Below are 144,179 nucleotides of genomic sequence, written 5' to 3' on the forward strand. Positions count from 1 at the left end.
GCTTTTATATTGTCTTTGGAACCAATTGTGTGTATTTTACCTATTTGGAATTATTTGGTTTCTTGAAACAAAACTCAACAAATCAATGATATAAAACTATATGCGATGCGACTTTGTATAAACTCTTTTCAAACAAATATTTTGGAAAATAGGCCTTGTTATACAATCATGGGCATTCACTAATAGTTACATCACTTCTTCGTTAATTATTTTTTTTTCTTTTCTCAGTTTTTTGGCTGTAATTTGTGAATATAAAAAAAAATTAGATTACTTTCTTTCAACTGTCCAGTCCACGATACCAAAAAGTTCTACTCCCTCTGTTCCAAAATACATTAAATTTTAGGATTATGGATAACTATTAAGAAATTGGTTTTTTATTTTTAAAATATTATTATAATATAAATTAAAAATTATTCAATCAATCACAAAACATACTACTAAATATCATTGGTTACATATTTTTTATCATCGCCTCTTTCTCTCTCTTCTTAAAGAGAGAAAAATCTCTCTGCACCTCTTACCCATCAAAAATCATTCAGAGGGGGAGAGATTAAGAGGCTTTTTGTTTGTAATATATTCGATCTTAGATCGATCTTCTTATTCCGGTTAGCGGATTTCTCTTCCCTAGGAGATTTTGGAGTGTTTCAATCTCAATTTCAAAGTGAATCTTAATGTTTAATCTTTCTTTGATTTGGGGTTGATTAATAATCTATCTATCTATTTTCACCTTTTCCTCTGGTTCTTAGTTTTTAAATCCCGTTTGATAATGAGAAAGGATTGTTTTTTCTCTGGTTATTCTTGGGGTCGGAATTTGAAAAGAATCAATCTCTGTCTTTTGATAAAATTGGTCGGTTGGCCTTTGGACAGAGTATCTAATCAGATCTGGTCCTCGAGTTATTTGATTTAGCTAGGGAACTTTGGAGGACTCAGTAGAGTTGAAGCTTTTCATATAGGAAAGTGTTTCAACGAAGTCTCTTTCCAGAACTGTTCCCAGAAGCTTATCACTATTTTACACATCTGGAGAAAAACATGAAATTTCTTATTATCTACGGTTATTGGAAGGGGAAGGTTATACAAGTGGAAAGCCGGTGAATCATTGCCATGTCTTGGAGATTTGTTCTCTGCTTCTAGTCGGAGAAGAAGAGCAGTGCAATTTTCTGGCAACCCCCAAAAGGTGGCTCTTCTCAACTGAACGTTAGTGTGACACGTGGAAAGGCATGCATAGTCAAAATCAGGATACGTGTATCAATCTTTATCTGAATGTTGTTGGGTTTGGGTGGGCCTCTTGTAATTGGGTTGTTTATAAAATTCCACTAGTATTTTCGTTTGGGCTTATGACCCAAAAGCTTTAATGAAAAGCAGTTGACAAAAAAAAATATTATTGGTTACACAGTTTTTGATAAAATTAAAAGGTACATTGATATATAAAAAATCATCTATTTTGAAACATCAAAAACTCTTTAAAATATCATCTAAGAAATGGAGGGAGTATATATTTTTTAATCAGTGACAATTATACAGGAAACTTTTCCATAAAACATTGGCATAAGTAGGATAAGAATAATATAAACTAGATTAGAGTAAACTTTTTTTTAACTATGATGTATTTAAAATATTATAAACAACATTAATTTTGTTATCGATAATTTTTTTACATTTGACTAAAGATGGATATTCGGGTATCATTTGTTTTGGTTTGGTTCAGTTCGGATCTTTACGGATTCGGTTTGGTCTGGTTCGGATCTTTGCATGTTTAGTTTTGAATTTTTAAAAAAACTAAAAGTTCGTATAAAATTTTTAATTTCTCAATTTATAAAAATAAAAATAATATATAACATATAAATTTAAATAATATATGCGAAAATACTTAAAATTAACATAAAATTGGTTTAGCCTAAATATTTGGATAGAAAATCAATAGATAATTTAAATATTTCAGTATTTGAGTATCGTTTAGCTATTTTGAACATGTACTTTATTTGTATATATTACCAGGTATTTTGAACAACTTAAAAATATCTTATATATTTTGTATATTCTTTTAGATATTAAATTTAAAAATAATTAATATATTTAAGTATATAAATCTGGTTTGAATACACTTGGACACCTGAATATTTCGGTTCAGATCAGATTCGGTTCCGGTTCTCTAAATACCAAAATTTAGGATACATTCTGGGAAAATAAAACTTCCATCGAAGAGAAGCAAATGAAAGGCTTTCATAAAAATTCTCGTAGAATCGAGAATAAAATTTTCATTCTGTACATGCGAGATCATGAATTAGTAACTGCATCCAATCTCTAAAAAAAACCAATTTTTGGAATGGAATATTTACGGAATCCCCATGAATAGGCTAAAACCTTATTCCATGGTATTTACATGAGATTGCTCTTTCTTATTCTTAAGCAAGTCCCCGAGAGGGCTTAGTTGATCCATGATTTATGTTTCGTCTTTTCTTTCCTTTTCGTTTTTTTAGCAGGATATTTGTTAGTTTTTGATTGTCCATCTTTTTGATATAATATTAATATATATATAAGGCATCCTCCGGATAATTCAAATCTAAGCAGGTGGCTCACTTTTTCTAAGTAATGGGGAAAAGGACCGAAACATGCCACTGAAAGACTCTACTGAGACAAAGATGGGCTGTCAAGAACGTAGAGGAGGTAGGATGGTCAGTTGGTCAGATCTAGTATGGATCGTACATGGACGGTAGTTGGAGTCGGCGAGCGTTTGTTTTGGGTACAAAATGTCACGGGTTCAAATCCTGTCATCCCTACCTATTACTGCTCTTCTGAGCAGTAACGAGGAATCTATTTTAGATCTATCTTTTTTAATAAAATTGGACATACATATAATTCTGAAATTTATGATATACTATGATATAGTATATACGTACAAAATACAAAATCGATTCGGGTTAAAGAATGTCCTCTTTCTAGCCTTTTCGTTTTTTTTAGAAAAAACAAGAAAAGCGCTCTTAGTTCAGTTCGGTAGAACGTGGGTCTCCAAAACCCAATGTCGTAGGTTCAAATCCTACAGAGCGTGATGTCACTCTTGTTTATTAGATTGTGTCAAAATTCCACTGTTCGCAAAATAATTGAGCAGCAATCTGAATTAGACCTCCCGCATATGAAAGCAAGAAGGAGGTCAGTCAAAAAAAAAGAGATGTTAATTAATCAAAAGTCCAACTGATACCCGTTCGGATATCTAACCAATTTTGGTTAAAGTTTAGTACTATTTTTTCAGATAGGATTTGTTTCAGTTTTTTGAATTCAGATTTTGTCCAACTCTATATTTTTAATCATAACAAAAATTTAAACGAAAGTGATGATGATTCATATTTATTTTGGGTATGCAATAGTTGAATTGAGTATGTAGTGTCTTTTAAACGTATACCAATTTTTAGTCTGATTAGAACACATATGAACCTCCCATGATCTCCAAAGTTTCTGCAACATAAGAGTTTGTAGATATCTTGAAAGTGATCTGAAGCTTTCTTATTTGTTCCGGAACTCCAGTTTGGCCATAATATTTTCCGGTTTGACTTAGCCCAGATTTGAGCTGCTTCTTCTAATACTTGCGTAGGAAGCAAGGCTCACCACAACAAAGTCATTACTCCAATGACAGAGACTTCAGTTTCTATGGCTTCCCTTATTAGACACATAGTTGTCTCACATCGGTAGTTGGAAGGGATCCTTAGTAATATATAAGATAGATGAGCCTCTCCACTAATCACCAATTGGTTTTAAGTGTGAAGCCCATGTATCTTAACATGGTATCAGAGCCCGATCCATGCAGCCAACTGATCCACATCGATCTGGCCCAAAGTTGGCCCATCGATCTTTGCCCGAACATTCCGAGATTGACGCTCAAAGAGCCATCATCTCGAAGGGCGTATTAGACACATAGTTGTCTCACATTGGTAGTTGGAAGGGATCCTTAGTAATATATAAGATAGATGAGCCTCTCCACTAATCACCAATTGGTTTTAAGTGTGAAGCCCATGTATCTTAACATCCCTGACATGTTCTGTATTAAGTGAATCTCCATATAATGATCTCCCACACTCATATCTGATCGGGATCCTTCTCTCGAAAGTCCATCTCAAAATGTGTACTTTTTCTTCTTCTCCACCTTTGTTTCCTTTTTGTCTTTTCTCCGAAATATTTCCGTCTTCACACGTTGAGTGATTTCTCTTTTTTTTCTCATTTCTCACTCTAGACTCAGCTCTACCTCCATTTTCACACGTCGTTTTTCATTTCTTTTCTTTTCTTTTTTCTTCTTTGGTTATATAACTTCACACATCGAATGACGTCCCGATAATTGTTTAGATTTTTAAGGAATGTAACGTTAGAAAACCTTGGTTGTTACGTCGAAGTTGCTTTGATCGTTTCTTAAAACGCATGTCTTTATAATAGAATTCGAAAGTTACAGCCATGGTCATCGCTACATGAAATTCAAGTTGCTTCTCGTTGACAATTATATTGAAGGTGAAGCTGATAACTCGCAACAGACTATCCGAGTTGTATTTTCTACTCGAAAGTGATCGAGAAAGAAAGAAGCTCAAGTTTGGTTCGAAACAGATTATTCTGGTGATATTCTTGATGGTTCGAAACAGGAAGAATGAAGCTCGAGTAAAAAATGATGTCCCGGAAATTATTTAGATTTTTAAGGAAAGTAACGTTTGCACTAAATACATAAATTTGTGATAAACATTTTCTACGTGACACGTAAGAGATTTTTTAAATAAAATCACGTTAGATATTGTCAATTCACCATTAACAGAACTCTTAAAAATACTTTTCTTTTAATATATAGGAGATGTATTTACTTTGGGCGTTCCTTTTTTTTTAGGATTAGATATAGCAGCATATTAGATGTGATCTTTCGTTTTGTTTTCAGACAATCTGTCAGATAGCAATCAAACAAGCTGAATTGTGTAGAAATCTGAAAATAACACCGTGTTGTTTGTCTTTAATACTAGTACAAAATATACTCTATTTATAGCCTTTTGCTGTATAATTTCTTGGGACCCTCAACGCATAATTGCAAATTTTAGTACTCCTATCTTCTAGACGTCTCGATAAGTGTCAGAATTTTCTTTTTGGTAATCAATTGCCAGATTTTTGTGTGGAATGCAGTGCAAATATAATTAAGACATAGTGATAAATGATTTACAACAATTTGTCTTAATCAAACTAACTAGCATATCACAAATATTATTATATGCTCATGAACTATTATTCCTGTCTGTGATTTCTGATCATTGAAAGAGCTTTATTGAAGTGAGTTGCTTTTGTTCGGAGATACTCTGTCCATGTGACCGATCGGTATAAAGGCGATTCATCAGGCCTAACCAGTTTTAGTACAGGTGATATCTTGATATCAGACTGTGGACCCCAGAGGAAAGCTACGGATAACCGAGATCTGGTTTGGTTAACCCGAGCACGGTGAATCACACTTTTAAACAAACCGTTGGATAGAATGTGGAAAAGATCACCAACATTTACCACGAGGGAGCCTGGAACCGGTGGCACGGTGACCCAACCAAGATCATCACGAAATACTTGGAGACCGGCGGTATTGTTCTGGTAGAGTATGGTTAAGAGGGTCGAATCGGTATGGGGGGCTAGACCCATAGCCCGGTCGGGTTCAGGACAAACCGGATAGTGGTTTAGCTGGAGGGCGGATTGGGCCCAGTTAAAATCTGAACTGCCCCTGGCCCATTTAATGTCTTCTTCGCTGACGCCAAGTGACTTCAGTGATAGCCACATCAACTTCGATGACAACTTTTGCATTTGTTCCTCGTACTGTTCAACGATGTCGCTGTTAATTAAAAAGAGAACGAATGTTATGCTTCAATTAGTACAGATGTAAAATTTGTACGACCTTTTAAATAAACAAGAAAACAAACAAAAAACAAGTTGTGCTTTTTGTTTTCTACGATACGATTATACCATATATATCTTCAAAACTTAAGGTGGGTCCACTATGCTAAATTTTCATTATGGTGTCTTAACTTTTAGTAACACTAATCTTTCATAACATGGAAAATAATCGGTTGCTTCTGTTTTTCATGTTATTACAAAACCAATGTAAAACTATCGATCATGGGCGTTTTTAGCAGGCGTAAGCATGTCTAAGTAGAGTCGAATATAACTATAACAGACGATATGTACCAGTAGTCAAGGTGAAGTTGGGGCCAAAGTTTACGGAAATCATTGAGAGGGGAACCGGTGATGGTGAAACCTTCGGACCACATTTTCTTATTAAAGAAAGATGAGATACGTGCAACGCCGTAGCCAGAGAAACCTGTCTCTGACCGAGCCGCCTTAAGCTTGCGCTGGACAGGTAGCCTAAAAAGATTACCGGTGAGAAACTCGATGCCTTGGAGAAGTTCCAGAGGCACGCCATGGTTTACGATCTGGAACGCACCCCAAGTTCTACATGCACGGCCGATTTGGTTGGCCGCGTCGGGGTTGTTCAGGTCAATGAGAGGGATGTTTTCACCGGCGGTCGGAGGAGGAGCAACGGTGAAGAGAGGATCGTCTTGGGAGGTCCACGTGTAAGAATCCGGGAGATTACTGAGGGATGTGAAGTCAGGTTGGTGAAAGTGTGGAAGGTGAATGGGATGGCCTCTAAAGACATCTGTTAACATTGTAGGCATCTTGTTCTTGCAAGAAAAAAATTATAGTTTATAACTTATTAGTCTGATAGATGTTTTGTGGTTGAAGGTAATGGAAGAGTTGGAGCGGTTTATTTATAGCTAAGATCGAGAGGAGGCAAAAGCATATGGTAAAGCTCTTGTTTTGGTTCACTCGCATTGTGTTATTCGACTAGTTTATTCGATTAATACAATACCAACAAACCAAACCTCTAGAAAAAATACGGAGGTCCCGCCATTTTCCTTCTTTTGTAAGAAAATTATAGATTATAGGTTATTTGATTTATGCAAGATAAGATAAATTACGAATAATGGGTTGTCAAACTATATATAATCCAAATTGAAGTGGTGGTATTGTGATAGGTATATTCGTTCATATCTTGAAGTTAAACATTTCTAATTTGAAAACGAATCAGAGAAAACGATAAATGTGTAGAGGTTAAACAAAACATGCAAAAGAAAGAATGAGACAACTGTTTTTATCCAAATGTTAAGCAAAAAAAAAAAAAAAAACTGTTTTTATGTCTAATAATTTTTTTTTGTGTGAATTGGTTACACTTTGGTCACGGGAGTAAGTATATCAAACAATTTATTGATTATAGAAGATTAAAAAGTATAATTTTCTTTCAAATCAAATATTAAGTAAGTTATATACACAACTATATTTTTTTTTTGTTTATTGCTTGCGGTTTTGGTCAAAATAGTGATTGAAATGTAATTGTACAACTACAAAGTTGACAAAAAAAGGAATGTAATTGTAAAAAGAGGAGACATAAAAGAGAAGTATTTTTGGCTTAAACAAAAGACGGAACAAAAAATAGAAATGGCCAATGTTGTCCTCTACAAACAATATTTAAGTGCAGAAAATAACAAAATGCGTAGTTTATCTTTCTTTAAATTTTCCATCCAAGAAAAAATTGATATTTTTTTTTGATAAATCCTATCGGCTGATCCGGTCAGTTCGGAGAGAAACATATTTAGTGCTACTGTCTGATCCGAATTTGAAATACCTTCCGATTAATGCCATGTGTTACAATCCACAATCTAAACCACTTGGACCAAAATCAAAACCGGTAAAATAGTTATATTTTAGTTTCCAGAAAAAATCGAATCCAGAACTGATGTGGGTAAACATCAAGCTCAAAAAGATTATCCCTATGTTACCACCACTTGGTTTCGATAGATCTTCTCATTAAGTATACTTTTAGAAATAAATTAGTTGGATATAGAAAATACTTTGAAAGAAAACAAATGAAATCTAAAGTGGTGAGATGTAGATTTAGATTTTAAGAAGCCAAAAGTTGATTAAGTTATGTAAAGATTTCCGGGGTTTCGATTTCCGGTTAAGAGCTGTGGCGGAGATACATGTTTCCTTCTCCTGTCGCATCCTCAAATTCTGTGTTGCCACATGATAGTTTTTTTTTTTTTGCCATCTAAAGTATTGTTATTATTATTAACCAAGAGCACAAGACCCATATCTTACAAACCGAAATCCACTAAACATTATAAACCAGGCCAAAGCCCATCCAAACCCAAGCTAACTGACCTAAAACCAACACGTGTAAACTACGTGTCCAACACAAAGGAGAAGGAGGAAAATGCGTCTTCTCACTTCACGCCGTCACCATGACTCCACCGACCGGAGCATACGCCGTCGACCTTCCTAGCCATCATCACAACACCGGATTACCTGCCGGGAACTAGGGCTGGGCAAAAAATCCGAACCCGAAAAAACCGAACCGAACTCGATCCGAAAAAGTAGCACCGAACCCGAACCGAAATTGATTAAATATCCGAATGGGTTCAAAATTTCGGTATTTAAAGAACCGAAACCGAACCCGATCCGAACCGAAATATTTTGGGTACCCGAATGTATCCGAAATAAATTTATATACTTAAATATATACATTATTTTTATATAATGTATATTAAAAATATTAAAAATATATAAGATACCTTTAAGTTTTCCAAAATACTCGGAAAATATATGCAAATAGTCAAAAGTAAATGTTTAAAATAGCTAAAGTATACTGAAAACACCAAAATAGTTAAATATCTATTGATTCTTTATCCAAATATTCAAAGAAAACCAATTTATATGTTAAATTAAGGTATTTTGACATATATGTTATGAAAATTTATATGTAAGATATTATCTTTCTTATAGATTATGAAAATTTAAAGTATATAATGAATTTTGAAAATTTAAAAATATTTTAAATGGGTTATCCGAACTCGAACCGAACCCGCAAAGATCCGAACCGAACCCGAACCGAAATTTAGAAATATCCGAATGGGGCTAAAATATTTGACTCCGAAAACCCGAAATCCGAATGGACTGAACCGAAACCCGAATGGGTACCCGAACGCCCAGCCCTACCGGGAACAGGTTGGCTCGTCGAGACGCCAACATCACACAAGCTCTTCATCTCCTGTGTTTCGACGATCGGAGAGCATGCCTCGATCTGTTCGAGATCTCGTCCAACGCCATCTGCCACAAACTCAGAAGAAGAAAGCTTCACATCAATCTCCTCACCACACCACGGAGAGAATCAATCGTCCCTCTGACGAGATCTCATCCGCTTTCTCCATGAACCCATCAACAACAACCATCATCGTTAAAGGAAAAAAGACGACTGGTCTGTGGTCGGAAGCTGGCGATGCAAAACTGAAAAAGCTTCTGCCTTCCGGAGTCATTAGCCGGCGATGAAGCGGTTGGAGCAACCTCTTTCTCCCGGAGCCAAAAAGTCGAGCCGATATAGATATAGACATGCACATAAAAGAACAAAAACAAGAGCCGGACCGACGGTGGCTAGACAAGCCAACTCCGTCGGCCGGAGAACCTAAGCTTCGTCGGTTGTCGCTTTCTTTTTAGAGAGATGGGAGAGGTTACCACTAATCTAATTTTTAATAGTCAATTGCCACATGATAGTTTTGTTAATCGCTAAATATTATGGATTGTTAAATATATTTTAGTTGAATAAGTATTGAACCTTCGACTTCACCATATGTTGTCTTTATTCCTTTTTTTTTTCTGAAACTGAAAATAAAATACGAAACCAAAGAATTAAATGAAAAATGGTTATCTTTAATCCTTATCCAAAAGAATCAAATTTAACCAAAATGGTTATCAACATTGTGACAACAAAAATTATATAAAATACTTCTAATATTTATTGGAAAAATCATAATTGTATATATTATAATTATTATAAATATTTAAATTGTTTTCTAGAAAGAACATGATTGTCTTTTTCGTAGAGTCAAATGTCAGTTTGTGAACCAGATTTGCTTACGGCAACACTTGCCTTTTCGCAACCTATTTAAGCTTTTACTGTTTTTGGCTTCTTTCTCAATGAAACTTTTTTTTTGATACTATGTATATAAAGATAGGGAAAATCGCATAAAAAACCTTTAAAATGACAATCACTTATACTTTAAACTATGAAGTTATTTAACTAGCACATTAAACATTCAAATTGGCTTTTGTATCACTAAAAACTTTTAACGTGGTTTATTTGTTCATCAAGCTGAAAATATGACCTGTTGACCAGTTAACATGATAATATATCAGTTTTTTTTGTTTTATTATTAATATTTACTTATATTATAATCATAACTCATTTAAATCATAAATATTTAGTTAGTAAAGCAATTAAAATAAATAAAAATTTGAAAAATCAGAAAATCATTAAAAATCGAAATATTTTCTTTCAAATAAAAATGATTTTATTCTTTTCTAAAAAATAATTTCTTCTCACATTTTTATTTTTTAATGTAAAAAGAGTTCTAAAATTTTCTAAAGAGTTAAGTGAAGGCAAAATTTGATATATGTATTTAAAATTTTATTTGAAATTATTTATTGATTTCAGAAATCTTTATTTAGAAAATATTTTTTAATTTTATAATTAATAAATAAAATTAAATATTTTTAAAATAAAATAAAAATATTTTTAGTAAGACATTAAGTTATTTTTGAAGATCAAACAAAATCTCGAAATTTTCTAAATTTTTCTTTTAAATTGATATGATTGTTTACGGTAAGACTTTTGACAAACTGATAATGAAAATGATGGTTTTACATAAAATATCAAAAATGGGAAGTATAAAATTTTTGTTTGAAGTTATTTATTAATTTAATTAAATGACACTTTTGATATAATTATTTAAAAGCCATTTTTGATATATTTATTTTCAAAATAAAATTTTCTGAAAATTAGAATTAATAAATAATTTCAAAAAATGTTTTTTAAAAAAATATATCGGCTTTCACTTAACTCTTTAGAAAATTTAGAACCTTTTTGAATTTAAAAAATAAAAAATGAAAAGAAATTATTTTTTAGAAAAAATTCGTCTTCATTTTTAAGAAAATATTTCTACCTTTTTGAAAAATTTGATTTTCTGATTTTCTGATTTTTTAAATTTTTTTATTTATTGCTAGTTATTTATACTAACTAGATATATATATATATATATATATATATATATATATATATATATATATGTTTTAGATAGGTTATAATTAAATATAAGTAAATATTAATAAAAATAAAAAAACTGACACGTCACCATTATAAGAGGTGAACAAGTTATTATTTTTGCTTGATGAACAAGCAAGCAAGTTGAAGGTTTTAGTGATACAAAAGCCAATTTGAATGTTTGATATGCTATTTAAATAACTTTAGAGTTTAAAGTGTAAGTGAATGCCACTCTGAAGGTTTCTTGTGCTATTTTCCCTATAAAGATACGGACCATACACATAGGATTCTCTGGAACATATATATATATATATATATATATACATACATTATATAGTGTTGTACAGTATAATAATAAGTAGATTCAGATCCGCGCGCTAGCGCGGATATGAATTTTTGGGTTTTATTTCGTTTTTTTATTAATCCTAAATGATGTATTTAAATATTTGATCGTATTACATTGTTTTCTTGTTATAATTTACTTTTTGTGTTAAACCATGTATTTTATGACGATTTAGATATACATGTTTATAGAAAATATAAGTTTTTAAATTTTTATATATAAGTTTTAAATATAAAAGCAGGATATACAAATCGAGATTGTCTAATTAAAAAATATGCTAGTTCGTAGGAATCAAATCTATTGTCATAATTCGCGATTTTTTTTTTGATATAGTTCTACATTGGATACATCATTGAATATATTTTGTTTTGATTAATATAAAATATTATATTTTGATTGAGTATTTATTGATTTGGTTTATTTAGAAAGGTAAGCTAAATTTTATAGGTGGTTTGAATTTGAATAAATTCACGTATATGTACGTATATCATAACCCAAAATCTATAGGATGATTTAGGAAATCAATAGGTTTAGAAGATTGGTTTGTGTATTTTACAGATAACATTTTTTTAGGTACAATGCAGAGACAACATTCTTTAGGTATCTCTATCGGCAAGTACATCATTGTTCATGACACAGGTCGAGTTAATTCTCTATGTTGGTTTATGGGTTTAGTCTTCTGTGTTACGTGAATTCTTTTTTAAAAATGTTGTTGGAAGTATTATAATAGGGAACAATAACAACATACGCAGTCATATTTGTCGATATGATTGGAGATAGGATTTTAGAGATAAAAATCGTTGTAATTTAGCTCAATTAATTTTAAGAAAACATATTAATAAACTGGAAAAGATAAGCATTAATATATGAAGATTAATGATAATATTTAACTCAATTAATTTTAGGAAAACACATTGAATAAACTGGAAAAAGTATTAATATAAAAGATTAATTAAATTCTCAGTGACATGCTTTGTAAATAACACTAAAAACTAAGGGATATTTTTAAAATGTACTTCTATTTTAATATTAGAGATAATCCCTCTCCAATATTTTTTTTCAACATTTATGTATGGCATGACTTAAAAGACTCATATATAAACCAAGTAGATAATTCGGTGGTAAGAAAAAAAATCTAGACAATGAATAAATACGTTAGTTTGTGTTTGATTTCTATTATGAACTAAGTTACTTTTTCTTTGGCCAGAGAACATGCCAGTCTAATAACATGTGTTACTTGAGTAGTCGAAATTTAAAAAGTATATAATTTTTTTCAAAATATAAATACAAAATTTGGTTTATAATTTTTAATCTTTAGATATACTCTTAAACTTATAGTATATAATTTGAAGAAAACCCTCAAATATATATAGATAAAACTATTAACTTTTAAGACCATTTCGTTTTACTCTTAATTATATATTTAATTTTTTTTTAACATAGTCTTAATAAAATTTGAGAGGCCCTGCCAGACAACATGGACCATATTTTGAGATTCATTTAAAAATGAGGTGTTAGCCTATTTGTCGATATCAGCTAAAAAATATTTAGGTCTCGGCTTGTACATCAACAGTTATACAAAAGTCATTATCAAAATTTTTAATAACCTGCTGATTTTGTGTGAATTTTAAAGCATCATCTAAGGATTAAATAAAACACATGGTGAAAAGTCTTTTCAATGAATAGTTAGCTTGGGTATCTCAAAATGATGATTACTTCGTGCTAAAATATCTCAAATGAGATACTTTAGCATTGGAATTTTTCTTTTGACAACAGCATTGAGATTTTAACATAGGGTTTTCATCATTTTGATGTATTGATAACTAGATATTACTATTACTATTACTTTTATATATTTAGAGCATCCCCAATCATATTCCATAACTTACTTCAAAATAGAATTTTGAATGAAAAATACTCTAATCATAATTCATAATAGAGTAAAGATGGATTTACTCCTCAAATAGAGTAATTTTATTTTTCATTACTCTATTTTTACTCCAAAAATGGAGTAGAATTAGAAAAAAAATCAACTTCATTGAAGAGTTACTTCGTTTTGAAAAAACTAACTGAAATTTTACATTGAAGATATTATAAACCGTACATGTATGAAAAACTTCATGTTATTTTCTCAAAAAAAAAAATCATGCTGAGAACTGCACAATGAAAATGCTCTAGTTAAGAAAATAGTTACAGTTTTTACTTTTTGAATATAATTACTTATGAATCTGACATTAGGGAGGGGGGGGGTCATTAGGAGATGAATTTGTATAAAGTTTGTGAATTTTAAGAGTTTATAGATTTTAAAAATTATGTGGATTGTGAAAATATATATACATTGACTTATAAAATTTGATCATAACTTCTTTATAGATTGGCATAGATTTTCATGAATTTGGGTTACTAAAAGAAATTCAATTGAAGAGTAATAAAGAAACAACTAAAAATTTTGAAATTGAAAACATATTTAAAAGCGAAAAAAGCATTTTCAATATTCAAAACGAATATTTAAAAATAAAAATTGAAAAATTGAACTTTTTAATATTTATAAATATAATTATATATTCAAAAATGTAAAGGTAATATAAAATGTAGTGAATTATAGTTTTAGATTTATAATTTGGATTTACAGTGGAATAAATATTTGGTAAAAATTATCAGATGGATTTTGAAAATCACATGTAAACATGTAATATTTTGAAAGTTAAGTGTTATGAGTAAAAAATAATTGTACCACTGGATTTAGTTAGAATTAGAAAATCAATAATAACAAAACTTTTTAAATAACAAGAGATTTGAATGTATTTTGAAAATTCTTAAACCAATAACAATGGATTCTATTAAGAGTTTTGAAATCCAACGACTAATAACAATGAAATCTCAAAATTTTCAAAGTTTACAAAAATTCATTTACCAATAACCCTCTAAATCAATATTAGGAACCAATGAAATGCGACGAGAGAGAGACTACCCCAGTCAATTCCTTTTTAACTTATTTAAACTTGGTCGTTTCCGTCTTAAATGCATTTGTTTTTTTACTATTCCTTTCCACTGGCATTTTATCAAGGGAGTATAAGAGGGATGGTAGAAGCTCTCTCCTCTCTCTAAAGATTTCTTGAGAGAGAAAGTGAGTTTTCGTGGTGGTCCCTCTGTTTCCTTCCTCCTCCTTCTACCTGAGGCCTTCTGGTGGTGCCTCTGCTTCCGGCGCCGCATCCTTCTCGTGGTGGACGTCCGGCTTAGACTCCGGCGTCGCATCGCTTCGATATGGATGGGCGGTCGGCTTTTGGTTTCTGTGTCATGGTCTCTGAACGGAGACGATCCGGTGGTAATCCGACGATTTGTGTGTTGAATCGGTCGGTGGTTTATGCGGCTTCATTTCAGGGAGAGATATCAAAGGTGGTTACTCTCCGGTGAAAGAAGCAAAGGGGTGGTAGCGGTTGTGGGTGAAGCTTTTTCTCTTTCGATTGGTAGGATTTTAGGGTATGGGATGAGCTCTCGAATAGTCGATCGATGCTCTCTTATGCCCGGAAAAAAGATGAAGCAAGCGTTTGCCTTGACAATGGAGGAATTGGTGGTTTACAGCGATGTTTGCCGGCGGTTTTTCTCCGACGGGTTCATCGGAAAAGTTAGTGGAAGAGCGGCGTGGTCCCCTCGTCTGGCTGAGGGAGTTACACGTGTACTCGTACGTGTCTAACTCCGACGGTGTCGGTCGGTGGTTTGTTTTTCGGGCCCGGGTTTGGTTAATGGGCTTGGATGTATTGGGTTTCGGATGGTTTGTGTTTTTCTGTTGTTGGGCTTTGTTGTAGCTCTTGTAGCCTGTTGGACTTTTGTCCTTTTTGGACTTTGTTTTTAATAAAATCAGATGGAAAAAAAAAAAAAAAAATCAAGGGAGTATATTTGTACTCTTTTTGTTTGTTTGTCTTTTTTGTTTGTTTGTCTTCGTCTATCCTTCTTGCTCTTGCTAAAATGTATTCCAAAATTCCAAAATTCCAAAATCCCAAATATATACAAAATGACACAATAACATTTCGTTGATCCTTCATTTTATTTCACACTAATCCTTAAGATTAGCGGCTTAGCGCAAAATTCAAAAGGGACGAACACAAACGCATTAATGCTGATTATTTTTCCATTGTTTTTAAGTAAATAGGTACTGATGAAATGATTAATTTAAATTTTATTTATTAAATATAAGTATTAGTTTAACATCAGTTTCAGGGTCTCAAGTGAAGTATGTCTATTATATCTATGGATATTCCCTTTAACACTTCTGTCACTTGTATCGTTGTAGTAATTTTTGATTTTCGTTTAGCCGTCGAGTTTATCTCCGGCCTTTCAAATAATAGACATACTTCAAGTGAAGGTACAGGTGTTGTACCTTCTAACCATAAATCAGAGTGGTAAATTATTCTATAAATTAATAACATTATAACTATAACAATTAATTAACTTAGAAGTATTATTTTAAATTGTTATCAAGTTGGTAATCTATCAAATATCATAAACTTAAATATATATGTTTTTTTTTTTTGATCAAACTTAAATATATATGTTATGTGTGCGTATCAATACAAAACTAAAAAAATTCGTAACAATCAGGTATGCGAGTTAACTAAAAACATTGATTGATTTTATCCAGGACAGTGTGGTTGGGTGATTCGAAATAGTAACACATTTCAGGTTTAATATCACATTGTTTCTGGATACATGCATGAATATATATTAATGCTTTTGAATTTATTCTCCCACATTATAGAACTAGACAACGAGATCTTTTGGGAAGGAAACCAAAAAGTAAATACATGCGGGCCAGACTCTAATGCTAAAAATGGACAATATCGTACTAATAAGATAATAGAGAGTTGGACATGGGCTCACACAATTCCAACAATTGGTATCAGAGCGGTTCGACGACGATCTGCTAAAAGACCAAAATACCCGTAGAATAGGAACATGACTTTTCAAGATGGAAGAAGAGGTCTGTGGAAGAATCTAGTCAGAAGATCCGGAGAGTTCCTTTGTGGAAAGGGAGCATCATCAAAGCACCTCAAAGTAACCTTGCGATGAACGGTACAAGATGGATACTGATTCGCTGGAGTAAAAAAGACACAAGGTGTGTGGTCCTTGAATTGAGGGGGAGAATGAGAGATGTCAATCCAAGTCCCACATTGGAGAATTCGACAAAAATGTCTAATATATAAAGAGAAGTCCAACTCTAATAGTACGAGGCCTTTTGGAAAAGAAACCAAAAAGTAAATCTATGCGGGACAACCTCTAAGGCCCAAAATGGACAATATCGTACTAATCAAATAATAGAGAGTTGGACATGGGCTCACACAATTCCAATACTTATTTATATACTCAGAAAATTGTCTATCACTGACTGCATCTCGTCTGTACCCTTCCATAGATTCAAGATACCTAAAAATTAATAAAAAGAGAACATTGATTGATTTTACCAAGGATCTGTGGAACAATCGTAGCACGTCTGACTCCAAATCAGAAGGTTGCATGTTTGATTTGATTAAACCCTAAATCTACAAATGAGAAAGCTATTCCCACTCGTCCACATTCCACAGTCCACTCCTTATTCTACATTGCATCCGGTTTCAAACTCTACAGAAAAAATAGATCCTATAAGTATTCTAAACTTCAAACTCTAGTATATATTTAAAATAACAAATACGTTTAGTCAAAATTGTGAATCTGAAGATATACAAATACTTTTTTTCCAAATAAATTTTTTAATCTGGTTGAATTCAGGGGAGTCATAAGCTTGCAGATGGACTCTTTTTCCAGGTATTCAAATGGGTCCTAAAACATAGATCCATATCCGCGTTAGGTGAACAGAATAATATGACTTAGTTTCGTATACCATGAAGATCGAACCTAAAACGTGTTAGCATCCCAGATCCGCTGCCATTTACTTGAAATACAAATATTGGAAAAGGAATAAGATTATATGTGATACTTATAATCTCTTAGTTTTTGGATGTATACGTCTTTGGCATGGTTGGTAATCACCACGTGTAATAAAATAGCCCTATCTGGACTTATTAGGGCTTTTTGTTTCTTATAACAAAATGTATAAACGCTACCTGGAGAATTGGAATTATGTGTTATACCGATATGACTCGATAGCAGCCAATAAAGTACAATTGCCACCGCAAATGATTTATTTGTTATTTTTTTTTTTTTTAGCCTCTAAGATTTAATTTATTACGGACTGAAAGCCCAACATTAAAAAACAAACAGAAGCCCAAAAAGAGTTAAACTAAAAAAAAATGGGACAAAGCCCACCCGAACCGACATAAAGGCCCATTAAACCCAAGCCCTCTACGCGTCTTCAAAGAACCACGCGTCACAGGTCTACGCTTGGCCACCCACGTATTCCATTAACACCGAAGCAGACGACACGCGTCACCCGTTCACAACGGCGTGACCCACACACCAAGACAAACGCCGGGAAAGACGAAACCCACTGTAGTTTCGCCGGAACATCACCGGAGTCGATAATCACCTCATCCTTTTTCCGCATGGATTCAAGACAGAGGAGAGAATCTTCGAGTCAAACTCAAAATCTCACCCCGAACCACCGGAAAATATAACCGCACCGGAACGAGACCCATCCTCCACACGGTTGTCTTCAACAGCTTCACTTCTCCCGAGAGCTTCCCCGATCTATTCGAGATCTCGATCGAAAAAAAACGAAGCCGACCAACCTGGATCTCAGTGAAATATGCCGCACCCAAAAAGAAAGGGTCGACCACCGAAGCCAGCGGTGCGAGGTTGAACAACCTCCATACCCTGGAGGCAAAAGCCGACGACGTCGAACTGTGTAAGTGTCAACGCCCCAAAGACTTTAATCCTTTAACGCCAATCTCTTACAGCCTCAAAACTATCTCTTACCTCTCAAGAGAGGAAGAGGAATCGAGAGAGAAACCTCTCTCTAGGAGAGGATGAGAGAGATTTTTTTTAGCGCACTCTAAAGTTGAAAATATATTTGTTATGTTATTTTCTTCGTGATAATTAACTATTCTCTTTTGGTTGAAACTGGTGTATCTTAATTGTAAAGGTAGTATACTATTTGGTTTATCTATATCGTTGTATATATCAAATTTTAAGTATATGTATATTTATTGAAGTTCATTAAACCACTTGATGAATCAACCCATGAATCAATACAAGTTGTTTTTTTTTTTTTTTTTGGGCAAACAATACAAGTTGTTTTAGCTTGCTACTCTTGAACGTATGTCGTATATGGTCGATCAGAAAAACGAACGCCTATTCTCTAAAAGATTTAGAACAGAATAAAATATATAGGGATTTTTAGGATTGATGACAACATACTTGTGTCTGTAAACCAATTCTCGAACGTGCTTATTTGGTTTTGTTTTTAGAGATAGATGAAACTGACCCTCTTTCTTAAAGGGTTACGTACGTAAGCACGCGAGTCACTAGACTACACTGAATCTTTAAATGAATATACTTTTTTTTTATATTAGATTACTTGTTTTTTAGTTATAAATGCTTTCGGTTGGTGTCAATCTTCATAGGAAATAAATATCATCAAAAATTAAAATTTTGTTCATAAAACAAAATCACTTTTTCTATTAACCCAATGCATATCGTATCTAATAAAAATCAATGTTTTCCCTGCTTTTTTTAACAAGTAATCTAATAAAATCCAATTATTTTCTTACTAAGTGATTAATCCGTACTCATGCGCAGACATGAATAATTTTTCTAAAAATCAAAATACAATAATTTTAGTTAATATTTTATTAGTTTTGATTATATTTGTTTGTCTATTTTTATGTTATTTAAATTAATATTTTATTTATTTATTCGGTGTTATAACTTTTGTGTAATCTATACTATTATTTGCGAAGTGATTTTTCGCAACAGAGCTCTCACGTTAAAAGTTGGAGTGGTTAATATCGATTGTACCCTTAATGAATAATATATATATATATACATATATATTAGCTAAAAAATAAAAACGAATTTAAAATTAATAATAGTATGAATTATCCAAAATCTTAAAATATAGATTTTAAATAAAAAGATAATTTATATATATATATTTATGTAATCTGAAAAAACTTTTAATAAAAAGTTCAAAATTAAAAAAAGACACATATTAGTCAAGTAAAATTCTTAATTTATATAATCAAAAACAATATTAAGTGAATTTTAAGATTTATTTATTAACAATGAATATAATGAACGAAACATTTTTAAAATTATAATACGTAAGAATTTTCAAATGAAAAAAATTATGATTTATAACTATAATATTTTCATTAGTAATGCATATATTAATAAATAATTATAAAATATTTGTGTTCCCATTGGCGGACGAAATACTTAGAAACCCGTCAGATAGAGTAATTAGGAGCCAACATCAATGGTCTAATCTCATTTATATGTTTGGTTTTATAAAAAGTTAATTTTAGTGACAAAATGCATGTGTATTAATTAACATGAATAGAGATAATATGATCATGTATATAATAGATAGTTATATGTAATATGTACTATAATTAAAAAGTTATTTTAATAATTTTATATTTATGTATTAGATTAGATAATTGAACGTAAATTAATATAATACAACTTTTGGCCAAAAATAAATAAAACAGTTCTAATATATATTATATTGTTATCTGAAAATAATATTTTAATCATAAAAATTAAAAGAAATTAATTTCAATAATAGTCATATATATATATATATATTGTAGTGAGAAACTTAATTATAGATACATATATTGCCAATTTAAAAATTAATAGTATAAACATAATTTATCATGATAGTTATTGAATTAATAATATACGTATCAATAAATATTATAAGATTATTAAGCCCGCTAAGCGGGCCAACCATCTAGTATATTTAACTTGGCCATGATATTTTTTTAAAATTCTAAAATTTCTCATGTACTCAAAATTGAAAATGTGTTTATTATATTCTATTTACCTTTATCAATGTTTTTTTGAACTTCGTAACTAAGTCATTATCTTTAATTGTTAGATTTCTTTTCTTCAATTTTGATTTTTATAGTTGCAGAAGTTGAAAATATAAGTTTTAAAAAATATCTCATCATCAATCAAAGTCATCTCAATAGAAATAATCTGCTTAAATTTTTTTCTAAAACCTCGTGATGTTTATTTTAATCTTGTATATATCCAAAGAAGAACAAAATTTTCTGATAGAAGTTATGGAAGTTGTTTTCTTACAAATTAAAAAAGTATAATGTAAAAAAGAAGAAAATTGCATATAATTGTGCATATATTTTTTTGTAGAAACAAAAAGTTGTATGACTATCAAAAATTTGTAACACATATTTTCCTTTCTTAATATCCTCATTTAAAAAAAAATATAAATACAAAGGTTACAAAATTGGAATTTATATTACAAGAAAATTTGTTTTTATTCACGTGTGTAAAATATATGAAAGTATTGTATTTTAATAAGTAAAATTATTTCCTTTTTATACAAAATTCTTTTTTAAAACAATATGGCTTTAAAAACGAAAATATTTATTAATATTTTATTTTATATGAATTCCAATTTGATAAAAAATTCTTTATAAAAAGAATGTATTAAGAAAAATAAAATATTAATAATTGCGGTTATTATAATAAAATAAATTCATTAAGGTAGTGATAAACCATCATAATATTGTTTTATTAATAAAAACAAAAATAAAAATAAAATAGAAACATGTATAGATATAGACTTTTAAATAAGATAAAAACATAACTCCCTGTTAAAAAAAAGAGAGAGAAAGAAGACAACCTCTCCCATCTCTCTAAAAAGAAAGCGACAACCGACGAAGCTTAGGTTCTCCGGCCGACGGAGTTGGCTTGTCTAGCCACCGTCGGTCCGGCTCTTGTTTTTTTCTTTTATGTGCATGTCTATATCTATATCGGCTCGACTTTTTGGCTCCGGGAGAAAGAGGTTGCTCCAACCGCTTCATCGCCGGCTAATGACTCCGGGAGGCGGAAGCTTTTTCAGTTTTGCATCGCCGGCTTCCGACCACAGACCAGTCGTCTTTGTTCCTTTAAAGATGATGGTTGTTGTTGATGGGCTCATGGAGAAAGCGGATGAGATCTCATCAGAGGACGATTGATTCTCTCCGTGGTGTGGTGAGGAGATTGATGTGAAGCTTTCTTCTTCTGAGTTTGTGGCAGATGGCGTTGGACGAGATCTCGAACAGATCGAGGCATGCTCTCCGATCGTCGAAACACAGGAGATGAAGAACTTGTGTGATGTTGGCGTCTCGACGAGCCAACCTGTTCCCGGCAGGTAATCCGGTGTTGTGATGATGGCTAGGAAGGTCGACGGCGTATGCTCCGGTCGGTGGAGTCATGGTGACGGCGTGAAGTGAGAAGACGCATTTTCCTCCTTCTCTTTTGTGTTGGACACGTAGTTTCCACGTGTTGGTTTTAGGTCAGTTAACTTGGGTTTGGATGGGCTTTGGCCTGGTTTATAATGTTTAGTGGATTTCGGTTTGTAAGATATGGGCTTGTGCTCTTGGTTAATAATAATAATAATACTTAGACGGCAAAAAAAAAAAAAAAAAAAGACTTTTAAATAAGATTATTTTTTGTAACACTTTGGTGTTTATCACTGACCCCGGAGGCAAGTGATTCGGAGAAGAAGAAGAAGAAGAAGAAGAAGAAGAAGAAGAAGAAGAAGAAGAAGAAGAAGAAGAAGAAGAGAGAAGAAGAATGTGGATGTTGTTACTGCATAATGTGGATGTTGTTACTGCATATTGCCGGTGTTTAGAAGAGGAGAGAAGTGTGGCTCGTTAAGAAGAAGAAGAAGAAGAAGAAGAAGAAGAAGAAGAAGAAGAGAAGAAGAAGAAGAAGAAGAAGAAGAAGAAGAAGAAGAAGAAGAAGAAGAATGTGGATGTTGTTACTGCATAATGTGGATGTTGTTACTGCATATTGCCGATGTTTAGAAGAGGAGAGAAGTGTGGCTCGTTGTCAATGATATTCCCATCCGTTATGTGCTGAGAGAACACGCATTGATATCATGCCTAAACTGCCGCAACTATCCTCTCGGATACAAGGATTTTTGGTGATAAGAAGTTTGTGAGGCGTCATTTCAAGAACGGTGAATTAATAAGGTTGGAGGATGTGAAAGCGAAGCTGTTGGCAATGGGAGGCCATAGAGACAGGCTGAAGATGATGGTTCTGTTCTTTTTAGAAATTTTTGTTTGTGCCCAAATGAAAGTCGGTCCTGGAGCCAATGATGTATTGGATTTTTTCCAAAGAGCTATGGATGATCTTGGATACTGCAAGACCTTTCCATGGGAGAGATACTCCTTTGATTATATGGTTAAGGAGATCTCTCACACAATAGATCATTTTGGAGGATTGGTGAAAGAGAAGACGCTATGGCCACTTCCGGGTTTCTGTTTTCCCCTAGAGGTAAGTAATAGAAAATTATCGTATTATCAAAATTTTAGTATTGTTTTTTTACTTTTAAAAAAATGTTGGTTTTGTAGCGTCTTGCTTTCGAGGCAATACCTCAACTGGGATTGAGGTTTACAGAATCTGTTGAAGGAGCTGATCCAGAATGTCCAAGGATGTGCCAGTCAAAGTTCAAAAAACAGAAATGAAAGGGTTTCCTCTTGCAAGTGTTAATCAAGAACTGGATAAGATAAAGGTAAGTGTTGTTGTTACTGCATATTGCCGATGTTTAGAAGAGGAGAGAAGTGTGGCTCGTTGTCAATGATGTTCCCATCCGTTATGGGCTGAGAGAACACGCATTGATATCATGCCTAAACTGCCGCAACTATCCTCTCGGATACAAGGATTTTGGTGATAAGAAGTTTGTGAGGCGTCATTTCAAGAACGGTGAATTAATAAGGTTGGAGGATGTGAAAGCGAAGCTGTTGGCAATGGGAGGCCATAGAGACAGGCTGAAGATGATGGTTCTGTTCTTTTTAGAAAGTGTTGTTTGTGCCCAAATGAAAGTCGGTCCTGGAGCCAATGATGTATTGGATTTTTTCCAAAGAGATATGGATGATCTTGGATACTGCAAGACCTTTCCATGGGAGAGATACTCCTTTGATTATATGGTTAAGGAGATCTCTCACACAATAGATCATTTTGGAGGATTGGTGAAAGAGAAGACGCTATGGCCACTTCCGGGTTTCTGTTTTCCGCTAGAGGTAAGTAATAGAAAATTATCGTATTATCAAAATTTTAGTATTGTTTTTTGACTTTTAAAAAAATGTTGGTTTTGTAGCGTCTTGCTTTCGAGGCAATACCTCAACTGGGATTGAGGTTTACAGAATCTGTTGAAGGAGCTGATCCAGAATGTCCAAGGATGTGCCAGTCAAAGTTCAAAAAACAGAAATGAAAGGATTTCCTCTTGCAAGTGTTAATCAAGAACTGGATAAGATAAAGGTAAGTGTTGTTCTTTCTCCTGCCAAGTTCATTTGTAATCAAGAAATTAAGTAGGTAAAACGTGGGAAAATTTGGTAAAACTATACACAGAAAACATGAGAAAAATAGATAAACTGGGAAAACTATATAAAACTAGGAAATCTAGATAAAACTGAGAAAACTAGAAAAAATTGTTTTTAATTAATCTTTGTTGTCAGCCAAAAGAAATAGACAGCATCCTGCCTACCATGAATGATGAAGAAAAGGCTCTTTTGGCTCATATATGGGAAGAGGATGACGACGAGGATAAGGCTGATATTGCTGTGGACAGCTGCCTTAAGTGTATCAAGGAAGGATATACAGTGTTTTTCGAAGACATGTATGAAGGAGACATTGCAGCTCGAAAAGCAACTGCAGCACATGCAGTCCTTGAAGACTTTGCGCCAGTGAAAGAAGTGGCAGAACAGAAGAAGATGTTGGAGGACTTGGTCAAGAAAGTGGAAACTCTTGGAAATCAGCTGCAGGCCGTGTTGGAGAGACATGACGACCTTGAGGAAAGGTTGGCCACTGTTGAGAACGAGGTATCAAAGAAAAGATCGAAGAAGGGATCAAATAAGGGATCGAAGAAGGGATCGAAGAATGGATCTAAGAAAAACTGAAGTAGTTGGTTTTTATGTCGGATTATGTACTTTAGCTTCCTTTTGATTTTGTTGATGTTAATCGGACCCATTTCATTTCTGGATAATGTATTTTAGGAACCTGAATATTGTTGCTTGCTTGTCAAATTTGAAACCTTAAGTTGTTTATTTAATTTCATATTATATGACTATGATAACAAATGTAGAAAATGGTCAAAGAACTAAAGAGAAACTAAAGAGAGGAAGACTTGAGGTTGTCACCAAAATGAAGAAGATACACAAGTCTTAAGACAAGAAACCACAAAATAGCATAGAAATAGGAACATGTATGAGCTGATCCTTGAGCTCTGAGATCTCTGCAGCCATTTCAGCAACGCGCGTCAGTAAACCCTTGAGATGGAAGGAGAGAATTTGAGAATTTAGGAATTCCGAGAAATTATAGGGAGTTGAGATGTTTGAGTGTGAGAGAGAAATGAGAAATGAAGGAGAGAGAGAGAGAGATGGAAGATAAATCTGTGGTTGAGATGAGAGTAGGAGAAATTTCGATGATTTGAAAAATTTGGTTTAAAAAATTAATTTTTTTAGGCGCCAAACGAAATATTCAGTTCCCTCCCAAAGATTTGTTGTTAGTTATACGTAATATACTAGTGTTACGAACTTTGTTCATAGTTATATTTTTGGTGATTTCTAACATATTTAGTGTTACTAACCCTTTCGATTTTTTTTCCAGTTTTACTTTCGATTTAAGCACCTGGAAATGTTAGCCAGGTTATACTATGTATTAATATTTCGGTTGTAATTAAATTTGAAAATTTCATTTTCTAACACGATCTTCGTTGAGAATGGGAGAATAGAAACTCAAGGTCTGTAATAGATCTATTTCGAATTTTACAAAATTCCTCAAAAAAGTTTTGTAAAACACGTTTGAAAAAAGGGAAATAAGTTAGAGTCGAGGAATCAATTTGTAAAACTATGGTAGACTAGTTTTGATATAAATAACACTTATTGCACTTCAAAACAAAACAAAGTTTTACCAAGAAGATAACCAAGTTACGCAGTTTTACACAGAAAACAAAATAACCCGAGCCATACAACACAAAATAAACATAGCAAATAACAACCAATTGAAACCAAGCAAATAACCAATTTTCAGGCTGTCGCCGCACTGCCATTTCCAAATAACAACCAATTGAAACCATAGTTTTGCCTTAGCCGCCTTTTGTTCTGTGTCCTTTTACGCCGTTCGCCACAAGATGGATGCCTTTTAACTCTTTTCCTTCTCTTCCGCGTGATTCAATCGGGAGGTATGATCTGAAACTCTTTGATATGATCAGGTAAATTCCACGAAGACCTGTCCGACACAACATAAAGTGTCCTTGAATATGCTAATGCCCACATTTCCGCCCAGTAGTATCGGGAGCAGAGCTCATGATATACAATCTGGATATCACGGCGCCTGCCTACGCCACCATCAACATCCTTTGTGTAATATATGTAAGCAGCCAGTCCGTGAAGACAAGGAAACTTCTCATAGTCCCACACCTTACAAGAACATGATTTTGTAACCAAGCTTGCCAAATACATATTTCCATCATTGCTGGTGATCTCGTATTCAAGCTCGTAACTATTAAGCTCCCGTACAGGCAGGGTTCGCGCAACAGCCCATAGATCGTGCAAGTAGTTTTCAACAAGAGGCACCAGTTTGGTTTCGACTGACCCAGAAGCAACATCCTTCCGATGTTGATTAAACCAATCAGAGAATGTCCTGATGATACAATCCAGCATTGGTATTAAGGCACATCTCCATGCCTCTTTAAACACATTGTTCATTGATTTCACACTGTTGCTTGTGTCCAAATTGTACCTGTGACGTGGAACAAAAACTCTAGCCCATTTGCCTTTCTCGATGTGCTCCTCCACATACTCCACATACTGCCAAGCCGAAGGATATCTTCTCTTAAAGACTCGTAAGCAGCGTTGAAGTCAGCCACCATGTAATATCTGCCCAGCTCCATGAATCTATGCCCAACTACATCTCAATTGACGTTGCAAGCATGCCCTTTCATATTTTACTTCAAATGCAATAAACAATGACCATGGTGAGCCTGTGGATACATGTTTCCTATAGCGAAGATCAGGCTTTGATTTCTGTCAGTCATGAAAACCAATTGCGAAGAGTCTTGTATAGCACTTTTTAGGTTCTCGAAAAACCAAGTCCAGCTAGCATGATTCTCTCTGTCTAGCACTGCAAACGCAAGTGGATAATGGTGACGATTAGGATCTTGAGCTTTTGCGAAAACAAGAACACCCCATATCCGTTCTTAAGCCATGTCGCGTCAACGATTATCACTTTCCTCATCACTGCGAACCCTTCAATGCAAGCTCCCAAGGCTATGAAGAGGTACTTGAATTTATCTGCCTCATCCAGTTTCAAACTGTTTTTTTTCCAGGATTCACTTGCTCTACCATGTGCAAATAGCAATGCATCATCTTGTAGATATCTTGTGGACTACCACGTCGTTCACAAACCGCCAGATTCTTCCCGTGCAATGCTGTCGAATACGATATCATGACACCAAGATGGAACTTAACGAGACCCTTAATCACTTTCGGAGTTGGAGTTTCCATGTCTCCTGGATATTGCTCAGTCAAAAATGATGACACTAGTTCTGCAGACCCTCTTCTCTTATCATTGATGTTACTTTGGTTACTTCGTAAGCATGTATGCATCTTCGTGTAGCTTCTAATCGAGAAAATTTCAGTCTCAGCAATTCTTGCAGCTCGTAATCCCTATTTACAGTTAGGCTGCGAACATCTTACCACCAATCGTCTACTATCAGACTTTCTAGTGATTTAATGATAGCATTCAGAAAATGCAGCTCTATCGACCACCTCCTGAATTGCCTTCTTACTTGGAAATTCGTCATGCTTACTCAGACTCAAACCATCACCCCACTCCTCTATATATTTTTTGATTCTATAGTAGGTGGTTGTTCAAAATATTTTTCAGCAGTTGGAACAACTGTATCAGTCTCCGCAGCGGTACCAGTCTTCGCAGCGGTATCAGTCTCCGCACCGGTATCAGTCTCCGCAGCGGTACCAGTCTCCATTCTGGTATCAGTCTCCATTCCGGTATCAGTCTCCATACCAGTATCATTCTCTATACCAGTATCCGTCTCCATACAATCATCTTGTGTTGTAGCATCGTCTTTCTCACCCTCTGTCACCTCGTTATTTCCCTGCTTCTCTTCTACGTACAACGTTATGGCATTAGGTCCTATTTCATCCTCCAATGACCGTAACTCTTCGTAGTTCATATCAAAAGTCTCTACAACCAAAAGACTCCTTCGCTTCTCTTTATCCATGCACGTTAGGTAAATAAAAAGATCCTCATCGTCAATAATATTGGAACGTATCTCATATCCTACCACCATTGGAATGTAGCTTAATTCCAGTTTTTCCTTTGTTTCATCTAACCCAAGCTTCTTATAGATCCTCTCTTTTATCATTGACAAAGTAATTTCCTCCATTGATGAACCCTTCAAATTTATATCGAACATCCGGTCTTTGAACTTAAAATGTACGTTGACGTGATTTCTCATTCTATCCTGCCAAATATATGACAAATTCAACAAACAGACTACAGTTATCTACAGTTCTACAAATTGTTCCGAGTTATTCTAAGTTAAACACAGTACTACCAGTTGTTAATAGTTTTCCAAAGTTATAAACAGTTCTATCAGTTGTCATAGTTATACAATTTTACTTGATTAGCTAACGGGTTCCGTCCGACGAGGAAGATGATCTATGCTTTCCTCTCATATTCCATTGCCAATTCACTACCATTTTGTACCAATTTACTATACTGCTAGACCCAGACACGAAACAACGCACCATTTTGTACCAATTTACTATACTGCTAGACCCAGACACGAAACAACGCCGTTGTGATTACTCCTAAATGAAATCACAATTGTAATTCGATGAAAGCACAAGGCGGAGACGACAACATACCAGATTCGACGGAATGCTAGAAGGGAGTCTGGAAAGGACTCGTCTCTGACAACAGACGACAGAGCTCCACAATCTTTGGGAATACGGGCAGAGGGAAGGAGGAGCTGGAAGAGCTGTGGATCAATGGCGGAAGTTCCCGAGGACGGATCGAGAGAAGAACAGGAAGAACAAACTCCCAACCAATCCAATTAATTTGATTAATTGTCCAATTCATTTGTTTTTTTTTTACAAAACCAGACCGGTTTCGAAGGAATCTGTTGTAAACCTAAACCAAATCTCACCAAACAATTCGGATAGGGGCAGGGAATCCATTGTTCCAATTGGACCACTGTTGCATAATATTCTACTATTTATTGTTATCGTCACTATTCTCTCAATTATTCTACCAATGTTTCACAAAGTGTACAACACTTCACTTTTTCATCCGTTGATAGTGACGATGATAGAAGGCCGCTAACTGTTTGTGTCAGTCCATAATTATGTGTGGATAAATAACATGATACATTGATAAATATTCATATAGAAAGTTTCATTTTATTCTATTGGATATAAGACAATCTACCATGTTTATTGCCAAAACCCGTAGTCTATATAGTTTTGTTTATATTTTTATATTGGTGTTGATAAGAAAAGGTCAAAATGACAGTTTCCAATGTTAGAAGAGATGAGGAAACATGACAAAGACAGATATATATTTGTGTTCCTGACCAAAGTATTTTATTTATTTGTTTGTTTAGTGGGTAAGAATTGTCATACAATTTGAATAACAATAGTAGATGACAAAGAAAGAATTTGAGTGCCTTTGGAAAATGCGTAGGCAAATTTTAACGACATTTAATGATTTTTAATTGTATAATATCTATCTATCTATAAATAATAGCAAAAAACAAATAATTCTTATCAAGCTCTGCCTTCTCTATCTTAGAATAGCTCTGCCTTCTCTCTAAGAGACAACCGCCGTAACTTGTGATCTCCGGCCGGCGGATTTGGCTACCCTAGCCACCGCCGGTCCGGCAAAAGCTCCCCTGTTTTTTTTTCTTTTCTTCTCTTTGTTCGGCTTCCGGCTACACATCGTTTCCTTTGGTGGTGGTCCGGTTTTGTTTTTCCGGGAGTCGATGGGATCTCCATCGTTCGTCGCCGGCTTATTGACTCTGGGGCCGTGCCGTTTCTTCTCGGATGGCGGTCGCCGGCTTTCGTTTCTCCTAGATGGGTTCGAGCTGTGTCAAGGTTTCTTCTTCGCGGTGGTGAGTGGTCGAATTCGGATGAGGTCTCGGTGGGACCGATGGACGCTCCTCTGAAGTTCGGGCCTTAAAGAACGACCCCGGTTCCTATATCTTTAATATTGTTGTTGGAGATGGAATCCGGTGGTCATGGTGTGTATCCCGGTGGATCCGGTGGGTGTGTTCCGTTTCTTACAGCGTCGACTTCTATGGAGAAGGAAGTTCGGGTGACTTGCGATTCCGGTGAGATCTCGGTTTCGATCTCGGCGGCGACCGACAACCCTTTGATGACGAAACCTACTTTGCTGACACGCGTCCCACGTTTGTTGCGTTTCGCACACGTGGTGACTGGTGGAAGTGGGTCGGGTTTGGGTATCATTTTTATTTGGGCTTTCGGTTTAGGTTGTATTTTGTAATCTTTGCTTGGACCGGCTTGGGCCTTTTGTCTGTTTTTGTTTTTTATATATAATAAACTTTAGATGGCAAAAAAAAAATCTATAAATAATAGCAATTCCATTTATGTTCAATTTGTGTTTTTAATCATGTAATTATCGAAAAACAATTAATGACGAAAGGTTGTGTATTTTCAAACATGTAATTATTAAAAATGGTTAAAGAAAAATGTTTAGGTATATTTTCTCATCTTAAAAATATATTTAAAATCTCAATTAATGTAAAGAGTCATGTCTTTCCTTTATATAAGATAATAATCTTTAAATTAGTTGTTAATATATGTTATAAGTGTCTTTATATAACTATGATATCTTTTTGCAATGATGTGTATCTTGAAAAAAAATATTGTACATTCCATTTTTAAAGCCATATTAGTCTATTAAAGCTTTTAATATAGGTTAAAAGTGTTTTTCTCTAGTTAGAGCATCTTAAAAGTGGTGACTATTCATAAATAAGTTCGAATATATTTGAAATCTCAATTAATCTAAAAGTCATGTAAGTTCGAATATATTTGAAATCTATACTATTAAAAGGGAAGCAGTCTTGAAAAGTCGACTTATACAAGTTGTTTTGGATACTTTCATTTAACTAACAATATTTTTGGTCTTACCTAATATTTCTCTAACAAAATATACTACCTTATATTTAGCTGGCATTAGTTTTTATTATTGGACCCATAAAAGAAGATTAATATTTACATGCCTAATTATAAAAGCGATGCTTAACATATTATACGTGCCTATTGACGAACCAATAAGTCTAAAACTTAAAATATTATTAATTGTACAGTAAACAGATTTATAACATAGTATAACGTTCGTGTTGCTACCATATATTTCCCTAATCGTATTGAATTTAAAGATAATTGTTTTTAATATATTTGCATACATGCTCGATTTAAAATTATGTGTGCACAACACACTATAATATATGTTTAATATTACAAATATTTACAAAAATGAAATATAGAAAGAAAATCAATGTAATATAATATTTTTTTTTTGTAATCAAAGAAGAAAACAGATTCATATAGATTCTGTAATCCAAGTAGGTAACTCGGCATCCATGTGAACGACAAAAGACGTTTGCTGTCTCACACCTCGTGCTAGACAATCCGCCTTTGAATTCGCCGTCCTAGGTACATGAATGATTTGTGAATTCTGGAAATTTTCTTGCAAGATCTTGATTTCCTGCAGATATGTTGCAAAAGCTGGCAACTCCTCTGGTTCCGACACCATCTTCACCAATTGAGTACAATCCGTTGCAAACGTCACCTGACACTGTCGTAGATTTCTCATACACTCCAGTGCCCAAATTAGAGCCTCCACCTCTGCATGAAGAGGGGATAAACTAGCTCTTGTATTCCTTGCCCCCATTAGACCCACAAAACCGTCCAGAGTACTATACCATCCTTGTCCCGAGAAATTATCCCCATCTTTCCAGGAAGCATCTGTGAAACACCATCTTCCCGGAATTATTGGTAGTGGCCTTATCTCTGTTTGTACCGGTCCCCTCGTGTTAAGATCTTGAGCCTCATTCCACAACCTTGTTTCCCTCTCAGCGACCGAAAAGGTGAGTTGGGGATCCATATATAGATTACTAAAAGTTTTGGTATTCCTCGCTTTCCAGATATACCATAATATCCATGCAAATTGATGAACCTCCATATAATAGTCCTTTATTCTCCAAATATATGATCCATATTTGTAAATAAAGAGCTCGTAGGAAAAAAAACACTTTGCATTGGGATATTTGATAAAGCCCATACTTGCCTAGCTGGCGGACATTCAAAAAACACATGGTTAATTGATTCTTCCTTATAGCCACATCTATCACAACAAATATCCCCTTTCATTCCTCTTGCTTTTAGATTTTTCTTAACGAACAAACACCCTGATATAATCTGCCACAAGAAATGCTTTAATTTCGGTGGACATTTAACTTTCCAGCAAAATGCTTTCAAAGCATCTATTGTAGGTCCTTAAATGTCTGGGGGTTTCTCTCTATCCGGGTATACCCTTTCAACCTGATATCCTGATTTAACCGAATATTTTCCATTCTTGGTGAAATGCCACCCATCTTGATCATCTCCCAGACATCTTCCTAAAGGGATACTTTCAATGATTTTAGCATCCTGGGGATCCACCAAGTCTCTAATAGCCTGTAAATTCCAAGTTCGTGAGCCCTGATTAATAAGAGCATCCACTGTAAGGTCGGGTAACAAGTTGTGAGAATTTTTGTTTGCTGGTCTCGGGCGAGTGGTTGGGAGCCAGGGGTCATTCCATACAGAAATTGAGGACCCTGTTCCCACCCTTTTAATTAGTCCTTTGCTAACCAGAGATCTAGCAGATGTAATACTCCTCCAACCATATGATGGGGAGTTTGAGCGGATCGGATCCAGAGGTGAAGCATTCCTGAAATACCGTCCTTTAAACACTCGAGAGAACAGAGTGTTGGGCTTTTGTACCATACGCCATAATTGCTTTGCGAGCATAGCTGTGTTAAAATCGGTAAAGTCTTTGAAGCCTAATCCTCCTTCTTCCTTTGGGAGGCAAACTTTATCCCATGACTTCCAATGCAACCCTTTTGTACTACCCCCGGGACTCCACCAAAACTTAGCCACTGCGCTCGTCAATTTCTTCACTGTCGCTTTTGAGAGCCGATAACAGGACATAACATGATTTGGTAAAGCCGTAACCACCGACTTAATCACAACCTCCTTTCCTCCTTTAGTAAAAAACTTAAAAGTCCACCCATTAATTCTAGAGTCAAATCGATCTTGCACAAATCCAAAAACTTGAAATCTTAGATCCCCCTATATTCTCCGGTAAACCCAAATAAGAGCCCATTCCGCCAATATTTTGTATCCCTAATATATCTCTCATTTTTTGTCTTCTGTCTTTTTCAATTTTATGGCCGAATTGAATTGAGGATTTTTGAAAATTTATCAGTTGACCCGAGACTACCTCATATTCCTTCAAGATCCTGAGAATACATTCACACTCTTCCTTTTGTGCCTTACAGAAAAATAAACTATCATCCGCAAAGAGAAGGTGAGATATTGGTGGACATGTTCTAGCCACCTTCAATCCCGTTAATTGTTTACCTCGTTCCGCTTTCCTAATATTAGCTATCAAAGCCTCAGTACATATTTGCATGATCCCAAAGACGGAAAGACCCACAAAGATGACAGAACTAAGACCAATTAGTCTCTGTAATGTAAGGTACAAGATTATTTCGAAGGTTCTATGTGAAAGGTTAAAAATATGTCTTCCAAGACTTATTTCGGAAACTCAATCGGCTTTTGTGCCAGGAAGATTAATCTCGGATAATATTCTTATTGCTCAGGAAATGTTTCATGGTTTACGGACAAATAAATCATGCCAAAATAAGTATATGGCTATTAAAACGGATATGAGCAAAGCGTATGATCGAGTGGAATGAGATTTTATTAAGGCACTACTTCTCAAACTAGGTTTTGATCCACATTGGACGAAACTGATGATGGGATGTATTTCGTCAGTTCAGTATCGGGTCTTATTAAATGGTCAACCGAGGGGGATGATAATCCCACAGCGGGATTAAGGCAAGGGGATCCACTATCCCCATATCTTTTTATTTTATGTAATATTTGTCTATGGCATAAAATTCATGGCCAGGACATTTGATATATATCATTTGTGCATCTCCATCTCAATAGTAAATCGTATAATAATATATTGTTTACTGAAAAAAATAAAAAGATATATAATCTGAATATCAACACTATGATACTTCATATTCATATGATTTTATGATCATTTGTATTTTTCTATAACAAAAAAAGTAAACCAACAAAATTTTCATTGTAATATTTTTAACAGTTTTTAACATTTTGTGAACAAAAAAAGATTTTAACAGTTTTAATAATTTATAGTTGTTTTAAAATTCAAAATATAACATACAAGAAAAGACTATATTTTAATTATATATTTAATGTGATTGTTTAAATTTTTTAACATCACAAATTAAACAAAAAATGGAAAATGCAAAATTATTATCAAATATTTAATATTCAAAATTAATATTCAAAATTATTAATTTTCATATATATATATATATATATATATATATATATATATATATATATATATATATATATATATATATATATATATATGTTACTCATATTAAATAATTCTGTAGCTTCTGTTTAAGAAAAGAACGAAGAATATTTGTTATGCATTATTAATCAATTTGATAATTAATTTTATAAAAAGAATAATATATATTTAGATGTATCAACATATTTTTCTTAGAATTCCGAAAATCATCGTGGTGATGACACGTGACTACATTCAAATGTTGTAATGTTCTTCAATTAATATATAAGGGATAATATTCTAACTTTTGTAAAAATATGAGTACTTTGGGTATCTGATGGGTCTCACGTATGATCCGAACCAGACCCAAAATTTACGGGTCTTAAAATAACCAACAAGTATTTTAGTGGATCCGAACCGAATCTATATTTTTGGTTTCGGTTCGTGTTTTGGATCCAAATAAAATGCACATACCTAAAGATTTACATAAAAGATATACATGCGAAATTTGAAATAAACTAATTTATAATTTACATAATTGTTAAAAATTATATGCTTTAATATTTACAATAATGTACAACAATCAAAAAATACTAATTCATATTAAACTGTTTATAGTTTAAGAAAAACCCGCGCTTTCAAAGCGCGGATGAAAATCTAGTCTCAATTAATCTAAAAGTCATGTGTTTCACTGTGGAAGACAAATTAGTTTTTAAGTTGTTAATATATGTTATAATTAACTTTCTATAATTAGGGTTTTCTTTGTAATGACGTGTCTCTTCAAAACATATTACAAAGATACTATCCATAATATGAAAAGTCATGAATATTCATATATAATTTAAAAAGACTATAAATAATCTATGTCCATAAGTTTTTATTACAAATCTTTCAAAAATTTATAAAAAAATGGTGAAGAAGAAAAGTTGTGTGCATTTAACTGGTTACAAATACTTAATATATTCAAATAAAACGTTGTCGACAAATAATTGTAGTAAGGATCATTCGTTTTTGGCTAACAAAAGAATCGTAAATGAAATAATGTAGTTCAAACAAATGTTAAATTTGTGTCTTTTCATCTGTAAATTGTGTGTTTTTAATCTTAAAATCTGTATTTATTTCTAAAAAGTTATCAAAATATATAAGTATGCATCTTTTCATCTTAAAAATGTGTCTTTTCATTTTTAGTATTTATATTAACTTCTAATTTTTTAAAAAATGTTTAAGAATATGTCTTTTGTTCTAACAATTGAATTTGTTAACAATAAAATGTTAAAATGTATATTTTTATAATGATGTGTTTTTCATCTTAAAATGCAATAGCTTTTAAGCAGTGTTGAATCTTTGTAGAGAATACCTTTCTAAGATAAATCACATGAATTAATATATAATAATAGAAAGTTCTTAATGTAGTCGATATAATTTCTCTATATTCGCTCTTGTTTTTAAGAGAGTTTGAATGATTGAAAATATGTATTTTTATTATAAAATTTTATATTTTTGTAGATGTTTATTTTAGAATGTCTTAGTATGACTCTTTTTATAATAATGTGTCTTTTCATCCATAAAATGAATAGGTTTTTAGAGGTTTTAAATGTCTAAATATATATCTAATTATCCTATAAATTGGATAGGTCTTTAGGAGTTATTTCTTGTCTAATATGTGTATATTCATTATAAAAATTGTTTTGGTATTCAAGCGGTTGGCAAAATGTTTTATGTTTTTATATATGCATAAATCTGACCATCCTACAACGTGTTTTCTTATCCTAAGAATTGCATGTCTAAAATGTGTCTTTTCTTAATAATAATGTATTTTCATCCTAAAAATTGCATGAATTAAAAAGAAGTTGTCAATTAAATATGTGTCTTTTCATCTTAATAATTGTATGGTTAAAAAAATTTTATGCATCAGTTTGTGATATGTGCTATTTATTTAGTGTATCCTATTACGGGTAAACTAGAGAGGATTATATAAACAATTAACTGAATCTTTGTAACCGTTTAAGTGAATCATTGCAAATGTTTGGTGGAACAGTTACAACTTCTCAAATGAAACTTTGCAACTATTGGTGGACGTAATTTTTAAAGCTGAGCCAATGCCATTGTTGGGGATTATAAATCATTGCAACTTTTGGTGTTAACCACCCATTGTAACCCTTAATTATCTATATAAGAAATTGTGGGCATTGAAAAATTACAAAAATCACAAATAGATTATAAAAGGAGGGAAAAGATCATCAAATAAATATGATATGTTTATATGTGTCTTTTCCATTTAAAATATTTTTATTGATATGATTTTGGTTATTTTCTCACTTTTACCTATATTATACATTTTTAAAATATATGGAAACCTTATGTATGTGTTTTTTTCTATTTTTTGAAATTAACTTCATTGAAAAAATAAGATACTTTGAACAAAATTATAAATTATACAAAGTGGCTAATAGTTTTAAATAAAATGAGTTCACGATAATAAGTTAAAACATGCATAAATTTTTAATGTATGTGCCCTTAACATTGGTTATATTCTTTTAGTTGCAGTGTATTTTTCATGTAACGATTAAATAGTTTATGAGTTTTTTTAACTAATATTATCATTTTTTTCTCTATTTAATCAAGTTTTATTTTATTTTACATGCAAGTTGAAGAGATGTTTCCTGTAAGAATACTAAAGATGTTGTAAAAGTGTATCCTTTCAAAAGTTAATATTTTAAGTTTAAATTATATTTCAGATAAAAATTAATAGTTTATATGGGTGTATCTTTTCTTTTTGATTAAATAAAGTGAAATGTGTTTCAGACTCATTGATAAAGATATATTCTAAAAAAATATTAAATAGATTTTCTTATATATACATATTATAATTGAAAGATGATGGAGTTATATTTGAACAATCATAAATTTTTTTCACACCTTTTGGAAACAATACAAATGGAAATTAATATATATATATTATGAAATATTTGATACAAAAAATTGTAAATAAATAACTTAAATACTTAAAACATGCTTGAATATATTTTTAGGACCAAAAATAGGTTGAAATTGTTTTGATACATTGATTCCGATTGGTAATGGTTGTAACTTTAAAAATTTTGGTGTAGAAAACATCTGTAAATTTTTTTGATGTGCTTTTAGATCTTACTGCTGTAAACTTTTATGAAAAGCCCCAAAAATTGTTGTGGATATTTGCCTAATTAAAGCACTTGTGTATCTATAGATTATTGAAAAGCTATGATTTTTAAAAATATTATTAAATCTTAATTGTTGTAAATTTTGTACTATAGAAATAAATAAACTATGGACAGCACTTACATCAACTACTACCACTCACACTCATTTATAAAGTTTTTTATTGCAATATGTGAATATTTATTTTCATTAAATGAGTTCTTGTGTAACATCGCACAGGTTCCTATTACAAATAATGCAAATCCATAATCTAACTCTTAACTGCAAGCTCACCCTATACAAATGAATTGGAAGTTTAGAACATAAGAATTTAAGTTAGGATGACTTCAATCTTTATCAGTATCAAATGTTAATGAGTAATCTAAACTATACCACAATCTCAAACTCAATAATTCGATCAAAATGAATATCACTTGGGATAAAATAGTATATATTTTAGTTTTAGGATTGTTGAGTTTACTAAAAGTGTATATTTTGGATAGAATAATCAACGACTATATGATAAATATCCAGCCACAGAGAAAATATAGAACAGCCTTTTATTGAACTTATTGTCCGTTTAAAAACCAACCAACCAGAAGAAGTCTCCACCAAATATATTAAATGAGACGTCACTTTAGTGATTTCTGGTGACGTGTCGCTTATATGTAAAGTTTCAAGAAATTGTTACAATTTGATTGGTCAAGTGTTTTTAATTTTTATTTATTTAAGTTAGATCTAAAAATTTAAGGTAAATCTAAAATCATTTAACATCATTTGTCATATAATCTAAATAATATTACAAATAAAAATTTATGGCAATTAATTTTCGAAATTATAGAAAGATTAATTATGTTTTATTTATTATTTTTAATATTTATAAACTATAAAATACAATGAACGAATTTTTATATAAGATAATTATAATAGTTTATACTCTACTTGATGAATTGTATTCCAATATAATTATATAATAACTATTTTAAATATTACAAAATCCAAACATGTTTATTAATATTATTTTAAAATTATTTATCGTTTTTTACAGAATAAATTTATCAGAATCCTTCTATATATTAAATAAGAAGTCACTTTAGTGATTCTGGTGACGTGTCGCTCATAGGTGAAGTTTCAAGAAATTATTATAATTTGATTGGTCGAGTGTTTTTAATTTTTATTTATTTAAATTAGATCTAAAAATTTAAGGTAAGTCTAAAATCATTTAACATCGCTTGCCGTATAATCTAAAGAATATTACAAATAACAATTTATGGCAACTGATTCTTGAAATTATAGAAAGATTAATAATGTTTTATTTATTACTTTTAATATTTAAAAACTATAAAATATAATGAATGAATTTTTATATAAGATAATTATAATAGTTTTATACTCTACTTGATGAATTGTATATGAATATAATTATATAATAACTATTTTAAATATTACAAAATCCAAACATGTTTATTAATATTATTTTTAAATTATTTATCGTTTTTACAGAATAAATTTATCAAAATTGTAAAATAATTTATAAAATGTTATAAATTATTTATAAAAATATAAATCCTACTATATATTGATTGCGAAGTCACATAAGTGATTTTTTATTACGTGTCAATCATAAAATGAACTCTTCAAATTGTTATAATCTAATTGGCCGGTGATTTTTAATTTTATTTATTATAATTATATCTAAAAGGAAAGGATAATTCAATTACCACTTTCCAAATAATCTACATAATATTAGAAATAATTATTTTTGGTAACTAATTATTGAGACTATGAAAGAGTAATAATGTGATCAGATTTTTTATAGATTTATAAATTACATAAAATAATAAACAAAAATGTTTATTTGAATTGATATAATAATTTTATATTCGTATACAAAGCCTTATATTTGTATATAAAGTATCATAATAACTATTAATGTCTAATAAATTCCATGCATGCCTGTGCGGACGGATAGAGGCGGATGCTATAAATAATGAGGTAAATTATGTATAAATAAAAACATAAAGTTAAGATATATAATAAAAAATAGGCCAAGCTTGAAGTCACCTTTTGGGATACCAGAAATCTGTTTTGATGTTTAAAAAAAAATTATTTATGTGCATGGCGTAGAAAAACACCTAGCATTATTGTAATCCTCAAAATATTTTTAGGGAACTTCACTTGGAGAATCATCAACTTTTGCAAAAAAAGTTTGTTTGATAGAAACTAATTTTGAAACTATGTGTAAAGTGTGCTTGTCTAATAATCACCAACAGCTGTGCACACTTTGAATAAATCTATGACTATAGTATCACCCTTAGTTATATCGTTTCAAATTTTTTGATGAACTGAAACATGAATTTTTGTCTCCTGGTTGAACATTTAAAAGTTATGAATTAAAAAAGGGAAAATTTTAAATATGAAACAAAATAATAAGTACATTGTCCATATGCCATATATTGAACACAAAATTGTCGACCCTTTACCATAATTTTTTCTGTAATTCTCATTAAACCCCTAATATATACACAATCCTATATTTTATTTAATTTGTTTCATAATTGATTTTTTAAAAAATAAATGAATTAATTAAAAACATATTTTTTCTTTCTGATGAGCAACGGTGCCTTCTTGTCTCTTACAGTATAACTCCCAAGAGCCAACCACAATTTTTATAATGCTTTTTGATTCAATAGCACATTATCGTACTTGGAAAAAAAAAGTATTTAACTCACAGTTTGTTTAAAAAATTAACTACCAATGAGATGAAGGTATATCTAATACTTTTACGTACAGTATCACGTGTCTCTACCTAATATACAAAAAGAAAATAGGGAAAAGTGGAAAACTAACCTCAGTTTAGTAGAGCAATAGAGAAAGGCATCACGACAAGAACAACCGTAGAAATAACGAACGAAAAATGAGAATGGTTGATGAAAGCAATAAATAAATCAAGTAAAGGTCTTACTTGGAAGGTTTCCTTACCGACTCAGAACTCTGGTCTGGGAACCACTTGTCCATATCTGCATGGCTGAACTGCACCTTGTTCCGTGCCTCTTCGAAATCAAACGTCGCCATTGGATGTTTCGAGATCATACATGTTCTTGATCTCATCCCTCAGATTCCTTTCCTCGACGCTTCTATACACATGTTTGTCAGAGCGTCTCCACTGTATCTTTTTTTCCCTCAGAGTCACTGGCCACAGTGCCGGACTGCCGTCCCTAACATTTCAGTGGCTTAAGGCATTTTAGATATATGTGGCCTTGCATTTTAGATATTTAACCAAATATTTTGTTTATAGTGTTTAATTAATTGAATACATTTTTTTTTTGTAACTGATAATTGAATACATTTTTGTAAACAAAAACACTATAAATATTTAAATCATCCCTAAAAAGATGTTGATTCTACTTTTACCCTATTTGATAATGTTATTTTTTGTAAATTTAATAGTTTTGATAAAAGAAAATATTTGGTTTCAAGCTCTAAAAGCATGAGCTAAACAAGATGTTGACCTTTTAAAGTTTATTAATTTTGGTATGATAATATACTACTAGATTTTTTTTTAAATGGTTGTAAATTTTAAAAGTATATATATACAAACGATTTAGTCAAACTAAAAAAAAGAAAAAATGAAATATAAGAGGAGAACAAAAGATATATGGTTGAACAGAGTGAAAAAGATAGAATAAAAAACAATATGGTAAATCAAAACAATTTTTTTTGATAAAATCTCTGTTACCCTCCCAGAAAGAACATTTTTACAACTAAGAAGTCAAGTAACTTGACCTAAATATATATAACATATGTGGCCTCATTTTTTCTGGTTTATTTGGTGGCCTTAAGCTTATGCTTCACCAACATTAAGCAAGGGACGGGCTGACTGGCCACCTGAACCGAATACTATTGTAGAAATAATTCCATTTTTTTTTTGCCAACTGAAATATTATATATTAGGAAAAGCAAAATACAAAGGCCCAAAGAGGTAGCCCAAACGAAAATCCCAAACAGGAAATACAAAACCCACTACCGAAGGCAACAAACTCCAGGCCCAAAAGAAAAAACCGAGACACGAGTTCACCGCTCACCGCATAAGCGCATCCTCCACGTGTTGGAACCGCAGAGCAAAGAGACGCGTGGCAGAACGAGAAGCTTCGTCATCTCGAGGGGTAGAGATCATCGCCGGGACCGTGAACCGGACACTTCGCCGGAAACGCGATTCACCAACTTTTTGCCCACTTGAAAGTCGACGCTGTAAATCCGAAACAGAACCTCCGGAAATTTCCGGGACAAGTCACCACGACCACCGAAGTCCATCCCCAACGACAATATTAGGGATATCGGATTCGGAGTCAAACATCGTCGGCCCGAGCCTAAGCAAGCTTCGATTGAAGAACTCGAAGTCTAAACCTATCCCGGCCGCCACCACCGTGAGGGAACCCCTCTACACACAGTTCGAACACTTTCCCGAGAAGCAGAAGCCGGCGACCACCACCGAAGAAGATTCGGTCCGGTCCCAGAGTCAAACGTCGGCCATCCATCAAAGAGGAGATGCGATGCCGGAGAAGAAAAAACGAACCGCCGAGGAGAAAAACGATATCCACCACTTCCTCCCGCAGCCGAAGAAAAACAAAAGAGAAAGGGACCAAGTGACCCTCTCCCGCCGATAATAACATGCATAACGGAAAAATAAAAGAGAGCCGGACCGACGGTGGCTAAGGGAGCCAACCCGTCGGCCGGAAGCACAAAAAAGCCGGTGGAGATCTAGTGATGGAACAGAACTTTATTCTTTTCTCTCTCTACTCGTTTTTCTCAAGACTTGCACTGTATCGATAGCTACAGAAATAATTCCATTTTGTTAGAACCGATAACAAATTAACAACTGTTAAGATAATTAAAAAAATAATAATTAACATTCACCGTCCTCAAATTGATATGGATTCCTTGGACTTTTGAAGTTTGGTAGAGGAAATATATACTCGTTTCTCTATCCTTCTCCTGCTAATTATGAAAAGAGTGTGAGGACGATCATTGGCATACTCTTGAGTGTTGCAAAGATAATCAGTCTCATGCATGTGCCGTGATATTCGAGTCCCACATCGGAAATATTAAAGGTTAGACATTATATGTATATACTAGGATAAGATCCGCGCTTTGCGCGGGATGAAGTTATTATTTTTATTATGTTTTGGAGAATGAAACAACAGTTCGGTTTCATTTGGATTAGGGGTGTTCAATCTGAATATCGGGTTGGTTTCGGTTGGTTCGATTTTTTTGGTATTTCGGTTAGTAAAATATAACTACTATTCTAAATCCATATTTACTTCGGTTCGATTTGGTTTACATACCGTCGATTTTCAGTTTATTCGGTTTTATACCAAAATATATAATTATTTACGTTGAGATCATATTATATATTATACGAATTTTAGAGTCATGTTGTCAAAAAGTCATTTATTTTAAAAATATGATATATTTAAATAAAAGAATAAAAACAAAAAAAATGCTTATATTATCTAATAAAATAATCAAATCTAGAATTAATATTAAAGCTCTAAATTTTGAAAATAAAAATAAAAAACAAAACATAAGCATGAAATAAAAACTTTTCTATTCTTCCATATTTAGTGTTCATCAAATTAATAGGTCTTCGATCGAACACAACTTTGTTTGTTTAAAGATAAATAAAGTTGTAAAGAATTTCAACTAATTGTTGTCCTTCAAATTTATAATCTTTACTTCAATTTAGTTATTGTTAAAATAAAGCAAAAATATCAAAAAAGAAAGACTAAAAAAATAAGAAGCCTCACTTGCAGTAAATTGTTACTTAACTATAATTCAAGTGATTCAAGTGATTTACAAATTAGAATTATAGTTCAACTCATAAAACAAATAGATATTCATGCGTCATTATAAATATATTCATATTTACATGTTTCAGTTCAATCAGTTATGAATCAAACCATATCCAAATCCTACGGTTTATATAAAAATCGCATTCATTTGGTTACGATGGTATGTACCAAAAAAAACATATTATCTATTTATGTTTGGTTCGGTACTCTATGGTTTTAGCATATTGAACAGCCCTAATTTGGATATTAGTTGGTTTTGGATTGTTTTTTATCATGTCTTATTATCCTATTGTAGAATTAGATTTTAAATTCATATTTTTTGGAATCTTACTGTGAATTTTATATTAAAAATAAAACATAAAATACATAGTTTAAACACATTTATGTAGAGTGTGAAAACATTTATGAAAGTGTGAATCCTCATTCTCAAATCATTGTGAGATTGCCACATGTCCATTATAGTGTGAATACATTTCTTAGAATGTTTTTCCTTTGATATATATATAGAGGATATGTTGGGCTGAACATTTATAATTGTAATTGTGGACCGAAATCTATTTTGAATTTATGATGAGCCTGATCGATTTGGGCTTAAAATTTTTATCACCCTGTTTATATCTATAAAAATTGTAATGTGGTCAATAAGTCACTTTTATTACAAAATATGTTCTACAATTTTTTAGTATTTAACTTTCACATCATTGAGAACCATTTTAATGATTTTAGAACCATCATCTTATTATTTACAAAATTGAATTACTTTGATTTTAGTCTCCCACATAGTTTTGAAAGGTTTCTACTCAACGACTAAAATTGATGCAACCAATTTTGTTGCTTTAAATCGTTAGTGAATATATATATATATATATATATATATATATATATATATATATATATATATTGTATTTAATTTGAATATTTATTATATAAAAAATCATATTAATACAATTTTAAGATTATTTGTATTTTATTATAACAAAACAAATTAAGCTATTGATCACAAAATTTTCCAAGTGAAATCTTCAAATTTCTAATAATTTATAAACATTTTGAAAAATTCAAAATATAACATATAAGAAAAAAATTAAATGTTTTTATTATATAGTTAATGTGATTGTTTAATATCTTTTAATAATATAAAATAATAAAAGAACTAAGATACAAAAAATGTTAGCAAATATTCATTATTCATAATAATTACTTTTCATATATACGTTAATCATATTAGGTAATTTCATAAATTTTATTTAAGGAAAGTGTGAGATTGTTTTTTTTGTACATTATTTATCAATTCGATAGTTAGTTTAATAAAAAGTGTAATATAAGTTAAGATGTACCAACCTACTTTTCTAAGAATAGTATATTTTATATTTTATATAGTTATTTATTAAATGAAACTTCATAATCATACGGTTCTATGATCATTCATATCGTTTTATAACAAAATATTTAAATCACTGATAACAAAATTTTCAATGTGAAAAATTTAATAAGTTTATAATTTATAAATGTTCTTGAAAATTCATTGAAAGTTTTGAAATTAAAATATTGATGTAATCTTATATGGTATATAGTCTAATCAATATATATATATATATATATATATTTGTTTTTATTATTAAATGATACTTTTTACTCATATGGTTTTAAAATCATGTGTATTTTTTTATAATAAAAGTGTTAAACCATTGATCGTTAATTTTTAACATAATAATTTTAATAGTTTTAGTTATTTATTGTCATTTTTTAAAATTCAAAATATAACATATACTAAAAATCTAATTTTTAATTTTGTAGCTAATTCGGTTGTTTAATTTATTTTAATAATATAAAATTAAACAAAAAAGATGGAGAATATATAAATTGTTATAAAATATTTATTATTAAAAACATTAATTATCATATATATATTAGTCAATTTATGGTAATTCATAGATTTTATTTAAAAAAAGAAAAGAAAATAGTAATTATATCTAGCAGAACAATCATAAATGTTTCTGTCATAAATATCATCATATCATATAGTTTAACCAACAAATGTATCTAGCAACATATAAAAATTCAATGTGGACCTACTTATTTTTCAATTGAATGTAATTAACTATCTAATTGAGTGACACCTAAGCATTGGACTCTTTTTAATTATTACAAAATTAAGATTATAATTTTTCAAATGTTTCTTTTTTAATATAGAGGGGATAAGTGATGCGGTAATCTTTCATTGTTAACTTTGTACGTGAATTAGTTCTGTTACCAAGCCCAATAACACATTAACATTGACCTCAAATATCTTCTTTGGCATTTTTCTTACGTAGGTTTAAACCTCCAAATTATGGAAACTTTTTTTAAAAAGGTTCTTAAAAGAGATTATGGCCCCAAAATTTTCAGATTCCACGTCTTTTCCACATCATTCGACATTTCGACCCTTCATCCAACATTGGAAGAATTCAGATTCTTTTTTGATAAGCAAATATATAAAATGCTGCACTCATAAGTGATCTCCTCTATGCTTGTCAACTCATGGAGCAACACTTTTGATCACCGTGGCCGTGGAAAAAGGATAAGCTCGTATGTCGTAAAACTGATAGGTTTTAATTAGCTATATCTAGAACTCTTGTCAACAATGTAAACTCTTTATTATAAATGAGAGAGACAAATACAGTTTTGAGTGTGAACAAAAATAAGCAATCATGGCGAACTAGCTCAGATCATTAGTCTTATGGCGACTTAAAAGTACAGACTCATATCGTCTATAACAAACAACAACAAAGCATAAACTCTCCTCTCACTTGACTCAGCTCATATACCAAACTCACTCATCAGTCTCTCCGAGCTAACTACAAACCCTCTTTCTCAATCAAAGACTCTCTCTTCTTCATTCGAATCACCAACGTTACTCGTCACGTCATCCCCTGTGCTATTTCCTTCCCCTTCCTTTTTGGTAGTAGGTTATCTTATTCCTATCAATACTTCCCCCAACGAAACCAAACTTGTCCTTAAGCTTATAACTCGCAAATTGCTCAATGAATTGGTGATAAGGCATCCAAGAAATTTCAAAGGGCAGGTCTGTCTTTCCAAGAACTAACAAATCCAATCTCCCACTTGGATCATAACGCTTATCAACCACATCAGAAGACACCAAATCCTTTTGATTCAAACCTAAGCACAAGCTAGGCAACTCAAATACTTGTTCCTGGAGTTTTAGTTGTGATACATGGAAGACTCGATGAATCTTCAAATGACTATGCAATAGTAATTTGGAAGCTGCATTTCCAATTCTCTTCACCACCTGGTATGGACCATAGAACTTAGTCGTTAGCTTCTAACAAAACCGTTTTACCAATGATTGTTGACAGTAAGGTCACAGCTTTAAATACACCATATCACCCACCACAAACTGACCATTTTTCTATGCTTATCAGCTTGATCCTTCATAATATGTTGAGCTCTATCAACATCATCTTCAAAGAACTTAACATCTAATCTCTTTCCAATAGCTTTTGCTCCAACTCAAAACTATGTGTAGAACCGGGCTCACACGGCAACAACGAAGGAGGTTTCCAACCATAAACAACTTTGAAAGGTGTTGTCTGCAGAGAACTATGGAATGTAGTGTTATACCAAAGCTCGGACCATACAAGAAATTTCGACCAAGTCCTCGGGTGCTCTGAAGCAAAACACCGTAGATATGTCTCGAGACATCGGTTGAGAATTTCGGATTGACCGTCAGACTGATGATGGAAGGCGGTGCTATCTTCAGCTTCGTATCAGCCAATTAAAAATTTCTATCCAAAAAGCACTTAGGGAGATACGATCTCTGACAGATGTGATGCTTCTTGGACACCCGTGTAATCGTACAATGTCTTTTATAAACGCCTTAGCAACATCCACTGCAGAGAAATGATGATGAAGACCAATGAAATGGGTATATTTACTCAGCTGATCAATAAACACTAAGATAAAATTGACAATGTACGAAGTTGGCAAGCCCTTGATAAAATCCATATTTATATATTCCAAAATCCTCTCTGGAATCGGCAAAGGCAGAGGGAGACCTGCATGAGACTACGTCGAATGTTTTGTGATCAGTTTGACAAATTGCACAGTTAGCTACATAATCTTGCACTTTGTGATAAATTTTTTGCCAATAAAAAGAACGTTGGATCCATTTTGCTATCTTCAAGACACCCGAATGACCCCCAGCTCTACTATCATGACATTTCGAAAGTATGAGTGAGTAAAACGTACGTGGAAGCCATCACCAAATGGTGTTTGGACCAAAGTCTCCCCTCGATCACCTTCATTTTTTCTGACTTCACAGATCCATCCGTAATCTTGTTTATCACGCTGCAAGAAAAATGAGTTTTAATAGCAAACCGGAATAGCGTTTTTTTCGATTATGCTATGATTGAATTATTCTTTACTTTTAGATAGCGTTTGCGGAAATGTAAACACTATATTAAGTTGGTCCAACTTTAATTCTGCAAAACACTTGAATAAAACTAAAGCGGAAAAATAATTGATTTTCCTTCTCGCCCTTGTTTCACTTTCTCTATCATTCCATTTTATTTGTTTCCAAAAATCCTGAACCCTAAACTCTTAAACAAAATTTTAAACACGATTAAACTCTAAATAAAACTTTAAAGTCTAGACTTTTGAGACTCTAGTATTTTAACATCAAATCTTAAATTTAACTTAAAATATTAAAAAATAAAAATAAAATTATTTCTTTTTCAAAAATTAATCTCAAATCTCAATACCTTAAACCTTTAACCCTATACTCAAACCTCTATTCTGAACTCATAACTTTAAAGTTAAACTCTAAATAAAAACTTTTCAAACTTAAATCTAATTCTTAAAATAAATTCAAACTTACTTTCAAACTTTAACTTAATATCCTAAATTAACCACATACCTTAAACTCTAACTAAAAGTATTAAAAACTCTAATATTTTATATCATTAGTTTTATAAATATAATAATGAATAACTTAATTTTATATAAAAATAGACAAAAATATAATTACAATTACTAAATTAAATTTTAAAAAGTCTTTCTTGTATACGTCATTAGTCCGATCCTTTTATATATAGTCAAAATATAGTAAAAAGGATCTACCATTAATGCATTTGAAATCGCGTATACACGTGTCCCTCGGGGATGGATCCATAAGAATTCACCTATCCCAATAACAAAAAACAGATTTGAATGATTCGGAACGCTAGTGGATCGAATGACAAAGACATTGTTGAAAAAAAGATGGCTTTTTAATTGAAAAAACATTTTTGTAAGAATATTAGGCCATTGATCACAAGCCACAAACTTTATAATATTTTAAACTACAACTAGAATTTGAACCCGCACATCCGTGCGGATATTTTTTCTTTTATAAATATAAAACTTTGATATTATATATCATAAACGTTTTATATATATGATTTACATTTTAGTGTTTTATGTTGTGTAATTTTATAATCTTATTGTTTAGATTTCTTATTCGATATTATTAATATATAGTGATCTATTTTATAGATTGTACGTAGTTATTAATTGTTATCGTATACAACAGCTATGTTAGGCTTTGAAAAGTTTAATGCAAATATAAATAAGAAACAATTAAATACAATAAAATGTCGATAGTTTCAAAAAATATAAATGGTGAAAGTTTTATGAATATATAGTAGTTAGGATGAAGCTAATTAATGTTGTTATCCATAAAAATAGGAGTGGAAAATTTGAAATATCTACTATATTAATTTAGGGTCCTAAATTTTATCTACCATTTAGAAGTTGTCATTTAAATTTGGACCTTTTCTAGAATAGTAGGTGTTTGGCTACTTAAATCTGTTTGGTTCCTTGAATATATCAACATGACTAACAACTTAATTTAAACCAACATAAATACACATTATAAATGGTTTAACTAATGGGCTTTGGAAAATTATTAAAATTGTGTTGCTTTGCAAATAAAGGACAATACTATTATGTAAACCAATTTACATTAGCCCTTATAAATATTGGGTTTTAACCAACTAACATTGTATTTGAAACTTAAAAATAAAAGACTAAATAATATATCCACAAACAATATTATTAATAAAAAATACATTATTTTTTGTGGAACTAAAGTTTATTTGATTTTTTCGTTTTATCAGTAACAATTAAAAGCATTGTCTAAATATTTTACCTATAAATTTTGAATCTCACACATATTAACGTTTATATACAGTATAAACTCTTTCAGTTAATACTCTATAAATTAATATACACTAATTTTTTTTTTATAAATATTATAATTTTATAGTCCCAACATTGAATTTTTGGTTCAATATATTATATCGATAATTTAATAACCTTTATAAATTAAAAAAATTTATAGTCTTGGTGTAGTCCCAACATTATTAATTTATAGAGGTTTCACTGTACAAGTTTTAGTGTAAAAAAATGTGTATATTTTATAACCAAAAACAATATTATTCTAAAACTATATATATAAAAAATTATTGTTTTTTATAATTTGTATATTCTAATCTCGGTAACAATTAAAAAGGTTTGTTTAAATAATTTCCGCCCTTGAAAAGGGTGGGTCAGTATCTAGTTGAAAGTAAACAAAAGGGATTTCAAAAAGATCTTATTAATATCTATTTCTAATAAAATATGAATAGGTCCAAAATTTAAGTGACAACATTTATCAGTAGATAAAAATAGGACTTTTTAATAGATTAGATACACTAATATCTTAATAATATTTTAAAATTTAAAATAGAATTATTAAGTATAAATCTTTTCAAAACTTAATTTTCAAACCATATCTATTTCGAAATTTTAACCCTAAACCCTAAACCACATACTTTGACCTATACCCTAAAACATTAAACTTCAAACTTTAAATAAAATTTAATTAATTATATACCATAAATCTAACAACAGATTCTAAAACTCTAATGTTTTTGTTATTTAACAATATAATCTTAAATCTTAAATCTAAATCCTAAACACTATATACCAAACCCTAAACTCACTCAATTATATACCCTAAACTCTAAACTTCATATTTAAACCACACATCCAAAAATCAACATAAAATCTAAGTTTTAAAATTTTAAACTTTATCAAAAATACAGTTTAATATAAAATATAAGTTTAACCATCAAAAATAAATCATTAACCATTGATTGTTTTTAATCTAAGGGCTACAAATCCATCTTGTAGTTATCCTTTAACTTCTTTTTCATTGGTCATATTTTTTAATACAAAGATAACAATTTTTGACCATTGATTATTTTTGATCTAATAGTCTAAAATTATTCAACAACTTATCTCTAAAAAAAAAGTCTAAAATTATTCTTTTATCTCCACTTATCTCTTCTCCTTTACGCCTCCTTCTTCTCTCGTGAGTTCTTCACAGTCTCATATTATCATCTCTCTCACTTTCTGTCCAATGTCACATCTCTCTCACACACACGATTCATCTCACACACACAAGATGCGTTAGATCTGTCTACACTCACCGGTACTCTCTCTCCCTCTCCCTCTCCCTCTCCCTCTCCCTCTCCCTCTCCCTCTCCCTCTCCCTCTCCCTCTTTCTCTCTGTATCGCTCTCTCTTTTTCTGTTGATTCTATTTTTTTGCTTTTGTTAAAGGTGGTCGTGAGCAGAGTCGCTGGAAGTGGGCCCATGACGAATCAGAGACTCCGAGGGTGAGAATCGGAAGAAGAAGACGACGCCGTATAGGTGGTTGAGAACGGTGGCCACACCACTCAATTCTGGTGCGGCTTCTTTTGTTCTCAGGATTCATTCTGGTGGTGAAGGAAGCAGAAGAAGCTTGATACAAGCCAAAAGGTGCCATAGTCGTCGCAAAGGTTCAAGCAAGGAGCAAGTAGGTCTCAAAAGAAAAAGGGGGAGGTTTCAGAATTCCCAAGGAGGTGGTCTCACGTGGTGGTTGAAGGCGGCTGAATTAAACGGAGATAGGTTTTGTTATTAGGTTAAGACGTTAGTTAGTAAACAGGTTTAGGTTTAAGCTTGGTTTTCTCGCTCCTATAATGGTCTTAGTTGCTCTTTGTCCGTTAACGCATGACTGAAGAATGCAATTGATGTCAATCTTGAATCAGTAGAGTTCCCACTCCCACACCAGATGCATCAGATTCCAGAACAATTTTCTTCTCAAAGTTTGGTAAATCCAACACTGGAGCTGATACCATAGCCTGCTTCAACTTTTCAAATGCTAACTAAGTATCACTGGTCCAAACGAATTGATCCAGCTTCAACAAGTTAGTTAAAGGATGAGCCAACACCCCATAATTTCTGATGAAGTGTCTGTAATTACCCATAAGATCCAAAAACGAAGTTGCTTGACTGTATTTGGTGTAGGCCATTGCAACATAGCTTCAGTTTTTGAACTATTTTTTGCTACTCCTCTCTCGGAAATGATATGACCCGGATAATCCACTTGATTCACTCTAAAGTATACAGTATAACCTCTTTAAATTAATACTTGATAAATTAATATACACTAAAAATCTCTATAAATTAATATAATTTTATTCTTTCAAATCAAATTTTTGGTTCAATTAGTATATTGATAAATTAATAATCTTTATAAATTAATCAAAAATTATAATTTTGGTGTAATCCCAACATTATTAATTTATAAAAGTTTCACTGTATTTTTTTTTATTTGCAAACAACTTAAGAGCTCTCAAGACTTACAAGACTAAAAAAATTATTCTACATTTTCTCTCTTTTTTGGGCTCTCAGACGGAAATCTTTTCCGGTAGTTTGGGTTTCCTTTTTTGGTTACTGCCGTTGGGCCTGGTCTCGCTGATTTTTTGGGCTCATTTATTTCTCCCGGTTTTAATTAAGTGCAATTTCCTTTTCAATAACCGAAATCTCTATTTTTTAGAGCGTTAGTGATCTCAGTTTCCTTTCCTAGCTTTGTTAGCTGGGGTTTTGTGGCAACTTTCTTATTCTCTTCCCGCTTTTGTCTCCAAGAAATATGAATTCCCTTAAACAGATCTCTGAATATTGCTCAATCAATGGGATTGCGCAAGGTCTAAACATTGATCTCTTACCGACTCAGCCTCTGTGTTTGCGTCGTCTCCTCCTCTGCGTGGCCTCAACGAGATCACATATGGCTGATAATCTCCATTCAGCTATTCAAGCTATGTCACTGCGTGATGATGATCCCATTGATCTACAAGATGATCAGTGCTTCAACGTCTTCGATGGTAACTCCTTGAGCCTACTAGGAAGGCTCCTTAACCCACCTCGCCAACCTATGTCTGAGATGATCGAAGATATGCCGCGTGTCTGGAGAGTTTATGGCAGAGTTCGTGGTATCGCACTCTCTGCTGAGAAGTTTCAGTTCATATTCCAACGAGAAGAAGATATGATCACAGTACTTAATGATCGCCCATGGTCTTACAAGAACTGGACAATGCTGCTAGATTGTTGGGTTCCTTCCCCTCCAGCCAATTTCCTGGCTTCTGTGGACGTGTGGGTTCGTATCTATCATATCCCAGTGAATCACTACAATACTGATACGATGGACTTTCTCGCCAGCAAAATTGGACATGTGATTGAGATTGCATACGACCCTAAGATGTCTCAAAAGGAAGCCTTCATACGTGCTCACATCAGGCTTGACATTCAAAGACCAGCGCTGCCTTCCAAAGTCTTGAATCTCCCCCGTGGTGGATCAGTTGTTATTGAGTTCGAGTATGAAAAACTGAGGAAGCGTTGCCACCACTGTTATCGGTTAACGCATGAACGGCCAGATTGTCCTTTGCTCCACAACCGTAACAGAAAACAGAGCATCCCTCAAAGCTCTGAGAAATCGCAGTCGTCGTCTGGCGTGAAAGCTCATGCTCCAGGACCCTCGGTCCCTCCTGGTTTCGAACCTCTATTCCCGGAGCTGCCTAGTGAGGAACGGAAAGCTGCATTGTTGTACGTTTCTCATAGTGATGAAACAGAAAGCCTTGCAAGGATTGCTCGTGTGCAGTTGTCGATCGATCAAGGTCCTGATGTGATTCCCCCTAAGATTACTCACGACTTATCTAAAGGAAAGGGTCACGTCTTTACCTTCGAGGAACCCCAGAGGCGTGCTAAAAGACAATCCATAATGACGGAAGCTCCTAGTTCCATTGGAGAGTGTCAGCGTGGTGATCACGGCAAAACAATGAGTTCACCTTCTGAACTAGAAGGCGCCTCCTCTTCATCACTCTTTAGTCCTACGGGTTTTAGTATTGGCACCTCTTTTGAGGCTCAATCTTCCGGGACTAAGAGTGCTGTGAAGAGCAACAGGAAGCGTCCTCAGCGTTGGAAACGTCTAGCAGTCAGAGCTCAGAAAGCTAAAGAGTGTGAGGAAGCTTTAGCAGTGGCTGAGGAAGAAAGGCAAAGCGGTGATATTATCACTAAGAGGAAGGCAGTTTTGAATGTAGGAGAGCATTCGTCTAAATCTCCAAAACCAACCCCATGTTCTGTAGCTTCCGGTTTGAAGCCGCTGCCATCCCAATGAGCGTTTTGAGTTGGAACTGTCAAGGTGCAGGAAGCACTGAGACAGTTCAGAGGTTACGGGAAATTCGCAGAACCTCTTTTCCCGATTTTATTTTTCTGTCGGAGACTAAACAAAAAAACAAGTATATGGGTGACTTACAATGTGAACTAGGTTATGATGGTTTGATCACTGTGGAGCCAATTGGTTTAAGTGGTGGCTTAGCAGTGATGTGGAAGCAGTGTTACAAAGTGGACGTGTTACAACAAGATAAGAGGATCGTGGATCTTCAGGTTACGATGGGTTCTTTGGTTTTCTACTTGACGTGTGTCTATGGTGATCCTGTGAAAGAAAGGAGACAAGCTGTTTGGGAGCGTTTGAGTGATATCGGTATGGCTAGAGATGAGCCATGGATGCTGTGTGGTGACTTTAACGAGTTACTTTGTAATGATGAGAAGGTGGGAGGTTCTGTGTGCAGTGACTCAACTTTCTGGGACTTTAGGAACATGGTTGAGAACTGCAAAATCAGTGATATGAGAAGCTCAGGGAATCCTCTCTCATGGGCTGGCGCTAGAGACAAGGTTTGGGTGCAGTGCAGACTTGATCGTTGCTTTGGTAACGATGAATGGTACCGACTCTTCCCACGATCACATGTTGAATATATGGCTATGTACGGTTCCGATCATCGTCCTCTGATGATTGGTTTTGCGTTAGAAGGAGATGGACAGGGTCGTGGGAGGTTTATATTTGATAAGAGAATGGTTGGAAAGGAAGGTGTGGAAGATGCAGTTAAGAAAGGTTGGTGCAAGGAATTGTCAGGAAGACGAGTTACTATCATGGAGCGCCTTGAAAACTGCAGGAAAGAACTTGCTAAGTGGAAGAAATCATCCTATAGCAATGCGAAGCTTAACATCCAACGCTTGCAAGTGGAGTTAGAGAAGGAGATAAGTAAGTTCAAACCTGATCTCAACTATCTGCGGAAGGTGAAATTGGAGCTTGGGATTGCCTATAAGGAAGAAGAAGTCTTTTGGCGGCAGAAGTGTAGAGAACAATGGCTTAGAGAAGGGGATAGAAACACTTCTTACTTCCATAATTGTGTGAAAGGGAGGAAAGCAAAGAATCGTGTTTTGATGCTAAAAGACGATCATGGCGTTGAACACTATTCTGAAGGGGCCAAAGGACATATAGCTGTGGAGTTCTATCGGGACCTCTTCATGAGTTCGAACCCGCATGATCTGCAGAGTCTTTTCACTGGGTTTGCAGAACGAGTCACTCCAGCCATGAATGAAGCGTTGTGTCAAGATGTAACTGCAGAGGAGATACGTAAAGCTGCCTTTGCTGTGCGTGGAAATAGTGCACCCGGAGAGGACGGTCTGACTGGTACTTTCTATCAAAAATACTGGCATATTGTTGGGCAACAGGTCACTTCAGAGATACTGAGCTTCTTTAGTTCCTCCATTCTTCCTCCCGGCTGGAACCATACCCAACTAAGCCTTCTTCCTAAAGTGCCTTCTCCTAGTTTGATGAGTGATATGAGGCCTATCAGTCTCTGTGCTGTCCAATATAAAATCATTTCTAAGATCCTTTGTGACAGACTGAAAGGCATTCTCCCAGAGATAATATCCGATACGCAAGGAGCATTTGTGCAAGGACGTCTCATCTCTGATAACATAATCATTGCTCACGAGCTTGTCCACGGCCTAAGAACTAACTCACCTGTGGCTAGAGATTATATGGCTGTGAAAACAGACATGTCGAAAGCATACGACAGAGTTGAGTGGTGCTTTGTGGAAGAGCTAATGGAGCGAATGGGGTTTGCGCATACTTGGATTCGATGGATCATGTCCTGTATCTCTACTGTCTCTTATACAGTGTTACTTAATGGCAGATCTCATGGCTTTATAAAACCGGAAAGAGGCATCATGCAAGGTGATCCACTGTCTCCGTTTCTGTTTATTCTTTGTGCCGAGGCCCTGGTAAGCAAGCTGAACAACTCAGAAGAACAGGGGCGTTTGTCTGGTATAGGCTTATCGGCTGACGGTCCTAGAGTTCATCATCTCTTGTTTGCCGATGATAGCCTTCTGATGTGTAAGGCAAATACCGAAGAGAGCACAGAGCTCATGGAATGCTTGAAAGCCTATGGTGAAGCATCTGGTCAAATGATTAATTTTCAATAATCATCCATCATCTTTGGCGCTCAAATTCAGGATTGTGCTAAAGACGATGTATAGAGAACTCTGGGGATCACACGTGAAGGAGGAGAAGGCACTTACCTGGGGCTTCCTGAATGTTTCAAAGGCTCAAAACGTGAACTCCTTAGTTTCATACGCGAGAAGCTTCAGTCTAGACTCCATGGTTGGTTTGCGAAGTCTCTATCACAAGGAGGCAAGGAGATTCTGCTTAAATCAATAGCTATGGCCCTTCCTGTGTATGCAATGTCAATCTTCAAACTTCCCAAAGATGTTTGCGCAAAGATCACAAGCGCAATGTCTGAGTTCTGGTGGGGAGGAGGTAATGGGAAGAGGAAAATCTCATGGGTTGCATGGAAGAAAATGTGCAAGAAGAAGAGGGAAGGGGGTTTAGGTTTTCATGATATAACCAAGTTTAACCAATCACTTCTGGGTAAGCAAGCTTGGAGAATCATGAATAATCCCGACTCGTTGGTTGCAAGGGTTTTAAAGAGTCGATATTATGGAAACTGTGAGTTCTTGGACGGTGGGCTTGGCTCTCGTCCCTCCTATGCTTGGAGAAGCATCCTGCATGGTAGAGACCTCCTGAAACAAGGCCTGGTTCGAGATATCGGCAATGGTGAGAAGTCAAATGTATGGGCTGTGAACTGGATTATTGACCCGATACCAAGGACCCCCAATTACAGACCTGATAGTATTGTTGATCTTACTTTGAAGATTTCGGACCTACTCATTCCTAACTCCTCTGTTTGGGATAGAACTCTAGTCAGCCAGGCTTTCACAGACCATGATGCAGAGATCATATTTAGGCTCAAGCCCTCCATCTCTCGTGAAGATGGGTACAAATGGGGCTTTACTAAAGATGGTTGCTATTCGTCAAGGAGTGGTTACAAGTTCCTTGTATCACTCCCTGAAGAAGATGGTACGGTATCTCCTACTCTCTCTCCGTTGGAGAAAAGTTTGTGGCGTGATCTATGGAAACTCAAGGCTCCTCCAAAAATCAAACATTTCTTGTGGAAAGCCTTAGCCGGAGCTCTGGCGGTAATGGAAAGATTGAGAAGCAGAGGAGTGCAGGTGGAAAATAGATGCAGAACCTGTAATGGAAGTACTGAGACGATTTGCCATTTGCTTTTCACGTGTCCTATGGCTAGAGATATTTGGTCGAGATCAAACATCAAATTGCCAAGTGCTGGTTTCTCTCATCAGTCGGTATTCCTCAATATCTATCACTTACTGTCTCAGACTAAGAAAGAACCGGAGAACAGGAGCTCAGCAGCCTTTCCTTGGATCCTTTGGCACCTCTGGAAAGCTAGAAACGCTCTTCTGTTTGAGAAAACCCAGTTCTCTTCGGTCTCAGTTCTTTCAAAAGCTATGGAGGATGCAAGTTTATGGTTCGAGACTAACCAGCCCGATACTGAGCAACACAGGAGTTCTCGTTTACCTCAGGATAGTAGCGTCAAATGGTTAAGACCACCAGTGGGTTTTGCTAAATGCAATATTGGTACATCCTGGGTTGGTCCCAACTCTAATAGTGGTGCAGCCTGGATATTAAGAGACGACCAAGGGAAACCTATCCTTCATAGCCGAAGAGCCTTTTCCAACTTAAATTCGGAAAGGGAAGCGGAGCTTGTCGGCCTTCACTGGGCAATCTCAGATATGATTGCTATTCGGCGTCAAAAGGTCATTTTCGAGTCTTCAAACGCACTGGCAAGAGAGTCTGTAATGCAACCTGCAGACTATAAGGAGCTACACGGTCTATTGGAAGGTATTAATAGGCAACTGTCTCGATTGCGTGATTGGAGTGTTGATCACGTAAGACTGGAAAGGAACACCATTGCTGATGATCTAGCAAAAAGTGTTACTGCTGATAGGAGGTACCAGTCGTTTATTGCCACAGGAGGTCCATCGTGGTTACAGAGCCGTCTAGCTGATGAAGTTTAAGCTGGAAGAAGGATCTCTCCTTCACTGTACTCGGTCCAACCCTTCCTCCTAATGGTGTCTACTGACACTATTTTTCTTCTCTGTTTTTTATTTTTTCTCTTCTGTTTCATGAGTCGAGACAATGCAATCTTTCCTTTTAGTTGTAAACCTCTCCCCTTTTGGGGTTTTTTTATGAAATAATTCAAACAGCGTTAAAAAAAAAGACTTACAAGACCATCGTAAGTGCTCCAAGTGATCCGATATAATCTTGCTAAATATCAAGATATCATCAAAGAAAACCAAAACAAAACACCTCAGAAATGGTTTAAAATCATATTCATCAGAAACATATTATATCATATTAAACATCAGAAATGGTTTAAATATACATTCCCTTTTTATTATATCATAGTAAAAACAGAATATACATATTAAACTCTAAAGAATACTTGTTGTGCAAGTTTTTTAAACAGAGGGGTATCATTTCTTGATATGGTGATTGTGTAGAAATAGGATAGAAAGTTTGGATGTTGTTTAATTTTCGGAAAAACGAATATTTAGTTTAGATTTTCTGCACTTAATTGTCATTGCGTGGATCTTGGAATCGTTTTTGGAATGGTATTTACTTTTAAAAGGAAAAAAACATAATTAGTTTCGATTTTGTACTCATATAAAATCTAATCTAATCTTTAATAATATTTTTTTAGCACTGAATAATTATGATGTTACAAACTATGAGAAATATAAACGATTTTACAGCCGACAATTCTACATGTCTTATGAAGATTCACGTCTGATTGCATTACCTGAGATACTCTATGGGATCCACGCTAAAATATACTCATTGCGCCATACTGCAGATCTCTTGTAAGTTTTTTCTCCATTAATTCGCATAATTCTGTCTTCTCTGGGAATCAAAACTCGTATCTCCTGGTGTAGAAGCATTAATAAACCTTTAGTCAAACCACTGGACCAACTCTTTATTGCATTTAATAAAACTTATGATCAATGTACTGTAATTGGTTAGCTAATTTATAAAACAAGAGGTCATAGGTTCCATTGTTCAGTTTTTGACAATATAAATAGTGATTGTGAAAGTTGATAAAAAAATTGTGATTGTGAATTGGGCCAAAGGTGTAATAAGCCCAAAAACAATATTCTGCTATTATATGGTGTAACGAACGATAGCTCATGGTATAATAGGGAAATAATGGTGTAGAAAAAATGTAAAACTGATGTGTTTTTGATCAGTGGTATAAGATTGTAATTATTGGAAAAAAAATTAGGGTAATTTTTTATTTGTATCCCTATTTTAATAGATTAGATATGTCACTTTTCAGGGGCGGAGGCATGTTTAAGGGAGGAGTCAGGTAACCCCACTTGATTTTAATTGTTTGTAGTGTTCTGCCCAAATTTACAGCATCGACCAATACAAATTTTAATTGATCCCTATATTTTGTGAAATCCACATTCCCCCCAACTTAAAAAACTACTAGATTTTTGTATATATTTAGACACATTTATCCCGAACTGTGAATCAAATCGTACCAAAATTGAATTAAATTCCATAAATAACCGAGTTGATCAGATATTTTGGAACCGGAAAATTGAAACCGAACTGAGAACCAAATAGATACTTAAAATTCTAAAATATAAGCTATATACTTACAAATATTGATTATATTTAATTTCTAAATAACCAATTATCCTAAAAATATTATCCAAATTACCTGAAAAACTGAATTCTATGATTTTTTAAAATTAAAAATATTATAAATTATCCCGCGTTTTTATTCGAAATACCCGAATTGACCAATATAAACTGAAAAACCCATATTATATAATGTTTTTATCTATAAATCCAAATTATTCGAAAAACCAGAATCACACCGGAACTGAAGTGGATCCAATTTTTTTTTTTGAAATTAGCCGATTTCCAACTTTGCTACTGAACCGAATCAAAAACCAAAATAACCCAACTTAAACCAAACCAAATCAAACCTTCTAAATACATGAATGGTTCCTAAAATTCTAATACCAAAACCTAAAATCCTGAGCCGAAACCGAAAGTTGAGGGTTGATAGTGCAACTACATTTAAATGGTGCAAAGAAGAATTCTATATTTAACAAATTATATAACTCTTTTTAGTGGAGTACATATATGGTTTATAGATGAATTAAGATATAAACATTGCTTTTATATCCTATTTGGACCTACAGTCGAACCGGTAAACCCGCTGTTGTATATAATCGGACATGGCTTATGTTATTCATGTAGCATTGTATTTGAAGTCCTAGCAACTGATACATTTACACAAAGTTTGGATTTAATAAAAACCTATTAACTAAAAATATGATAAAACCCAACATCTACCACTAACTCGTGAACTGACATATCTTGACCCGGAAAAAACCCAAAAAAAAAATAATATTTTATAAAATTTGATTAAGCTTCCCGTATATTTTATAATATTAAATAGAACTGAATGAACTATTTTATTTTTCATATAAAGTAAATGTATTGTATTTATGATAAACATTTTCATTTATAAATTTTCTAATGATCAATACTATTATAATTTTAGTGTCGATAATTAATTTATTTTGTTTAAAAGCATAATGTGTTTAGACATATAAATAAAATAAATTTATGATTATTGGAATGAGCTTTGTTAATGATTTATAGATGCAATGAATTAAATTAATGAATATGTATAGTTTTAAGCCGAAAAATTCTTAGGTTCACCTATCCAATAGTTATTTGCCATGTGTATTTTGTTTTTTAAATAAAAGAAAAAGATAAAAATAAAAAAATATAATTATTTTTAAAATAAATAAAACGAAAATAATAATGAAAAAACAAAAAAAGAATGTCGAAAATGTTTAAAGCTCAAAATATTAAAACATAAAACCTAAACCCTAAATCCAACCCCAAACCCCAAATCCAAACCTAAACCCTAAACCAAAACTTAAACATGAACCCTAAACCCAAATCCTATAACCTAAACCCAAACCCTAAATCCAAATCTTATACTCTAAACCCAAACCTAAACTTTAAATTCAAACCTTATATCTTAAAGAAACAATATCAACATTAACCCAACACTTTATGGTATAAGGTTTGGATTTTTGGATTTTTGGATTTTGGATTTTGGATTTAGGGTTTAAGATTTGGGTTTTGGGTTTATGTTTGGGTTTAGGGTTTAGGTTTGAACTTAGGGTTTAGGGTTTAGAATTTGGGTTTAGATTTAGGGGTTATGATTTAAAACTTTTAGCTTTAAACTTTTTTGACAATTCTTTTTTGTTTTTTTCTATTATTATTTTCGTTTTATTTCTTTATGAATAATTATATATTTGATTTTCATCTTTTTATTTTATTAAAAAAATAAAACATGGAAAATATCTATTGGTTAGGTGAACCTATAGGTTCACCCCAGTGTTTTTAAACCCGGACCGAACCGGCGGTCGGACCGGGTTCAACCGCGAACCGGACACCAAGCCGGGCTGGGTTAATGTCAAAACCCAATCAAAGTTGAACCGGTTAAAAACCCATATTGAACCGTTAAAAACCCAGGAACCAGTGACCCAACGAACCGGTTAAACCATGGTTCGTATAGAAAATAAAATTTTTGTTAATAAAATAATTAGTTTTTTTCAAAATAAAAAATAGGGTTTGTGACAAACTACAACTCAAGGTATTTTTGTCTTTGGCATTTTTTTTTTAAAGTTTGTGACGTTTCACAAGGTATTTTATATTTCTCAAGGTATTGTCTTTCTGGGTGAAATTAATAATTGAAAACTTACGTTTGTATCTTTAATGTTCTCTGCAAAACTTTTGCAGTGTACTAAGCAATGGAAGAGAATGATCAAGAAATTCTACTTCCATCAAATTCAAACATAGAAAATCAACAACCGTCACAATATGTATATAATTTTTTTTTAAAGATGATAAAGATTTATAGTGATAAAAACCTGGAAAATAAACTTTAAATGTTTTTTCTATTGATTTATATTTGAACTATTAGATTGTTTTATTATTTTTATTACATTTCAATTTGCTATTTTCTAAATTTATTTGTTAAGATATGTATATTATATACAAAAATATTATTAAATTCAGTTTAGTACATCAAATCCGATCGAACCCAATCGAACCAGGTCGAACCACATTGACCCGTGACCCAAAATATTTCCGGTTCACTCGCCGGTCCGGTTTTAAAAACACTGGTTCACCCCTAATTTCTCTTTTAAGCCCATCAGCCACACGATAAAAAAAATTCATTAATGAGAATTAAGTTTTCTTTTTAAATTTTGGGTATTTTGGGAAAAATTAAAATTTTAATTAGATGGAAAAAACATAAATCTTGATATTTTAATAGTGTAGATTATTTCGGAAGTAGTTTTTATCCAAGTAATTGTATTAGTATTTGACGACAAAAAAAAGTTGTGTTCATAACACCAAACTTAATGTACATAAAATGAAATAAAATAAACAGATAACGAATATATATTTATCGAAAACATTTAAAATAATTAAAAGTGAGTTGGATTAGTGGTAGTGAATACAACTTTCTTTTATTCGCCAGGGTCAGGGCCGGCCCTTGGCTAAAGCCCATGAAGCAAGTACTTTAGGCGCCACAAGTTATACATATTTTAGGGGCGCCAATTGTAAGAAAAAGTTCTCTTAAGTCTAGTGGTTATAGTCTTCTCCTTCTCCTCCACTTCACAGGATCGAACCCACCCTATCTCATTCTTTTTGTTTTGATAATCATCACATTTCTTCTTTTTCTAAAATAATAACAACTAACAATTAATAGATTCAAAGATACCAAGGATTTTGTTACTTGTTCCAGCAACCCTACTTTCTTTTATTAAGCATTTAGACTGAATAAAACCTAACTATTTTTGGCCATCTTCTCTTTGTTCTAGGTTTATATTTTCCAAAATAGATGCGTGAATGTATTATTAACGTTAATTATTAGTTGCTCGTATTCCACTATTTCATTGTGATTCATCTCATCAGAATAACTACATTTCCCATATACATCTACTTTTTCCTTTTTTTTGTTTTGTAATTTTTAATAATTTTTTTCTTCTAAAAATTTTAAATTCAAAACATTTGAAATTGTTATAGGATTTTAATATTTTATGAACAGAATCTTTTTGTGAAGTTAATATTAGATGGGATTTTATAACATGTTTTGCTTTATCCATAAAATACATATATATTTTTTTTGGATTTGTAGAAAATATTATTAAAAGTAAAAATAGAAATCAACCAAATGGATCCGAAAATAATGATTTGAAAATAATGTTTTGACGTATTTGTATTTTATTTCTTTAAAATAACTTAAATTGTAGTAACATTTGGTACTATTTTAACTATATGTTTGAAATATAGTAAAATTTAGTTATATTTAAGAGCGTCAATTTTTTTATCTGCTTTAAGCGCCTGAAAAGTTCGGACCGGCACTGGCTAGGGTTCGCTACTTGAAAATAGAAATCTTCTATTTTTTACTGTTTTTCATTCACTGAGAGATTATATGTATACTTCTATCTTTTTCGTTTTTCATATAACCCTAATTTACGCCTGTTTTTCCCCTATTGTTGTTGATAATACCTTAATTTTCTTGTAGATTTTGTATGGATTTGACATATTTATCGAGTAAAAATTTGTTTTGGAGCTTTATTATAAAACTGAATAATCTTGAGATTTCAATTTCTCAGCCAAATATGATTCACAGTTTGATTTCAAATGCAAAAGTATTCTGGACGACTTGTAAGTCTTCTGGACGACATGTAAGTGGTCTAGGAAGTCTTCTATTCAGAAAATTTACTTGAAAGTCTTCTGAATCGAAAATATTTAATCTAATTGGATTTTTTTGTCTTCCTATATAAAAAAAATTATACACTCTCTCTCCTCCTCTCAAATGGCTGCAACAAAACTGTAATGTTCATCATTCTAAAACTCTCCAAGCTCTCTCTAATCTTGTTGAACTTATAAACACCAATTTTTATATCAATTTATTGTTTTTGTCTCATGTGTTCCTCACTAATTTATCTTGTTTTTGCAGATTTTTCATCATATGGTTTTCATCTTCCACTCATTTAAAGGTAGATCTATTAATTTTAGATATATATTTTGTGTGTTCTATAAATATATATTTATCTAATATTCCACTCATTTTTTCTGTTTTTAAGTCATTTGAACGTTTTTGGATATGAAAATTTTTCATATCTGGATTTAGATATGCAGGTTTTTCAGATCTGGAAGACTTCTGGGATGACTTACTTGTTAGTCGCTTGAAATATAATGCACTAGACGACTTGGAAGTCGTCTGGACTTCCTGGAAGTCGCCTGACGGAGTCTTCTCCCATGTATCTCCCTTTCATAACGGATCTGAGCATTTTGGTAAGTTATTATTTCTGATTTTTCTTCGTCTGGTAACTTTTTGTTGTATAAAGTTCTTACCTTTTTTTTCCAAACTAAAACTCTCCAGACCCATTCTAATCTCTTAGACTTGAAAACACCAAACTTTATATGAATTTTTCAGTTTTGTCTCATGTTTTTCTCACTAATCTATCTTTTTTTTGCAGGTCTTTTTAATCAGATGGTTCTCATCTTCCACTTGGATATGTAAGTTGTGTGTTCTATAAAAGTATATATATATATATATCTAATCTTCTACTTATTTTATCTGTATAAAGTCATTTGAACGTTTTTGGATGTGCAGGTTTTTCAAAACTGGATATGCAGGTTTTTCAGATCTGTAAAACTTTTGGAACGATTTAAATGTTAGTCGTCTAAAATATAATGCGCTAGACGACTTCTAAAATATAATGCGCTAGTCATTAGCCATTCTTCATTGACAAGAATCCTATCAAGCTTCTTATAAATCAACCCTTCTTCCCTTTTATTGCACCATGTATGCATCGGCCCCTGATATGCCAAGTCAGTCAGCCTACAATGCCTCACAAGTCCGCTTCCATTTTTCGATGTTAGTTGCCGCATCAACTGAAAATTAGCTGACTGTGCTTCATCGGTGGTGCGTATTGTCATCATTAAAAGCTTAATTTTGTGACGCTGCCGCTGAAGATGAAACGAAGAGGGTTAATATCTTCTATCATTTTTATATGAATTAAAAACACCAATATCTTCTATAAATTAACAAGGAAGACACCGCCTTCTATCCAGACCCGACTCTATGCATGTGCTGGGGAGCATTTTCACAGGATCCATTACAATTTTTATTTTTTTCTTAGCCCAGATTAGTGTTCAATATTTTTAAAGTTTTTTTTTGTACGAGGAAATGTTTTTTTAGCTTAGAGTCTATATAATACTTGAGACGGGCCTGCTTCTATCATTTTGGTTGTTACTGTTTTTTTTTTTTTGCTAAAATTGTTACTGTTTTCTTACTTAAGATTAAGTACACAACACCAACTGTTGATGTAAAGATGTCCGCCCTGAAGTAGTCGCTGACGTAGTTGCTGAAGCAGACGTCGTAGTGAGTGGTGAAGACCATGTGGAGTCGAGATGCTGAGCTGGAGTCGTGTGGACTTGAAGAGCAAGGGAGTATCTTGGAGAAAAAGCAAAGAGGAATAAACTTGAGGAGCAAGTTTATGACTTAAAGAAAGAGGAATAAGTGCATTCTAAGAAAAGGAAAGTTGCACTTATTGATATGGAAGATGTCCATATTGTGGTTCCTTGGAGACTAGGGTTTCGGGAACGTGGAGACTAGTATAAGATAGCTATGTGGTCGTCTGTAGAGAGACAGAGACACAGAGGCTGATCTTATAGAGAGAGAGAAGCGCTTGGAAGTGTTCTGGGTCGTGCTGAAGCAGGGGCTGAAGTACTTGACGGTGGAGAGACATAAGCGGGTAGCTTAGGAATTTTTCAGTGGCGTGTGTTAGGGTGTAACACTAGACGTGTAAAGCTGATTAAGCAGAACTTGTAATAGAGTTTACAAGGCGATTTCTAATAAAGCTATGGGTGTGTTCTTGTGTATTTTGTCTCTCTGATTTACCTTCTGTAGTACTATTGTTTGTGTCGTCTTTGCACTTACAAGTGGTATCAGAGCGGGTCACCTAAATTACTGGTGTGATCCTAGAGGTGAAGATGGACACGGTTATTTCTGTGCAGAAGGCAATTGTGTTGAAAGCGGACCAGTATGGTCATTGGAAGGCTCGCATGAAGCAGTTGATTAGAGGAATCAATGAAGATGCGTGGACAGCTGTGGAGACTGGTTGGGAGGATACCACCATAGTCACAGCAGATGGGAAGAAGCCTAAGCCAAAGGAGGATTGGTCAGAGGCAGAACGCACTGCAGCAAAGTTTAATGCAAAGGCGCTTTCGACGATTTTCGGAGCTGTTGAAGTAGAGCAGTTCCAGCTGATTCAGGGGAGTACTTCAGCTAAAGAGGCGTGGGAGATCCTGCTGAATTCGTTTGAAGGAGATGACAGTGTCAAGAGAACACGTCTGGATCATCTTGGGTCGCAGTTTGAGAATCTGAAGTGGTCAGATGCGGATACGGTGGCGAGCTTCAGTGCCAAACTCAGTGCTATGGCGCATGAAGCATGTGTACTTGGAAAGAAGTAAAAAGAGAAGAAGCTGGTGAAGAAGTTGCTACGCTGTCTTCCAGGGAAGTTTGGAGCTCACAAGGCGGTCTTAAATATGACTGCAAACACGGATGAGCTCAAGTTTGACAAGGTAGTGGGTATGCTGAAGTCGGAAGAGATGGAGACAGGCAGTGGCTTGGTGTCTACATCAGGAGGTACGCCAGGGAGTATAGCCCTTGTGGCTAATAAAGAAGTTGATAAACTTCAGAAGATTGATGATGCCGTGGGATGGGTAGTCAGGAACATCAGAGAGTTCATGCGCTGCGTTAGGATGAGGCCTCCGCATGTGAAGCATGGAGGTGGTCAAGGCAATCGCAGAAGGAGAGAAGGTTTCAAGTGCTACGAGTGTAATGGAGTTGGTCATATAAGGGCTAACTGTCCTGTAGCACGACGAAGAGAACTTAAGTGTTCTGAATGCAGAGGTGTTGGACACACACGGCGTGAATGTCCAAACTCAAAGAAGGGAAAAGGAGGTTCATCGTAGTCGTCTGATGAGTCAGAGTCTGAAGAAGATGAAAAGGTGTTGAAGAATATGGTTGCGTTTGGTGCACGCAAGGAGGGATCTGGTGAATCCTCGGCTTCAGATGTTTGTACAGACGGGGATGAGTATCATGTGCTGTATGAAAAGTGGTTGAAGCTCAAGAATGTGTTTCAGAAGTAGAATGAGCTGCTTGAGGAACTTCGTGAGGAACTTGCGACTGTAAAAGAGAAGAATGAGTCTCTGGAGCAGGAGGTTAGCAAGCTTAGGAAAGCTGAAGGTACTAAGGAAGTACAGAAGGGGCTGTCACATTTTGTGCGTGGAAGCACATCAAAAGGTGGAGCCAAAGAGACTTATCAGGAAGTGCGTCGGGACGTACGACAAGGAGTGTGGCAGGAAGTACTACAGCGCAGAGCTGTGGGTAACAAGCCGAAAATGGTACGTCAGTGCAGCAACATGAAGGTCAGACAGGGGGTTCTGAAGCATGGGTGTGCAGCTGGTACGAGGAAGGAAGCTGATCGGTGCATCAGCAACTGTGTCAGGCCTAAGAAGAAGCAACATCGGGTGTGCTGTTGGTTCTGTGGAAAGGTTGGACACAAGAAGGTGGAGTGTTTTGCTCGTGAGAAGAGCAGAAACATGGTCAAGAGGGTGAACAAGGCGTTCACTAAACCCAAGAGGGTTGAAGAGGTATCTGTAGCCAAGAGTGGCTTACTTGATGAGATCAAGAAAGAGACATCAGAAGAGGGATGCAGCTCTGGTAGGAGTGATCTTAAGGAAGATCAAGAAGCATCAAGTCTGGAGCTAGGACACGGAGTTGTCCGTAGCACAAAGGGGAAGGAGATCGAAGTGCGTCAGGAAGTATTGCGAGAGGATCTTCAGGAGGGTGATAGCGAAATCACTCCAAGGCTATAGCAACGAGTGCAGAGGGCACCCCGTGGTTGAGAAGAGGCTCATGGTCAAGGAGACGACACATGAAGGAAGCCTGGTCCTCAACAGAAGTGGGTCGAGAGGTAGCTCGACAAGTGCGTCAGATCGTGATGCAGTAGCAGACAGGTGTGTCTGTAAGGCTTGACATCTAAGCATCTGTTTTAGCTTAGTATGCAATCAAGCAGGGGGAGAATGGTGACGTTCTGGTCCAAGGAGTGCGTATCTCGTGGGGGAGAAAAGCATGGTGTGGTGCACATCTCGTGGGGGAGAAAAGCACAATTGGCGTGGAAGTTTCCAGGTGGGGAACGTGGTTGTTGAACCAGAAGAAGGTTGTGCTTGATCGGCACACAAAGCTAAAAGGGGGAGATTGTTGATGTAAAGATGTCCGCCCTGAAGTAGTCGCTGACGTAGTTGCTGAAGCAGACGTCGTAGTGAGTGGTGAAGACCATGTGGAGTCGAGATGCTGAGCTGGAGTCGTGTGGACTTGAAGAGCAAGGGAGTATCTTGGAGAAAAGGCAAAGAGGAATAAACTTGAGGAGCAAGTTTATGACTTAAAGAAAGAGGAATAAGTGCATTCCAAGAAAGGAAAGTTGCACTTATTGATATGGAAGATGTTCATATTGTGGTTTCTTGGAGACTAGAGTTTCGGGAACGTGGAGACTAGTATAAGATAGCTATGTGGTCGTCTGTAGAGAGACAGAGACACAGAGGCTGATCTTATAGAGAGAGAGAAGCGCTTGGAAGTGTTCTGGGTCGTGCTGAAGCAGGGGCTGAAGTACTTGACGGTGGAGAGACATAAGCGGGTAGCTTAGGAATTGTTCAGTGGCGTGTGTTAGGGTGTAACACTAGACGTGTAAAGCTGATTAAGCAGAACTTGTAATAGGGTTTACAAGGCGATTTCTAATAAAGCTATTGGTGTGTGCTTGTGTATTTTGTCTCTCTGATTTACCTTCTGCAGTACTATTGTTTGTGTCGTTTTTGCACTTACACCAACAACACTTTTTTGATATATCGAGGATGGCCTGCATGAACAAGATCTCTGCAGCATTTTACCATCCACCAATCGCACTGAAGTTTTCTTCTCGTTGGGGCCTTCCACTGCCGTGGAAGTTTATCAAGGGCTCAAGGTAAAATTTTAGAACTAAAGTTTTACTAATATAAATTGTTATACTTTTTGTTTTAAATCTAACTCAAACCAAATGTATATATGACCTATTGATTATAACTTTGTTTTAGTTTTAGAAATGCCTAATTCAGAAAAGAAAACAAAATAAGCAAAAAACTGCTATTAAAATCACTATATTAAACCAAACTTCTGCTAAAATGGAGGCCCCAAAATGTTATCATATTAGTGGGGTCAGTGGCGAAAGCCTTGTTTGCAACATGGTAGTCATGGTTGTGGGCGTTCCCATTTGGACTCTTGTTAATATTTTCCTAATCAAGAGATAACATCAAAAGTGACAAATAAAAAAAAAACATTGAACCAAGAAGTAATTAGTGAATAATGAACTGTGTTAACTGTCAGGGATGCTAACTTGGTTGCTTCACATTAATTAGTGAACGGTGAATAAATGTCACATATGCCACTGTACGTGTAAAGGTGATTAATGTGTCATTATTAAAATCATAACTGTACAAAATAATTAAAAAAAATAGTTTACCCTGAATCGATGTTTAAGTCCGCTAACAAATGATTTAAAACATTAATGTCGTAAAGTTTTTTTATTTTTTTTGCCTTAATTATTTTAATAATATGTTTTCTAGTCTTCTTTTATCGTTTAAACCACACTAAGAGGGAGCGCTCAGCTCCGTCTCGTTCACTAACCAAAGATACTCTCTTTCCCCAAGAGCGGATTTTCACCATCTCGATCTGCCCCGCAAGCTTCGACTCTTCCTTTGAAGAAGCTTCGCAGGTCCATCCTCAAAATCTTTTTAACTTAAATTTTTTTCTTTATATAAAGATTTGAACTTTATGCTCATGCTTGTGCATCCGTCGAGTTTTTGTCTTTTGGGTTTCTTGCAAATTAGAATGTGAAGACAACAACATGAGTTTTAATCATATGGGTTTCTCACGATCTGTTCGTTTTCTCGAGAAAGAAGTCTCCTTTCTTGTGTTTTGTTAGATGATAGTTGTAAAACCGGACCCAACAAAAAAAAGAAACAAGTAGTTAAATTTCACGAATATTTATTTTTCCAGATTTTGGGAGATATTTATTTATATACAGTATTTAGGTATTATCTCAACATTACTGTTTGCATTGTTTGATAAGGAAATCAAATAACTTTTTGATTCTACTAAACCATTGAATCTTACTGGAGTTTGAAGCTTTGTGTTGTTTTCTTTGACTTCAAGTTTCACAGATCAGAGGAAGATGAAGCAGTCCTAATAAGAAGACTCACTCAAGACTTCCAAGGTTGTGTCTTTCTAGTGGGGATCTCAAACAAATGGGGAAGGAAAATGCTGTCTCTCGTCCTTTCACTCGTGCCTTCGCCTCTGCCTTACGTGCTTCTACTACACAGAATCAACAGAGAGTAAACACAAAAAGACCAGCCTCGGAGGATAAGAACATCACTGCGTCACCCAGTAAGAAGAAGAAGAAGAAGCGAGCCGTACTAGGGGATATCTCAAGCATTAGCCTCAATGCATCAGCTAGACTTGAGGTTGTTAAAAGTGCATTTTTGTTAATGTATTTGCATTTCTGAAACATGGGTTTTGTCATTTCAGGGGAAAAACATCAAGCAGGTGCAAGTCAAGAAAGAATCGTCTGTTACCTCAGAAGTCACAGATCTCCAGTCCAGTACCAATGCAAAACCTGCAGGTGTATCAATGACAAACGACACAACTGAGAAGTGGAGTCTCAGATTGCCTCCAAGACCTCTTGAAAGATCAGCTTCTACAGGTGAGATTTTACAAAACACAAATTTTAGCCTTTTAGGTCTATAATGGATTTAATAAACCTCTCTTTTTGTTTTCAGTTGGGAGAAGTGGTGTTATTGGTAGTTCAACTTCACTGGATATCCCAAAAGTAGTAATAAACATTGATTCTGATGAAAAGGATCCTTTACTGTGCTGCCTCTACGCCCCTGAAATCTACTTCAATTTGCGTGTTTCAGAGGTAATTAATTTCCTAAGTCTTAACTTTGAATAAGCCTAAAAAGCATTCAAAGTTTGATGAGTCCTCTGTGTAACTCGTCTCTCCTAGCAGCTTAAACGCAGACTTTATGGAGAGGACACAGAAGGATGTCACTCAGTCCATGCGTGGCATTCTTGTTGACTGGCTTGTGGAGGTTGTTAGTGATTCACTCCTGATGCTAACTTTTTTTACAGCTTCTCACAAAAAAAGTTTCCCATCTCAATCACAGGTCTCTGAGGAGTACACGCTTGTACCTGACACTCTTTACCTTGCAGTCTATCTCATAGACTCCTTTCTCCATGGAAACAACATACAAAGACAGATTCTTCAACTCCTCGGCATCACTTGCATGCTAATTGCCTCGTAGGGTTCCGTTCCCTCTCCAAAATCTCAATCTCGTCTCAGATGCAAACTAATTAAACTTCCTTTTTTAACTTTAACAGGAAGTACGAGGAGATCTGTGCGCCACGCGTTGAAGAGTTCTGCCTCATGACAGATAACACATACACAAGAGATCAGGTCCTGGAGATGGAGAACCAAGTGCTCGCGCATTTCAGGTTCCAAATATATACTCCCACTCCAAAAGCCTTCTTGAGGAGGTTTCTCAGAGCAGCGCAAGCCTCTTCTAACCTGAGCCAACGCCTTGAACTGGAGTTTCTAGCCAGCTACTTGACGGAGCTGACGTTAATAGACTCTCGTTTCTTGAAGTTTCTTCCTTCTGTTATAGCTGCTTCAGCGGTTTTTCTTGCCAAATGGACATTAGACCAATCAAACCATCCATGGGTCTGTAACGTTGCTTCTCTTTCTCTCTCTGTATCCACACACAAATCAAATCTTGGATCTTTTACCTTCTTTTTTGTTTGTTTTTTTTACTTCGTGCAGAATCTAACACTTGAGCACTACACAACGTACAAAGCGTATGATCTGAAAGCATCTGTTTATGCCTTGCAAGATCTGCAGCTTAACACCAAAGGCTGCCCTTTGAGTGCTATACGCATGAAGTATAGGCAAGAGAATGTAACTTTAAACCACATACTAACCCTCCCTTTGGTATCACTCAAAGATTCTGTTTTTTTTTTCCATCCTCATAAGAGTTTTTTGGATTTGCAGTTCAAATCTGTGGCGGTTCTCATATCTCCAAAACTACTTGACACACTATTCTGAAGGAGTAAACCGAACGGTTTAACTCCTAACCGATGAAAAATTGATGGCCCGGTTCGTCTTCATTCATCTGTTGCTCTTTTTGTTCATAAAACAATTCCCACTCATCTAATACCTGATTAGATATCGGCTTAGCTTGGTTTAGTTTGATCTGGTGTTTGGTTTTTTTTTTTTTTTTTTTGCTAAAATGGTGTTTGGTTCTTCCAAACTCGGTTTCATATTATTGGTAATATGAGGTTATTTTAATTGTAACGAGAATATACATTTTCCCCCATTTTTGAGGCAAATTTTGACAGTTTCGGAAGTTATATTATTTTTCGATACAAAGTCCTAAATATTTTCCTCAGCCGTTAGATCAAAAACACAATACTATATAATTAAACATATGTTATATATGTCTGATTCTAAATATAGATATAATTGTGGTTCATCATATTTTGATTGATATTAGAAAAAATCTTCAGGATATTAACTGAAGTTAAAAAAACTTAGCAAATAGTTACCAATAGACCATTTAAAACTGTTTAAAAAAGATATGCTTACATGTTTTTTTTTGGGCAAAGATATGCTAACATGTTTTTTTTTTTTTTTTGATCAAGATATGCTAACATGTTATTTGCATAGAATGATGCTCTAAGCCAATGTTTCAAATTTTCTTTCCTAGTCACTGCTCTGCGCGGAGAACACCCACACGAAGCTATGATAAAAAAAAAACATTTTTCAGTTACTTTATTCGCAGAATTGTAATGTACCAAATAGACCATGCAAATCTCTTCCAAATCCTTCGTAAAATTTTAGTAACGATGTTGCGACTGGCCCCAGTAGTAACACGCAAATCATTCGCAAAAATCTTTTGGATTTACTAAGAGCAACTCCAATGGTATTACCCACCATTGGAGTCCTTAGCCATAAAATATTACTATTTCTTTTTTTCAGAATAGCTAAGGATTCTAGTATAAAATCTATGTTCAATGGTGTTATTAATATAGAGTTCTTAGGAAGTATGAGAGAATCCAGTAGTAGTGCACCTGATAAAATCTCTTTCTGTGGAAAAGGCTTGCACCAAATATGTTCTGGGTGGAATGAAGAAGTCAATCATAAGAAAAAAAGAAGCAAAAAGGCATCAGATAAGATGAAACATAGAAGTTGATTAGTACCTGTAAAGCAGACTTGAGGTCCGTAATGCCTTTGTCTCCCTTGAAAAAAACAAAAGATAATAGGCAATGATGCTCGAAGATGATTTCATTCTTATAGCCAATATAGACAGTCCAATGGATCAAAACTAAACTTGAGACTTACACTGGTTGTGCTCTGGTATGTAATATCAGCATAAGAATGCAACGAAATGCTATTGATCCATACACTGATCTGAAACAAATGAACAAGAACATCAAGATTACGCCAGAAGAGAAGCACAACCACAACAGTGAGACACCAGAAACTTGAAGAAAGAACACTACCTTCAACCCTTGGTAACCATATATCTTCTCATCTCCATCAAAAAAATCATTCAGATCAACAAGAGTAACACATGAAACATCAGGAGAACCAACTTCCTCTTCGCTGGAAACGAGAAATCAACCCACCCCAAAAAGAGAAGTCAAAATAAAATCACAACCACCAAATAAAAAATTTCTTCTGATAGCTATAAATTATCACTGACACAGAGTAATGACATGCAATCAAACATACTCCAAACAAATCATCTCATGGCGTTCTTCTACGAATGAATTACACCAAAAGCCAAATAAAAATTACACAAACGAACTAATTTCACAAAAGAGGGGAATCGTAACCCTAATTTTCGCTGCAATCCAAAATCCAAAATCAAAAGAGGGGAATCGCGAGTGAAATAAAACAAAGAGGAAGGGGAAGAGGAGAAGAAACTTGCTCACCGGCTGGAGAGAATCCGACGCGGCGACGCTTCTAGTCATCTTTCGTCGATTTTTTTTTCCTCTGCCACGTCGCTAAGGATTGAGTCCGTTAAATCCTTATTTAAGGATTTATCCTTAGATTACTTATCTCTAATAATATTATTCTAATCAAATGATCCTAGGTTTTATCGCTAAAGACTTGCGACGTAACTGCGTTGCGGATGCTCTAAGGATTGCGAATTTTCCTCTCAAATTTGGAGGAATTTGCAAAGGAAATTTTTCTTTCTTAATTTCTTCGCAAATATCATTTGTCACAATTTCTCACGGAGAATTTTCCTTCACAAATTACTTTCGCAAATGGACAGTTTTCTTGTAGTGTTTTCTACCCAAATACATAACACTATATTTTTCACTCAATCGTTCTTTAATCACAAGAGAACATACAATCCAAAATTAATACACGCCCGATACTTTTGGTTCATACATGTGCCCGATACTTTCATAATTACAAATACTTTTTTTTGTAACTATAATTACACATACTTGCAGCATATATTAGTTATTTACACACGTACACTATACTTTTGTTATTTAAATACGACCTCAAAGCTAAACTTTTATTTAATCCAAATGTTAACTGAGTTAACAGGAATATTACTCAGATTTTCGATTCATGTAATTGATGTTATGCATTGTACCTCGGTACTTTTGTTTGTTACAGTAAATTACAGAAACCAAACAAATAAAATATTTCAATTTTCTGCAGATATTTCCATATATTTGTATCTAGTTTGTTCTTTTTTGGAATGTGCATATGTATAGTAAATAAGCTAGATTTCCATTTGTGTGTAAGTTAAGTTTACATAAATGTATTTTTTTGGGTTTCCTCGATCATGTATAATTCCTCGACTGACTTGCGCCAACTAAATAACGCAGCAGTGAAATTCTACAAGACTTTGTGATAATGGAGCGTGAAACCCACAGCGATCATGATCATCACATCTGCCACATCATCGACATTCACAACGATGACGATTTCTCATCAAGTTCGTCTCTTTCTACGGATACGGAAACATCAGACAGTGGCAGGTTGAGTGTAGGAGGGGCAACTGCCCACCATGAATTTTGTAAGTTAGTGTAGTTCTGCGCAGATTTTTAGTAATGAGTATTTTGAAAATTTGTTATTGAAGGTACTAAACGGTTACTATAATTATGTCCTGGATAAAATTTATTTCTAGATCCGCCGTTGACATCAGATGAAGGCTCAAGTCCATGTACGATTGGGTGGAATTCAATGGAGTTTGTATTCACTTCTGTCCAGATTGTTGCAGCGTTAGTAGTCTGGACTCTATCAAAAGACGAACATCCACAAGCACTATTGTTAGCATGGCTCATCGGTTACACTTGTGGCTGTATTACCGGTACGCTTCTTCTATCTTGGCGCAAATATAGCAAAGTTGGGGAATATCCAGGGACAAGGTATAACAATAACTCTTGCTTTGTATTATAAAATAAAGATTTATGTTTTTTTTCCTCAACCAAACCGATATTGGTGGCAGATTGGATAGAGTAATGAAGGAGTTGAAGATTGGGCTTGAATGTTTCTTTGTTTTGTGGCTAATTGGGGGAATTTTGTGGATTTGTTTTGGTCAATCATCTCTGTCTGATGCTCCTAATCTCTATAGGTTCAACTCACAAACATGTCCCGAGAGATAATTAATTAAATTATAATTAATTGGTACTCATCTTTGTCTTATTGGTCGTCCGTTTTAGGTTATGTATAACTTTCATTGCTCTCAGCTGCATTAGGTTTTCTGTTGCATTACTTCGATTATGCGCAGGTAATCTGCCTCTTCTTGCGTTGTTTTGTTCAAAAGAGTTTGTAGTATTACTTCTCATAGATAATGAATAAATTATGAGAATAAATTATGTAGATTCTGAAGGGGAAGGTCAAGAAGGTGGATTTGTATTTCAGGGACCGATTAATGATGATGTGAGTATTATCATTATCACATCATATTTACTATGTCATAAAAAGCCACTTTGCTTTATTTTTGTTTTGACTATTTTAGTGGTGAACTATGCAGTCTTGTTGCATTTGCTTGGAGAAATTTGGAGAGAGAAAGAGAGCCATAAGAAAACTTGAATGCTCCCACATGTTCAGTGGCGGAGGCAGTTCACTGTCACGGTGGTCATATGACCCACGTGAAATCATGAAAACATTATGGCTTTTATTAAGAATTTTAAAATGACCCTGGTCCAAAATATTTATTGACCCAGTTAAAATTCTTCTGACCCCAATCTAAATTACTTTGACCCTTGTCCAAATTATTTATGGACCATAATCTAATAACTATATTAATTAACTTGCAGCCCACCAAATTTTACATAAAGAATTATAACAAATTAAGCCCACTAAATAAAATAAACCCATTAACAATATTATTTCAATGACTTAAACCTAATTATTATATTAGTTTAGCTATTAGACGTTTAGTTTTCTTCTTCTCTTCTGAAACTCGTCGACTACAACAAGCAACAGCAGTAACGACTAGCAAAGGTAATATATATTGTGATTTGTTAAATATTTAATTTAAGCTTTCTTCTTCTACTAGATATAATTATCGTATTATATTTTTATAAAAGGGAAAAGATCTTAAGACTAGTTTTTATTCTGGCTTGTTGCCTTGTTCCTTAGATTTTTAGATTATTTAACACTGAAATTGTTATGTTTCATAGTTTCAAATAATAAAATACCAAATTTCTATATATAGGATGCCATTTGCACAAAACAGAATGATTATTCAACATACAAATTTTGTAACTATCGACATAGAGAAGTGAACATTGTCTGCAGTACTGATTGTCTGCTATATTATATATTTAGTTTGATATATATTTTTATTTTATTTTTTGCAGGTACCATCAAACAAAATGGAACGGTATTTGAATTTGAACAAAAGAAAAGCTCCTGATATCAACTTGGAGGATTTGCCGTGGGATCCAGCTAAGCGGAAAAACATTTTAGACTATCCTTATAATCAAAGAGATGAGGTACGGCGCAAGTATTTGACTAGAGGACCTTGTCAACCTAGTGGTCATACTTTTCAAAAAAAATCAATAGGAGGTGTATTACGACGCTTTAATCCACAGTGGTTTGAGCAGTACTCTGATTGGTTAGAGTATAGTGTGGAACAAGAAAAGGCTTTTTGTTTGTTTTGTTACTTGTTCAGAGTTCAAGCTGGAAAACAAGGCGGAAGTGATGCTTTTGTGTCAACAGGGTTTTCTAGTTGGAATAAGGCTGATAGTTTCAGTAAACACATGGGAGATCATACTAGTTTTCACAACGATGCTAGAAATAAGTGTGAAAACTTGATGAGACAAGGTCAGTCTATCAAGCATGCTTTACATAAACAAACCAATGCTGTGAAAAATGATTATCGGATCCGTTTGAGTGCTTCAGTTGATGTTTCTAGACACTTGTTACACCAAGGATTGTCTTTTCGTGGTCATGATGAGAAAGAAGAGTCAACAAACAAAGGTAATTTCTTAGAGCTTCTGAAGTATACGGCTAGTCAAAATGAGGCTGTTAGGAAAGTTGTGCTGAACAATGCTCCTAAAAATAATCAGATGACTTCTCCTCCTATCCAAAAAGACATTGCTCATTGCTTTGCCGAAGAAGTAACTAAGTCTGTTATACAAGAAATCAACAATGATGTCTTTGGCTTGCTGGTAGATGAATCTGCTGATATTTCAGATAAAGAGCAAATGGCTGTGGTTTTTCGTTTCGTTGATAAGTTTGGGCTCGTAAAAGAAAGATTTGTTGGCCTTAGTCATGTGAAAGAGACATCTTCTTCAACTCTGAAGGATGCTATTGATGATCTGTTTTCGAAACATGGATTGAGTTTGAAAAAGGTGAGAGGTCAAGGTTATGATGGGGCCAGCAATATGAAAGGGGAATTCAATGGTTTAAGATCTTTGATTTTGAGAGAAAGTAGATCTGCATACTATGTTCATTGTTTTGCTCATCAACTTCAGTTGGTTGTTGTGGCTGGTGCAAAGAAGCATTTTGAAGTTGGAGAATTTTTCGATATGGTTCATGTTCTGTTGAATGTGGTTGGAGCTTCTTGTAAGAGGAAAGTTATGCTCACTGAAAGTAATCGCAAGAGAATGGAAGAAGAGATTAGTAAGGGTAAAATGAAGACTGGAACTGGGCTGAATCAAGACCTTTCTCTTAAAAGACCTGGATATACTCGTTGGGGTTCACATTACAAGACTTTATTACGTCTTGTTGTGATGTTTCCATGTGTTATTGAAGTTCTTGAACATATCGAGAAAGAAGGCACAGACGGCAACAAAAGACAGCAAGCATATGGTCTCCTCAAATATTTTCAGACCTTTGGTTTTGTCTTTCATCTTCACTTGATGCTTGTTGTTTTGGGACTCACTAATAATTTGTCAAAGGCTCTACAGAAAAGAGACCAAGAGATCTTGAATGCAGTTTCATTGGTTGAATCTACTAAGCGACAGTTACAGAAGCTTAGAGATGAAGGATGGGATGATTTTGTGGCTGAAGTTTATTCTTTTAGTGAGAAGAATAATACTGAAGTGCCTAATATGGATGAAGACTTTGTTGACTCAAGAAGACCAAGGAGAAAAACTGGCATCACAAACTTGCATCATTATAAGGTGGAGTGTTTTTACACTGTTCTAGATTTGCAGCTTCAAGAGTTCAATGATCGATTTGATGAGGTGAATTCTGAACTACTAATCTGTATGGCATCCTTAAGTCCGATAGATTCTTTTGTTCAGTTTGACAAGTCATTGTTGGTGAGACTAGCTGAGCTTTATCCAGATGATTTTAGTTGTGTGGAGCGAAGATCTCTTGAGCAACAACTTGACATCTACCTTGATAATGTGAAAAAAGATCAAAGATTTTTTAATCTAGAGAGTATTGGTGATCTTGCTCGTGTATTGGTGGAGACAAGGAAACATCTTTCTCATCCTTTGGTTTATCGTCTTTTGAAGCTATGTTTGATTCTTCCTGTTGCAACTGCAAGTGTTGAAAGGTGCTTCTCTGCCATGAACATTGTGAAGACGGCATCGCGTAATAGTATTGGTGATGAATTTTTAAGTGATTGTCTAGTTTGTTTTATTGAAAAGCAAATTCTTGATACGGTGACAAACGAAACAATCATAAAACGCTTCCAAAGTATGAGTGAGCGTAGAGTACATCTTTGAATTTCAATGTATCATGATTTTTTTTTTCAATGGTTTATGTACTTTAAGCAAACTTATATTATGACCCTCGTCAACATTTTTTCTGCCTCCGCCACTGCACATGTTCCATTTAGATTGTATAGAATCATGGCTGAAAGTGAAAGGCACATGCCCTCTCTGTCAATCATCGGTCGTGTGATGATGAGAAACATGGTAGGATCTGAAATTTTTGAAAGTTGCACACATTTTTTAAAACACCTAATAAAAAATATCATAGTTTGAAACCCTCCAAATTTTCTTTTGGATCAAAAGCCAGTGTTTCACTTGTATTTTATCCGGTCCTAGGACTCTAGGAGAAAGTGGGAAAACATTTTAGAGACTTGAGACATGTTTACCATACACGGATTTTTTTAATGCTTGATGTAATGATTCTTTTGAAGTTTGAGACATTGTAAATATTAACGTTGGGTTATATTATATATTCACTGAATCCTCTCTTATCGTAATCGTTGAGCAAAGCAGTACTGAACGACAAAGGCCTTGAACATCTCTTATTGTGTACAAAAACTATAAAAGAGAACAAAAAAAGTATAGAAAATTAAGGTCAGACCAAACTGAGTCGCATTTCCGGTTAAGCATTGGTTTTTCCCGGTACAGATTGGGATCGCTTTGGACAATTTGGTGGATATGAAACATAAAAACGAACCGGTTTGGTTCGTTTCCTTTTTTGTAACCGGAGGTTTGGCTCGTTTCTCGATCCGGTTTCATTCGTACGACAAGAATATATCTACAATTTTAACGAGTGCCTTTTAAAACAAAAAGTGGACGTGCCGGAGTGGTTATCGGGCATGACTAGAAATCATGTGGGCTTTGCCCGCGCAGGTTCGAATCCTGCCGTTCACGATTTTAAATTTTAAATCCTGCCGTTGGTGTCAAGATAAATCTATCCCAAATAAACGAGAAACAAGACCGGCGTTAGAACTTAAGCAAGAGCGAGGACTCATTTGTTTCTTTATTACTTCCATCTTGTTCCTGCCTATGAATATTCTTGTTGCAGTCAGTCATCACCTCAAAAAGAACCAAGCTTTGATACTAGTAAATATCCAAAACCTGGAGAGTTCTTTGCTGCGTATGAAAGATTTCTAAGTGAGTTACACTTTTTTTTTTAAAAATGTTCATACCCTTATCTTTGTTTATTATCATTCAAATTATGATTTTCTTTTCGGTGGTCTTGAAAAACAGTTGCTCAACGAGAATGGCAGAAGCAGACTGGGACGCTTGTAACAAATACACACTTTCCAGGGTATGTACCAACTCTGTTACCGCATGTTCCGAGTTGTTCCCATTTGCTATCTCTCTCCCTTGATACTTGTAATTTCAAGTTGCAGGAGAAAACGGGGTGTTTAAGCATACTTATTACGGATAGTTTTCTCATTGACCTGGAAGCTTCAGTTAAGGAAAACCTCGTTCCTTCTGAAAAAATGCTTTAAAAAGAGGAACACAGCTGCACATGTTAAGACTGCCGACAGAGAAGTAGATGGTTAGTGAGGCACTTGTAGTAGGAAAATACATCATAAGCTACAGTTTTTGTTTGGTCATGTTCTCTACCATTTTGTTAAAGTCTGATAGCGTTAAGCTATTTTGTTCTGCAGATTCACTCGCACACACGGACAAGGAGAAACTTAGACAATCTTTTGACTGAGTTGCTTGCTTGCTTGCTCTCCGGATGCTGCTGTCAAGCTTTTGGAGAAACGCTTAAATATCAAGCCCCATTGATTAACAGATGCTTTCTCAAAGGGATCAACAGTCTCGAAGAAATAGCCCGGCATCATCATCAGATCCACTAGAGGATCCGGACATACAACATTTGCTTCCAGGAGAGGGACATCCTAGAGGGGTTGATGTAGCAAAGGATTTGAATGGCTGTTTCAGACCTTCAGTGGCCAATAATGCTGATAAAGTTATAACTAATGTTGCTGGCAACGTACACATTGCTAGCGATTTCAACAGCTCAGTGCATAAGAGTTCCTTTGAAGGTGGTTCTGATACTCATTCTGGCATCCATAGATCTCGTTCAAGTCCAGATAGGAACGCTGATAATTGTATGGACGGTAACATTATTTTTCTCTAACCGAACATGAGGATTACATTCAAGAACAACATGGAGAGGAAAATGACAACACAGATACAGCTCGTGGACTTCAAGTAGAAAAGGCTCAGGTTAGTTCCCCATCACTTCTGTCACAGAAGTTCTGTGTGACTTTGATACTAAGTCGAGGCCAATTCATCTCCTTATGGTCTCAGTTGTTATACTCGATTTCGTTGATTCTTTCTATGTTTATCCTTTGCAAACCACTTAAGGTTTTTTTTTTATAACTGTAGTATTATAGTGGATCCTTATTTTAAAATCCATGTTTAAAGTAACTCACTGAACAGAATCGTTAGATTAATATTTTCCCAGTATTGTGTTGTTGTTAATAGGGTGTATATTTTGTTTTAGGCTGGATAGTTCAAGCATGAGAGCTTACTTAACAAAGCGAATATGAGAGTTCTTTGTTGATTTCTTTTCAGCAGCAGGAGGCTCACAACACTTCACCCAAGCATAAACGAAGAAAGAGAGGATCTCGCTATAGCAATTTGATAAAGCAAAGCAAAACCGTACATGGTGAAAGTGAAAGGGATGAGCAAACGAAAACACTAACACGAGAGGCTAAAATGTTCTCCCCCATGAAAAGCCTTTTAGGTAACATAGACTTGCTTTTCAATACTCATGCAATCTGTTGAAAATAACTAAACTATAACTCTCTTTCTTGTTCTTGTTTTCCCTCTCACCGAAGCTGCTGGTACTAAATGGGTAAAATGGTGTCAGACGAAGTACAAGGATTAAGTCAAGACCACTTGAATACCGGAGAGGTGAAAGATTACCTACTGTTGGTATTGGCATAAACCTTTTATCTCGGGACAAGGGCAAAGGCGAAACATTGAAGGTGAAATCATTTGTTTCTGATGATCACAAAGAGCTGGTTGATTCAGCTGCCTTGCACTGAAGAATCATAATCCTATTGGGGGAGTGTTCAAAGCAAATCCTCTTCTGATCATAACTCTATTGATATGATGTTTCGTGTTTAGTTACTATTAGCACGTTGGGTCCTAAACCTATCAGTCTCTTTCTTTTCAAACCGCAGCTGTCTCAACTTTCAACTTTCATTTAAATTGTTTTCTTTCATGTTGCTTTCTCAAGTTGCTCATGGTGATTACTGATTAGTTTCAAAGTCTTTGGTATCCTTTACGGGTTACCTTTTGTCCCAATCTCTCTCACTTAGTTAGAACTTAAAAGCCACCTTTGACTATAATATTATAACTAGATTTTCTTTTATTTTTTTTTTAAATTGACAAATATTTAGTAAATGTCATATTTTTATATATTTGTTTTTTTATAAAAGACTTAAGCTTTTTTATTTTTCTTTATCGTGTTTCATTTTAAAAGAGTATAAGCCAGAGCACAATATCCGGATCCGAAGAACCAACCCGAAACCGACCCGAAAATCAGGGTCCCGAACCCGATCAGACCCGGGGTAAATATCCGAATGAGTTCTAAATTGCTATATCCGAAGAACCGGTCCCGAATCTGACCCGAACCGAGAACCAAATGAGTACCCGAAGATATCCGAAATATATCTAAAAATATATGTTATAATTATATTTATAATTATTTTAATTTTTAAATTAATATTATAAGTTAACTATAGTAGTTATTTTCGGTACTTTTGAGTATTTTTGGATAAAATATGATAGTTTGGATAAAAGTTTATCCAAAAAAGTGTATAAAATGTATATTTTTGGTTACTTTTGAATAATTTGGATAAAAAAATTGGAACCGAATCAGATACTTTGGTTACTTTGAGTACAAATAACCGAACCCTTTAGATACTTGGTTATTTGGTTATTTTGCAGGTTCTTATGCATGAGAACCGAACCCACCCGGATCCGGAAATACCCGACTCGAACCCGATCCGAAATTTTATAATACCCGAATGGGGTTTAATTTCAAAATCCGAATGGGGTTTAATTTCAAAACCCGAAAAACTCGATATCCGAAAGAATCGATCCGTACCCGAATGGGTATCCGAACGTCCAGGTCTAATGAGTATTTATGTTTAGAAAATTAAACTTTATTTTTAATGAATTAAGTTGGTATAACTCTGATATATTAATTTTATTATGTGGTAAATTTTTTAATAAAAAAATTATATACTTTTAATAAAGATTTATACTTTTCAATGAAAAAATTCAAATTTTGTATGAATGCTTAAATTATATTAAAAAGAAAAAAACATAATAATTAAGTTATTAATTTTTGTTCACTACACAAAATATTAAGAATGGTTGAAAATAAATTATTTGAATTTGGAGAAAAAAAATAAGAATTGGATCTGATTTCTTAATCGGCCCAAATGGTCCAAGAGAGATGATGTGGGCAGTGGGCTGGATCCAAAAAAATGACCCAATAAAAATGTGTTATTAATATTACTTGATTGACTTTAATGAAATAAATAATGTTAATTAAAGAAAAGATAAGTTTAGGTAAAAAACACAATAGCATCCTGCTTTAATAGGAAAGATCTCTTGATCAAAGATATTATATTAGTTTTGATGCAAACTGAATTATTCAATACTAAAGTCGAATCGTGGGTCAACAAGCCGAATTTTCTTATAAATGGTTTATCACTATAATAGAAAAGAAAAAAATAGGAAATATCATCGATGATCCAATTGTCTACACATTTTTACTTGACTTTAATATTCGTCCCAGTCTTGATCCACTTTTCCTGGATCGTGTGACTCGTGTCGCGAAATATACATTTTTGAGTTGGTCTTAACTACTAGTTTCAATTATCATTCTTACCTGTTAATAGAAGTCGCATCGTGACTTTTTTTTTAACTTTTTAGGTAAGATGACAATATTGGCAAGAACTCGCCTATTTGGAAGAACATAATAATTGAAACCCGACCGTATTACTTCTTTTACACGCTTCGATTTCTATGACACTAAATGCTACATTTGAATTTCGACTGAGTAAATACGTCTCTGGTCTTTGGAATCACCTTTCTGGAATCTCACCGTACGCTTTTTACGCTTAATTAACTTCGGGACAACGATTGATAGATACAAGGCGAGAAAGATAACAACACTCACGTATTTAAAAACCAGATTAATACTAATTATCTCACTTAGGAGAGATTTAGTAGGAATAGAATTTATGTAAAGTTGTTTGATTCTAAGCATCAAGTGATTTGTTAAATTTCTAAAGAATTCTAAAAAGTTTTCCTATTTAAAAAGTTTATCAACATAGCTAGTATAATAACTTTAAAAATTAATAGATTATATGCAATATTTTGAAGTTTTGTTTTTTTAATATAATTATGGATTTTTAATGTTAAAACCTTTCAACTAAGTTTGTTTTGAGTAAAAACCTCCAAACTAAGTATTTAATGAATAAACCTTCAAATTAACTTTATTTAATGAATTAAATCTTATCTGGTCATAATTATCAGTACTACTAGTAATTTTTTAGTTTAGGGATTTCTACATTAAACAAAACATAAGTGAAGAGTTTTACCACTAAAAATAAAAATAAAATCAATATATAATAACATTATCTAAAAAATTAATAACTTTAATATTCCAAAATTAGCATTTTTAAAAACTTTCTGTAAAATATATGAGTAGTGTTTTTTAAATCAACATTATATATGTATAAATTAAAAATGTAAAAACCCATAAAATATAATAAAAATTATCTAAAGATTTATCTATTTTTCTTGTGTTTTACATTTTTAACTTTTAGATAATTTTTATTACTGGTAAATTTTAAGATAATTTTTATTATATTTTCTGGTTTTTACATTTTTAATTTATACATATATAATGTTGATTTTTAAAAAAACCTAGACTCGTATATTTTACAGAATTTTTTTTAAAACTAATTTGGAATATTAAAGTTATTAATTTTTGGATAATGTTATTATATTTTGAATTTCTTAAATTCTAGTGGTAAAACCCCTCATTTATGTTTTTTTAATGTAGAAAGTAGAAATCTCTAGACTAAAAATTTACCGGTAGTACTGTAATTATGACTGGAAATGGTTTAATTCATTAAATAAAACTAATTTGGAAGTTTTTATCCAAAACAAACTTAATTGAGAGGGTTTAACGTTAAAAATCCTATAATTATCTAGAATTTAAGTCTTAGTAACACTAGAATTGATTGAATAGTAGAATTATTAAAACTCGAACTTTTTGAACAACAATGAATTTTGTAAATTATTAAACAATTATAAATCGAATGACATTAGATTTTAGTAAGAATTATAGAATTCATTAACTAATAATAAAATTTTGGAAATTTCAACAACTATTATAAATTCACATCCACTGACATGACTGGTAAGTTAAAAGAAAACACACATATCAGCAAATTAGATCACCTCGGTGCAATGGATAATATAAGAAATGTATAAAACAAAATACAGGTTGGTGCTAGTCACGGGATATCTACAACTTTCGATTTATTTCATGTGATGTCGTCGACCGTACAACAATTATGAGTCAAGTACTATGTGTATATATACAATAAAACATCCGTAAATTAATACTCGATAAATTAATAATTTTTATAAATTAATATTTTTATAAATTAATAAAATTTTAAAGTATTAATATTATTAATTTACAGAGGTTGTACCGTATATTTGTAAATAATTAAACTACCATGTCTCTCATAGCTGATCATATTGATCGATGATATATTTGGGTTATACTATATGGAAAAATAAAAAATAACACGATGTATTGATACGGCCATGACGTATTCTTGATTTATCTTTCCTGTTTTATATGATGTATACTTGATTTAAATACGTAATTCAGTATCATCTGTTATCGGCATTTTTTTTTTGATAAAGCATCTGTTATCAGCATTTCTCTGATGACTACAAAGAGATAGTTGATTCAGCAGCCTTGCACCGAAGAATCATAATCCTACGTGGAGTGTTCAAAGCAAAACCTCTTGATATAATCTTTGGTGCTTATTGCTTAAGGCATCTCTAATCTCATTTTATTTTTATTCTAAAATAGAGTTTAAAGTAAAAATAATATAAATGTAGAATAATTTGTTTATTATTGTTTATCACTCTATTTTTTACTCTAAAATAATAGAGTATCATTGGAGTAAATTCTAGCTTTATTATAAAATTTCTATTTTTAGAGTAAAAGAAGTGGTCTTGTTATTGTCATTTTGGGTCCAAAACCTCTAGCTCTCTTTTTCTAACCGCAATGAACCTATAGAGTTTTAACTTTTCAATTGTTTCTTCAATGTTGCCAAGTCAAGTTGTCTTTTGTCACGGTGATTAGTCTTGATTTGGTACCCTCAAGGGCACTTTTTGTCCCCACCTCTCTCGCTTAAAAGGTGCATTGACTGATAATACTATTTACAAAGTCTTTTCTTTTTGGAAGATACTATTACAAAGTTTTTAGAGCATCTTCGATAATACTTTATAACTAGGTGCTTTGCCCGCAATTGCGGGCTTAATAATTTTCCAACAAAATATAAATAGGTACATTATTAATTCAAAACCATTATAATAAATTAAACATGCTTTTGAAATATTTATTAATTAATTAAATACCAGAATTTTTATATATTTGTAAAGTTTAAATTAATACAACATATTTTATTACATAAATAAACTTTAAAAATTCTGATGGAAATGAAATTTTCATATTGTAGTTAGATGCTAAACTAATGGAAATGATGACTAAATATATTTGATGATTTTTACTACATGGGCCATTTTCATATTGTATTTATTTATAAATTTAACCACTTAATATACTTGTATATACTAATACATTAATTTTATAAGACAGATACTTTGTGGCAAATAATTTTTTCTTTTTCACATTTACGTGTCTCTTAATTTAGTTCATATCGAAAATATATGAGAAACATATAACACTTAAAAACATATATAAATAACTTTAGAAATTGGTAATATTAATATTGAGAATATTATAAATTTTTCACTGAATATCAAAATATGTTAAATTTATTAGTTAGCTAGATTATATGAAGTAGTAGTTTTATTTTAATTAAATAAGGAAAATATATTAAATGTTTAAAATAAGTTTATTAATTGTTTCAGTGGTATATGGTTGTAAATAAATTGTAAATTTAAGAGTTAATTTTTATTTTCTAAACCATAAATTAGTTAAACCATAAATTAGCTAAACGATACCTCGATTAGATCAATATACAAAACGTTGGTATGCATAATCTAAACCAATATATATATAGAATATTAATTGACAAAAATATAAAACTATAAACTTAATATTGATTAGACTATACTTAATAAATCGTGATGGAATGTTTCGTTTGATTTGTAATGGGTTCGCTAATAGAAAAAACTACTGGTCATAGGTTTAATGGAGTATTAGTTTGGAATAGTTTAAGGTATGTGCTGGTTGGTCAACTATTAAAACTGGAGTATTGGTTTCAAATAGTATAAGGTGCTGGTCTAATGTAATTAATAAGATTGTGTACCGAACAGGATATTTAACGTGTTTGGTATAGGAAATGAATGGGTTAAGGAAAATGTAAAATTACTGTGTTTAAGACCAGTGGCATATAATTGTAATTATTGAGGAAAACTTAGGATTAAGATTTATTTGTACTTCAGTTTTAATAGTTTAGATATGAGTTATAAATTAGGGCTATGAGTGGATCCAAAATAAATTAACCACACCAAAATCAAATTGTGGGTCAACAAACTGAATTTTCTTGTAAGTGGTTCGTGACTAATCTTCGGAATTCCTAATTTGAACTTTAAAATACATTTTTTTTACTATTTTTTGTTGGATACTCCATACTTTCCTGAAATATAGATTTTCTAAAATATATATTTATATTAAAATTAGGTGACTCTCCTGTGTTAATGCATGAGTATAAATATTAATAGTTAGTTAATATATTGTTTTTACTTATTGATAAATATAAAATAATTTTATAATCGATATTTATAATAAATAAAACTATGTTGTTATATTAATTAAATATGTAAATTCATTTATAACAATTTAGATCAATTTAATTTTCCCGCTATATTAGGTTGTTCTATTTTTTAGTTGAGTCATAGTTTATTTTTTCTTCTAAACATATTAAATAAAATTATTTAATTATATTTAGTTTTATTCATCATATTCACTTGTAAATATATTATAAATATATTCAAATAATATTAATTTCTAAAAAGTAATACACATAAATATTTATAACTAGATAAATCATAATAATTGATTAATGTTCTGCTTATAACACTTAAGATGGTTTATAATTTATATATATATATATATATAAATTAAATTAATTTTAAATTATATTGTTAACTTAGTTCGACATATAATTTTAGTTATAATAAGTCAGGCCGATTTGGTTAGTTATTTTAAAACATATTAATTGCTACAACTCTTCTAAATTGAAATCATTGTTTTTATGTTTAATTAGGCTAAAATGTGAAGAAATTCGTTCTTTTCATTTAGTTTGGTTATTTACCTTACATTTGTATATATATTTATAAAATTCTATATAATTTGATATGTATTTTCTAAAACTAATATTGGAATAAAAATGAAAATTTTTTATTCCCACTTTAAAAGTAAATAACTAGTAATTTTTATTTTGAAAACTAGCAAAAATCTTTAGTACGTAAAAATATTCTGTAAATAAAAATCTCATACTTATGAAAGATTAATAATAAATAAAAATATTATATTATATTGTTTAGTATAATTGACTATATGCATATTTTGAAAAAAAAACTTAAAAATATTTTTAAAAAATAATTATTTGTTAAAATAATCTTATTAATTCAGTATACATATACTACTGAATTTTGAAAAAAAAATTGTAATAATGGTTTATAAAAACATCCCAAATAACCTTTGAAAGATACATAGATAGATACTTCATTTTTCTTATTTAAGAAAAATACTATTAATAACAACTAAATAGAAATTTTGAGAGGTAACAAAAATTACATGATAATATCAATTCTATAAACCCAACGATATTAGTACTTCTAGTTATCTAACTAATCAAATATAAATCTCACAAATCAGCAAATTAGATAACCTTGACGCAATGGATAATATAAGAAATGTAGTAGCAAGACACAAGTTGATGTTACTCGCGAGATATCTACAGCTTTTGGATGTTTTCATGTGATGTCGACCGTAAAAACAAATACGAGTCAAGTACTACATCTATTTGTAAATAATTAAAAAAAATACTCGGTTTATTTGGATCGGGTATTTTAGGTTTCAGTTTAACCAATTCAGCCAAAATTCTACCGAAGTGAACAGGAAAAATTCAGTTTCGGTGTGGTTCGGTTTTGTTTGTGGTTAATTTCAGTTTTTAATTTTATTTTCGAATTGACTGATTTTTTCCGATTATATTTCAGTATATTTTTTTTTTAAAAACGGATATTTTGATTAAATTTGGTTATTTCGGATAATTCCGTTCAATTATATTTAGGTATTTTTAGTTTTAATATTTTTTAAAGTAACCAAAAAATAAAATCGAACCGAACTAATTTTTAGTTATTTCAAACCAAACCGAAATCAAGATCATAACCAAGCTAAAAACCAAAAATTTTGGTATAGTTCAGTTAGGTTTGGCTTGATCTGTTCGGACAAAAACCGCAGAGCTATAAAGAACTCTAGAAAAGGATAATACATTCCTCAACAATCCAATGGAAAACTATCATGTTTTAAATTTATTTTATATGATTAAAAGAAACACCAGATCATCTTTTTGCTTGTCATGATATCTTTTGTAAATACTTTTGATAATATTCTTTGAGTGTCCAACAAAGAAAAGTGGCTAAAGAGATTCTTTTTATGTTATTTGTCATTAACACAATTTCGTGACTAAATTTATTTTATATGATTAAAAGTCGCGTCGCGATATCTTTTTATGTTATTTGTCCATTAACACAATTTCGTCTAGATTCTTAATAGTTAAGAGTTTGTGTTATCATCGTCTATTAAATTGTGTGACTCGTGTACAATTCGACCCAATCAAACGGAGTATTCTATTTGTATAGTACTAACAATTTTTTTTTTGTGTACATAGTTTTTTTTTTTTTTTTCATCAAATACACAGACTCATATAGATTCTGCACACCAAACCGGTAGTTCTGCATCCATGTGAACGACGAAAGACGATTGTTGTCTGGCACTGCGTGCTAAACGATCCGCCCTTGAATTCTCCGTTCGTGGTACATGAATGAGCTGTGAGCTATGGAAACTGCCTTGTAATCTTTTAATATCCTCCAGATAACTTGCGAACGATGGCCACTCCTCTGGTTCCGAAACCATCTTCACCAACTGAGAACAATCCGTCGCAAACGTAACCTGAAATTGCCGTAAGTTCTTCATACACTCCATTGCCCAAATTAGGATCTCCACCTCCGAGTGAAGGGGTGATATACAGGCTCGAACATTTCGCGCCCCTATTAAACCCTGAAAACCTTCCAAAGTGCTATACCAGCCTTGTCCCGAAAAAACGTCCTTATCCTTCCACGATCCATCTGTAAAACACCATCTCCCTGGGATTATGGTCGGTTGATTAGTTTGTAGTGGTAGAGTTCTTCTTACATCTAATACTTGTGCCGCTTCCCACATACTAGATTCCGTTTCTGCCAGTTTTAACGTGTCCATTGGATCCACATCCAGATTACTAAACACCTTGTTGTTCCTTGCCTTCCAAATGTACCATAGAATCCATGCAAAATGATGATTATCTATTTTTGGTAGGATTCGCCAGAATAAATGATCCATATTAGTAAACAGTGCTTCTGAGGGGAAGACATCTGGATTTGTTGGTATCTTTGATAGTGCCCATACCTGCCGAGCTGGGGAACACTCAAAGAAGACATGATTTAGAGATTCCTCAGCATGCCCACATCGATCACACCCAATATCACCTTTCATCCCTCGTTCTTTAAGGTTTTTCCTGACCGAAATACACCCTGATATAATCTGCCATAGGAAATGCTTCATTTTTGGGGGACACCTCACCTTCCAGCACCAAGCCTTCAAATCGTTCACTGTCGGGCCACAGAAATGCTGTGGATATCCTTTATCTGGGTAGACTTTTTCCACCTCGTAGCCTGATCTAACCGTATATCTTCCATTATTAGTAAAGTGCCAACCATCCTTATCATCCATATTATTTTTACTAAGTGGTATACTTTCGATGATCTTCACATCCCGCGGGTCCACTAAATCTTGAATAGCTTGTGAGTTCCAAATCCTAGAGCCGGGAATAATAAGAGAGTCCACAGTAAGTTCCGGAAACAGATTATGTTGATTTTTGTTTGCTGGTCTCGGGCGAGTGGTTGGGAGCCAGGGATCATTCCATACTGAAATAGATGACCCTGTTCCCACCCGTTTAATTAGTCCTTTGCTAACCAGAGATCTAGCTGAAATTATACTCCGCCAACCATATGATGGGGAGTAAGAGCGGATCGGTTCCAGGGGTGAAGCGTTCCTGTAATACCGACCCTTAAAAACTCTAGAAAAAAAGAGTATTCGGCTTATTTATTAGCCGCCATAGTTGCTTACCAAGCATTGCCGTATTAAAATTCATAATATCTTTAAAGCCCAAGCCTCCATCTTCTTTTGGAAGACACACTTTATCCCATGATTTCCAATGTATACCTTTAGTACTTCCTCCAGGACTCCACCAAAATTTTGCTACTGTAGTCGTTAGCTTTTTTATAGTTGTTTGTGGTAGTCTATAACAGGACATTACATGATTTGGTAGTGCGGTAACCACAGACTTAATAACAACTTCCTTTCCTCCTTTAGTAAAGTATCTAAAAGTCCACCCGTTAATTCTAGTAGTTAGCCGATCTTGTACAAAGCTAAATACTTGAACCTTTGGACCCCCTATATTTTCCGGTAATCCCAAGTAAGATCCCATACCCCCTATAGTTATGTACATTATTTTTAGTCTCCTAGCTTTATGATGATTGTTGTCCAAAAATGCTATTGTACAGTATCTACACTTAAAATCCTTGCTCAAACTCGAAGTCTCGAACTATATAGTTAATAAATTAATTAAATATTAGTCTTACTAATAAACTCGAACCATCCATATTTTCATTTTTCAGATAATAGTATACTTTACAATCCACACATGTATATCTTCAAATTCAAATCTTCACTGTGAGACGACATCCATAGTCACACATGCGGCTAAGATATTTTATCCATTAATTTTGATTTGATTCGTTATTCGTTTCGATATCTAAAAGATTTAGATATCGATAAGTTTTCAACGCAAAACCAATAATAAAATTAATATTTGCTAAAAAGAAGCAAATCATAAATACTAAAAAAATTAAAATTCGGATTTCCGTTCCGCTCTGATTTTTATACAAATATATGTTTATGTGCAATTAAATATAAAAATTTAAATGTATAGTTTTACATAACTATTACTTTAACATATAACTTTATTATTTTTATTTATAAAATTATTTATAGAAGTATTAAATTAAGAAAGGAATATAGAGTATTTATAAAAAAATATAATTCTTCTAAAAATTTATGTTTTATAAGAAAATTTAATTATTTTTAAAAAAATTATGAAACATATAGTTTCACTGATCTTTATTATATATTATGTCTAAGATATTTTTGAAGACAAACTTGTATGGTTTTTTCTAAATTTATTTGTATTGAACAAAATGGATGAGTTATCCATAAATATTCGCAAATATCTATAATTTTTTTAGATATTCGAAAAACTGGATATCCGTATTTTTCTGAATCAAAGCAAATAAAAAAATTGGATATTTATAAAATATGCAGCAAATATAAAATTTAAAAAATTATATGGTAATATTCGATTTGCGTCCACCCATAATAAAACAAACCATTAATAACTTGTAAAACCAAAATCCAGTTATTTCCAATAACTATCCATGTTTATTTATTTAACTTATGCTATATAACATTAATTATCAATGTGAGCATATAATCACCATTTTGGTGGCTCTTGGTTAGCATGTCTTCTTGAATAATTAAACCACATGGGATCACATGGACCTTCGTAAAACTATTTCGAATATTTTAAGTACCATATTCTGTCTTTTTTGCTTTTACTAGATAATTATCCGCGCTACGCTGCGGGATTGTCTCTTCAATATTCGGCCATAACATCAAATTATGTATTTTAGTATGTTTAGTCTATAGTCTCTTAGGTTAGTTTTTTTCTTCTCCAACCTCAAAGGTTTTGTGATGTAATTACCCATTGTAGAAGATAACGCATTGATGTGCACTGTATCTTTCTGTGCAGATTCTAAAGAATAACACAGATTTTCTTTCTTTTAGACATAGATTCCACTTACTTGTTGGAACCATCTAACATAAAACCTAAGTTTCTTGCTTATATCAGGCATCTACTCATTCTCAGCCTATGATATCCCACGGAACAAAAAAATAAACAGTTTTTCAGTGAGACTGCAATAGGTTTTTTCAAAAATTTCTGAGTGAAACCTAATTGGATCTTGGTTAACAAATCTTGGAATCAAAAACTATCCAGTATTTTTTCAGTATCGTCGTTGTTATCCCAACACTTGTTGAAATGATGAAATATAATAATTCACTGGTGTCATTGTTATTTGCCACCAAGCTTGATATTTCGGATGTACATGGAAAAAATGAAGAGTTCATCAAACATATTTCCGATCCACAATGATGAAATCTAATAATACTATAATCTGTTTCCAAATTAAATTTTCTTTTGTTATCCAAAATCAAATCTGTACTATTATTTAAAAAGTGATTTGGCTTATGTGTCAACTTCTCCATATTTTTAGGTTTTTTATTTATTTGTCATGTTTTCTATAATTTTAGGTTTATTCATATTTTATTCTTAATTATTAATTTTAGTAAATATTTTAATGATTTACTTATAATTTATCATTATCTTTATTTTGAGAATAACTTAAAAATTCTAATCATAATGTCATATTTAAATTTAAATTATATATATTTAAGTAAAATTAAAAAATTATATAATTTTTATATTATATTTGTCATGTTTCCTGTAATTTTAGGTTTAGTCATATTTATTTTTAATTATTAATCTTAATATATATATTTTAGTGATTTTGCTTATAATTTGTCATTATCTTGAGAATAACAAAAAAATTCTAACCACAATGTCATATTTATATTATATTTACTTAAGTAAAATTAAAAAAAAAAAATATATATATATATATATGTGTGTCTATATTATCTTTGGTTTAGTAATATCAAACCGATTACTTTTCATACTCTCCATAATTTTAATTTTTTTGCTTATTTGTCATGGTTCCCGTAATTTTATGTTTAGTTATATTTTATTTTCAATAATTAATCTTAATAAATATTTTAATTATTTTTTTTATAATTTATCTTTATATTTATCTTGAGAATAACTAAAAACTATAACCACAATGTCATAATTAAATTTATATTATATTTATTTAAGTATAACTAAAATATCTATTTATATGTTTATATTATATTTTGTTTAGTAATATCAAACCGACTTTATTTCAATATATATATATAGCAAAGAATTAAAAGTATTTATATTTATTATGTGAAGTGACTTTTTTGTTCTCACTTTAATCCATAAAGCGTTAAAGTCTTTATTATTTTTAATAGATAATTCGATAAGTTTTGTTAATATATAATTATTCAGAAATTTTTAAAAATTTCATTAACTTGATAATCATCATTATCTAAAAGATTCTATATTATGTTATCCATAAATATTGTACATCATAAGATTTTAAAAATAAATATAAATCCACATATATAATTTTATGTATATATGAATGTTTTAAGTTTATTCTGCATAACGAAAGATATTTTCTTAAAATAGAAAAAAATCGTATGATAAATTTTAATTCTTAACTAATTATTAAATATTTCAAAAGCATAAGAATACTTTATTTTAGTGAATTTTGATTTGATAATATATTCATGTACAATTTTTCGTAAAATTGTTAAGCCCGCAAATGCGGTTAAAACTCCTAGTTATATAAATCTAATAGGTTCCTTCCGGTTATAAAAACAGGTTCTCGTCTTCTGTTTTTTCTTTAAAAATCAACATTCATATCAGATTCAACATCATCTAATCGCTTTGGTTTACTAAAACCGGTTTGGTTTGTCTAATTAATTTCTTTTATCAAACCAAAGCTCAATTTTTCTTATTCACGTTAACCTAACACGTGTATAAATTATATAAGTATATCTATCTCCTTCTACCTAAAGCCAAACCGTCATCTTCCTTGTGTGGTAATCACCAATCCTTCTAACCACTTCTTCGTATTATCTTCTCTTCTTCCCCTCTTCAGCCTTCGTATTGTTCTTGGTTCTTCCTTCAAATCTTCTTCTCTTTCTTGTGTGAGGAAAAGATGTGGTGTTTGTCTCAGATCGTCACCACCACCTTCCTCTTGCGAACTAATCACCTCTGGATCCACCGCATCTGCTGTCCATAGACTCATCTTTGCTCTTGTGGGTGTTATGCGGCAGAACCGAGACGTGGAGGAGAAAGGAGCGACGTCAGAGCTGCCGGTCTTCACCATCACTCGACGCCCCGAATCTTCACAATCCACCGATGATACCATCCGAGCGGTACCAACCACCAAAGTCGAGATCCGAGCAAGTCAGATTACCATCCACTCTTGCTTGCGCCCCAAGCGTTTTCCTTCCCCACTTTCAATCAATCTGATCGATGGCGACATATACGGTGGTTAAGGCATGAGGAGGGGGCTTACGGCGTGAAAAGGAGACCGCACAGTAGCAGTAGAAGCCCATCTGATTTTCAATATTTCTGATCGTAAATCTTGGACAAGTGAAAGTGGTGATACAAACAAAGAAGAAAAGGCAAAACACGAGACAAAACTGATGTGTAGAAACGAAATGATTTGATTGGTTTTCATAGTTTTTTCATTTATTGACATGACAATCTCACAAGCTTCTAAAAATCTGATGTGTCATGTTCTGGAGAGTTACTTGTGTTATTATTGTGGAGATAACGTCCAATTTTTAACTTAAAATATTTTATTATCATATGCTTAAGAAAGTTAATCCAACTAAATATCCAAGACGCTAGCACATGCATATAACCGTTTCTTGGTAAGTTATTCACTTACTTGGATTGACTTTGTTCCAACCGCAACTCATACCTTCTTTTCTAGCATAAAAAGAAATTCCACTAAAAATTTAATGAGCTGTATATTACCTACAAAGAGTCAGGGCGCAAGTATGTTTTTGGCTAATAGATTTTTCAAGTTCACATAATAGGCGACCGCTGAATTGAATAACAGATACAAAACGATTCTGAAATCATCTTATGGAAGTGCAATTGTAATGCCCACAACATTTTTCTCCATGAGTATCAGGCAAAAGGAACACGGCGGCTATTGTAACCATGTAAAGAAGAAGACTCATGGAGTTCATTTTTCTTTTAAAACAATTTAAAAAAAAAATCAGCAACAGTCATGTTGTGGTTTCTTAACACGACCAAGTACATGTTTTGGTAATTTGCATATTTTCTAATTCTCATGTTTAGTCCAATTTTCATTAAACTCTTAAACACTTCTTTAAAAATATCACTATTGACTCGTGTATATGATTTTCTCAAAAAACTTCCAACTTTAATATGAGTTTTTTTTTTTAACTAAATCCTCCCAAATATGTTTCTCTTTCTATATTTGTTAAAAATAATTAATGTGACTTACCCGAATGTACTCTGTTGTAAAAAAAATTAAGTTGGTACAGCAATATGCTCTTAGTTACTACCATTTTCTTAATTCCGTAAGTGTCAAAGCAACAAAGAAAGTATTCTTTTCTTTTTCTTTTTTAGACGAGATTGTTCTTTCAATCTTGGATTACCTTTCTCCAAAAAAAATTATCTTGATTGACAAGTCACTGCACAACACAATTTTCTCATAAGACATGAAGACTGCTACTCTACCTTTCTTGCTCATGAAATGAAAACATAAGAGGAATTCAGTGATTTAAATGGGCAGTATGATAATCTAGACATGTCTTCAGTAGTTTGGAATCATGTGTTTTTAATTATTTATAAAGTAATGTGAACAAATTTGAAAGAGCGAGAGCTTTTCATCATTTACATGTGTTTTGACAAACATTGTTGAATTATTCCTTCTGCAAGTAGAATTGCTCTCCCTTGGTCTCATGTCTTGGATAGTTAATTTTATTCTAGCTTTTTCCCGTTTCACTTTACCTAAAGGCAAAAATACGATCTTTATGAAACTTTGGAGAAGCCATAAAGAAATGGAGAAATTCGTAATTGTGAGCGTATAGAGATCTGGAGACATACACATGGGTCGAATAAACAACATATATAGCATCCACGACCAATTTGCGGACGCGATTGAGAGAGGGATGATCAAAAACCCGATGGATCTACAGTAGAGAACTGACATGTTTAATACTGATTTATACCAAACTGAGATCAATTTATCTTTCATCTTATAAGCTGGTAGAAAATAATGCAGCTCATGGAGTAATAACTTACAGGTTCGATCCATTTTCTTCAAGTCTAGGAATGAGAAGGGATATTCCAAATGGACTAAATAGTCACTGCAGAAAGTTCGTGAGACTGATATTAAGTCATAAGAATGAATAGAGTTAGTCATTGTTAAAGGGGTCTTTTAAGAGCTGTTTTAATCAATTTAAAACCAAGGCAACCACTAACTCTACATCTTCTTCACCAAAGAGTAAAGCCAGTTCACACACAGCTTGTGTTGTATATAGCGAGTGCACAACACCACCAAATCTGCACAACCCGTAACGACAATTCTAAAACCTCAAGAATCAATGGATACAGATATGCACAAGATCATAAGAAAAACTGCAGTCTCCACAAGATCATAAAGTAGTCTAAGAAGCTATATGTGTGATCTAAATCAATAAAGCAACTAACTTTATCAGAGAATAAAGAAAACACACTATAGCCTAATGCTCAGACAACTATCTTAGATGCTCAACAAAGCATCATGTCTAATTATAAATATTCCCAGGAGGAAAGTAGATTCTTTTAAGGGTTATCGATTGATTCTTGCCTTGGTGATTAGGTCTTTGGAAACGAAACGATTGACGGAGGAGGAGATAGCTGCGGTGGCTAGAGAGAGCGCATCCCCGATCGGCGTCCATGAACCAGACTTCAAGGCCGTTCGTGGCGGCGAGCTGTGCGATTTTCTGAATCCATCTAACCAGCACCCACTACTCCGACACATCTCCCTAGGCGATCGCAGTTCTCTCGTAAACAACCATGAATCATAAGATTTTTAAGGATGCTTCTGATTGTAAATCTTCTACAAGTGAAAGGAGAAGGAAAGTTAAAGCACAATACAAACAACGTGGAGAATCAAAATGTTTTGATTGGTTTTTCAAATTTTTCATTTACTGACATGTCACTTTTATAGATTTCTAAAAGTCTGATGTGTCAACACCAGGAGAGAAACTTGCTTCATTACTGTGTGGATTATGTCGTTATGTATAGCATTAATTTAGATCCCTACATCATATAAATACATTTTATATATCCACAATGCTAATTTTATATTTTATTCTGTCTACATTATTGTGTGATTGGTAAAAGTAGAGTAACTGGGAGTAACAAAATTTGGAGTAAACGAATGGGAAGAGAAATATATGCTTTAGAGTAAACTTTTACTCTATGAAAAATAGGGAGAAAAAAATTACTCTACAAATTCACAAAAAGACAAAAACATTTACCCTACTTCAACTTATATATTTTCAGCTTGATTGGATATATTCCAGCATCTCTCAGCTGAATATTTTTTCCACTGGAATATTTTTCTGTAAAAGTACTTTACAATCACACCCGTAGTGTATGTAGAACATTTTCATTACACCTTCCTTGAAGTTTTTTTTTTTTGGGTCTAAATGTTAAACCTTCCTTGAAGTTCTTTGATATTTGTAACACACTTTATTAATTATAGCACACGGTAACGGTAGTTCCACGTCGAGCATCCGATTCTAAAAACTAAAATGATCAACTAGATAACTAACTTTTCCTTTCTACGCGAATCCAACTGACAATTTCAAGACTCTAAACGTGAGTAGGAGTGCATCTATATTATTAAAAAGGAGAAGTTCCCAATAAAAATATTTCTAAGTTTTCACATTTATTTACAATTCTGTGTCACTGACAATTAAATAAATTATTTATTTAAATCTTTGTCTTTTCTGGTTAGATTAATATGTTTTCATTAAAAAAACTTTTTAGTATTGTTTTTTTTTCTATTTATTAATACATTTTCTTTAATCTGATTTTATCTAAAATTGCAGCAATGATTTATTAGCTTTTTTTACAACGATTTATTAGCTTTTCTAAACAAACAAAATCAATAAATGCAAAATCCAAACCAGAATATTATTTTAGTTCATGCGTACATAATCAACATAGAATCTTTATTATAACAATAAGATATATAACCTAAAATACATTAAAAATTGTAATATTACCTATTATTAAATCACTTTATTTGTTTCCAAATTAATTTTTCTCTTGCTTTGCGGATCATAAATTAAATAACATAAAAAATCTAAATAAAAATAAATAGAAGTTATCTAATAGGTTAATCAGTCGTTCAACAGATAGTCAGATTTCAAATTTAACGATTTTTACAGGTTTTATCAAATTTTTATATAGTATTTTTTTCTAAAACTCAGAACCAGAATACATATATGTCACCAGATTTACCGGTCTAACATCAGATACAGATCGAGTTTCAAAATACTCCTTATATTACAACAACTGTGTATACAAATATAACATTTAGTACAAACAAAAATAAAAATTGAATATAAATATCTACGCGGTTGCACGGATCAGTGTCTAGTTAATCGGTTAATTAACAATACACACAAGTAATTTAATTTATAAATTAGTAAAATAGACAGTCATCAAGCAACGAGACTCTCGTTTAGAAGCCAATCAAACTGCTTACAAAACTGCTGGCCCACATCTAAATCCTCCGGCTATCACATCATTCAAGTCCAATATGTCTCGATTGGTATAACGTCTCCATCACGTAAACCAAAACCGCACATCGTTCTTAATAACAGATCCGATGGGTACTATCTATAAAGGAAAAACTTAAACCCTACGTTTCTATATTAAAATACACATTTTCTTGGCATTTACCATTACTTCTTACTCGAATTTTCTCTGTGCGGATATTTAATTTAATTTGTTCAAAATAAATTCATAAACCACTGATTTTATAAAATGTTTATGTATATTTTTATGTTGTGTAGATTAATTTAGAGTAAAATTTATTATTTTACAACGTGGATATTTGATAATAATTCTTTCTGTTTTTACATAATATTATATTTAAAATTTTATAATTTGATGCAATTCGATGTAATTATACTATTCATATATTAATTTCTTGGTTTTTGTTAATTTAAAAATGAAACAACATACTAAAAGTTTTACTTTTGTATCAGTTTTCTATGAATTATTATTAATCTTATGATATTTTGTTTTCCTGAAAATTATACTCTCGAATTATTTATATTTGACTAAACTAAATAAAATAATTTCGAAATATTTATATTTAACTAAACTAAATATGATAATACTATATCTAAATATTGTTTTATATAATATATACTATATATTTCACTTTGTGTTTATATTTTAACCACAAAGAAACAACAACCATAACATGCAAGATATGAATAGCGATCTGGTTAGATAATTTACTCTAAATGCAGTGGTTAAATCTATAAATAGAAAGAAGCCAAAATCTGTACATAAAAGGAAATACCAAAAGATATTTCAGTTTTGATAATAATATAGATCAAATATTGTAGCATAATCTGTAAAAAAATGTAAAAATGAAACATTTAAATTATTATAAATGTAGTGGCTAAATTTGTAAATAAAAGCACAAAAAGTACTTCAATTTTAATTATATAGAAGATATTTGGCTATGTAATATTCTTCTAAGACAGTAAAATATAAGTTCTATTAACGAATGTTAATTTTAATTTTCACTTTCAGTTTCTAGCTTCCAGAAGACCTATTTTTTTTTTTTTTTTTGACAACAATAAATTACTCTAACAAGTTTCCACCGGTTCAGAAAGCCAAACCGGAGGAATCGAATCGACATATAACATAGCTGATGGTGAACTCCTTACCCCATGAGCAAGCTTGTCCGCCATTGTGTTTTGCGCCCGTGGAATATGTCGGATCTTGAAATTAGGGAAGAAAGTCTTACTTCGTTGAAATTCCTCCATATGCGTAGTAAATGCTGGCCATTCTTCGGGTGAGGACACCATCTTCACCAATTGAGAACAATCCGTCGCAAAAACTACATCTGAGAACTGCAGGGTCTTCATGCACTCCATTGCCCAAATCAGCGCTTCACATTCTGCATGTAAAGGAGATAGGCTACGTCGGAGATTCATTGCCCCCATCATCTTGTCCTTTGAATCCATTTTCCGGCAGTACCACCCATGTCCAGTAAAAACATCTTTTTCCTTCCAAGATCCATCGACACAACAAACCCTTGTTGTACCCATAGTTTGCCAATATAATAATTGTGCTTCTGTCCATAGTTTTTCCTCAAAATCCGCTATCCGTAGTATCTCCTGAGGATTCCCATTCCTATTTGTATAGATCTTACTATTTCTATTCTTCCAGAAGACCTATCTATCTTTATAAAATGCCAACCCTCTTCTCTCTCACATCATCATTCATATCCCAACCCGAATGCTTTCGTCTGAAAACAATTTATCACATCATTTCCTTCTCTCTTCAACCTTGATATTTCTGTGACAATGGAGCTTATCCCTCATCTTCCGGAAACCCTAGCCCGCGAGTGTCTCCTACGCACCTCCTACAAGCAGTTTCCTCTGATCTCCTCCGTTTGCAAAGTCTGGAAGCGAGAGATCAGTCTCCCTGATTTTCTACAACACCGGAAAGTTTCAGGACATAGCCAGGAGCTTGTCGTCTTGTCTCAAGCTCGGGTCGACCCTGTTTCACAACTCGGATCGGGAAAAAAACATCCCCACGCCCCTGTACCGGATCTCTGTTCTCGAACCAGAGTCCGGTTTATGGACCGAGCTGCCTTCGGTTCCCGGGAAATCCAACGGGTTGCCTCTGTTTTGTAGATTAGCTTCTGTCGGATCGGATCTTGTAATGATTGGTGGACTTGACCCGGTCACATGGCATACCTCTGATTCGGTCTTCATCTTCAGCTTCTTGACTTCCACGTGGCGTAACGGGATGGACATGCCAGGTGGTCCACGGTCCTTCTTCGCCTGTGCTTCGGACTCTGAACGGAACGTGTTCGTGGCGGGTGGTCACGACGAAGACAGGAACGCGCTGACGTCAGCTCTCGTGTATGACGTGGCGGAAGACAGATGGGCTTCACTGCCAGATATGGGCCGTGAACGAGACGAATGCACGGCGACTTTCCACGCTGGAAAGTTCCACGTCATCGGTGGTTACGCCACGGAGGAACAAGGGCAGTTTAGTAAAACCGCTGAATCTTTCAACGTCACCACGCGGCGGTGGGGTCAAGAATCGAAAGAGTTCCTCGCTCACGGGATGTCTACGTGGCCTCCGGTCTGTGCAGCCGGTGAAGACGGTGAGCTTTACGTTTGCTCCCGTCGTGATATGATGGTGATGAGTGGTGACACGTGGCAGAAAGTTGTGAATCTACCTGATGACGTCTGCAATGTATCATACATGGCGGTAAGGAGGTCTGGGAAGGTGGTCGTGATCGGTTCGGCCCGGTACGGCGAACCAAGCGTAGGGTATAATTGGGACATAAGCAATTCTCGATGGGTAAAACTGGAAACACATGAAAAATATGAAGGCCACGTTCAAGCTGGTTGTTTCTTGGAGATATAAAAATTGGGACGTCGTTCATGCGAAATGTTTCAAGATTGATCGGTTGGTATCTCGTCGGTGTGACTGAAATTTTGTTGTTGATTGATTTACAATGAGTGATTTTTGTATGTGTTGAAGCTTGTTGTGTGATGCTACTAAAAGTTACGGTGGATCTACTGTATTGGATCAAATGATGAAAGCTTCAAAAGGACAAAGTTACAGTATTGTGATGTGTTACGCTGGGCCCAATTGATGTAAGATTTGAAAATTTAACAAGGTTCTTATAAATGTAATGTAAAGCCCTTTAAGAGTTGAGATGATTGTTATAGATGCCTGAATTTGAACTAGATGTTTTATTGTCTAGACAAGTAATAGCTTTCTCAAATCTCATCTACACGGTACAATAAATATGTATTCATCTGGTTGCACTTTTCACATACAAAAGTGTTCTCCCCTAATGCTATGTAGCTTTTATTTTAATTTAAGTCTACATTTTGAATTGTGCTACCTTTTAACTTGAAAAATATCTTGGGCATTCATGTTGAAAACACACAGAAAAGACCTCTACTAATCAATGATCTATACGAATATCTAAAAGAGGATTGAACTGTCCATCTTTATTTATTTGCTCTTTTTATCAAAAGGTTGAACAAAAGCCTTACACATATACTATTATTTATGAAATGATTTTGCTTAGTTGTCACATTCTCCATGATTTTAGCTAATATTGCTTATATGTCATGTTTTTATTGGTTTTTAGTTTAAATTATCATATTCACCATGATTTTAGCTAATTGTACTTATATGTTTTATTAGTTTTAGCTTGAATTATTAATTTAAATAAGTGATTTTGCTTAGTTTTTACATTATTCATACTTTTAAATAATATTGCTTATATATCATGTTTTTATTGATTCTTAGCTTGAATTATTATCCTCTCCATGGTTTTAGCTAATTCTACTTTAATGTCACGTTTTTATTAGAATATATTGATAGTTATATATAAGTATTATAATTTTTCATATTCCACATGATTTTAGGCTGAATCATTAGTTTTAATAAATAATTTTAATTAAAAGATTTTGCTTAGTTTTTACATTATTCATAATTTTTAAATAATATTGCTTATATATCATGTTTTTATTGATTCTTAGCTTGAATTATCATCCTCTCCATGGTTTTAGCTAATTCTACTTTAATGTCACGTTTTTATTAGAATATATTGATAGTTATATATATGTATTATAATTTTTCATATTCCACATGATTTTAGGCTGAATCATTAGTTTTATTAAATAATTTTAATTAAAATAAATAAAATTTTGATATCTTTAATGTACAATTATATTTATACTATTTACCTGATTACAAATTAATATTATAAAATTATCTCAGAAAAGAAATAAAAAACATATTTGAAAAAAGAAAAGATAATTCCATGTATTTATTTTGTGTTTATTTACATCTTTCTTTCTTATTTGTTATTTTTTTTAATTAGTAGCATATATACAATATAATAATTAGATTCATCATTATACTAATATATTTAAAATATTTTTCTAAAAGTTAAAATAAAATTATTTAGATTTTTGTAAAAGTAATACGTCATGGCATATTTCTTAAAAAAATATGAATTTTACTAATGAGGTATAAAGAAGAAATAGCTGATTAATATAATAAGTAAATTTAGATTTGGTTTTGGCTTAACATTCTTGAGCTTTTTATTTATTTTGAGATTTTGTAGGTTTTGATAATTTCAAAAAATTAGTTTAATACCATCACGTGATATTAACAATTATATATCTGTTTAGTTAATTAGATAACTGTTTATAAAATAATATAATAAAACTGATTAAAGATAACAACATATTTTAAAATAAAAATATTAATGTTGTTATACAAAATAATATTTTAAATCAATAAAAGTTAAAATCAAGAAAATATTTTCTTATAAAATAGTATAATTTTAATAGTATATTTATTAATAAATATTAATAAAAGAATTATGCCCGCAAGTGCGGGTAAACCACCTAGTCTTCCTAACATGGGACTAGCTCAGGGAAAAGTGCCTATTCCAACCTGAACAATTTGGATCGTGCCAAATACAACTCAAACTAATGGTTAGTGCCAAATACGACATGAACTCAATTAAAACTTTAAAAACCTACTCGAACTTTTTAAAACGTACCTAAATCTACATTGAAATATTATTAAAAAGTTGACATTATATAAACTACTATTTTTTCATCGTATTAAATTTAAAACTTTGGTGATAATTTTTTCTGATTTACATAAATACATAACATGTTTTTACTTATTATATCTTCAATAAACTTATATTTTACTAAAATATAAATAATAAAATATTTATAATTACATGATCTTAAATATACTTAAAATTTTGAAGTTATTTATAAAAATTTCTTGTATAGATTATTTTTATTTTTAAAACTTAAGTGATTTTTTTTCAAAAGTTATTATTATATATTTTAATATTTTGTTCAATTTTGAAAGGTAAAAGGTTCAAAATATAAATAACTTCAAAAATTTTGAACAAAATATCAAAATATATAATAATAACTTTGAAAAAAAATCACTTAAGTTTTAAAAATAAAAATAATCTATACATTTTTTTTTATAAATAACTTTAAAATTTTAAGTATATTTAAGATAATTTAATTATAAATATTTTATTATTTATATTTTAGTAATATATAAGTTTATTGAAGATATAATAAGTAAAAACATGTTATGTATTTATATAAATGAGAAAAAATTATCACCAAAGTTTTAAAATTTAATACGATGAAAAAATAGTAGTTTATGTAATTTCAACTTTTTAATAATATTTCAATGTAGATTTATGCACGTTTTAAAAAGTTCGGGTAGGTTTTTAAAGATTTAATTGAGTTCAGATCGTATTTGGCACTAACCATTAGTTCGAGTTGTATTTGACACGATCCAAATTGTTCATGTTGGAATAGGCACTTTTCCCTACAAGCTCATGTCAGTTTTATGGTCACCAAAGCCCAACGATTTGGGTCAAAGTATATAAATAGTCCTATAGAGGCCCATAATAACCATAACAAGCCCAGGAGTTAAAATAATGAATAAAAGCTATGCAAATGGTTTAGTATACTGTAGTTTGTTCAAAAGAAAAAAAACGAATAAATGGTTTGGCGGGAAATTATGCAAATGGCAACGAATATCTATCGAATATTCCAAATATGATCTGTCATTTCCCTTTCTTTGATAAACTAAGAAACAAAAGAAAAGAGAGACAAACATTTGAGGTTACATCAGAAAGCAACCCCTTATTCTTCCAATTAAGGGCTGATAGGTAGGTGTTGCAGTTTTAGTTTTTTTTTGTTTTAAAAAATAAAATATAAGATATGAGTTTTTTGTTTTGGTTTTAATTTTTTCTGTTGTAGATTTATTTTTAAAACACTTAATAAAAACGGTAGAAAAATTGATTTTGAAAGCTTATATGATTTTTTCTAACGTTTTTTTGGTTCTAACTTTATTTTTTAAATGTAAAGCATAATTACTTTGAAATTGCTTTAAAAAAGAAAATGATTGTCCAAAGCACCTACAGTTGTTACTAATCAATCCTCAAGACTAAACGTCAATTTTGATTTGATAAAAAGTAAAAAAAATAAAATAAATGAGCCTAGTTAGTTACGATACAAGTGAGGCAACAAGTCACCGGAACTTGTGTCGGTGAGAGACCGAATCATAGGAATTGTTTAGACAGAGATATGGATCGCTAGATCATATGGATACATACACCAACCAATCCAAGGGACGCGATCTAATCCATTGGAGACCCATTGAAGGATACCTCAGGACCTTCGTTGAACATTCTGATCAAGCTCATGGCTGTTGAGTCTCTCGTCTTTGCTCCCTTCTTTGCCACCCACGGTGGTATCCTTTTCAAGTACCTCTAAACTCATCCCTGAGTGAAAGAAGAAGATGATCGTGATGATGACGATGATGAAGATGAGGGAGAGATCCTCTTTTCTTACCATTCTTATTTTTGTTTTGCGTAGGTGGTTAAACAAATCCTGTTTTTTGTTGATGAGGGCTCATTTAAAGAACCAATCAAAATGATGTTTCTCTCTCTATCACTTTTTGTGCTGTCTAGAATTTTAGAAATCCACCAAGTATTTGAGACTTGTTTTTTAGCTGTTGAGGTTCTTATCCTTTTTTTCGTCTTCGACTTCTTTCATAACATTATTACACATACACTAGAGGGTGGTTAGAAACAACTTTAGTTTCTATCTAACTAACACCCTCGGCTGCCGCCACAATCTCCAGCAACTCCCCAGTCATCTTAGCCTGTCTCTCCCGATAGTAAGCCACCTGTCATATTCCTGGACACGAGCTCTCAATCGCTAATGATTCCTGCAGTGTACTTAGAATCTGAAAGCATCATTGCATCAAGGGTCTGAACAGGGTCTTGCTCAAACTGCATCAACGGTGAGATCTCCTGTTTCTCAACTTCAAGTTTCGTCCTTTCCACCACAGCTAGCTTTCCCATCTTTGCTTGTTAGCCTAAACATCCGATTCTCCATAGCGTCAACACACTCTCCTTTCATCGTCAACGGCAAAAAAAAAAGTGTGATCAAAAGATCAGACTTCACCAAAGAGTCAAAGAAAAAAAACTTTTGTGTACACAAACTCAACGTAATCAACCTCCTCGGTGACAAACAACGAGAACACATCATCTGCAAATCTGCAATCACTTGAGCTCATTTCGTTTGGCAAGATAAAGATGAAACTCTTGATTTGAGGGGGATACGGTAAAGAAAGAGAACTTCTGGGGCTTTTTTTCTAATTATAATGTTTTACGAGGGTTTCTTATTATACAGAAGTCAACTTTGATGACAAATTCTTTTTTAATTAATTTGAAGGTCCTTTTTAATTTAATTTGAAGGTCCTTGTGGTTGTTGTATTCATCAGATTCCATCTTCTTCCTCCTCCTCCTCCTTCTCTTCTTCTTCCTCAAATCAACACTAATCTCTTTCTCCACCACCACCACAACCACACAATGCTTCTCCATTTCTCCCCCCAAAACCTAACCTCTTCTCCCCACCCAACCTCCGCCGTAACCCACCCTCTCTCCAACCGAGATCCCTCCGCATACGAGCCATCGACGCGGCCCAGATCTTCGACTACGAAACCCAGCTCAAATCCGAGTACCGCAAATCCTCCGCCCTCAAAATCGCCGTCCTAGGGTTCGGAAACTTCGGCCAGTTCCTCTCCAAAACCCTAATCCGCCACGGCCACGACCTAATCACCCACTCCCGCTCCGACTACTCCTCCGCCGCCTCCTCAATCGGCGCCCGCTTCTTCCACAACCCCCACGACCTCTGCGAGCAGCACCCCGACGTCGTCCTCCTCTGCACCTCCATCCTCTCCACCGAGTCCGTCCTCGCCTCCTTCCCCTTCCAGCGCCTCCGCCGCAGCACCCTCTTCGTCGACGTCCTCTCCGTCAAGGAGTTCCCCAAGTCCCTCTTCCTCAAGCACCTCCCCGTAGAGTTCGACGTCCTCTGCACCCACCCCATGTTCGGCCCCGAGAGCGGCAAGCACTCCTGGTCCGGCCTCCCTTTCGTCTACGACAGGGTCAGGATCGGCGACGAGGATTCCCGCCGCGACAGGTGCGACAAGTTTCTCAAAGTGTTCGAGAGCGAAGGGTGTCGGATGGTGGAGATGAGCTGCGAGGAGCATGACAAGCACGCCGCTGGGTCCCAGTTCGTTACGCATACTATGGGGAGGGTTTTGGAGAAGTTTGGCGTCGAGTCTTCTCCGATTAACACCAAGGGTTACGAGACGTTGCTTGATTTGGTGGAGAACACGTCGAGTGATAGCTTTGAGCTTTACTACGGTTTGTTTATGTATAATCAGAATGCGCTTGAGCAGTTGGAGAGGTTGGATATGGCGTTTGAGTCTATTAAGAAGGAGTTGTTTGGGAGGTTGCATCAGGTTTATAGGAAGCAGATGTTTGGTGACGAGGGGAAGATAACTGAGCACAAGTTGCTTAATGAGGGTGGGGCTCTTGTTCGCATCAAAGAGGACTCATCATCTTAAAACTACCATGTTTGTTGTGTTTTGGTTCTGAATAAAAGAAAGTTATATCTTTTTTTTTTTTGGAAAGTCTCGAGTGTTTGTTGTCATTAAATTATCAGACTTATGGAGCAGTCAGTGCATTATATCATATTCAGCACGGAGAGTGAAGTGACGTATCTGATTTCCGGTAAGATTAAAAAATGGTCGTTTCTTTAATTGATTCATCAGACAAGCCAACAAAAGTCTCACTAAAACCGCAGAGGATTGGTTCTCATTAAACGTTTCAAACTCTAAGAGTATCAAGTTCAGGACTACGTCACCTGAAGTCATTGAAGAACCTGAGATCTCTGACCTTGGAGTCATGCAAAACCTAGTCACCTTCCGTCCTGAATGGAAAATAATATTGTCATATGGATTGATCTCTTCTGGTCTCAGACAAAGCCATCGTCTTCCTTGTACATATATCAAGTAGAAAAACTATGCTCTTCTGTTGTGAATTATTTGCAGAAGAAACTGTAAATAAAAGCATTCTCACCACTAAATTACAGAATATATGTTACATCTAAACATGTCTAAGAATCTCTGGATCATAAATCTTTCTACCCAAAAAAAAAAAAAAAACTTTAAAACAGAAAGAAAGAGAGGTAGGTGGAATCCATGTTCAGATCATCGCTGTGGCTGATCAGAAGCAGAGGCTCCAACGGATGGTGCAGCCACTGCGCCATTTGCAGACCCGTTCTCAGCAGGTGGAGCCACTCCCCATTTACCTTCCGACTCAACCGGTTCGAATATATGAACTCCTCCGTCTGAGAGACCAACCGCAAACATGTTTGGTTCTTGCGGATGTGCCGCAATCACCAGAGGATGTACGTTCGAGTTACTGCACAAAAATAAAAAGAACAACCAAAAGCTTCATCAAAGATTTACTCTGTTGTGAAGAGAGTTCAAGATTCCTTCCTATGTTGTTTACCTGAGACTAGCTGGTAGATACGCAGAAGGGTTGACTCGGCAACGGAGTCTTAGATTTGCAGAGCTAAATACACAGATCGTTGCATCCATAAAACTCGCATAGATCAGTTGGCTATCGCATGAGAACGTGGCATGAGTGATTGGAGCTGACGACTCTCTCACTGGCCACTGTAACAAGTCAATACACAACCGTTTATCAAATGCAATAATACATTGCAGAGAGAGAGAGAGAGAGAAGAGGAGGAGTGTAACTGAAATACCTGTTTCATGCATTCAAGCTTAGTTGTTTCGTAAATAGCAAGCTGTGTCTCGTGCACGACGAGGAAGTGAGCTTGATCTTGGTGGAACTGAACACGCGTGTCTGAAGGTGCGGTGTTGGGTCTTCCCTGTGGAAGTGGCAGAACCTTGCTTCTTTGCTTCTCCCATCCATCTGTGTTCCAAACACAAAGCTGCAAAACAAGAAGAACATACCACCAGACTGTTGATCTTGTCCCAGTGATTTTCAAAAAAACAAAGAAGATGGGTTCGAACCTGAGCATCAGCTCCAGAAGAAACCAACACATTTAACACATTGGAGAAGGCAAGACCAGTTATTCTCTTTGAATGACCTTTAAGCTTACTCTTCACCTCATCAACACGGACGTTATAAATCTGGATAGTGCTATCATCCATTCCGATAGCAATGATATTGTTGTCTTGAGGATGGAAAGCAAGAAAAGTTGCAGCAGGCGGTGGTGGCATGAAAGTAGCCATCGTCTGAAACATTATCAATCAGCCAACAACAATCAGTACACAAACCAACAAAGCCGTAAGGACATTGTTTTGTACACATTACCTTAAACGTCATCATGTTAAATAAAGAAATCTTTCCACCGGAGGCTGACATTACATAGGAATCATTCTTGGATAAAGCAAAACAAGGCACAGCTTCCTCAGGGTTGTTTTCAGCTGCGTCGTTAGTCATGAGGATCCCACTCGCTGGTTGCCATTGCTGAGGTGGTAACGAAGCTGTCGCCTTTCCAGTTGCGTTGCGCTCATTCCTCTGCCATTTCCATAGGAGATGAATAGCGTTTGATGCCAAAGCCAAGATAGCGTTTCCTGAATTCGTGAAAATCAATCTTGATATCTGCAAAAAAAAAAAAAAAGTTATCGGTTTATATCATCAGAAGAAAACATTGATCATCAGAAAATGTTTATATACCTTAGCGACTCTCAGATTCTCAGGGAGTCTCAGTGACCTGCACTGAGAAGGCTCGCTGACTTCAGTAAGCTTCCATATCTTAGACTTATCATTTGATTCCTCTGTAATCACTGGCTTCACATCCACCATATTCCTCGTATCTCCATTCTATTTTTAGAAAGATAGTGATGAATGATTAATGATGTAAAAAGATGAAACATAAAATGAGTGAAAATGAGGACAGCCTAGTAGTCTTGAGGAGGGAGTTTTGGCCCCAATACGGACCCGGGTCGGGTCCGAATCCCGCCAGCCACTAAAATTTTAAAATCTGGGTTCCTCCGGCGTCCAGTGACCGAGGCGTACTCCGGCCTAGCCGATACGGATACTCGCCGCTAGTCTGGATCCACTTAAGTGGATGCCAGGTTATTAAAAAAAAAAAAAAGAATAACGTTCTTTACTTACCATTCCTTGGATGGAAACCACATTGGCTGATCGTTCTGCTGCAGCACTCGTAGCAGCAGCTGCTGCAACTGCAAGACTGTTTATCGCAGGCTGTAGAAAATGCAAGTGTGTTAAAAAAGAAACTTTCCAAAATTGCGTGCAAGATTAGTAAATCTAGAGAGGCTTAGTACCTTGGATGATTCAGATGAAACGTTCTCGACAGTGTGCAATAGTCTTAAACCATCAGAGTTTGCCAAAACCTTGATGACATTCTCGTTTCCAGACACGGCCAAGAGAGAGCCTTCCTTGTTAAACCGAATACGCGGGCTCGCCTGGAGACCTCCATCGCCATCAATGGCAGTTAAAAGCTGCACATTGTCCATATCCCAGAACTTGATGGAGAAGTCATCTCCAGCAGCTAGGTAACGGTTTTTAGTTGTGTCAAACTGCACAACACCGAGAGAACGCTTGTGGAATCCTTGGTAAGTTCTTTTAACAGCTCCTTCACTTTCGTTCCACTCAACTATGTAAGACTCTCCATCTTTACTCGTTCCGCAAGAAAATAGCCTTGTTCCATCTGCACTGTAAGCCATTGTAGTACACCATCGACCAGGTGCATCATAGTCAACTCGAGATCCCATATTATCATACAACCAGGCCTTAATTTTCCCATCGAGCGCTGTAGAGAATATGAACTTGAAGAAAACAAAATGTCAGAAACATGTGACAGAAGGGAGAGAGAGAGATTTAATGGATTGCTTACTTGAATGTTTTCCTTGTAGTGAGGGCAAACGGAGTAAACAGGAGCTTCATGGCCTTCAAAGGTATGTCTTTTGACACCGGTTGCAGCGTCCCAGACCTTGATGGTTTTGTCATCACCACAGGTTATCACACATAGTTGCTTGTTTGGAGTCGAAAAGGAAATATCATTCACACCACCAACGTGAGCATCAATCTGAAACAATCACTTAATAATTACAAAGACAAATCTCCACAACGAAAACAAAAAGAGAGGCTTGTCAATGTTATAAAAACCTCAAGGTGTTGTCTCATGTCTTCACCACCATGGTAAGAGTATAATTGCACAATATGTCTCGAGTAAGCAACTCCTGCATTTTGAGAACGTAAGGCAGAGTTATATATAAGCTTTTTGCATTCTTGGACACGTGTTTAATTTAAAGGGTGATTTTTTTTTTTTTACCGAACAAGGAACCGTCTGGGCTCCATATCACACGGTTAACAGATACAACAGGTTCTTTCACCAAAGCAGCCTGAAGACACAAAATAGTTTAGTTGCTAGAGATTCGTAACATGTATAGAAAAGTTGTTGTTGGTATGCTTAGGGCACCTGTAAGGGCATTGAACATTTGCTTATATCCCAGACTTTGAAGGTCTTCTGTACTAATCTTTCTCGAGACCCAACTTCCCACAGCCCGATATCTCCTACATTTGTACCAACTGGTGTACAAAGATGGAATCTAATTTAGAACAATATCATTCATTACATGGAAGCTCATAAACAGCAGGAAACATACCTAGAAGAAGAGTCTGTTTGATTGGGTGGAAATCCATGCTCATGGGAGATGAGCCCTGAGTCAAAGTTCGTGCAACTGTCTTGGGCAAGTCATCAGGTGCTTTGAAAGCTGGACTGTGACCATGTGTTTGCCCTTGCCCTGGCCCTGGCCCTGGCCCTGGAAATGACATTGGTAACATGTTGACACCTAGAGTAACCTCCTCGGAGATTCCCATAGGCCTTGTTCTTTTTGAGACATGTTCAGACTCTGCTGATGGGTAGTCTAACGCAGGATTAGTTGGAGGAGTTCTCGGGTGCTTCAATCCCGCTGCACCAAAAACAGCAAAGGAGCTACACTGTCAGCACATTGCACAGATGAAGAAACACAAATTTGATAGAGGGAGTAGTACCAGGGATAGATGGACCACCAAGAGCAATGGCTCCTGCAGAGACAGCCGGATGTGGGACAGAGGAAGGACTAGACATCCAACCAGCAAGAGGAGTTGGAACGGGTGAGGCCGTTGGTTGGAATGGCTGGAGAGATAGAGAGACAAATTCAAATACTTAGCCTCATGAGAAAGTAAAAAAAAAAAAAAAAAAGATAGAGACGAGCTTACCCCGTGTGCACCTAAAGGAGGAAACCCACCAGCTTTTGGCAATCCACCAAGCAGTGGATTACTCACAGGAGATGGAGCACGTGCACCATTTGGAGGACCACACGAATGATCAACAAAAAGAGTCTTTATATCCGGATTTGGCCTTGGGTTTTTACAAAGCTGATGTTGCCAATTTAAGCTGCATTAAAGAGTAAATGAGTTTTGATATGCCAACAAAAACAGAGTAAGTGACAAAAGCAATTAAAAAAAAAAAAAAAAAAACCTCTGGTTGATGAGAGTCCTCAGCCTTGAGTTTCTAAGAGTAGGAAACTGCAGTTTATCACGGAACAAAGGATTCGCCTCGATAAGCTTCTTGAGTTCCACCAACATGATCGATCTTGCTGACTTGGTGTCCCCATACTTGGATAACTGTTCATTCTCCCTGAAGTTCTCTAATGTCAAGAGCTGAGTTATTTCTTTGAAAAGCTCCTCGTTAAATGTTGAAAACACTTTCAAATCCTTCACTAGTATCTCCACCGCCTTGGGACGATCATGCCTACGAGAGGGAAAAATCACATATCAAACTCTCTTATTAAAAGAAGAAGACAAAACTCACTTACTTATCCAAAGCCTCGAGATACTTCTGCTTTCTTATCTCAAAGAATATCTTCATAGAGTATCTATTGTCATCTACTTTAGTGAAACCAGAGAGATACTTCTCAACCTCATCCCAGTTCCCGTTATGCACCTCATCCTCGAAGTACTTCATATTGAAGAAAAATCCTGATTCTTGTTCAAGCCTGACAAACAAAACCAAATGAGCATCATTATTATTAAACCCAACACAAAGAGTAGAGAGATCGAAGGAGGCAAGATTTTTTACTTGTGAACAGTCTCTTTAAACTTCTCTTCATCGAGAAACTGTAAGATCAGGAACACAAGCTCTCTACTAAGAGAAGACATAAAACTCTTTTTTTCAAACTCAGATGCACATCACTCTCACCAGATCTGCAACATATACAATGGCTACCATTTACATAAACGCCTGAAACAAGCTCAAATCTAGGTTTTGTTCCTGATTAAGAAATATTTATTTATCTGAAAAAAAATATCCATAAACTTCGCATCTCTGCAGATAACGATAAATCATTAAAAAAAAAAAATTCAAATCTTTGCTGGAATTGGCCATGGAATTAGATAGCTTTACAAAAGAGATTCCTTTACCATAAAGGGTAGAGAGAGAAAAAAACAGAGAAGAAGCTTTACTTACCATGAAGGAAGAAAGAGATCGATGAAGAAGATGGATTGATTTTTGGACTAAAGAAAGAAAGAAAGAAAAATAAAGCTTCTTCCTTTTATTTCTCTCTCTCTTCGAGATATAAATACGGACATTAACACTTGCAGAAATGGAGATTTTAATAAGAGAAGGTGACAGATAATTGGGTGATGATAAGTATTATTACCTATCACTCTAAGAAAAGCTAACGGAGTGATAAGTGGAATAGCTTATCTCTAGGAGTTAAATCGGCCACATTTCTCGAAGTTATCAGCTCGGAATATTAGTTGCCAGCTGTAGTGCATGAAGGCGTGATCGTCTACGTCACAAGGGGGTTTATACTTTATCTTGACGACCGTTGATATTGTTAGATGGCGCGGAGGACCGGTGATCTAATGGCTAGAGTTTCATTCAATGTGTCAGGCTTGTCTCAGATCCCTCGTGGCGCGACAAAAGCTTTATTTAACATGAGTTCTTTTTAACCCTCGACTTTGACTTTTATTACGGATATGACATTGTGAGGCAATTGCCTCTTCAGATGCGGTTACTCACATCGAACATCACGTGATGGTGAAATGTTCAACACGTCATAAAGAAGATGAGAATAATTTATAATTCCTTTCAGTTTTTCACAGTATCACTGATTATTTTATTTTATTTTGTACTAGACAATTTAACCACAGTATCACTGATTATTTCCTGTCCAATATATTCAACTCATTATTTAAAACAAACTCTTGGGTTTTCAACTTATTCAGTATGGGTAAATTTTAGTGTATGATTGGTTATTTGGTTGTGTGCACATTTCTATTGAAAAAAAGAATCAAAAGGATAATAAAATAGAGTGATTTGAGGGATGGTGGTTGCATCTTCTTTGCTTTTTGTAGTATAATAAATTAATAATAAAATGAAAAAGGGTCCGGCCAAAAGCAATGCAGGTGGGTTCCATCAGAGGCGTGTCCGTCCAAAAGTCTCACTCTCACGAGATAAGTGACGCATTGATGAAGCTCGGCCCTAACTTCCCAATATTATATAGTATATTTTTACTAATTATCATCCCATTTTTAATGAACTGTTATTATATAGAGTATATTTTTAGATGATAAATTACATCAAGTACATATTCTCTCTATCGAACTCAGCTTTTAAAAAGTTGCATTTGAAAACTATATTTGGTTTTGTTTCCTTACTCGGGCAACTAAAATGGTTTTTTTTTTTGCAACCAACTAAAATGGTTTTTAGTCTGACAAAATGGTCTAAACTACCGCCAAAATATATTTAATAGAATTTGTTAGGTCTAGGACAGATTCAAATATTCAAAAAATTTAGAATACCCAGATTTAAATCCGTAATTTTGACATCTGGTTGGATTCATGTCTTTCGGAAATTTGGATTTCAAATATACATATAGATATTATGATACCGCGAGTATCCAAATCTGGATCCAGATCTGTAAAAATAATTTTTTTTTAAAATACAAAAATCTAAAATATTAAATAAACTAAATACTTTTACAAAATTTATGAATATATTTATGCATGTAATATTATTAAAATTAAAATGTAAGATTAGAAGACTAATATGTATAAATATTAATATATCAAATATAATTAATAATAAAAGTAAAATTTTAATATATTAAAAAATGAATCCGAATCCGGATCTAAAATTTAAGAAATATAGATCTAGTTTTAACGAATCAGAAATTTTACTATCCAGATTCGAATCCAGATATTTTGGATATCCTATTTTCTGAGTGATTTCAGAACGAATTTCAGATCGAATTCGAATCACGAATAATAAATTTCAGACCTAGGATTTGTTTTGTTATATTGTTGTAGTGCTGTTTTATGCAAAAGACAATAGTACTAATAATTTGAAGATGAGGTGTTGGCGAATGGTCACTTTCCACTTATATGTGTCCCATTCTCTTACACGTTCACGTAAAACTTTTAATGCTTTGTTATTTGCTTTCCAGTTTTTCTTTTTGGTTTATTTTTTTTTCTTTTTCCATATTTCGCTTATTTCTAATATATTAGTATTTAATTATCAATATTCAAGAAAATGGTAGACACTATACAGAGAATGACTCAAGACCAAAAATGATTAAACGACGTCTAGATTATTAATCCGACGATTTACACATTTACATTTATAAATTATAGCTATATATTAAATATATGTAATGTTTATATTAAATATCATTGTCTATAGATTATAATATTTATTTTATTTTATTTCATAAGGACCTATATTATAATATATTAAGTTACAATTTTAAATAATATATTATATATTATTATAATATTATAATTATTTAGGCGGTTTACAAAACATTCACCACAGTTTTATAATGATTAGCATTTAAATGTTGCCTAAACCAATTTTTAGAACACTGGTATTTATGTTACTAGATATCAATTACTAGTATTTAGGATAATTCTTTTATCATTGTGTAATTTGTTATAAAATGAATCTCGAAACAAAGTAATTTTGATGTTATTGAAAGATTTGTTAACAAAAATTCTACATGTAATATAGTGAATACATATTTTATTTATTATTTCTAAATTTCTCTATTAAATTATTCCATTCATGTTTCTATATTTTAAGTTACTTTTTGAAATGAATTAATAGCAATTTATAAATAAATATTTTTAATAATAAAATCTGAAATATCAAGAGGAAGTAATATAATAAAATAATTTCTAGATATATCACTCTTGTTATTCACCACGAATATAAAGTCAACTCCTTCAACGATATGAACATAAGGTTCTTAAAAAGTGATTAATTATTAATTAAAACAAAAATGGTTGATGGAGTTCTAATAACCATGCAGCAAATTTTCAAAAAAAATATCTTTTGAGAATTTATTAAGTAGATATTAAAACCTCGTAAATCATTATTATTTTAATTAACAACTAATTACTTTTTGAGAATTGCGTGCTCATATCATAAGATTTACTATCCACGTATCCAGTAAAATTGTCACTATTATTTTTGGTCAACAAAAATTTATAACTATACGATACATTAAGGAGGTTGACTAGTAAACATCATTTTGTTTATTTCTTATCGCGTGTGATTGTTTATTTCTTATCGCGTGTGATGTTAAAGACACTCAACTCAGAGCAACCTTTTATTATCAATCGGTTTGTAAAACAGAGGTTCTTAAAAATAAAATAATAGTATTTAAATTAAACAATTAATTTTGATTTAAATTTAATCACTACATTAGTTAAATAAGAACATGTGGAAAAATGCATTTAAGAATTCTCGGGCCAGAACTTACCCTTTCTCTCCTCGGTCCCATTCTTTTACTTCTTTTTTCGATGCGACATTTTTTTTTCTTTTAAACATAGCTCAATTTATGTGCACGTTTTTATGGTATCTTCAAACTATAATACTATGTTGTCTTTTTTTTTTTTTGTCACTGATACTATGTTGTCTAAAAACACTATTTCAGTCACGGTTTGATTTGCAATCATTCCGAATTTTCTTCTGCTTCCGGCCATGCATCGGTTTCGTAGGTGGTGGTCCGGCTTTGTATTTCCGGGAAACGGTGGATTTCCCATCGATAATCGCCGGCGTGTATTCTTGGGGCCGTACCGATTCCTCTATGGTAGTGGTCGCCGGCTTTCAAGTCTCATGGAAGGTTTCGAGCTGTGTACAAGTTTGTTCTTTGCGGTGGTTGGTGACCGAATTCGGGTGCGAGTATGGCGTCAGCGAGAGGAGCTCCCTGAAGGTCGGGTCGTTGTGTGAAGACTCCGATTCCTTTCCCTCTGATATTGTCGTCGGAGGTGGAATCCGGTGGTCGTGGTGAGTATCCCGGTGATCCCGGGGATTCTGTCTAGTTCAATTAACAGCGTCGACTTCTGTATGAGAAGGAAGGGGTGATTGCGATTCCGGTGAGGTACCGGTTCTTCGGTCCCGGCGGCGACCTCCGGTTCAGAGAGAGATGACGAAGCTTCAACCGCTCACACGCGTCTTCGTGGTTGATGTGGATTCGACACGTGGTTTGTGAGTGGCGATGATTTTATTGGGCCTCGGTCTCTCTTTTTTGGACTTGGTGGTTGGTTAAGCGTGGGCTTAAATGTAATAGTTTTTTAGGCTGCTTTTGGGTCTTGTAATGTTTTTATATGTTTAATAAATCAGATGGCAAAAAAAAACACTATTTCAGTGTGATTTGACATTTCCAACCCAAAATTCTTTTTAGTGTGTTTTTGCACAAAATACAACACTAAAAATTATATTATTTTAATGTAACACTATATTTCGTATTGTATTAAAATGACACTATGTTTTAGCACGAGATCATCATGAAAATATAATTAATATTATATTTCAGGGACAAAATAAATACACAGTTTTTAGCTTGAAAAAAAATCCCAACTGATAATTTCCATATTTGTATAAATTGTCATCATACTTAATACATTTGAAGTATTTCCCATCTATCTTATTAAAAGTGAAGTACAAATGGGAAATAACCCTTACTTTTTCTTAGTATTTACCAAGTTGTATCATTTCCTTTAATAATAACAATCCTTTTAAAATTATCATTAATTATCTATCCACCTAAATATTCTCTAACTAACTGATACAAGAAATGATTTTTTTTTCAACCAAAAAAAACTTTGAAAATGCCATAACGTGAATCACCTTTTTAACTAAGAATCACTCTTTATAATTTTTAAACAGCCTTATCAATTTAAAGTATATGAAAAAAATAATATCAACTATTAAATATTTTAAAGTTACAATCTCTCTTATCTATCTAATAAATATGATATTAAAATTGTAAGTTGATCACCAATTTAACTGATTTTAAATTTGTCCCAAAACAGCATAATATATTAATAATATTTAACTCAACATAATATATTTATTAATGTTTTGAAAATCAGATCGAACATTGACTCGGAATTATAGTTGGATCAACGGTCGGACCGGACCCAGTTTTTAAAACCGTGTGGGAATCTATATCCGTCTGTCCATTTTATTGAAATATAAGTACATTTAGAAATTGTTTGGAAACATGAATAAGAGAATAAAAGATGATATATAACGTTGTTTGGAATGAATAGTAGTAATATTAAGAAGAAAAGAGTAATAGACTTATGTTTTTAAGAAAGAAAATAAACATACATTACATATAATCTATTAAAACTAAAATACAACTTAGAATTAACCCTCATTTTTCCTTAATATTTACCAACTTGTGCTACTGCCTTTTAATATGTCATTTAACTGCATAACTAAATCAATTTAATTAAACTAACATACTACACCAAATATAACAATTTTAAAAGATAATTATATATCCGTTTGTTTTGTCTTCAGAATAAAATCCAACAATGCAAAATTCAATTAACTATTATTGTACACCAATTGTGTAAAATCTAACACATAAAATCAAGCAATATATATAATGATTATTCATTCGTGTACTCATCAAGTAATACAATATAATATGAAAGAAATGTTAATATGTATTTGACTCGACATGTTATATTAGTACCTATATAAAATTATTTTTTGCCAAATTACATATAACACGATAATATATCGTAATACTTGGTCTCAACAGTAAACTAAAGTAATGAAACTGTCAAATTATTATGCTTAAAATGTTTATATATCTATTGCAAAATAATACCCGCACGGGTGTGCGGGTCAAGCTCTAGTAGGTCTTTAAATGCGCATAAATTATAGTAATCGTGTTGTCGTTGTGACTTGCGACCGAACACATTCAATCTTTTTTAAACGACAAAATATAATTTTATTATTGAAGTTTAGGTAGCTTGAACACATTCAATTCTTTGTAAACACCTTACACATAGAGATTTACTTTTCCTACAAATCTAATGAACATTAATTGATTAAACAAATATTGAAATTTGAATTTTATGCTACTGAACACGATAAAACTAAACAAGTTCTTGAGCGTTATACCAAATACAGTATAAAACCAGTGGCGAATCTAGGATGAATCTCTATCCGGGACAAAACAACAAAACACTAGTAATATATACATATATTTATATATATATATAAGTTCAAATTTTCATCCAGAGCATTATAAACTTCTAAGCCAAATTATACCCAAAAAAAATCATGGGGGGCAGCTGCCTCACCCCCTCCCCACCTAGTTCCGCCACTGTATAAAACACTAAAAAATCAGATTTTGGGTTGTTGACGTGAGACATAGCGATAGCGGTGGCACTTGAAGACCCCAGCTGATGAGCCTGTCCTTTGTGGGGCATCTATTCTTTAAAGTTTTTGACAGTTAGAAAACATTTAACAATTGATTTTAAATTTATTAAAACCACTAACATAGTTGTGATTGTAAAGGTTTAACAATTGATCTTAAATTTATTAAAAAGGGTAGAATATGTTTTTCTTGTCAAAAAAAAATATTTTAAATATAATTAAGTGTTTGAAATTGCAAAAGTAATTCCAATACCAACTACATTTTAGACTATATTATAATTAGTAATTAGAATTTAACCCGCACGTCTGTGCTGATATTATTAGAAATTTTTTAAATATATAACTTATATTTTAGTGTTAAATAATAATGCACAATTATTTTAGTAAATTTTATATATTCTAGCATCTATCATATTATTTTAGTAAATTTAATTGATATAGGATATTTTGGATGTTATGATATTAATTTTTCCTTTTTAGTTAAGATTTCAAAATATTAGATTACTTAAATTTATACAGCATATATAGTTTTTTTTATGTATTTCAAAAAGTATTATTTATTATCTATGATTTTATCTATTGTAAAATTTTGGTAACGTTTTCTAAATTTTCCACAACTGATTTTGTTATAATTAAAATAAAATAAATTTATAATTAAAATTTCATAGTTTTCTAATAACATATTTTATAAATACTATATGGACTAAATGTTATTATATACCATTATATTTTTGTATATAAATTTCTAAATAATATATTGTTTAGAGTTTCAAAATAAATAAAACTATAACATATAATTGTAGATATAAAAGTTTAACCTATATTAATAAACTTATTTTGTATAAAATGTCATATATTTTACGAATTTAACACATTTTGATGATGAGTGCTATTATTTAAACAAAACAATTTTGAAAAATATTTTTTTTTAATTTGCCTCTTTAATATAATTTATTGTTTAATTCATAAATCACTTCTATTTTTATATAATACAGGAATATAATTATAAAATTCATAAAATAGTATATAATTTTCTATTTTCTTGTTTTAGAATAAAATTTTAATTAACATTGATTTATAACAATATTATATTACTAACTACGAAATTAATTAATGTGTTATTTTATAAAAAGTATTTAAACTTTTAGTAAGATTTTGTTAAATTCTTTCTCAACAGATTTTATCATAGTTAAAAAAAATATAATTTATAGTTGGTTTATTATTAATGTAAATAACCAAATATGTTATATTAATTAATTTTTTAAGTGGTCTAACTATGACTTGTTAATAATATATAAAAATAGGACCCTAAATTAATAGATTAGATTCAAAAAATATAATATTTTATTTTAATAAGATACTTATTGTATTTGTTGGGGACCATATTTCTTTTTTGTTAATTTATAAATGATGGTAAATTTGTTAAATCCATTTTTAAACATCCGTTTATAATGGAGATATTTAATATGTTATATAGTTGTTAGGAAGTATTATATAATAATTTATGAACTAAGTATTAGAATAATATATATTAAATATTTTTCAATAGTTTATATATAAAACATGGTTATTATAAGACTGTCTGAATATACTATTATGTTCGCAATGTTATAGGTGTTGTTGCTAGTAGTTTCAAATAATAAATCTATACTATTAAAATAGAAGGCCCTTTTTTGAGGTGTCCATCTGTTTTAACAATATTTACAGAGATGTGCCACTGATTTTATTTTAAAACAATGTTTTTATTTATCGTATATTCAACGCTTTTCTTTTTAATGCACCTTTTTTTTTAAAAAAAAGGTGTTTCCCTTTTTTCCTGTAACTAAACAAGTGTATGCATTACATTGATGGACCATTGTGTATGCAATCTTAAACCATCGGGACAATTTCCTGAATGTACCATTTTTTTATGAAACTTATATCATCATGTCCCATCAACACTGATGCTTCAACATTTAAGCTTTGGCATTTTGATCTATACATTCTTCAACTGTGAAATCCATTCAGTTCACTTTTATTAAAGTATTATTTAGTTAAAATCGATTGCAATCTTATCAACACACATCCTGCTCTATTCAAAATTATACATAATAATGTGACAAAAAATGTTCAGTCACTTTATATATACCGAAGCTATTAAATTTAAGATGTGTGGAGACGAACCCTAAACCCCAAATACAATCATGTTTAATTTATTCATTAATTTTTTTATTTTTTTTAATTAACACATCAGCCTAATTATATGGATAATCACTAAACAAAAAAATTTCGGCCAACTGTTCAATATACTCGGCCAACGTATACAATTTGCAGATCTCTGTAAATCACAAACCAAAAAAAATATTTACTAGAAAATAAAAGGCTAATATTTAGGCAACTATTATATATTTTCTAAAGTCCCGTAAATTTAGTATAAGAAACAAAATCTTTACTATTTTTATACTTAACAATAACGAATAATCTAAATCATAAATACCCAGCCAATCATATATTCCCATATCTTCAACGTGACAATAACATAAAATCAAAACAAGAAAGCGTGAATTTGGTAACTGAAATATCGATAATAATATACCAGAAAATCTAATGTTTCATAACTTGAATAAACTTGGTTGTCAAGATAATAGATTTTCCTAAACTCACGGCCTCTATTTTATAACTAAATTGAATGAGAATATTCTAAACTTGATGCCTTTACTTTTCTTTTATATATTGACGATCTACAATCAAACAAGACACGCCATCTAGACTCAAAGCTTCATTTCTCATATAGTGTCTTCTAAGAAAAAGATGATGTACCTCGATGAAAGTAGGCCATGGAAAAGAACTTGGTTTATTGAAACCAAAGTCATTTGGTGAAACTTTAGGGATCATATTTGCAGACAGAAAGGTAAATAAGTGCTGCCACATTTTTAAGTTTTTGGTTTAAGCTTTTTTTACTGAGATTATGATTTATGTGTTATTTTAATGTAATTTGTTTCAGGGGATCAAAATTCATGCTATTTGTAGGAATAACTATTTGAAATCTTTGGGGAATCAATGTATTGTTTGGCGAATGGAAGACTATTGAAAACTTAAACAAGATGAGTTTTGGTTTTATATGCAGGAGTTCGAATCTATTCCAACTGACACGATTTGGTTAATGGAAGTGGCTGTTGATTTGGAAAAGAGTGATGGAAGGACTAAGATTCAGGACACAAGATGACATAAAAAATAAAAATAGGTCCCATAAGGGATGGTTTGTGATTTTTTGTTGGATTTAAAAATACATCATTGGCTTTTAAATACGAGACCCAAACTGGTGTATTCTGGTATATATCCTTCGAGTGTCTCTTGTATATCTGGTAAAATATGCAGAATGCAGGTTTCCAAGAGATCAGAAGACTATTGGAGGACACACGCATCAAAATGCTTTAGCTGGACTATATCTATAAGTGTATATCCTATTTAGTTTGGACGATGTTCAACAGCGTACGTAATTTTGTATGCAGTTTCCATTATGTGAAGGAGATGTATGGTATTTTGAATATATTTTATCTATACTATTAAAACAGAAGACTTTTTTTTAGGTGCTCTTCTGTTTCAATAATATTTACGGATTTCTACCACTTGAATATTTCAAACCTATGATTTATATTAAATTTTGTATTTTCCTAATTTCTTTTTATTTAACCAACAGAAATTCTTCTTATTTAAACAACAACACCTACATTTAATTAATTATGCTTTTCCTATCACTATATACGAGGATTATCCTCCATCATCCCCCCTCCAAAAAAAGACGTGACATGTTACAATCATTTTTTTCTTTGAACCTAACCAAAACGTCTCTCGAGTTGCCAATTTGTTTAGGCTTTGAAATCATTCTTTTCTGTATCACTTTTTTTTTTGTAAACTTCTGTATCACATTTTTTTACAGGTAAGATAGATTTTTTCAGTAAAAAAAAGATAGTTTTTTACTTTGCCATGATCACCATTTTTGATGGATTCTAAAGAAACGCTCTCCTTAGGTGGAGAGGAGTAGAGTAGAAGATGTAAATGAGGGTAAGACCAAGGTGGATCATACCTGACATGTTTTTTTTTTGAAACTGAAAATGGATCATGACTGTTACAGGTATGATTTGCATAGATAGTCTGTTTTAATTTTTAAACGTCGTAGTTTGTAAACCTTTTTTCTAACAGACTTATTTTTTATTTTAGTTGTTTAAATATATATTAACATTTCTAATAACATTTTTACAATTGAAATATGAGACTTTATTTTGAGGTCATCTTAGTTTGTTCTAGTATTTACAAATGTGCCACTGGAATATATTAAACATCAGAAATTTAAATTGCTTACAATATCTTTACAAGACCTTTAGAATACTTCAACAAAATAATCAATACTATTAAAATTGGATCATGACCAGTTGATAAAGGTTATGTCCACATTAAAATATAACTACATCTAAAATATAACTGAATGACATAACTAAATACAACTGCATCTAGAAAACGTAAATAACCACCTTCTGTTTAAAAAAAACGAAACCACCTTCTACAGCCACTTATAAACTCCAATTTTACGGGCTATGTATAAGGCAACAAACAACAAATATCAAACTCATATTTGGTACATACATATACCAAATTTAAATTTATGATCTACAAAGTATATTTTTGGAAGTAAGTTTAAGATTACTAAAACCATTTAAGTTGCTATTATTATGGAATTATTATTTATAAAAATATATACTTATGAAGAGACCAGTTATAGTCAATATGTGACCTCACCACCCATCCATACATAGTGTTCTCCGCTTAATTGTTACCCTAGACGGTGAAAATTATGGATTTTAGTTTAACGGGTTTTAAATAGGTTATTCGAAAAAAATATTTACTAAATGTGATTTTACTTAAAGTTAGTGAAGAACATATCAACCCATTTGTAAATATATTTAACAGAATATATTAAAAAAAATTTCTTAAGACATATTCAAAAAAAAAATTGGTTTTCGGTGCGGGTTAGATTTGATATTGGTTTTTGGATATAACATTTTAAGAACCTTTCAAGTATATAGATCAAGTCTAACAGAGCACGAGACTTTGATTTTCGAGTCGATTCCAAATCAGATTCTTTGGGTATGAAACATTCTTGACTAATTATGTTAGGAAACTACTAAAAAATATAATATGTTGCAAACTTTAAGAATAAAGTTTCAAAATAATCTCTTATATGCATATGGCACAAATATATAGCTATACAACTTGACATATTTAATATATTTACCAAAAATTTACTAAATTAAATTAATATTAAATACAAATATTATTAAAAATAACAGAAATATAAAATTAAATTTCTCAAAAAAGGTAAAACAAAAAATATACCCGCCCTCTTAAAGGGCGGGTCAGAATCTAGTAAAAAGCTTAAAACAGTTCACTTTAGAGGCACATAAAAATGTATGCTGGTAATATGTAAGAATGAAATCTATTACTCCCTCTGTTTCCTAATGTAAGTAGTTTTAGCAAAAATAGTTTGTTTCACAATATAAATAGTTTACATATTTCAACGATTTTTTTTCATTTATTGGATATTGTGTGACCAATGAAATAATGTTAGATTTTTTTATAATTGGTTGAATTCAGTGATTAAACTATATATATGTTTTAAATAACAATTTTCTTAATATTCGTGCTTTTAGGCAAAATTACTTACATAATGAAACGGAGGGAGTACTATATAAAGTACACCATTTTTAATATATTAAGCGTGACCCACCATATTTTAATTAAAATTTGAAGATGAAATTACACTTAACAAAAAGGTAAAGATGATAAAAATCTTCAGTGACTTATAATATAAAAGTACATTGATTTGTTTACGATTTATGGTGTAGAGTATAGTTTTCCTAGGACTTATATAGCCTATTCTTCCGACCAACTTGTAAAGATCAAACATTTGAAGCAAACAAACAAGACTAAGTGAGCTTCATAAACTGGATTTCAAGTTCTTGATGATTTACTATTATAGAAACAATACCACAGCCATAGAAAGAGCACTGAGAGAAGCAGGTCTATTGAGAATGGAAGCTCTTGATTTAGCTTTCCCTTCCAGCAAAACCTCAATTACAGCATAACACATATTAACATAAACATTGTAACGAAATAAATAAATTTTCTTTTAGGATAGATTCATACACAAATATGAACTACATAGTTTTTTCTAATTATTTTGAGAAATAAACGTATACCTAAAGTCTGAGATCAATTCATTGATACCCAAATTATCTCTAAATATCATAATCTGAAATTAAACCACCATCCTATTAAAGCTTTCCACCTTCGTAGTCTTGTAAAATCCGCCGAATCAAACCCCACAAGATACCTATGCAATTTTACAAAGAAAAACCGATGAAACCAAAAAAATATTCTCTTATGAATCCTTGTCCTCCATAAAAACTGTAGAATCTCCGATCTAGAAAAGAAATTGCATCATTTGTTAGAAGATCTAAATAGCGATAAATTGGTTAACATTGTTAAACACTTATCAAGCGGCGACAATAGGGAATATACATTTGGTTGATTCAAATATTGAAGTAAGGAAAACCGTTTTTGTTACTAAATAGTTTCATTGCCGATTTTATTGTATAATAAGAAACATTAATTATGATTTAAATAACCCTATGCAAATGATATATAAATATTGTTAAAATGGAAAGGTACCTCAAAAAGGATTTTCTGTTCTAATAGTATAGATTAGTAAATCTAATTTTAATTTATATTATTAATGAAAACTATTTTTAATTCTTGTGTTTTAACTAAAGTATCTTATAATATATAATAGAAAATTAGTAATTATTTTTTTGACAACATAACTTATGATTTAATTATTAAGAATCTCTTAAATTAAGTTTTCAAAATAATGTGAATAGAATATAAAATTTGAAATTATTCAAAATTTTAATGTGTTTCAGATGATTCTAAGTGAATTTGAAAATTTAGTGTGGTTTTTATTAAACACTCTAGAAGCTTATTTAAAAACATGAGATTTGTATTTTTTATAATTAAGAAATTCCTTTTAAATACGATAGAAACACTTACAGCATTTTTAATTTTATTTAATAACAATGAATTTCAGAATATTTTATAAAATGACAAATATAATAATACTAAACTTTTAAAACATTTTCTTAATTCATGTGTTGAATAACATTTGATTTGTTATTTCAATGCATATCAGCTCAAATTCATAGTTGAATACAACCCAGTAACATATATTAAATTTTAGACAAAAATGTTTATGCAAAGTCATAAAAACTCATGGCAAAATCTTTCTAATAATTTTTTTAAAGATTTTTGATATAAATATTAATATAATTTGAGTTATCCTAGTCAGAAAGCCTGGTTCTACCAAACGATCAACAAAACCTCAACCTCTTTTGACTTTGACAAAACAAATAAAATGTTTAAAATAATCATTATGACCGATCGGAACAAAATAATTATAATTTGAAATAACTGTGTAGCTTGAGGCTTTTTTAAGTTCCTATGTTTGACTTTTTGCTTTTTAGTCTTCACTAAAAAAGAGACAGTTTGCTCTCACATTGCTTTTTTAGTCTTCACTAAAAAAGAGTCAGTTTGCTCTCACAAAGGTTTCACAAAGTGCTGTGCGCAGGTTTACAGGAGCCTGAGGCAAATATAAAATTGGGGTTTTTTACAAATTATCTTGTTAATAGATATGTGATATATAGTTGAAATAATATAAATTTAAAACGATGATCTGAAAAGTAAGATATATTATTTCTTCCCTCTTTTTTGGTAAACCATTTCACGAAATTTTTACAATTTAGACGGCTAACTAGATGTGATAAAAAAAGAAAAAAACTGCTAACTAGTTTTCTTAATATATATACTCCTTCTGTTTCAATTTTTCTATTAATTGACATTTTTATCCCTAATTAAATTAAAATAAATAATAAATGTTATGTAATTGTAACGGTTAAATAAGGATAATTTTGAACATTTAGTTAGTTTCTTAATTTCTGTGCAAAACTCTAAGACGGCAACTAATTTGAAATAGATGGAGTATATGAGTAGGGATTAATCCGCATTCTGCGCATGATTTCTTTTGAACAAATGCGCCATATTTTATATTATAAGTGTTTATATTGATAGTTTTTTATTTATTTTTTTACGGGTTAGTTATTATATATATATATATTTTTTAGTATATCATTTTCCATGATATTTTTGTTTATATAACATTTGAAATATCGATAATTCAAGTCGCTATAGTTAATTAAATTGCATAATATCATAATTGAGATATTTGGTGACATATTTTTATTTTTTGGTGTATATTATTTTATTTCTTCTTACTATCCAGTGTTATGTGTACTTTTATATGTTCTTTGTGGTTTGTTGTGTACTGCATTGCTCATCCGGACTTTGCAACTATTTACTTGAATTTATATTATTGCAATCAGATTATGCTAGTAATTTATTTTGAAATCAATTGTTTTTGGTAAATTTTCCAGAAGTAATTGGACATAATAATTTTACATCTCTTTCATAAATTCTGAAAATAAATTTTCTGTAATTGTTTCTTTTGTATTCCAGTAAGTGTTAAATAACATGGTAATCTAGTCGTTCTATAACCTTATGAAATGACTTTTTGATATATTTCTAGCATCGGTCCAATTGTGTTTTGCTTAGTTCCATCTAAGCTTGTCCAAGTATGTTTACCGAACTCAAACTCTCTCTTTTATGATATCAGTATGTCATATAGGTAAATGTCATTGTCATACAAACCTTTTGTTGTTGTGGAGATGTTGTTTTGAAAATATTCTTTTATTCCTTGAATGTAATGAGCTTCTAATTAAATATCCAATGATTTTAATGGATAAATTGTGAATGAAGTATAGGTTGACAGACGTGGTTGTTTTGTGTGGCCTTTGCTAGAATCAGTGTAGATTTCATAATGTTACATACACTTATTCAAGAGGAATATTCAATAGTGTCCACCTTCTTTAGGACATTTTTCAAAGTGCAAGATGGTGTAATGATGCCATTTTGTTTTATTTATGACTGTTTGGAAATGCCTTAGTGATAGTAATATGCTATATTATTATTTTTATTTCATTATTAGATCTTGCTACCTTTTTATAATAAAAAAATATTTTGATTATACTGTAATTTGACATCATTTTCATGTTTACTTTTCTAAACTTTATTTCGTGGCCGCAAAAGGAGGAAACATACATCTGAAATTATCTCTTGTGGTTTGCGTATGACAGAACGTGAAAAAAATATCATAAATGGACTTTTCTCTTTTGTGTATTTAATAATTATTTTTCTATTTATTTTGATGTATATATTTTTATATTTTACAAATTATATATTTTACAAATTATATATTTTTACTAAAATTTTCACCAGACTAAACTTGTATTATGTATTTTCATTAAATTACTATTGTTTTATTTGTTATAACTTGTTATTTTTAATTTTGAAACTGATTTGTAAAATATTTGTTTTGCTTATGTATGTATTATTAATACTTGTTGTGACTTTATCATTTCATTTAATTTCTGTTAGTTTATCTAAGTTTCAATTTGATGACAAAAAAAAAGAAAATGAATTTCATTTGCTTTACTCCTTTTTTCGTTGTCTATGTTTGATGAAACGTAAAAAAACAATACTGTAATTTTTAAATATTTTTATTATCATTGTTCTTTATTTACTCTTAAAATTTATGTTTTTGCATTATATTATGTAATTTTCACTAAATTATTATTTGTTGACTAAAAGTTTCAACAAATTCAAGCTACACTATGTATTTTAATCAGTTTTATTTTTTTAATATTTCAGTGTTTATTTTAGTTGATTATTTCTAAATCTAGATTTTGATTATATATTATTTTTTGGTTCGATTTTCCTTCATTTCGTTTTGATATAAGATTAAATTTGATGGTCAAAATAGAAAAAATAGTTCATGAGATTTGTTCTTTTTAATATATACTTTTTAGACATGAGTTTAATGAAACGTGAGAAGGCAATAGCGTAACAAAATTTTCTCATTTTTTGTTCTTACAAACTTGTTTCTATTAATTTTTTGAACTTTAAATGTTCAGATTATATTACGTATTTCACTAAATTATTATAAATTAACAAAAGTTCGATCTCCAAAGTTTGGGATGGACTAAAAATGAAATATTTATTTAAATATATTTATGGATCATTATATATTTTTTAATTGATGTGGTATAAATATTAAGAAAATGAAAATTTTAGGATAATTAAATATTTTTAAAAAAAATTATGTTTATGTGTCAAAATTTTAGAATACCTTATGATGAGGTGCCTTAAGGATAAAAGAATTTGTTGTCTTTTATATATATACATAGTTAATCGTAGATTAAATTTCAGTAACTTTAATTTGGAAAATTATTTTTCTGCAGGGTGACTGAAACTAGAACGTCAATGGTTGAACTTTGGATTGAGTTGGTTATGATTATGCTACATCAGATTTTTGGAGAATTGAAATCCCTATATGTTTTTGGAGCCTAACGCAAAAGTCTTTTTGATTACGCATGAAAGGCGCCTCTGGTTTCACAGAGCAAGTGTTTCTTAGTTCCGACATGCTACGGTTTTTTGCATGGGTGAGAGACTAAGAGCATCCGTGGCATAAAAAGAGGCTGAGCCATTAATATGGTGCTCTTTTGTAATCCAAGTTGTTCCACGTAATGACGATGAATGTTGTCTCATAGACATGCACTGCTATATATATCGTGACAAATTGATTTTCGTGATGTTACGAGCTGCCAAATCATGGTATTCTAAGTGTTAAGTGTGTGGTTCGATTCCTAACGAGTGTGTGGTTCGATTCCTAAAAAAAGTGTGTGGTTCGATTCCGAACGAGTCGTCAGTAACCACATTTTAGTGAAAAAAATCCATTATTGGAACTTTATACACTCTCATATGTATTTTAACGATTCAATAAAACATTGAAATTACTGATCATTACAAGAAAACTCGTGAAACGACTAGTATATTTTCAAAAAAAAAATTAACACGGTTTGAAAACAAATTATGTTATATTAGATTAGATCGAACACCATTATGTATTGTATTTTATATTTAGACTAAGTTTTTCTGCACTATTCCCAGAAACAATAATTTTAAGTATAACATTTTTTATATTAGAAACAAAAATTTGGGACAGGTATATTTTCCTATTTTAATTTATGGGTTAGGGAAAAACAAAAAACATAAATTTCTTTTTTTTAGTTTTATTTCTTTTTATTTGGTTTAAGATTTTAACATTGATTTAATTTAAATTTCAGTAAAGTTAATATTACATTTTAATTTTAATTTATATTTATCATATTTAATAATTATTGATTTTAAATATGTTTTTAATCGTCTAGTTTTAAATATATCTATTTTTAGATATATATTCTAATAATATAATATTCGTTCACCATACACAAATGAATATTATACCCTGTTGTTAGACATCAAAACCTAGTTTGAGAACGATTTTCACGCATAAGTACCAACCGAAATGGAGCGTAGTTCATGATCAGAGATTTCAATGAGATCACTGGAAACCATGAGAAAAGGGGAGGAAGGCATCATTTAGAGAGCTCTTTTCTCCCTTTTTTACTATGTTGGAAAATTGTGGAATGCTCGATTTTCCATATTAAAAAAACTCATTATCGTGGTTGGAAAAAAGACTATCCGTGAAAGTTAAATGCAAACTTGATATAACAGTAGCAAATGAAAAATGTCACGTCTTATTTACCCATTCAGTTGTAAATTTTTTACAACTATGGGTCTCAGACCACATACCGGTCCTAGCATGCATCCAATCCAATGTTCAACGGACGAGGAAGAGCTTCAGATTTGATAAAAGATGAATAGGAAAACCAGGTTTCAAGAAGGTGGTACCTTCAGGATGGGGACAGTTTGAAAAAAATTCCAGTCCGGAATTTTCATCAAAAAGTTATCTCATGTCAGAATAAAATCAGTCATTGGAAGAAACAAAATCTAATGAACTCCACTATTTTGATTAAAGAGTTAAAACATAAGATAGATCTGGCACAATATAATGAAACTCTACAACGGAAGAATTAGAAGATTTGAGAAGACATTTAGTTTTGGCTTTTCGAGAAGAAAACATGTTTTGAAAACAAAAAAAATAGAGATCAGTGGCACATAGTTGGAGACAAAAAACACTAAATTTCATCATGCCATTACAAAACAACGACGAGCCCAGAATAGGATCATCATTATTAAAGACAAACATGGGAGGCTGATAGAGAGTGAAATCGAGATGGAGAACGTGGCTGTTCAAAATTTTTTAGACATTTTCTCTACCTCCCCACCGACAGAGCTAGACGTTTCCCTCTATTTTGTTTCTGAAAAGGTGTGCCGTGCTGATAATAGGTTACTTTTGGAAGAACCGACGGACCATGAAATTAGGAGAACTCTCTTTGATATTAACCTGGACAAAGCACCTGGACCAGATGACATGAATAGTAAATTGTTTCAGAAGTTCTGATCTGAGATGCATCAAGATATTATTAGACTGGTGCAAGACTTCTTTGCGACGGAAAGCTTCGAACCACTTTTGAAGCAGACAAACATCTGCCTCATCCCTAAAAAGAAGAAACCTCGAGACATGATGGACTTCAGACCTATCAGTCTCTACAATGTTAGCTACAAGATTATTTCTAAACTACTATGCCAGAGACATAAGAGGATTATCCCGCGCTTGATCTCAGAGACACAGTCTGCCTTTGTGGCTAAACGTTTGATTACTGATAATATCCTGATAGCACAAGAAAACTTCTACGCCCATTGCACGAACCAGAGATGTAGAGAAAATTTTATGGCTATTAAAACAAATATGAGCAAAACTTATGATAGAGTCGAATGGAATTTCCTAACATCTTTGAAGTTAAAGATGGGCTTTGATGAAAGACTTGTTGACCACGTTATGTGTTGTATCACGTCGCTCACATATCAAGTTTTATTTAATGGGCAACCAAGAGAGAAATCTTACCTAGGAGAGGTTTGAGACAAGGATACCCTCCCTCCCCCCCCCTCCCTTTTTCTCATCATGTGTACGGAGGCATTAATCTCGCTTTTAAACGGAGCAGAAAGTGGACAAGAAGATTGAAGGTCTTCGAGTTGCTCAGGCAAACCCAAGGATCTTCCATCTTCTTTTTTGCAAATGAATTAAGTCAATGCAAGGAGATCATGGACATTCTAGAAACATATGGGAAAGCGTCAGGAGAACAACTATATGCTTCAAAATCCTCTATGTTTTTTGGAAACCGAGTGGAGTTATCTCTAAAGCGAGATATAAAAGAAGCCCTTGGTTTCTCTTCTGAAGGAGGCATAGGGATGTACCTTGGATTACTTGAACAAATCTGTGGCTCGAAGATGAACGCGTTCTCTTTTGTACAAGATAGATTGAATGGGCGAACCAACACTTGGTCATCTAGACTTCTCTCCAAAGGGGAAGTCCAGATTAAATATGTTGCTAAAGCAGTCCCGATTTTTGTGATGTCGTGTTATTTGCTTCCACAAGGCATTACCGATGAGATGGAATGTTTACTCAAAGTAATCATCCGTAATACGAAGAGCTCAGCGCCCATCTGGTCTTTCAGACTCCACCCTAAGCCACTTACGCTACCATGATGAGAGCAACATGAGCCTCTCATCTCTGCATGATGAGATGGAATGTTTACTTTGAGTAACCTCATGTTTGAGAGACAGGATGATAACCTCGATACGGTTCGAGACGGACTGCTTGGACCTAGTGGACATGACTACTAACCAGAGGTATTGGCCAACTTTTGCGACAGAGATCGAGGTGTTCGAGAGACTACAGGAGGGCTTCGAGGATGTGAGGTTGTCTCATATTCCTCGGAGTAAGAATGGTCGGACGGACGCACTTGCAAAAGAAGCGAGGAACAGAGGATACATTTTCTCCCATATAGATAAGACCCGGACAGACGGAGATGCTCTTCGGAGATCGGCTCGTTTGCCACCATTTGATCTAGCATAGATGGGTAGCCGACAAAAAAAGAGAAAAAAATATTCATTCGCCATGCATGATAAAAAAATAGTTTACATTTGGACATTATTATTTGTATATTTACAATTCATCGGTTTGAAAAAATTAAAACCATAAATGTATTCTTTTATAGTCTTAATTTTTATCTGGTTTAACTATTTCAGTTTTATTTTATTTAAATTTCAAATAAATATAAGATTACATTTTATTTAAAAATAATAATTTTATATTATACTGTATCTATGATTTATTTTAAATATGTCTCTTATCATCTAGTTTTAAATATGTATATATATATAAACATATAAATTTTAATAAAATTTGAATTTTTGTTTGTTATATATTACTGGTAAAATCAATTTGTTAATTAATATAATGAATTGATAAATTTAAGTAAATTTTAATCGTTTAACTATTAAAAATATTAGTTTATTAGTGTTGATTTAGTTTTGTATTTGTTGATGCAAGCTTACAAGTAATTTGATAATATATATTTACAAAATATGATATATAAGTTGATAAAATTTTGTTTACGATTATATTTAGTTTATTTTTGTATTAATTTGATATATATATATATATATATATATATATATATATATATATATGATCGAATATATTAGTTTAATGGTGATTAATTTATTAGTTATTAATTATTAATTTATTGGAATGGTTTTGTAAAATATATGTTTATTCAAAAATACATTGATGGTGATATATGAGTTGATAGTCATTACCATATTAGAAAATATTGTCAAAAATATGAATCCTCACAATAAATATTGTACATGTCGTAATTAGATTAATGTCATGTCAATAGTGTCTACATGCGATCGTTTTTTAAAAGCTACTAGATTTTGACCTGCCCTTTTATATTCTTTGTTGGAAAATTATTTTACATAATAAAAATTATGATTTCTGATAAATTATATATTTTAAATTATTATGATTTTTTTTAAATTTACTTATATGACTTATTTTGTTATTTTAAATATGACTAAATTTTAGAAGACTCTAAATAATTATAACCCGTAATATAATTTTATTTATGTAAACCGAAGTTAAACTTATTTTACAATAATTTTTTTAAATTTAAATAAAATATTGTATATCTTCAACACTCTTGTATTGAAAAATTCATTTGTGCGTTTTAAAATATTTTCTATAATTTTATTAAATTTAGTTTATGTGACTTAGTTTTTATTTTAAATGAAACTATTTTTTAAAGAGTTGAGATCATTCATACCGTATTATGATTTTGTTGATTTAATCATTTGTTATTTCAACTTGATTTTATTTTGATGCTTCATTTAATAAATGCTTTCAAATAATTAATAATGTGAAATATTTTTTGGAAAGATATGGTGCAAACATTGAGGAAACAAAATTTTCAAAAGGGCTAAGAATTGAATTATATCAAATATTATTTAATGTAATTGCAAAATAATGACTTTTGATTGGTTGCAAATAATACTGGAAAAAAATACATGCAATTTATGTAATTACTTAGAAATTTCATGGACATATTCATAAATATGCATCTACTTTAATAGTATAGATTTCATTATTCTTTGCTGAGATTGAATATGGTGGCGATACATGTACAAATCATTTCAAAATAATGATCAAAGGATTCTTAATCAAACACATGCTTTTTTTTGTAACACATGCTTATATAGAGAAACAACAACATGGACTACCATAGAATTCACACGAGCCTGATTTATACTTCATCCTCTTACAAAATTCAATGCAAAGTTTGTCTTCCATGTTGGGTCCTTGCATACACTCACTTGATTTGAAGCACATCTCGTCACCCTTTTTCATTCCAAAACCTATTCCATATAAATCATTAAACCAATATATACAACCTTTGTTAAAAAGATGAAATTATGTCCCTGAATTTTACAAAATTTGGGAGAATATCGGTACCTGCAGACATGTTATCAGATGTTATATGACAATGAACATAAGATACGACGAGCAAAATGGTGAAAACAAATGCAACTAGATTCTTTTTGGTGATAGCCATTTTATAATATTATTTTCTTCTTCTTTTTAATGATTCTTTTTGTTTGACTTAGGGTGCTCAAATATATATATAAGAACAAGCATAAATAAAACAGTATTTTACAGTCAATGTTAAAAAAGGACATAATCTTGAAATTTATTTACTTAGATTTGTGGCCAATATAAAATTAAAAAAGAATATTTTGTTTGACTACAAATATAAGGAAATAATTTGGAAGACTATTTCCATTCATCTCTGACCACAAAAGATACATTCTCTAAATAATGTTATCAATAAGAGAAGATATAGTGCTTGATTGGTTGAGTTGTATCTCACTACTTTAGATTTATTTATTTTTAAAGCACTAAATTTACTAATCATGTTGTAGCTTTATTTTTGAAAGTTAAAGCCTACAACAAATTTTTATTAATTTTACCAAAAATGCTTTAGCTTTACTTTTAAAGCTACAGCAAAAAAAACTAAAGCAAATTTTTTTCTTATGTATTTTAGACAAAAACCATACATCTTTGTTTTATATACTGTAGAAACTGTAAAATGAAAAAAAAAACTATCTATAATATCAAATAAATTAGATAATCATAGTAAAAATATCTAAAAATATTTTAATTTTATTCTTTTTTTTAATTATTGAAATATTTTAAATAACATAAATATTATTTACATATCACATCTTAAATAACAGTAGACTTTGATAATTTATAAAAATCATTGATGTAAATTATTTTAGTTGATAAAAAATAATTCTTTTATATATACCTAACATATTTTATTTTGAAATATCTAGTAATACCTAGCATATAGCTTACAGCTACAACAAATTTAACTACAGCAAAAGTTTTTTTTGCTGAAAAATATATAGTAATAACTCTACAGCTACAACCAACTTATGTATAAACATCATTAATGTAAATTATTTTAGTTGATAAAAATAATTATTTTATGTATACATAACATATTTTATTATTACATCATATAACTTACAACTACAACAAGTTTAATTACAACAATTTTTTTTGCAGAAAATCTATAGTAGCAACTCTACAGATACAACCAATTTACCTACATTTAAATTTTAACACCCACAGTCGAATTTCACATATAATAAAGAATAACCTTTTGGAATGCAACACGGGAAAACAAACTATGTTAAAAATTAAAGTAATCTAATATTTAGAAATATTAATTTAATAACAAAAAAAAAGAGAAAACTTAATATCATAACATCCAAAATATCATATATCAATAAAATTTACTAAAATAATATGATAAATACTGCTATGTATAAAATTAAATAAAATAATAGTGCTATGTTATTTAAACAAGACAGTGTATTTACTTATACATCCGTAAAATACTACAATGATATATCTTATAAAGTATATTTTTAAACAAAACATGTATCTATAAATTAACATATATCTTTTTGATAATATAAATAAATAATTTTTTAAAATGTATTATATCTAAAATGTATAAATTAAAGAAAAACATGTTGAAGAAGATTCTTTGTTATTTATGGTGCCTAACTCAAAATATATTAGTAAATAACTAAAATTAATAATAAAGTGAAAATTATTAAAAATCACTATACAGTAATAATGCCAAATAAAAAATCTAACAATAGCATTATAGAGTTATATAATATATATCATTAAAATGGAAAATATATATATTTAAAATTGTAATAATATCAAAACAATATATTTTAAATGAAAAATATATGTACGGATGTACGAGTCAAAAACTAGTTTTCATTGATCCTTAGTTCAGTGAGAGTTAACATTACATCTTACATATACCCCTGAAAAGATTAAAGTATTCTAAGGAATCAAGGGAAAGCCAACCGCATCCTCTTCATAATCAAATCTAGGAGATATGTAATATCATTCATGGACACACAGTGTGCCACACACCGGAAAGAATCCATATTGTAGAAATGCAATGCGACTAAGTACCATGATTTTGACGAGCAGTTGTGATCCAAATATGACATATGACCGACCGATTCAACAACTGCTGCTCATGCCCAGTCAACAATGGCCAACAAAACAATTGATTTTGGTAATGTTCCATCCAAATCCTGGTCAGTTCTAAGTGTTAAGAGCTGTTTCGATTCCTACTTCTTAGCTAGCTCTAACAATTTATTTGGATCGGGGATAATAGCAAACGCTAGTAACCACATATTTAAGTGAAAGAACATCCATGCTTGGAACTGTATACCCTATCACATACATCATTTTAGCGATATGATACAACATTTAAAATTATTGATTATTGATCATTTCTTGCAAGGAAAAACTCGCAAAATATTATTATTTTGTTTAAAAAACGACTAATATATTTAAACAACAATAATATTATCTTAGATTCTTAGTCAACAATACTTATTTAGAGAAACAACAACATGGACTACCGTAATGATCACACCGGCCTGATGTCCAGTTCTGCCTCTTACAAAATTGAATGCAAAGTTTGTCCCCCATGTCGGGTTGCATACACTCACTTGTTTTGAAGCACATGTCCTCCCCCTTTTTAATTCCAAAACCTATTCAATATAAATAAGTAAACCAACACATACTTTGTGAAAAGGATGAAACTGTGTATGGAAAAAAATAATTTGGAGAACATCAGTACCAGAAATGTTTTCGTCAGATATTATACGACAATGAACATAAGATATGGCAAGCAGAATGGTGAGAACAAATGCAACTAGATTCTTTTTGGTGATAGCCATTTTCATAATACTATCTTCTTCTTCTTGTTTCTTATGGTTTGTTTCCTTCACTCAGCCTGATCAAATATATATAAGCAGAACAAAACTTAGGTTCACCTCATAGGGTGAATCTCTATATTCACCCACCAATAAAATTTAGTTATTTGAGATTTGATATCTCTTAAAAAGGAAATCCAATAATAATAATTTAATAAAATAAATTATTTATTTAGATAAATAAAAAATAGTAGCAATTATCAAAAAAAAAAAAATTAGTATTGATAAATATGTCGGTAAATACTAAACTCTAAAACCTAAATTATAAATACTAAACCCTAAAACTTTGGGGAAAACATGAACCTTTAGGCAAATCATATACCCCAAACCCTTAAATTTAAACCAGACCCTAAATCATAAACTAAATCCTAAACCATAAACCCTAAATCATGATCTCTAATACTAAACCCTAAATCCTAAATTCCAAAATGGTCTATGGTTTAGGATTAAGGGTTTAAGATTTAATATTTGTCTAGCAGTTTAGGATTTAGGATTTCGTGTTTAGAATTTAGGGTTTAATATTATGGTTTAGGATTAAGGGTTTAAGGGTTAGGATTAACGGTTTAGAGTATAGGATTTGTCCAAGGGTTCATGATTTCTCTAAAGGTTTAGGGTTTAGTATTTAGAATTTAGGGTTCAGTATTTGCCGACGGTTTATCAATATTAACAAAAATAATTTTTTTGATAATTGCTAATATTTTTATTTATCTAAAACTTAATTTTATTTCATTAGATTCTTATTATTTGGTTTCCTTTTTTAAAAGATATCAAATCTCAAATAATTAAATTTTATTGGTGGGTGAATCTAGAGGTCACCCGATGTGATGAACCTAAATTTGTTCATATAAACATATCTAAAATAGGCTTTTAAAAATAAAAGTAAACAAACAGGCTTTTAAAAAATAAAAGTAAATAAAACAGGCTTTTATAGCCAATGTCATAAAAGGACACAATCTTTCAAAATATTTTCTTAGATTTGTAGCCAATATAAAAGCAAATAAATAAATACATTCTTACTACAAAGTACAAACCTAAGAAATAGAAACCAGAACATTATTTACATTCATCTATCACCGTAAAAGATACTCTTGAATGTGCATAATGTTGACATATTCTATAATACTTTTGGATAGATATTCCAACAATTAAGATATTCATTAGTTTAAATAAATTTTTTTGAGGAACTTTCTAAAGGAATTTCTCTTAGCCATCTAGACTGAAACTCACAAGTCCAAGTGACTAGCAAAATAATTAATTCACAGTAAAATAAAATAAAAAGAATACTGAGATGTATACAATCTTTGTCACTAGAAAATTTTTAGTGTATGTATCTCAACAAGTTTCCCAGACATTAAATAATAAAAAGTAATCATAGAAAAGGAGAAAGATAGAGAAATCAGGAGAGACATTTCCTGGGCAAGAGACGATCAACCATTTTTGAGGTACTCTTTTCCAGTCCTTTTTTCATTGTGCGAAGGATCTTTTGTTTTAAAGTTTAACTAGAACTAGATTTTGATCCGCGCTTAGTGTCTTTGGTAAACTATGTGTTTCTCTGACTTTTATAATAATATTTTTGTTTAAACAATGTGACATATTTCTATATTAATTAAATATTTACATTGTAATTTAAAATAAATTTTGACCCGCATACCCGTGCAGATGTATATTTCAAAAATATTACTATTCATTTTTCATGTCAATATAAATAATCATATAAGTAATAGTATTTTATATGTATCATCTTATAAATAATCATATATATTATATTATTAAAATTTAATGTGAAATATAAAAACCTTAATTTAGTTTGGTATATAAAATTAATCTTTAGTTGTATTTTTCTTATATATATTAGAAAATATTTTAATAACGGTTATTGGAAAATATTTTAGTAAAAATAAATTTTTGAATATATGCATATTTTAATACATATACAAAATTTAAAAATTATTTTTTGATTATTTTAGACAAAACAATATTTTAGGTAATTAGATTAGTCCATTTTGTATATTTTAATAATGACTAGAGTATGACCCGCGCCTTGCGCGGAGTGAGAGTACAATTAAATATTTAAAATCACATAAAATTAAATGTGGATTACAAATTACATATATATATATATATGTTGAAAATTTGTGGGTGTTTCAATTTTGAAATCATATTAGTATGGGGTTGGGTTTATTTAATAAAATATATTTTCTCAGAATGTTTAAAATTGGTATTTGAAACTAATCAGTGAAGCTGTAGTCAGTTTTCAATTTTCGGCTGGGGTCCATTCGAACAAATTCACCTTTCATTAGTAAATTAAAGAGGATATGTTGAACGGTTTATCGTGTTCCACTCGAAATAGTCCGTAAGTTATCAAACTTTCATAGAAGAAAATTAGAAAAGAAAAATTAAGGGATAGGGTTCAACCAATGGCTAAATCCCGTACAATTGAAGAAGTTCTAATTTACAAAACATACTGGTGTGTTTTCTGCTTTCATTTATCTTTTTTTTTCTGATTCATTGAGAATTGAGATGGTCTCTGTTTTGAATCTCCTTTATTATAAATGTCTTCAATCTCTAACACCTAACGCAATCATTGACTATTTTGGTTAGATTTTCAAGATGAGATTGAGTTTAAGAAGATTTGTTCATTACGTAAATTCAATATTTATAAATTTGGATGTTTACCGTCTATGAGGCTTAAGGTAGACACCTAAAACTCTTCTCTTATTTATTCTCCTTGCACAATTTTTTTTTCTTCTCTGAATATGTGACTATTGATCTGAATACCTGTAGATAGCGTAAATAATAAAATCCGGGGATTGTTGGTGTTTTTTTGTAAATGGATAAGCTATTCACGTGCAGTGGATGAAGTTCTATTTCACAGACCAAAGTTAGTTTTCTAATTTTTTTCTTTCTGATCCTAGTTTTTCTGATTAGAGGTTAAGCTACCAATATATGTTAAAAGAAACATAGCCAATATAATTATTGATTTCATAATATAAATTTAAACCAAAAAGAGACACAACAAAACTTAGGCAATAGAATTTAAAACTGAGAAAGCAACAAAGTAAAGAAAACAATTCCAAAAACATGAAAAGACCATAGATTCGCCGATTGGTGTCGTTAGAACTCATAATCTGCAATCCTATTAAGAATAAAAAAAAGTCTTCAGCATATATATATATATATATATATATAGACACATGTAATTAACAAACTCAGTAAACCAAAATGTAATACTTCTTTCTGAAAGCATCAAGTTCAGGAACTTAAACAAAAAAAAATTGAAAACCCATCAATGTTAGACACATTCTTGAATCCACCTTGTCAAAAAAAAATGTTAGACAACTTTATAGTTAATATAAGCTACGGATTTGTACATTTTAAAATAAGTACTACACATTATCTATTTCTTAATTATTTTTTCAGAACTGTAAAACACAAAGTACAACGTAAAACGTTGAAAGTTGAGTGAATTTAGTCGGATCTGAACCACATATGTATATATATATATATATTAGAGCAGTTTCATATGGCATTAATGGGTAATTTCAATTAAAGAGAAATGTTTTAATGTGATTGACCAATAAATCATTTTTTTGCCATATCTACTTACTTTGCATTGACCGGTAATTTTCGATTAATAAAAGTAATGATATATCAAATCAATATCAG

The 144,179-nt window shown here is 32.5% G+C and overlaps 10 protein-coding genes, 3 long non-coding RNA genes, 2 other non-coding genes and 2 pseudogenes across 18 annotated transcripts; 11 read left to right on the forward strand and 6 right to left on the reverse strand.

Moving 5' to 3' along the window:
• Nucleotides 1–2,972: 2,972 nt before the first annotated feature.
• Nucleotides 2,973–3,046, forward strand: TRNAW-CCA (transfer RNA tryptophan (anticodon CCA)). Its single transcript has one exon. It is a non-coding gene; the product is annotated as a tRNA-Trp (tRNA).
• A 2,171-nt stretch (nucleotides 3,047–5,217) lies between these two features.
• Nucleotides 5,218–6,668, reverse strand: LOC108810928 (gibberellin 3-beta-dioxygenase 1-like). Its single transcript, XM_018582996.2, has 2 exons — nucleotides 6,181–6,668; nucleotides 5,218–5,827 (listed from the first exon to the last, which is right to left on the reverse strand). The coding sequence occupies exons 1-2, from the start codon at nucleotides 6,666–6,668 to the stop codon at nucleotides 5,242–5,244; spliced, it is 1,074 nt and encodes a 357-aa protein (XP_018438498.1). The 3' UTR covers nucleotides 5,218–5,241.
• Nucleotides 6,669–23,118: 16,450 nt separating this feature from the next.
• Nucleotides 23,119–23,868, forward strand: LOC130495815 (uncharacterized). Its single transcript, XM_056987344.1, has 3 exons — nucleotides 23,119–23,169; nucleotides 23,207–23,677; nucleotides 23,755–23,868. Exons 1-3 carry the CDS (start codon nucleotides 23,119–23,121, stop codon nucleotides 23,866–23,868), a joined length of 636 nt encoding a protein of 211 aa, XP_056843324.1.
• A 1,957-nt stretch (nucleotides 23,869–25,825) lies between these two features.
• LOC130495816 (uncharacterized) lies at nucleotides 25,826–27,160 on the reverse strand. Its single transcript, XM_056987345.1, has 2 exons — nucleotides 26,990–27,160; nucleotides 25,826–26,464 (listed from the first exon to the last, which is right to left on the reverse strand). The coding sequence occupies exons 1-2, from the start codon at nucleotides 27,158–27,160 to the stop codon at nucleotides 25,826–25,828; spliced, it is 810 nt and encodes a 269-aa protein (XP_056843325.1).
• LOC130496671 (uncharacterized) lies at nucleotides 26,506–28,713 on the reverse strand. Its single transcript, XM_056988948.1, has 2 exons — nucleotides 28,547–28,713; nucleotides 26,506–28,140 (listed from the first exon to the last, which is right to left on the reverse strand). The coding sequence occupies exon 2, from the start codon at nucleotides 28,132–28,134 to the stop codon at nucleotides 27,493–27,495; it is 642 nt and encodes a 213-aa protein (XP_056844928.1). The 5' UTR covers nucleotides 28,135–28,140; nucleotides 28,547–28,713; the 3' UTR covers nucleotides 26,506–27,492.
• Nucleotides 28,714–50,526: 21,813 nt separating this feature from the next.
• LOC108809151 (uncharacterized) lies at nucleotides 50,527–51,456 on the forward strand. The gene is made up of 2 exons (XR_001942784.2): nucleotides 50,527–50,843; nucleotides 50,973–51,456. It is a non-coding gene; the product is annotated as an uncharacterized LOC108809151 (long non-coding RNA).
• An 867-nt stretch (nucleotides 51,457–52,323) lies between these two features.
• LOC108808392 (uncharacterized) lies at nucleotides 52,324–53,844 on the forward strand. The gene has a single exon (XM_018580550.1). The coding sequence runs from the start codon at nucleotides 52,324–52,326 to the stop codon at nucleotides 53,842–53,844; it is 1,521 nt and encodes a 506-aa protein (XP_018436052.1).
• A 15,864-nt stretch (nucleotides 53,845–69,708) lies between these two features.
• Nucleotides 69,709–72,553, forward strand: LOC108805942 (cyclin-A2-3-like; annotated as a pseudogene).
• On the forward strand, nucleotides 72,193–79,625 carry LOC108805943 (E3 ubiquitin-protein ligase At1g63170). 2 transcript variants are annotated; one of them, XM_056989636.1, is made up of 8 exons: nucleotides 72,193–72,299; nucleotides 75,056–75,246; nucleotides 75,358–75,598; nucleotides 75,679–75,804; nucleotides 75,893–75,960; nucleotides 76,054–76,112; nucleotides 76,207–76,272; nucleotides 79,458–79,625. In XM_056989636.1, exons 1-8 carry the CDS (start codon nucleotides 72,292–72,294, stop codon nucleotides 79,536–79,538), a joined length of 840 nt encoding a protein of 279 aa, XP_056845616.1. In that variant the 5' UTR covers nucleotides 72,193–72,291; the 3' UTR covers nucleotides 79,539–79,625. The 2 variants fall into 2 exon arrangements, with proteins under 2 accessions (XP_056845616.1, XP_056845617.1); XM_056989637.1 differs by having other exon boundaries at nucleotides 72,195–72,299; nucleotides 75,059–75,246.
• LOC108805944 (uncharacterized) lies at nucleotides 73,087–74,352 on the reverse strand. 3 transcript variants are annotated; one of them, XR_008936024.1, is made up of 5 exons: nucleotides 74,042–74,120; nucleotides 73,706–73,808; nucleotides 73,545–73,613; nucleotides 73,403–73,441; nucleotides 73,087–73,318 (listed from the first exon to the last, which is right to left on the reverse strand). It is a non-coding gene; the product is annotated as an uncharacterized LOC108805944 (long non-coding RNA). The 3 variants fall into 3 exon arrangements; XR_008936025.1 differs by lacking the exon at nucleotides 74,042–74,120 and adding an exon at nucleotides 73,909–74,016; XR_008936023.1 differs by lacking the exon at nucleotides 74,042–74,120 and adding an exon at nucleotides 74,141–74,352 and having other exon boundaries at nucleotides 73,088–73,318.
• Nucleotides 76,549–79,441, forward strand: LOC130496927 (uncharacterized). Its single transcript, XM_056989635.1, has 2 exons — nucleotides 76,549–76,679; nucleotides 77,039–79,441. Exon 2 carries the CDS (start codon nucleotides 77,054–77,056, stop codon nucleotides 79,358–79,360), a length of 2,307 nt encoding a protein of 768 aa, XP_056845615.1. The 5' UTR covers nucleotides 76,549–76,679; nucleotides 77,039–77,053; the 3' UTR covers nucleotides 79,361–79,441.
• A 535-nt stretch (nucleotides 79,626–80,160) lies between the features above and the next one.
• On the forward strand, nucleotides 80,161–80,242 carry TRNAS-AGA (transfer RNA serine (anticodon AGA)). Its single transcript has one exon. It is a non-coding gene; the product is annotated as a tRNA-Ser (tRNA).
• On the forward strand, nucleotides 80,201–82,517 carry LOC130495817 (centromere protein C-like; annotated as a pseudogene).
• A 15,012-nt stretch (nucleotides 82,518–97,529) lies between these two features.
• Nucleotides 97,530–98,275, reverse strand: LOC108811780 (uncharacterized). Its single transcript, XR_008934952.1, has 3 exons — nucleotides 98,017–98,275; nucleotides 97,819–97,904; nucleotides 97,530–97,722 (listed from the first exon to the last, which is right to left on the reverse strand). It is a non-coding gene; the product is annotated as an uncharacterized LOC108811780 (long non-coding RNA).
• A 3,900-nt stretch (nucleotides 98,276–102,175) lies between these two features.
• LOC108811779 (F-box/kelch-repeat protein At1g15670-like) lies at nucleotides 102,176–104,044 on the forward strand. Its single transcript, XM_018583868.2, is given in 2 exon segments — nucleotides 102,176–102,539; nucleotides 102,541–104,044. Coding segments are annotated over 2 exon segments (1,077 nt in total). The 5' UTR covers nucleotides 102,176–102,320; the 3' UTR covers nucleotides 103,399–104,044.
• Nucleotides 104,045–108,332: 4,288 nt separating this feature from the next.
• Nucleotides 108,333–109,577, forward strand: LOC108811778 (arogenate dehydrogenase 2, chloroplastic). The gene is given in 2 exon segments (XM_018583867.2): nucleotides 108,333–108,446; nucleotides 108,449–109,577. Coding segments are annotated over 2 exon segments (1,038 nt in total). The 5' UTR covers nucleotides 108,333–108,427; the 3' UTR covers nucleotides 109,468–109,577.
• A 385-nt stretch (nucleotides 109,578–109,962) lies between these two features.
• Nucleotides 109,963–115,570, reverse strand: LOC108811776 (protein TOPLESS). Its single transcript, XM_018583866.2, has 19 exons — nucleotides 115,416–115,570; nucleotides 115,029–115,153; nucleotides 114,766–114,945; nucleotides 114,429–114,701; nucleotides 114,167–114,344; nucleotides 113,960–114,083; nucleotides 113,572–113,877; nucleotides 113,385–113,494; nucleotides 113,238–113,307; nucleotides 113,072–113,145; nucleotides 112,800–112,991; nucleotides 112,228–112,731; nucleotides 112,058–112,147; nucleotides 111,617–111,763; nucleotides 111,251–111,541; nucleotides 110,947–111,171; nucleotides 110,676–110,864; nucleotides 110,417–110,583; nucleotides 109,963–110,326 (listed from the first exon to the last, which is right to left on the reverse strand). Exons 2-19 carry the CDS (start codon nucleotides 115,106–115,108, stop codon nucleotides 110,113–110,115), a joined length of 3,414 nt encoding a protein of 1,137 aa, XP_018439368.1. The 5' UTR covers nucleotides 115,109–115,153; nucleotides 115,416–115,570; the 3' UTR covers nucleotides 109,963–110,112.
• Nucleotides 115,571–144,179: the final 28,609 nt, after the last annotated feature.

Source organism: Raphanus sativus, chromosome 6 (assembly GCF_000801105.2).
Source record: "Raphanus sativus cultivar WK10039 chromosome 6, ASM80110v3, whole genome shotgun sequence".
NCBI classification, from domain to species: domain Eukaryota; kingdom Viridiplantae; phylum Streptophyta; class Magnoliopsida; order Brassicales; family Brassicaceae; genus Raphanus; species Raphanus sativus.

Bases quoted from the DNA above. Each gene is read 5' to 3' on its own strand.
- LOC130496671 (XM_056988948.1), bottom strand. From the start codon at position 28,134: ATGAGAAATCACGTCAACGTACATTTTAAGTTCAAAGACCGGATGTTC.
- LOC130495815 (XM_056987344.1), top strand. From the start codon at position 23,119: ATGAAAGGGTTTCCTCTTGCAAGTGTTAATCAAGAACTGGATAAGATA. The intron at 23,170-23,206 runs GTAAGTGTTGTT...GCCGATGTTTAG, and splicing joins AAGAACTGGATAAGATAAAG to AAGAGGAGAGAAGTGTGGCT. The intron at 23,678-23,754 runs GTAAGTAATAGA...TTGGTTTTGTAG, and splicing joins GTTTCTGTTTTCCGCTAGAG to CGTCTTGCTTTCGAGGCAAT.
- LOC108805943 (XM_056989636.1), top strand. The intron at 75,247-75,357 runs GTAAGTTAGTGT...ATTTATTTCTAG, and splicing joins AACTGCCCACCATGAATTTT to ATCCGCCGTTGACATCAGAT. The intron at 75,961-76,053 runs GTAATCTGCCTC...TAAATTATGTAG, and splicing joins ATTACTTCGATTATGCGCAG to ATTCTGAAGGGGAAGGTCAA.
- LOC108811776 (XM_018583866.2), bottom strand. From the start codon at position 115,108: ATGTCTTCTCTTAGTAGAGAGCTTGTGTTCCTGATCTTACAGTTTCTC. The intron at 114,946-115,028 runs GTAAAAAATCTT...TTTGTTTGTCAG, and splicing joins TTTAAAGAGACTGTTCACAA to GCTTGAACAAGAATCAGGAT. The intron at 114,084-114,166 runs GTAAGCTCGTCT...CTATCTCTCCAG, and splicing joins CTCCTTTAGGTGCACACGGG to CCATTCCAACCAACGGCCTC.
- LOC108810928 (XM_018582996.2), bottom strand. From the start codon at position 6,668: ATGCCTACAATGTTAACAGATGTCTTTAGAGGCCATCCCATTCACCTT. The intron at 5,828-6,180 runs GTACATATCGTC...TTTAATTAACAG, and splicing joins CAACTTCACCTTGACTACTG to CGACATCGTTGAACAGTACG.
- LOC108808392 (XM_018580550.1), top strand. From the start codon at position 52,324: ATGAATTCCCTTAAACAGATCTCTGAATATTGCTCAATCAATGGGATT.
- LOC130496927 (XM_056989635.1), top strand. From the start codon at position 77,054: ATGGAACGGTATTTGAATTTGAACAAAAGAAAAGCTCCTGATATCAAC.
- LOC130495816 (XM_056987345.1), bottom strand. From the start codon at position 27,160: ATGGAAACTCCAACTCCGAAAGTGATTAAGGGTCTCGTTAAGTTCCAT. The intron at 26,465-26,989 runs GTGAATCCTGGA...TCGGCTTGGCAG, and splicing joins ATTTGCACATGGTAGAGCAA to TATGTGGAGTATGTGGAGGA.